We start from the raw sequence: 144,179 nt of genomic DNA, 5'->3' as shown, positions 1-144,179 counted from the left end.
AGTGAAACCCGCTTGGCCGACGAGGGCCAATTGACTGAAGTTGGAGCTGGCTACTCCTTTTTCTGGAGTGGACAGGGCAGCGATGAACGTCAGGAATCTGGAGTTGGATTTGCTATCAAGATGAGTCTGGTGAATAAGCTCTCCAGCTTACCAAAGGGAAGTAATGACAGGCTAATAATGCTGAAGCTACCTTTACCTGGAAGAAAGCAAGCCACACTCATTAGTGTCTATGCACCAACCATGACCAACTTGGAGGAAGTCAAAGACAAGTTCTACCAGGATCTGGAAGCTCTGATTGCTTCAGTATCAAAGTCAGATAAACTGATCATTCTTGGTGATTTTAATTCCCGAGTGGGCGCAGACCACATTGCGTGGGAGGGAGTTATTGGTAGACGTGGCATTGGCAACTGTAACAGCAATGGTCATCGGCTCTTGAAGATGTGCGCAACATATGATCTCCTGATCACCAATACAGTCTTCCATTTGCTCAACTGGAACAAAACAACCTGGATGCACCCACGGTCTAAGCATTAGCATCTGGTTTGATGAGAACTGTGAAGAAATACAGTCGATGCTAGAGGACAAGCACCGTCTCCAGCGTGCGGTCAGCATCGACCCCAAGTCCGCAGCAAAGAAAGATGTTTTCAGCAGAGTCCGCCAAGCAGTGCAGAAAAAACTGTGCGAGATGCAGGACACATGGCTGAGCCGAAAGGCTGATGATATTCAGTCTGCTGCCGACAGACACGACATGAAACATTTCTATAGTGCTCTTCGTGATGTCTATGGCCCAGTAACATCAGGCATTGCCTCACTCTTGAGCTCTGACGGCAGCACTCTCATAACCGAGAAGGAGAAGATACTGAAGCGCTTGGCTGAACACTTTGTCGGTGTCCTAAACAGACCCTCTTCCATCAATGATGAAGCTATCAACAACTATCTCCCTCTCTCCTTTCGCCGAGCCCCACACGAATTTATGGAGATACTAGAGATCCAGATCCTTTCTGCCTCTGGATGGAGCTCAAATCTTCTTTAATTCCAGACTGCTGGGACTACGACTGCTCTTAACGCCATACAGACTTCATATAAATCCATAATGAACTTTTTCACACTATCTGTTGTCACCCAGATGAGGATGGGTTCCCTTCTGAGTCGGGTTCCTCTCAAGGTTTCTTCCTCTTAAAACATCTTAGGGAGTTTTTCCTTGCCACCGTCGCCACTCAGTGGCTTGCTCAGTTGGGATAAATTCACACCTTTAATATCTGTATACCATGTTGATATTTCTGTAAAGCTGCTTTGATACAATGTCTATTGTAAAAAGCGCTATACAAATAAAATTGAATTGAATTGAATTGAACTTACCCCAGGTGGAGATAAACGAGAGATTGGCTGACCTTCCATCCGTGCTGGAAACTCACAAGGCCATTGAGCTCCTGTCTAATGGGAAAGCTCCAGGAGCAGACTCCATTCCAGGGGAAATCTACAAGTGTGGTGGGCCTAAGCTAGTGGAAAGACTAACAGAGATGTTTTGTGGGATGTGGAAGCAGAAACGTATACCCCAGGAATTCAAAGATGCATCTATCATCCACATTTACAAACGCAAAGGAAATCGCCTATCCTGCGACAACCATAGAGGAATCTTTCTACTATGTATTGCAGGAAAGGTCCTTGCCAGGATTCTGATGAATAGACTCACAGAGCACCTTGATCATGGCCTACTGCCAGAAAGTCAGTGTGGTTTCAGAAAGAAGAGAAGCACCATTGACATGATCTTTGCTGCCAGGCAGATGGAAGAAAAGTGTCAGGAACAAAATGTCCAGCTATACATCACCTTCGTAGACCTAACAAAGGCGTTCGACACCGTCAGCCGGGAAGGCCTTTGGGAAATCATGGCCAAATTTGGATGTCCGGAAGTCTTCATTGAAATGGTGAAACAATTTCATGATGGCATGCTTGCTAGAGTCCAGGACCAGGGTAACTATTCCGTACCCTTTGAGGTTACGAATGGTGTGAAACAAGGATGCGTCTTAGCCCCCACCCTCTTCAGCCTCATGTTCTCTGCCATGCTTATGGATGCTTTCAAGGACAGTGATGTGGGAACCGGTCTCTGATACCGTCTGGGTGGGAAATTGTTTAACCTGAGGAGGCTTCAAGCCAAGACCAAAGTCCAAGTTGAATACATTCGGGACTCTTTGTTTGCAGATGACTGTGCCCTCAACTCCAGTACAGAGGCAGGCATGCAATATAGCATGGACCTCTTTTCCACAGTGTGCACCAACTTCGGACTAACCATCTCCACCAACAAGACCGAGGTTCTGCATCAGCCATCTCCGAGAAAAGACTATCTGGAACCATATATCACTGTCAGTGGCCAAAAGCTCAAAAATGTGGACAGATTTACATACCTCGGCAGCACCCTATCACAAGCCGTCCACATAGACGATGAGGTCAACTCCAGGATTGCCAAAGCCAGTGTAGCATTTGGCAGACCGCTCAAATGTTTGGGATAGGAGAGGCAGTAAGTTTGCTACCAAACTCAAAGTCTACTCAACGGTGGTTCTACCCACCCTCCTCTATACTTGTGAGACATGGACTGTGTATAGCCGCCATGTTAAAAAACTCAACCACTTCCACATGAGCTCCCTGAGAAAACTGAAAAGATCAGCTGGCACTACAAGGTACCGAACACAGTGGTGCTCAGTCAGGCAGGCATGAGAAGCATCCACACCATGCTGGGCAAGGCACAGTTCCGATGGGCTGGCCATGTTGTCCGCATGCCGGAAGAACGCCTACCCAAGAAAATGTTCTATGGAGAGCTACAGTAAGGCAAGAGATCTCACGGTGGTCAATATAAGAGGTTCAAGGACACATTTAAGGCCTCGCAGAAGAAATTTGGCATTGACCATGGCAGTTGGGAGAGTGTCGCTGCTGATAGACCTGCTTGGCGCAGTCAAACCAATGCCGGTGCGACAGCCTTTGAGCAGAAAAGGCTGGCAGACGCAGCTGAAAAATGTGCTCTGCGCAAATTCAGGAATAGCAGTTACAGATCTCCCAGTCAGCAACCTGCTTATCCTTGTCCTCACTGCAACAGACTCTTCCGGGCCCGGATTGGACTGATCAGCCATCTCCGGACCCACCTCCCAAGTGAATAGATGACAAAATGGTCCTCTTCGACACCGATGGACGAGCATCATCAATCATCATAATTTTTTTTTTTTTTAAATACTTTGTTGACTGATTCAATTGTGGCAGCCTGCCAGAGTATGCCAGAGAATGTGTCAATCTTCTTTCTACAACTGTAGAGGAAAAAAAACTAAGATAAAATTAAGTATTTGTTTTTAAAATAAACTGACAGGTAAACTGCTTCAAATCCACCTGTGGGTTTGAGGAGTGTTTTATTTGGCATTAGGCATCAGAGAAACCTAAAGTCAGTGTTTTACTGAATAACCTAAAGTGAAAATGTCAACATTGGGTTGTCAGAATATTAAGAATATTCCTCTGTTTAAGATCAAATAAAGTTCATTTAAGCGTAATGTGCGCTCTTTTTTTTTTTACAAGGTGTTGTGTAGAGTTTAAAGCCCAATAAGTATAATGAATGGCCCTGCTGCTATTTAATAAGATGCCTTTTAAACTATCCACGCAGTAAAACCAATCACACCCACATTAACCTTAACTGAACTTTATTTGAATTTATGCAGAGGTAACACGTCGTTAACATTTTGAATGTCCAATACGGATATTTGCACTATATGTTTATTCACTAAAGCACACAATTTAGGTCATGCATAACTCAAAGATGGGGAATTTTTCCTAGTGTCTCAGCACAGTGCTTCCATAAAACATGGTTGGAAAAAACCTTTTCAAACTCACATCTAATGTGTTGTATTTAAGACAAATCCACAGTTTTCTTTGTAGCTTTTCTCTAAAGTGGTAGAAACGGGATTGCCACCTTGTATAGTCAATGTAAACATTTCTGTTGTGGGAAAACATTTCTGTTGACTAAATTTTGGTGTGTGGTTGGATTTGTTTTTTTCATCTCATAGCCAATAACTGTATATCTCAGTCTGCAGACATGTGTAGCTTGCCCAGCCCTCTAGAAATAGGCTGATCTACAGTACCTAGCAACTCTTGAATAAGGACAGAAGTAAAAGCAGACTTGAGAAATCATTTTCCCTCTTAAATATTTGTAGAAATGTCTTCTCCTTTCATATTTGATTTTTTAAAATTAATCTATGCTCTAGGCGCTTGTCTGAAGTTCATGAAACATTGACAACATTATATATAGGTGATTTTGCTGTTGTATTTTGAGCTCAGTGCTCCTACTCATCACTGAAAAACTGCTACATTAACAACAATATTTAGATAAATACCAATATGTAATTTAATATTTAATGTTTAATATTCTTTTAAGATTTAATTTCATTTTTTTTTTTTTAAAGATCATCTACAAGCTGCACATCCACCATCCCAAGCTGATAGCACTGTACTCACTCCACTATTCCTTCAGGCAGTCATGCAACAAACTACTCCAGTACCACCCGGTCCACAAGTTTGCCAACATCAAGCACCTCAATGAGCAGCCACCTCTGGCAGGTATCATTAAGCTGTTGTGTGAGAACAAATGGTTGGCTGAACTGAATGAGGGTCAAGGCTCAGAATCTCTGCCACTGGTTTTCCAGAGTATGGCTGACCTGCTGCAGAATCACCTTTTTGAGATTTTTCATGGTATGCTGGGCCACCCCTGATAGAAGTGAAAGTAGATGGACAATAATGTAAATAATAATAATAATAATAATGTAAAAAAGATCCACTATTAGCATCACATAAATATATATAAATAAATTTTTTTCACTCTACCCAGGTTTTACAGTTTCTCCTTTGAATGTCCATTTTTGGAATAAAATAAAATATCAGAGGCCATGAGTGAACCTTCTACCATCATTTACACATTCGACTGGCCATGTAATAAGAAGCAATGTGTTACCATGAAATTTAAAATAACCTTCTATGGCCATAAGCATTGTTTCGACTCAGGACAGCCGTCATTTGCTGCCAAGCAACTGTTTGATGCCATACACAACAGCGCTTCACCTTCACACATTCGCTGAGAGTTTTAGCCAATGGTTGCTGCAAGACTTTTATAATCGACCAATTGGTGTGCGAGAAGGTTGGAAATACAGAGAGGGGATAAACCAGTGCAAATATGTGCACACTCATTGCTGTATTAGACCATAAGCACATCATAATGAAACTAAAGCTGAATCCCGGACATTTTCTCAAACTTAGATGCTTTTTTAAGTTCCGATTAAAGAGGACATGTCAGGGAAAAACGTGGACGTATGGTCACCCTAACAAAAGGATTTCAGAGAACAATTTGTGTTAATTTCTACCAAATTAACTTTGCATAAAATGTGTTTGCGCATGCACCAGGAGGTTGCTCATGTGAGTCATGATTGGCAAGAGAGAACCAGAACTATAATCAAGCAGCTGTCTATATTGCTATGTCAAAACTTTAATTTCTTTGGTTTTAAATGAAATAAAAAATGTAATCTTAATAGTATTGACATTTTTTTACAAACTGTACCTGTAATTGTATTCATTTGCTTTTTGACGTAACTGTAATGGTTACAGTGGGGGCGGGGGGTGGTGGAAGAAAACTAGAGAACACGGAGCAAATCCACATGGACACTGGAAGAATGAAATGAAACTCTACACAGAAAGTAACCTATGCTCAGAATTCTGGACCGTGATGCTGTGAGGCAACAATGCTACATGCTGATTTTGTTTTGTGCTGCAATAATTCTGTTTCTCCTGGCCACCGTACGTTATAGAATGTAGACAGTACTAGCTGGTCCAGCCCTCTAAAAATAGGTTTTAGGCATGGTCTGAATCTTAATCTGCTCTATAAAATCAGTTTACTTTGTCCTTTTAAAACTTCTTCTCCTGTTTGTGATCCCTCTAATGCTTTCCCCCCATATTTTCACAACCTTAACTTACTGTGTCTTTTTTTTCTACATACTCTTAGTTTTCTCTAAATATATTTGCTATTATTTTTGTTATACCATTAAATCATATTGTGGTTCTTATTTGCCACACTAATACACAAGAACACATAATAAACAAGCAGTGTGCTTCATTTTATTCATCTGATTACAATTTATAAACAAGAGTTTATTTGTCAAATAACACGTTAGTTATGCCACAATTACAAATTATTATTATATGATGCTTTGAAAAATCAAAAGTTATTTTATTGTACAGAATTTCAAAAGCTTCTCTGAAATATATTGTGCTTTAGTAGACATCCATATCTCTTAGATGTTTCACCAGCTGATGTCTCAATTCCCTTAAGAATAAAGAGAAATGATCATTAGAAATATTACAGCTTTCTTCAAGGTTACACACTAAATAAAACTAGAACAAATATTCATAAATAGAGAATATCAACTTATAGACAAGCAGTGTATTAACAACATAATCTGTTTTCTAATAAGGAAAAAACAGGAAAGAATGGAATACATTTTTTCATGTTTTCATGGCTACCTGCAGGCAAAACATTGTCCTGAAAGAATCCTGGATTGGCTATGTTTCCTGCAGGTTTGTACTGACCAACCACAAAGACAGTGTTTCCATCAGTGGCTAAGCCCACTCCAACTTCTTTGGTTGATTTCCAAACAACCTGGGTGAAGTGTCCTACAAATGACAGTGAATCAGATTCATTTGATGTTTTTATAAATTATGAACTAAAGATGGACTATTTGCAAATACATTGTATTGATTTTAATTTTCTTCTTATTTTCTTTGTACAACAATGAATACATTCTTCAGTTATTTCCACAATAATTTTTACCTGTGTTGGACAGAAATCCAGGTTTACTGAAATCATAGTCTTTAATCTCGCTGTACCAGCTGTCCACAGGCTCCTCTCCTAATGTAAGTACGTAGGAAAGTAAGTAAGTAATTAAGTAAGCAAAATGTATTTAAAGCAACATCATACAATTAATGGACAGAAATTATACAGAGAAAATGCAGAGAAAATTTTAGAGCATGAAAACAAAACTGATGGGTTTTTAAAATAAAATCTAAATAATTTATCTTATGCTAAGCATTACTGAAAAGTTTGTTGCCAGTAGTTTTATTCGTTAGTAACAGCATTATCGGCGTCAGCGTCGTGGAGGGAGAACACTTTAGATTCCAGAAAATTATATCTATTGAAATTGTACTCAAAAGGTACAGTCTGCATTTCTAAAACATCAGAATGGTGATCTGGTAGCTTTAGGTTTGCTAAACAGACAAATTGTTCCCTTTCAGATTAATAGAAACATAGATGCAAGAGCCAGTAATAAATTATCAAACATTTTGTTATTATGTTATCGTTAAATATTCACTCATTCCTTTTCAGTAGCCAAATTATCTTGGTCAGGGTCTTGGCGTAGCCTGACATGTTTTTTGGACGTGGGAGGAAACCTCAGAACCTGGAGTGTCCAGAAATCTATTTATTCACTGTTCAGTCGCTAACCACCATAAAAGCACAACATTGTTAGCGAAAAAAGAACTAGCTCCTAGTGTCATATTCCCTACAAAGAAATTTTTTGGCGTCAGAAACCTTGTGGTCAGAAGCAACAACACACCCTGTTGTAAACAGCATAGGCACATCTGTTTCTGCCTGTAAATGCTGTAATTACTATTTACTGCAGCTCAGGAAAGCCTTTTTTACAACGTGTGTCTAATAATTTAGCTGCCTAGTCTGAAACAATTCAATAATATAATAAATTGTAAGTGTTTAATTGTTTCATAGATGTCATTCAAGAAGATGCACAAATTCAGTTTGTCAATGTAAAATATCAGGAGTAGTCATAAGCTAGCACAGAGTTGTCCAATGTAACACATACTATTATATACTGTTTTGACTTGCCTGTAAGTTTCTTTGGAGCAGAACTCTGGAAATAATAGAGATTCTCGCCGTTGTCGGTGTCACTGTGCTGCAAGGCTTTAGTGGACAGTAACTGATCAGCCCAAGCCTGTGCAGAACTACATAAGTCTTGACTTATGGTCAAAGCAGGGGCTCCATGTTTCTTTCTGTACTCATTATGTTTGGCAAGGAACTTTGCCTCAAGGTTTGCATCTGAGGATGAAATATAATGAGTAAGTATGGCTTAGAACGAAAACCAATAACTGTTGCTTAAAGGGAATACAGATGAATATAAAAACCAGTATAGCAATAACTGACTAACCTGCCATTGCTGCTAAGGATGTGATGCTGCAATATGTATAAACAGACATACATATTTGTTCTGATTCTCTATTCATTAATACATGCAAACATATCTGCTATATAAAGAAATATTATTTAAATGTGCATTATTTACACTGCAGCATCCTACCGTGTCTTTTCTCCTTGCCTCTCGGAGGTTGCAGTTATCTTCTCAGCCTGATGCGGCAGTGAACACAACATTGGTATTTATAGATTTCTCATTCTAAGCTGCAGAAGGAGGAGACTCAACTGCTCCATCCTGGTAGTTTTGGTTAAGGATTAATCCCTTTCCAGGGAATTAAAATTCTACCTTTCCTTGGAAAAGTATATCCGTTACTCATTATAGGTTTTAAGCCTTTCATCAGATTCTGAGGTTGGTGTGTAAATTCAAAGTTATTGTCATTCTGAACTGATTATTGTTATTAAAGAGTTCCTGAGAGCTCAGCCCTTATTACCTACGGTGTAATGTTCCATACTGGCTGCTGCTAAGAAGTAGCAGTTATGATTAATAATTTATAATGGTTTAAGAAGAAAATTCCTGAACCTGTTTGCAGCCATAATCTGCAACGTTATCAGTCTGAGTATGTTAAATTATATGAAAATATTTAAATAATGTAGTTATATGAACACATCAGTGTTAAATTCTCACAACATTAACATAAACATGAATTCAAAACAATATATAGGTTTTTTTTACTTTATTATGTTTTAGGGTGCATGGCAGCTTAGTGGTTAGCACGTTCACCTCACACCGCCAGAGTTGGGGGTTCGATTCCTGCCGCTCTTCTGTGTGTGTGTAGTTTGCATGTTCTCCCTGTGCTGTGGGGGTTTCTTATCTAATCTTATCTTAATCTAATCTAGAGGTGACGAAAGCATGAACTAGTATTTCTGCATCATGTAGTGACAATATATTTCTTATCTTAGAAATATTTCTGAGATGAAAGAAGGCTATCCTAGTAATATTATCTACATGAGCATCAAATGAAAGACTGGAGTTAATAATCACTCCAAAGTCTTTTACTGCTGCACATGATGAAACAGAAAGTCCATCCAGAGTTACTATGTAATCAGAAAGATTATTTCTAGCTACACGTGATCCTAATAATCGTATTTCTGTTTTATCAGAATTAAGTAAAAGGAAGTTAGTTAACATCCAACGTCTAATGTCCTTTTCACAATCCTCAACCTTACTAAGCTTCTGTCTGTCCTTCTGGCTTCGCTGAAACATACAACTGTGTATCATCAGCATAACAGTGGAAGCTAATACCATGCTTACGAATAATTTGTCCTAGGGGTAGCATATATAAAGTAAAAAGCAGTGGGCCTAAAACAGAACCCTGTGGAACTCCAAAGGTAACCTCAGTATGCGTGGAGAAGTCTTCATTTACATCTACGAACTGATAACGATACGGCCAAATAAGACCTGAGCCAGGAGAGGACTGTTCCCTTAATACCAACAACATTTTCTAATCTATCAAGGAGAATAGTATGATCTATAGTATCAAAAGCTGCACTAAGGTCAAGTAACACAAGCAGCGAGACACAACCCTGATCGTAGGTCAGTAGTAGATCATTTACTACTTTAACTAACGCTGTCTCTGTGCTATGATGAGGTCTAAATCCTGACTGATACATTTCATGAATGTTATTCCTATCTAAGTACGAGCATAACTGCTTTGCTACAAACTTTTCTAAAATCTTAGAGATGAAGGGGAGATTTGATATTGGTCTATAGCTGGACAGTTGAGAGGGTTCAAGGTCAGTTTTTTTAATCAAGGGTTTAATAACTGCTAATTTAAGTGATTTAGGTACATAGCCAGTGCTTAGGGAAGAATTGATTATATTTAAAAGTGATTCAATTACTCCTGGACAAATCTGTTTAAACAAACATGTAGGTACAGGATCTAGTATGCAAGTTGATGAATTGGCTGAAGAGATTAATGTAACTAGTTCGGTCTCTCTAAGCGGAGCAAAACACTCTAAACATTGATCTGATATTGCTACATTAACATCTAATGGGTTTGTTACAGTACTGTCCGGTTTTAATTTAATGGCCTGTATTTCACGTCTAATATTGTCAACCTTATCAATGAAAAATTTCATGAAATCTTCACTGCTATGTAATGATTGAGTGTTTCTCTCTGTAGTGGTTTTATTCCTAGTTAATTTTGCTACCGTGTTGAAAAGGAATCTAGAATTGTTTTTGTTGTCTCCTATTAAGGTGGAGAAATAGATTTTTCTAGCATCGCCAAGAGATTTTCTGTATTTCAGTAGGCTCTCCTTCCATGCTGTTTGGAATATCACCAGTTTGGTTTGACGCCATTTACGTTCTAATTGTCGAGTTGTCTGTTTTAAGGTACGCGTTTGATTGTTATACCAGGGTGCTAATTTTTTCTCTCTAATTATTTTTCTTTTCGGTGGAGCCACTCTATCTAGCGTGTAGCGGAGTGTTGACTCCAAGCTTTCAGTCGCCTGATCGAGTTCTATCGGATCTGACGGTGATCCAAATCTAATTGAAGTTTCTGCGAGGTTATTTATGAAGCGCAGTGCAGTAGCTGATGTGTAGGTACGTTTTACGCTGTAGTGAGGCGAGGTGGAAATATTATGATCCATATGTATTATGAACGAGATAAGATAATGGTCTGAGACAACTTCAGACTGCGGAAAAATTACGATATTTTCTATACTTAATCCGTATGTTAGTATCAGATCAAGAGTGTGACCACCATTATGAGTAGGCCCGATCACGTTCTGATTAATCCCTACCGAGTCTAAGATGGACACAACCGCTATTCTTTGAGGGTCTTCCAGGCTATCAAAATGAATATTAAAATCTCCGACGATTAATGCTTTATCTACAGACACAACCAGGTTTGAGACAAAGTCTGCAAATTCACTAGGAAATTCAGTATATGGCCCCAAATAAATTGTTGTTTTTTTTTTACAAGATTTCTCAGTTCAATTAAAAATCTACTTCTTACTTAGACTTTTAATTCTAGAGGATATACTTGAACCTATTTCCAACACTAGCAGTGTGTGTGTCCAATTGATTACAGCTTTTGCTGAACTGTTTACAGTTATGAGATTGACGTGTGTTTTATGCTGTGTCATGTAATATCGGAGAAGGGCTAGAAACTAGGTTTCCCATCAGCAACTGCACCTTGTCACATGTCTCAATTCACCTGTTTCACGTTTAGCTCATTAGCACTGGTGTGTCAATCGCAACATTCAGCACTGCACTGTTGTCCTACGTTACTTGTTCTGTCTCCATGTATCATGTTATGCTTGTCTTGTTCCATGTAAGTCTTGTGTTGTGCTTTATTTGATACTTTATTAATTTGATACTGGTTAATAATCAGACTGTAACTGTTTTTAGTTTTCACACATTGCAATATTTGGAGCATGCCCAATTTTTTTTCTTTTATATTATTCCGATAAAATAACACTGTTAGAATTTTCTCCACTGCCTTCATCATAGTAGCCATACCATCACGTTGATTCTCCTCATCACTGGAATTAGTTTTGCTTGGCAGTGGTCTGCACAATACTGTGAAGTGAAGTGGAGCTCATGTCAGGTGACATGGAAAAGATCCACATCTTCTTCATGCAGATATGGTTTGCATTTATATAGCGCTTTTTAAACTTAGCGGTTATACAAAGTGCTTTAGACTGTTTCTCGTTCACCCATTCACACACACACACACACACACACACACACACACACACACACACACACACACACACACACACACACACACACACACACACACACACACACACTCTAACACACTAGTGGCAGCAGAGCTACCATACAAGGTGCTAGCCTGCCATCGGGAGCAACTTGGGGTTCAGTGTCTTGCCAAGGACACTTTGGCATGTGGAGGCGTCTGGGGCGAGATTGAACCACCAACTCTGTGATTAGTGAACAACCTGCTCCACCACCTGAGTCACAGCCACCCAAATATTCCCAGATATGCTGATAACACACAATACATGCTTTCGTTTCTGCCATAAAACATTCAGGTTGCTACTCAGATTGCCGCATGTCTGACAGATGTCTAATTTAGGCAAAACATGCAAACAGTTGAAGGCACAGGAATACAAAGCATCTGAGAATCTGAATAATAACTTTAAAAAAAAAACCGAAAAGTAATACATATGAAAATCAATAGAGAAAAATAGCCAAAGTCCTATTTGGACAGGGGCAGTTTCATAAATTGTAGATGCTACTCTGTGATGTTTTTTTTTCCTTCTGTGCCTTCAATTGTTTGCATGTTTTGTCTAAATTAGACGTCTGTCGGATATGCGGCAATCTGAGTAGCAACCTGGATGTTTTATGGCAGGACTCTTTAGCAAATATGTTATTGGAAGACTGCTAATCTGGCACAAAAAAACATGGATATACTTTCATGCGAATACATTCTATAGATACATAAAGTAGATTTACATTCACATATATTTAGTTTATTGCACTGTATACCTTCACAGGTTTATCTAGATCGCCAGTAGAGATTACATGAAATTACATACTCAAAATTGTCACATCACACTATGATGCCCCAAGGTTTAAGAAAGTACATATATGTTATTACAGTATTATCTCTGACTTAGCTATTGACTCAACTATATGTGTTTAAGTTGTATAACCACTTGAATGATAGTTGATCACAAATGTAAATAGCTTTGTTTTTCAGACTAGATCCATCAGGAAGGCTGTTTCAATACATCAACACCCAGAAGATTCAAGCCTGAAACCTGCTATTTTCATTTGTAAATCAACTGACAATGTGGGCCTGATTTTAATGTGTAGTTGAAGGAGATATGCTATATAACTCAGATAAAATGCCACAGCAGGCTTATAATTAGCTCCACGTGCCAATAAGGACCACGTTTTATTGCTGCCTCAGTAACTCATATAACGATTTGGCTCAGTTTTATCCAAAGTGACTTATGTTGCTTTCATTTAATCCATTAGATCGATTTTCAGAGTATGAATCAGAGCAAAATTAATTCTTCTGGTAGGTGCCTTTGCTACTCTAAATTGGCTTTAGGTGTGAATGAGTATGTGAATTTGTATGTGCGTGGCACCCGGAGTCATTTGGATTGGGGTCAAATCCAGGGGTTTTCCCACCTCACGCTCAATGTTCCCATGAAGATGAAAGAGTGACTGTTTGGAACATGTGCCAAAAATTATAACTGGTCATTCAACACTACAGAGTTTCGTACATTCTGAGAAGGAGTGATTACAGAGTTCCTAAGAAATTGCTTCTTAAAATGTCTTGTTAAGGCACAGCTTTGTGTGGAGACAACATCATCAGCACTCCCTGTACATCTAGCATACACTGCTAAAAATCTTGACATTGATTTAAATGATATGTTTCTACAATCAGAAAAAATCGGGCATCAGAAGAATATGATCTTGCCTAGCTACAGAAATGAATCAAATTCTCATTCTAACGCCACTAATTTATAAACTTGTCCATCAATTTTCTTTGCCTCCATACTGCATATCTCCTTTACATCCAGAATGTTGGTGTTTGCAAGAAGTTCAAACTTCTCAAAGTTCTCTTGTAACTCCCTTTGTTGAGGTCACTCACATTCAGGCACCAAAAGGTGCCTTATCTTATCTTATCTAAGTAGCTTGGTTCCAAACTATGCACCTGGATGCCATCTAACTGAGGTCTTTAATATTGTGGTGTCTGCCATGTTAAGGGCCTTGCCCAAGAGCCCAACAGTGGTAGCTTGGCAGTGGTAGCTTGAACTCCTGACCTTCTGATCAGTAACCCAGAGCATGTGACCACTGAGCCACCACTGCCCCTCACTGAGCCACCACTGCCCCTCACTGAGCCACCACTGCCCCTCACTGAGCCACCACTGCCCCTCACTGAGCCACCACTGCCCCCCACTGGGCCACCACTGCTCCGTAAAGACACATTTTAGATGTCCAACCATTACTTAAAAAAGAAGTAAGAAAAATGTTTGTCTGTCAGTAAAGAAGGTAACATATTATTTCGTAGACCACTTTTCAGGCAAAAAGAAATGAATGCTGGCTATCAGGTTTTACCTGCAAAATCAGAAGCAATCGGTCAAAGTCTCATGAACAACTGTAGCAGATTCTCAAGATTAGAAAAACATACCAGCCAGTGGTTGTACCACCAGGCACAACGTGTACCTAAGACTATTGATGAATGTTTAAAAAGCAAAGGGTTGTCTTGCCTGATGTGTTGTTCTATAAAACATTTTTCGGTGCATGCATCACTGAAAGACAAGAATTAGTTGATTTAGTCAGAAGAGACACAACACACATTCCTCTAATGCTTTAATACACATATGTAACAAACATCTTATCACACAGATGATCCTGTGGGCTCTTGAGAAATCTCACGCCACTGTATAAGATGTAGTTACAACCACATCAACAACACATGACATTCGACCTGGTTTTCATGTGTTCGAATCTACTATTGGCTTCTTTGATTTTATTTATATGTAGGTAATGTATTTTTTTTTTAAATAACAGAAAATAGTGAAGGAGGTCCTGAAAGCAGGGTTGTGAAAGAATAGAAGTGGTATTGTTAATAATTTACGCCTTCATCTGGGAGAAAGTGTTACATAGCCACCATTTCCAACAAGAAAATCCTAGCATGGAGAAAGAAAACAAAGAATTTTACACACAAAAAAAATGTCTTTGGACAGGATTGTAAAATATTCCTGGTCTTAACACTATTATTATTGATATGAAAGAAAATCAAACAAATAAAACATCTTGTTTGGCCAAATTGAGACAGAAAATGCTTAAATATACAATACATTGTGAAGATATATTAAACTGTGCCACATGACGCATTATACCCTGCACTTATATTATTGAATGACCAGTTTATTGACAATGAATTGGAAAATACTTCACAAATTCATAAATTAAAGCAATCACAATTGTATCTTTCCCTTCCTGTGCCCTTTTCGCTTCAGTCAATGGACAAACTTTTTGTCAGAGTTTTCTGGTATGTATCACCATAAAAAGAGGTCAGGAATTGTAAATCCTACAGAGAAATTCTAGATGATGGCAGATCCGCATAGCTAATATGACTCATAATACTGTATAGCACATGATGAAAAATAAATACGTTTGTTGACTCAGCTCAATGCTACTGCTACTACAGAACCCCATTTCTGAAGCCATCAATACACCTAATTTACCACCTGCATGGACTGTAGACCTGTCTGTTTCTCTATCTGCCTTTTAAAGTCCATTTGTCTAATTAGCATGCAGTGTGTGTATACAGGAACAGTGCAGATAATTACAGCTTTTAGCTGATGTGTCATTTGGCACATGGTTTTCTGAAAGACAGACAAAATATTTTCAGTCATGTGAGAATGCCATGCATGCATATTGTAGGTTGCAAGGAAGCCAAAACAGGAAACATTGCAAAAACTTCATGGCATGACAATATGACCTTTATTCTTCTTGGGCACGTCTGAAAAATATCTGTCAAGCAAACATGGCATTGGTGTAATAATGAAATGAAAACATTCTACATCTATTATGTATGCTAAACTATAATAAATGAAAGCAAATCAATATTTTTTGAGACCACACTTTGCCTTCAAAACTGCAGAACTTCCCTCAGGAACAATTTCTTGATGTTTATAAAGTGAATTGCCACAGTTCTCATGCATACCTGCTTCTATTTCTGTAGTATGTAGGAGTAATTTACATTGAGGATGCTCTGCACAAATTTCTCGATGCCTAGATTTGTTTACAAAATGTTTGAGGTCCAAATTCTTTCCAAAAAGATCGAGCCAAATTGATGGTGTTAGGTTCTCAGAGTGGTGTTGGTAATACAATTTCTTCTATCTTCTAACCATTGTATTTGGACAGCTTCAAATGAACACAGTGTAGGGGATTTTCTGGCAGGTTTTCTTTTCTTCTAATCCGGATGTTTGCATCATACATGGCGATAGCATAACCGGTTTGATTGTAAGGGGATATTGTGGTCCTGGGTTAAGACTCATTTAACTTCTGAAGAACTGAAGACTTAAAAGACTTCCAAGTAATCTAGCATGTGTTGGTTGTTCTGAGTGAAGTGCTTAAAAAGCTGGTGTGGGCTTTAAAAAAATGAAGTGAGACCACATTCATTTCTTTAATGAAAAAAATATGGCACATTCAGTACACCAGAAATGCTATATAATTGGTTACACTTTACAATATCGTTCCTTAATTAATGCATAATTACTTACTAACTGAGCAGCATTACAGTAGTTCTTTACTAATTACTAATCTCTAATCACTAATCACTCATTCTGTTGCCCTCCTCTCTCTCTCTCTCTCTCTTTCTCTCACCTTTGCCCACTGCTGTAATCTCGTCTGAATATATGTGCAAATTTTCTTAATACGTGTGCATCGCTTTCTCATTGCCACACATTCTCCATTCCTAGAATACTGATATGGAGACAAATGTAAAACAGAGTTAAATTCTGTTCTAACAGCAGTCTAAACTACATTAGTTTGGTTTTAGACCAGTAAGCAACCATGTTCTCCATTACTTCAGTGCTGAAGATAAAGGTGAAGATGCAGTTTTTTTTTTGCAAGTGTTTGTGAACTATAGGAAAGATAGTGAAATAAGTGTTTAGTGCATCTTAAGAGCTACACATTATATTGTTAATAGACTTTGACACAGAGCATGACACATGACTGTTATCACAACAAAAAACAATTTTAAACAGACAGTTGGACACAAAACCCGATACCAGATCAACCACTGCTTGTTTTTCAGTTTGAGTGGCAGTTATTTTTTTAAGTGATATGGTTTTAAACAGTATGGTGCTAACTACAACTATCTCTGATGGTATGGGGAGCATTAGTGCTTATGGAATGGGCAGCTTGTACATCTGGAAAGGCACCATCAATGCTGAAAGGTATATATAGGTTATTGAGAAAACATATTCTTCCATCCAGTTTCCATCCCATCTTTACTTCTGAAAGACTCTACCCCTCTAAGGTACTCTTTTTATACCCACTCATGTTACTCACCTGTTGCCAATTAACCTGATTAATCACAAAATGTTCCTCCTGCTGTTTCTTTTTAGTAACACTTACATTTCCAGGCTTTTGTTGCTCCCGTCCCAACTTTTTTGAGACATGTTGCGGCCCTGAAATTCAAAATTACCTTATTTTTTCTTTAAAATGGTACATTTCCTCAGTTTAAACTATTTCCAGTGTTCTATCGTGAATAACATATGGGTTTATGAGATTTGCAAATCATTGCATTCTGTTTTGAAATTAGGGTTGTATTTTTTTTTTTTAATTCAAGGAGGCATTTTTGGGGTATGGTGCCATATACAAACATGGTACAACAATGGAAATAGGTCTTTTACACATTTATTTATATTTATTTATTTATATCACTGTTGAAGTGGACATACATATTGAATTTGGAGCATTTAACTATGATCTTCTTGAAACCTGAGTTGTTGAAGGTTCTTTTAGTTTTAGTTTTGTTTTTTGTTTGTTTGTTTTAAGAGAATGCCTACTTTAAAACTGGTTATGGTTATCTTTCAAAGGATCCAGTGCCTTTTAAATGCTGAAGGTGAAGTAAGTGTTTGTTTGCAGCAGTAAATTGATAAATAACAGAAATTTGCAGGCTTATATGTGGCACTGAATAAAAACCAAGGACAGTGGGAGTTTAAATGGCAAGTGTCTTCATGTTTAATTGATACAACTAAAACCCACCTGCTCCAGAAAAGACCAGTCAGAGAAGAGGTGTTCACTAACAAGCTAAGACACCGACAGAAACAGGAGTCATTGCTGATATCAGTCAGATTTGTGTGTGTGTGTATATATATATATATATACACACACACACACACACACACACACACACACACACACACACACACACACATATGTAATGCAACATTTTTGGTATGGTTAATTAACCCTTGCATCATTATGGACATTTTTGGCATTTTTATTTAAAAAAAAAAAAGACACACATTTTGTCTGTGTTAATGCAAACAGCATGAATTTTACAAAAGGTGTGCATTTGTATTGGAGTTTTAACATTTCAACTTCATTTGTTTACATAAATCTATTTTAACCTAGATACACAAAATATCTAGGACAAAAGGACAAAAATATCCCCACTGATACCCATTCAAACTGCAATATTTAATCCCCATGACGTTTATGTATAAAATCATGCATTCTGTGTTAATATGCTTTTATTTTGTTCACAAGGTTTCAAAACATTGACTTTTTAAAATAAGTTTTTGAAATGTGTAGTATTTTCTCAGGTTTAGCCTCATGGGGAAAATCCATGCTTTTCCTTTTTTTCTGATTCTGCTGTATTATAGAGCACTACTGACCAACTGAATAAATCATACAGCTATAATTGTGTGTGTGTTTGTATGGATATCAGAGTTGTGGTTTGTATGTGTGTACTGAAAATGTTATGTGTGAACAGTTTGAAAGAAAGAAATGATCTTGTACTGGAAATCACAGATCCCACCCCATGTATACGAGTCAAAAAAGGGTTACTGATCTTTGAAAATTTTCGCATTATGTAAAGAATCCAGTTTTTAAAGGGTTAAAATTCTGAAAATGAATGTATGTTTGGTAATTATAATTAGAACTGATGCTGGTAAAAATAAATAAATAAATAAATAAATAATAATAATAATAATAATAATAATAATAATAATAATAATAATAATAAATCGACATCAGTGAAAGTGGAAAACAAATATTAATATATAATATTTTTATGATAGTTTTTGGAAATGGACATTTTTGTCCTCTATGGACCTATGTGTAACTTTTAGTAATTGACGCACAAGAGTTAAGGCAGCACACAACTCAGCTGTTATCACAGCTGTCCTAAACTTTCAGGAAACTTTCCGCTAGGTGGCAGCATTTGCTCTCCTGCGCACTGACTCACGTTATTGCTTTCATATTAGTCAAAAGCAAAAAACAAAACAAAACAAAAAAAAAAACAAAGAAAAATAAGGCAAACTGACAGTAACATCTGAATAACAAAAAAAAAAACCAAAACAAAACAAAAAAACCAACAACAAAAACAAAACACTGGTCATTTGGCTTAATTTTGCGTACATGTCTGACTTTTCTTGCTGCACTGGTAACTGAAATTATCCCTCCTCCCCTAGAGAGAGAGAGAGAGAGAGAGAGAGAGAGAGAGAGAGAGAGAGAGTGTGTGTTTCTGTACCAAGCACATGTGGACTTCTTAATGTAACATGTACAATAAAAAATGTTTTATATATATATATATATATATATATATATATATATATATATATATATATATATAGAGAGAGAGAGAGAGAGAGAGAGAGAGAGAGAGAGAGAGACAGAGAGAGAGAGAGAGAAAGATATCTGACAGTCACAGCTAGCTATGTTCATAAATTGCACACATCACAGCATTGTTAGAGTAATGTCCAGCATTAGAAATGAATTCTGTAGTAATTTTTTGAAGAAGCACGTAGTAATACGGCAGAATTTATATATATATATATATATATATATATATATATATATATATATATATATATATATATATATATATGAATCTGGGCATTCATCACCAGAACAAGGAAAGAGCTTCTGGAAAAGACCGATTCAGAATCAGAATCATTAGCTAAATGAGAATCACAATCAAAATTTGAATCAGTAGCAGAGTCAGAATTATAATCAGAAACAAAATCAGTAGCAGAGTCAGAATCAAAAAAATAAAGTCTGCATCAGAAGCAGACCCAGAATCAGAATTAGAAAAAGAATCAGTAGCTGATTCGGAGCCAGATTCAGCACAAGAATCAGAATTGAGAATCAGAAACAGAATCAGTAGCAGAATCTGAATCAGAAACAGAATCACAATGAGAATCTGACTCAAGACTCCACCTCCTGCTCTTTCTAAAGCACTGTCCTGTCCATCCCACAGCTGATGAAGAAATTGAAGTGCGAGGAAAGTTTACTGTAATTTGAAGGACTAGTATATCCATCAGTATTAAAACTTTTCACCACTGCAATAAAAAAGTCCTTAATTCTCATGTTTTGCTGCCTGCCACAGCAATCAACGAAACTATATTTTCTTTCTCCAGTGTAGTACTGATTACACGGCTTGCAGGCGGTACAATAAACAACTCCTGCAGTAAACAACTCCCACAGTGATCCAGGTCACAACTGAACCTCATCCAGCAATACTACCATAAATATTCTTTGCCAAAACAAACTTACTTTACTACTTTTCTAGTATGACTCTGATGTCTTTAGCATGAGTGTAGAATGTTAGTTGACTCTCGAAAAAAGGGACATCGTGGAAGCGTCAAGCCGTGTCAAAACCTGTATTGGTGTAGAAATTTCAGGTACATGTGCAAATAAGTTGTGTCAAAATGTTGCTTTATTGGCATGACAAATATGAACACCTGACACATCTGATGTTAGTTTAACACACATGAAAACTGAAAATTAAAGTAACTTCGACAGACTTCTAGTCAGTCTTTAATCAAATGAATCCATATCCAAAAAAGAATATATGGAATATATATGTTGAAAACTGGGATAATAACAAGCAGATGAACCTCCAGAACTATTAAATTTGTGTGCTGTAGTGAAAATGTGTATAGAATGAGAAAATCCCAGGATGACAGGAACAGCTTTGTCTTATGTCCATCGTCAGTGTGATCCTGTTAGACAAGCAAGGGTGAGATTTAGTCTGATTGATGTGTCCTGGAGATCCTGATGGCTTGATCACTAATTAAATATTGTTAAAGAGCTGAAAGGCAATTAGACTCACAGTCAGAGCTGCCCAGCTTGACATTCCCATACCAACTGTCCTGAGAAATGCCAAGGAACTTTTTTCTCTCTTGTGGTGTACCATTCAATGGAAACTTATAATCAACAGGTAAAATCTGGGACCTTTGATTTGTTTCTCTGGAGGAACCCTTAAAGAAGTATAAAGAAGTCTAAGATAGAGGAATTCCCTCAGAGAGGGTTCCAAGAATTTCAATTCAATTCAATCCAATTTTATTTGTATAGCACTTTTAACAATGGACATTGTCACTAAGCAGCTTTACAGAAATATATCAATTCTGGATATACATTTTAAACTTGTAAATTTATCCTTAATGAGCAAGTCAGAGGTGATGGTGGGAAGGAAAAACTCGCTGAGATGACATAAGGAAGACATCTTGAGAGCAACCAGACTCAGAAGGAAACACATCCTCATCTGGCTAACACTGGACAGTGTGAGTGTAAACAATTTATCTGTATAACATATAGCCCGGCACACGGTGGCTTAGCAGTTAGCACGTTCGCCTCACACCTCCAGGGTTGTGGGTTCGATTCCCGCCATGGCCTTGTGTGTGTGGAGTTTGCATGTTCTCCCCGTGCTGCGGGGGGTTTCCTCTGGGTACTCCGGTTTCCTCCCCCAGTCAAAAAAGACATGCATGGTAGGCGTGTCTAAAGTGTCTGTAGTGTATGAACGGGTGTGAGTGATTGTGCCCTGCGATGGATTGGCACCCTGTCCAGGGTGTAACCTGCCTTGTGCCCGATGCTCCCTGGGATAGGCTCCAGGTTCCCCGCGACCCTGAAAAGGATAAAGTGGTATAGAAGATGGAATATAAGATGGAATATATATAGTCCAAAAATGCAACTGTGTAAACAGGAACTTATGAGATTATGAACCACTATATGTATGAATGTATGAACCTACTGTATGAATATGAGCATCAGAGATATTTCTGAATTCACTTGAAGTCTATGTTGTTGAAGTTATTAACTGTTCAATGATAGAGACTTGAGTGCAACACTGTTCGTAGAAATTGCAGTCCTAAGACTACACAAGGAAGAACATCCACTGTTCAGGATATCATCCATCAGGAACACTTCAGGAGCTCTGATGTTTTTTACAAACAGCACATTCATGATACATTAATGAAGTTGTAGAAGCTTGGCATAAATTTGCTTTGATGGCATTAACATCATTTGGTTGACCTATGAGCTTTGTAAATAAGCAAAGCTGTTTTGGAATGGTTCTTGATAATAGTTTTGAATGCAATGGATCACAAGGACTTAAGGAGCTAAAAGGCATTCAATTCCATGCTCCTATAAGAAGTATAGACAGTAAATGCACCTTTTAGAAGATAAGATGTCAGCTGGAAATGTCAAAGAAATTTAAATAATAACTTCTAATGTTTAAAATGATATAACAGTCTGAAGCAGTTGACCCATAATGGTAATTAATGCTTTCTCTCTTCTCTGTTTCATTTAAAGATAAAGTGATGTACTTAATAAAAGCCTTTATGTCATCTCATTGCACTGTGTTCTCTGTTGTTTTTCTTTTACATTGCTGTTTTCAATCTAAATGCATCAGATTTAGACTAAGCAGATGTGTTTCCAGGCCCAGAGGTCAAGAGCCACTTGACCTCTCAGAGAATTAGATTTCTCAGTAGTTGATCACAAAGATGATGTAAATCGACTGATTCATGCATGGGAAGTCATGCCAAAAAAAAGGCTAGATTTTTAATGATAAATGGATTTCACTGTGATATACAATATAATACAATGTGATTGTTTTTCTTTTGAAATTCACCTCGCCACCGCAGCTCCATTACATAAGCACACAAAATAAATGCCTTACAACAGACACATGCACACATTCCATAACATACTGGTCCCTGCTACTGCACTTTCTTCCTTTTTGACATGGTTGTTAAGCATAAATGCACTACCAGTCAACAGTTTAGACGCACTCATTCTTTATTATTTCTTTTCTTCCACATTTTATAATAATAATAAAGTCATCAAAACACCAGAATAACACAAATGGAACTATGGGAATTATGTTGTGATAAAAAAAAATCCTAAATAATTCAAAATAATTTCATATTCTAGCATCTTCAAAGTAGACACGCTTTTTGCCGAGAATTTCCAGAAATGTATTATTGGCATTTTCTCGACCTATTTCTTGAGGAATCTCCCTGAGATGCTTTTTAAACAGTATTAAAGGAGTTCTCACCTACACTGTACTCTTATTGGCTGCTTTCCAGAATATTTCTCACCGAGTCATCCGTTTAAAAAAAGGTAAATAAAATGTTTATTAAATAAAAAGATTATGAGAAACATTTCAGCCAAGTTTGTCCAAACTTTTGACCGATAGTGTATATATAACACCTGCCCTCTAAACAGCCTTCCATCTTATTTAACAAGCAAAACTGGTTGATTTCTTAAACCTGCAAGGACGTAGAAGTCTATTTGAGGGAATTATTATATATTCACCATATAGCATGTATGATGGGTTGAAATACTTGTTTTTTTTTCAGCAAAAATAAATGTATAGTTGCTCATTTTGTACATTATGTGATTCAATTTACAGTAAAACACGAAAAAAAAAATTAAATACATTATATGCATTAGGTTTAGGTAAAACTATATTGTTTTTATAATTTAAAGCAGGCTATTTCAGGTTTTCAGTTGTGGTTAGACTAGGATAATTAAATGACTTTACTACACGCTCATGCTTGTGCATACTTTTCCACACTGAACACAAAATGTACATTTGCTGCAATCTACACTCAATGGTCAAAACAACCATTAAACTGACGCACGGTACTGAAAATTTTAAACCCATAAACCCACGGCAGGCTGCTTCATTTACAAATGAAAGAGTCAGAAACTCACAATCTCCTCTTTTGTTTCATTCATTTATTATTATTATTTTATTTATTTATTTATTTTTACAAATTAATGCTACGAATATCGCTCTGATTTGGAGATGTATTTTTTTTATTTTATTTTACAAGGAATCACTTTCAAACAAGCCATATTTAAATGAAGACTGTATATGATATTTTAGTCATTTTCACTATCCTGACACGCTTAACTAATGTAAGAGTTCTGCAGTAAAAAAAAAAAAAGAAAAAAAAAATATTGTTCATCCATCAACCTGCACCAGATCCTCAACAACATCCAGTGACTCTGACTCAGTGGAACAACAGACATCAAGAAAACAAACATACTTTACTGAATATGGATTTACATGCATGACATTAATGTTACATACGTGTGCATATGAATGTGTTATGAAAACCATATTTAGGTATCCTTCAAATATATAATGCCAGTGGATTAGCTATATTAAATTGCCCCTTTCCCCTTATACATATACTGTATAATGAAAGCAGCACACCAGCGGTTTAGTTGTTATGACCTGGATCACACTTCACATGGCGAGCTGTCAGCAGGATCTTTGCTGAGTTTATCATCACGGCTGCCTAATAAAGTGACCCAGTAAGAGAGCTGCACACCTTAGCTGCTGTCAACCAGTCCTTTCACTGCCCGTGAACCTGCAGAAACACTTCCACTCACACGCTGTCAGAGAGCTGCTATGAGCTGAGGTCATGTTGCAGGGCAGTTTAAAATAGAGCTTTTGTCATTTCTGTTTTTTAACATTGCATACAGCAAAGATTATTCAACAGAATAATCAATTTCTTGTGTTTTAGTGACAAAAAAATGTTTAGGTAATCTTATAAGCTACTGTATCTATTCTGTATACTGTATCAAATCTAGTCGTCACACAAAAACCTAAGCATAAATTTAATTCTTTTGAAATTCTTTATACCAGTATAAGTTATGTAGCCACAAAAAATAAGTCAATTCCTCTAATTATTATTTACAGACCCCCAGGGCCATATACTGAATTTCTTAGTGAATTTGCAGACTTTGTCTCAAACCTGGTTGTGTCTGTAGATAAAGCATTAATCGTCGGAGACTTTAATATTCATTTTGATAACCTGGGAGACCCTCTAAGATTAGCGGTTGTGTCCATCTTAGATTCAGTAGGGATTAATCAGAACGTAATCGGGCCTACTCATAATGGTGGTCACACTCTTGACCTCATACTAACATACGGACTAAGTATAGTAAATATTATCATTTTTCCGCAGTCTGAAGTTGTCTCAGACCATTATCTTATCTCGTTCATAATACGTATTGATCATAATATTTCCACCTCGCCTCGCTACCGCATAAAACGTACCTACACATCAGCTACTGCACCGAGCTTCATAAATAACCTCGCAGAAACATCAATTAGATTTGGATCACCGTCAGATCACACAGAACTCGATCAGGCGACTGAAAGCTTGGAGTCAACACTCCGCTACACGCTAGATAGAGTGGCTCCACTCAAAAGGAAAATAATTAGAGAGAAAAAATTAGCACCCTGGTATAACGATCAAACGCGAACCTTAAAACAGACAGCTCGACAATTACAACGTAAATGGCGTCAAACCAAACTGGTGAAATTTCAAACAGCATGGAAGGAGAGCCTACTGAAATATAGGAAATCTGTTGGCGATGCTAGAAAAATCTATTTCTCCACCTTAATAGGAGACAACAAAAACAATTCTAGATTCCTTTTCAACACGGTAGCAAAATTAACTAGGAATAAAACCACTACAGAGAGAAACACTCAATCATTACATAGCAGTGAAGATTTCATGAAATTTTTCATTGATAAGGTTGAAAATATTAGACGTGAAATACAGGCCATTAAATTAAAACTGGACAGTACTGTAACAAACCCATTACATGACAATGTAGCAATATCAGATCAATGTTTAGAGTGTTTTGCTCTGCTTAGAGAGACCGAACTAGCTACATTAATCTCTTCAGCCAATTCATCAACTTGCATACTAGATCCCGTACCTACATGTTTGTTTAAACAGATTTGTCCAGGAGTAATTGAACCACTTCTAAATATAATCAATTCTTCCCTAAGCACTGGCTATGTACCTAAATCACTTAAATTAGCAGTTATTAAACCCTTGATTAAAAAACCTGATCTTGACCCGTCTCAATTGTCCAACTATAGACCAATATCAAATCTCCCCTTCATCTCTAAGATTTTAGAAAAGGTTGTAGCAAAGCAGTTATGCTCGTACTTAGATAGGAATAACATTTATGAAATGTATCAGTGAGGATTTAGACCTCATCATAGCACAGAGACAGCGTTAGTTAAAGTAGTAAATGACCTTCTACTGACTTACGATCAGGGTTGTGTCTCGCTGCTTGTGTTACTCGACCTTAGTGCAGCTTTTGATACTATAGATCACACTATTCTACTTGATAGATTAGAAAATGTTGTTGGTATTAAGGGAACAGTCCTCTCCTGGCTCAGGTCTTATCTGACCGATCGTTATCAGTTCGTAGATGTAAATGGTGATTTCTCCATGCGTACTGAGGTTACTTTTGGAGTTCCACAGGGTTCTGTTTTAGGCCCACAGCTCTTTACTTTATATATGCTACCCCTAGGTCAAATTATTCGTAAACATGGAATTAGCTTCCACTGTTATGCTGATGATACACAGTTGTATGTTTCAGCGAAGCCAGAGGACAGACAGAAGCTTAGTAAAGTTGAGGATTGTGTAAAGGACATTAGACATTGGATGTTAATTAACTTCCTTCTACTTAATTCTGATAAAACAGAAATACTTTTATTAGGCCCATGTGTAGCTAGAAGTAATCTTTCTGATCACATGGTTACTCTGGATGGTCTTTCTGTTTCATCATGTACAGCAGTTAAAGACCTTGGAGTGATTATTGACTGCAGCCTATCATTTGATGCTCATGTAGATAATATTACTAGGATAGCCTTCTTTCATCTCAGAAATATTTCTAAAATAAGAAACATATTGTCACTACATGATGCGGAAATACTAGTTCATGCATTTGTCACCTCTAGATTAGATTACTGTAATGCCATACTGTCTGGATGTTCCAGTAGGAATATAAATAAGCTCCAGTTAGTCCAGAATGCAGCTGCTAGAGTCATAACTAGAACTAGAAGATACGACCATATCACACCGATAATATCAATACTGCATTGGCTCCCAGTAAAATCTCGCATTAATTATAAAATACTTTTATTAACCTATAAAGCACTAAATGGTCTCGCGCCACAATATCTAAGCGACCTTTTGGTTTTATATGATCCGCCACGCCTACTTAGGTCAAAAGATGCAGGCTATTTGACGGTACCTCGAATAGTGAAGGCTACAGCAGGGGGAAGAGCTTTCTCTTATAGAGCCCCACAGTTATGGAACAGTCTTCCTATTAGTGTTCGGGACTCAGACACAGTCTCAGTGTTTAAGTCTAAGCTTAAAACGTATTTGTTTACTCAAGCCTACCCTGACTAGATTCTGTTCTACTACTTCGCAGTCATAATTATCTTTTTTCTCCCTCTCTCCTTTCGCCGAGCCCCACACGAATTTATGGAGATACTAGAGATCCAGATCCTTTCTGCCTCTGGATGGAGCTCAAATCTTCTTTAATTCCAGACTGCTGGGACTACGGCTGCTCCTAACGCCACACAGACTTCATATAAATCCATAATGAACTTTTTCACACTAACTGTTGTTACCCAGATGAGAATGGGTTCCCTTCTGAGTCGGGTTCCTCTCAAGGTTTCTTCCTCTTAAAACATCTTAGGGAGTTTTTCCTTGCCACCGTTGCCACTCAGTGGCTTGCTCAGTTGGGATAAATTCGCACCTTTAATATCTGTATACCATGTTGATATTTCTGTAAAGCTGCTTTGAGACAATGTCTATTGTAAAAAGCGCTATACAAATAAAATTGAATTGAATTGAATTGAATTGTATCTATTTTATTTTAATTGCATTAGTTCCAGTAAGATGAACATTGCAGCACTACAACAGCGAGAACTGGCAGGAGCAGCCTGGTATAAATATGAATGTATAGACTGGTATAAATTTAAAAGGCAGCCTAAATAATTCAACATTATTTTAGGTCTGAATGATGAGCTCATTTGGAAATAAAATGAAATCTGCTTATTTAATTTGTTTTATGAGGTATAAGTTCTGAGGTCATTACTTCACTGAGAGCTTTACTGCAATGTTTATGAGCACGCAATATTTTTTTTCAAACGGTAAAAATTGATTTTCTTCTCCATTTTCCTTCTCCTAATATAGCACATTACCAAATATTATGGCTTTGTGCTATTGCATGGCAATACTAATCATTTTGCAGGGCAAAAGCATAAAGCATGCTCAATCTGGACCTGTATATTTTGAACTGATGGTACATAATCTTCAGACTGTTTTTTCTGATGAGAGAAATCAGAATGATTGATTTGTAGAAAATAGAATGAAATATTTGTATCCTCCTTGGTTTCTGGTTTAAAAAAAAAAGTGTCAAGTTTATCCATAACAAAGAATTCCATGTTTATTTAATAATGTATTGCTAGTAAAACCAAGCAAATTACCAAAGCTTACTTTTTCAAATTAGATGGAGTTCATGCCTTATAGGGAGGCAAAAGTGATGCCTCATTCTCAGCATATCGAAAGATTTTACTTTAAATAAATAAAGATCTACAGCTTCTCTGTAAAGCAAGATTTGATGATTGGACCATTAGACTTTCTCAAACTTAAAGTATGTCTTTCCTGTATTGGAACTTGGAAATGAGTGTTACTGTAGAAAGTGTGTCCTCATTACTGTAATCTGTATAAAAAAAAAAAAGAAAAAAAAGATGAATGAGCCTGATGAATCTTACATATGCACTTGTACTGCAATGCTGTGTATAACTATTAGAAAGTGTGCAGAGAAGATACAGAACGCATGGGGAAATAATTCTGTATCAGATTTCAGGGGCTGGGTGTCACATAATGGAGGCTGAGATGGAAGCAAGTGCAGGTAAGGCAGTTTAATAAGAAGACAAAACCACAGGGTTAGGCAGAAACCAACAACCATAGACAGGCAAGGGTCAAACGATAATGCAAACAATCCAAACTAGACAAGGCAGAGAATCAAAGTTGACAGAATAACAAACACAAAAAAACAGAGCAATGACACGCAGTAACAGCTTGGTAAACAACAGAGACAAGTCCGCTGAGAGTAATACTTCACAATGGCTATGTTTGTGAGAGTCTCTTAAGTAGTGTGGTGTGATTGAGAACAGGTGTCTGTGATTAGTCCTCAGGAGAAGGTAACCTGTCTGTGTGTTCCATAGGGTGTTGTTGCCAGTCATGTTTGTAGTTTGTGGTGCATTCTGGGAAATGGAGTTGCTGGTCTGCCATGACATGACACCAGGATGCACATGAATCATTTGAAAGTCCATCTATGGGACAGCTGGTAAAATAGAACTTTTAGCTAGCTCTAGCATAATAATAATAATAATAATAATAATAATAATAATAATAATAATAATACAGGATATAAACTTCCCAGCTTCATTAAATCTGTATACAGTATACAAGTAAATGATTTGAAGCGGTATAACTATTTTATATTTCACTCAACCACTTAAGATGTGGATGCAAATTTATTAGCACAGCCACTAAAACTGCAAGCATGAAATCATTGTTATTGACCGTGCCTTTTGAGTTACTGCAGAAGTTATTAATTGTATCTGTACAAGAGGTACAACTCCACACTTGAAAAAAAAAAAAAAAAAAAAAAAAAAAAAAAAAAAAAAAAGAGTCCTTCATTTTTATTTTAGACCTTCAAAGTAACACATACATACTAAGGATACAAATTCTGTAAGTTTGAGGAAACCACCCCAGCCGGAGTATTCATAGCTATTCATGTGGATGTTACTTTGACATATACTACCTACCTAAACATTGTTGCAGATCAAAGTACACCCCTTCATGGCAGCAGTATTCTATAATGCCAGTGGTCTCATTCAGCAGGATAATGTGCCCTGGCACACTGCAAAAACTGTTCAGGAATGGTTTGAGAAACATGACAAAGAGATTAAGGTGTTGACTTGGCCTCCAAATTCCCTAGATCTCAATCCGATCAAGCTTCCACATCACTTTCTTCTCAAAATGGGTCTTTGTATAGCGAGATCTTCTGGAGTTCTTAGTGTCCATTTTATTTCCATTCAGTTGATTCATGTTGAAGAATGCAATCCACATAGAGAGCTGAGAAACTGAAGATTAAAGGCTTTCCTCAAAGGTCCTACAGTGGTTATCTGGAATACTGGGTTTTTGAACTGAAAATCTTCATGTTACCAGAAAAAAAAAACAGTTTGCTTTAAATTAAGAAAGTTCAAACAATCCAAAAAAAGCACGAGCTGTTAAATTTGTTGACCCTGTCATGCTAGCGGATGTGCCCTCTTGTTCCCAGGAACACAGTGGGGAACTGATTAGCATTGTGTTTGGCAGTAATTTTGGCTCGTGTCAACTCCAGTGTCACACTCATCTTTTACAAAGTGAAGTTCTTGGATGTTGGAGGAACTTCATGTCTTACAAATCGATCCTTAAATCCTGAGCATATGAAGTTGTGATGACGGTCTATTAAAATTCACATGAAGATCTGTTAACATGTGCATCAACAAACAATATTTATGATGATTTTAGTGTAAAGCTTTATTATACTTTGTTTTTTCACGGTAGTTCCTCTCATTGTTTGGATAGAGACAGCTTCTAAAGGTTCCAAAAGTTACCCCTTACTAAGCATTTAAACTATTTAAACTATTAAATAAATAAATAGTTTAAAGCATAACCAGACCTATGCATTTCCGTGTAATACGTCATTTACATAAACATATCAATTCTTTTTTTTTATAGACTTGATAGGAGAGTGTTATACTAAATGCAGGCTTTCTGTCACTTGAGAGTTGCTTAAATGAGCTTGATGTTTTTGGACGTATGAAATTATAAATGGCAATAAAATGGCAGTAAAAGTCCTAAAAGACTCGTTAAGTTTAGGGTTGGTCGTATGAAATTTAATAAAATCCAACATCATCACTGAGATTCATAAAAATGTTTTATGAGTTCAGGTTTGTACTCATACAGTAAATTGAAAGCACATCCTACGAGTAACTTTCTGTCCAGGTTTAAAATGAGATTACAGAAGCTTACTCTAGAAGTAAAGCGTTGTAAAGAAAGGCCAAGCTTACTTATGGAGGTATTCTTCATAATACACTGGTGCTTTGAAACCTGGTATGCAAAGTGAAAATCAATTTTACATACAGCCAATGCTACACATGAACCTTTACACTATCAGCTCAGTGGTTAAGGTGTTGGGTTACTGTTTGGAAGGTCCAGACTTCAAATCCCACCATCATCACTTCTTTCTCATTTGTATGATGATTTAGACAAAAAAATGACAACCAAGCATCAGATATGTTTAAACTGCCACATTTTTAAATATATATATATATATATATATATATATATACATATATATATATATGTGTGTGTGTGTGTATGTGTGTGTATGTGTGTGTATATATATATACAAACAATAAAGTAACAGAATGAGCAGATTAATATAAACCTATTATTTGTATTACAGCTGGCATTAAATTCAGCACTGCTGTTATAGAAAACGTATCATCACCTTCTGACCAATCAGATTCAAAATTCAACAGCATTGTAGTAGGACAAGTTTTAATACATCACTGCATTTTCATCTTCTGCTCAGGCCTTTAGTATCCATTAAAAAAATAAAATGCTATACATGTTAGAAAATGTGGTAAAATTCAGTACTAATTACTATAACCATATACATATTTACAATAAAGAAATCATTTACAATAAAGAAAAAGCTACAAGGGTTAGAAAGCGTGTTGAAATCAGTAGCTATAATCCCTGCACAGGACTTAGAAGTCGCAGTGGAGGTCTCAGCATGAGAATGAATACTGATGCTGTGATGTTCATTCTCAAGCTCCTGTACAAGAAAACAGTATGAGGACTAGAAAAACAATGAAGGCTGGCTCTCCCTAACTGATCATCTTCTTGCTGAACGTTTTTGAATATTTTCTTTTTGTATTATTAGAGATGCAGCTTGATTTTAATGAAATTCACTTCTGATTTTTTATTTATTTTTTTTTAAACGAAGACCCAGTGCTAAGCAAAGAGCCCAAAACCTCTGTGTGGACAACATCCATCCTGGCAGCCACCTTTTTGCCCTTCCACCATCTCATAGGTGGTGAAAAGCAAATGCCACCTACTAATGAAGTTTCTTTCCAGAAGCCATTCAATTATTGAACTTGTACATGGCACCTTACATACACATATTGGCTTGCACTCCAGTAAAACGCACCTTAATTACATCTATACTTTCACATCTCAATTTACTATAGCAAACTGCTGTCCATTAAAAAAGTCAATTGTTCCATTTCAAGATGGGAGTCCAGAGAGGTGAATACAAAATGCTGAACTTGTTTATTCAGAAACAAACACAAGGATTAAAACACAAGGATTAAAACACAAGGATTAAAACACAAGGATTAAAACACAAGGATTAAAACACAAGGATTAAAACACAAGGAACCAAGACACCGACAACTGACTAGATGCAATGCAACTGAGGAGAAAACCCAGGGAACTTAAATAGGCGCACTAATCAATCAGGAGAATGAAACACACATGGGAATGGTTAAAACACGAAATGGTGGAAGACAACAGAAGAACTTGTTCTGCATGACAGTCAGGATGCCCTCTAGTGGTCAAAGATGGAATTGGCCCTGGGGGCCATGACATTGTTACCATTTTTATTGCTATTATTGTAGTTACTTTACCATTTTTGCTGCTGCTTTTGTTTTGGTTCCTGTTAAATTTTTAGTATTTATGTGTTATTTATTCTTTATTGTTGTTTATTGAACGTTGCTGTTGTTCAGTGCATGGCTGTTCCTTGGAAACTATCTTGTTAGTGTTTTTTTGTTTTGTTTTATTTTGTTTTTTGTTTTTATTTTTTGTTTGTTTGTTTGTTTGTTTGTTTGTTTTTTGCTTTGTTTTGTTTTGTTCTGTTCCTGTATGTAAATCACACTGGCTGAATGGGAATCTGATTCAGTTTTTTTTGTTGTTGTTGTTTGTTTTTTGTTTGTTTGTTTGTTTGTTTGTTTGTTTTTAAATGATTTGAAAAGTCATATTATTTGAATTTGGACTCAATGCTTCTGATTTGTTCTACAACCGATTGTAACAGAGAACTGCACTTTGTTAAAAACTGTAGTGATTTAATATTGATCCAGTAGAATAAAATAATGCCTATATATATATATATATATATATATATATATATATATATATATATATATATATATATATATATATATATATATATATATATATATATATATATATATATATGTATATATATATATAGTACGCTGATTTGTACAGTATGTCATCTTAACAGCCTAATGAATGAGCATAATGAAACAATTATGAGAATGTTTAAAAACACATTAAACAATCTCTTTTTTTTTCCATTTGCTAACCAGAAGGTAATTTTAGCTTCAACTATCATGCATTTTATTGCTTTTCCCCCTATTTGTTTTTCATGATAATAAGATATACTCTTTCATCAAGTGGTATAAACTGAGGCAGTGAATGTTTATTTATTTTTTTTTGGTTCAGTACTCTTATAAAGACACCAAATACGACTGGTGTTATTTCTAATTCTATTTCAGGAGTTTGATGTTGGCTGTAAAATGTTTCATTTTGCCTACTGGCCATTACTTCAGAACCATTTACTGAAGTCATTTAAAGTTATCCTCAAAAAGTCCTTCATAATATATACACATGAAGAGAAAGTTTTTACACAGTCTGTGTTTGACATAAGCATAGAGTACAGTTGCCAATATATGAGGCTGATGTTATGAGTGTTATAATTGCTTTAAAATGTTATGTGAAATAACTAATTGAATACCCATTGTGGTCAAGGTCAAATGTTTACATTGTTCTTGGTTTCATAGTGATAAAACCCCCACAAAAGAACATACTGTACCTTTATTTTGCAATAAATAGAATTCCAAAACATATTTTTTTAAAAATGTGATTGCAATATGACAAGAAGACGCACAGTGCATGATCTGACGTATGTGAGAAATATAACATGCAATCTAAGAGAATTTCTCCTCAGAGATTCATCTGTCATAGTTTATGTGAAAATAGTATTCCTTGGCAACACTTTAATTAAAGGTAGTGTTCATAGGGCTGCATGAGCCCTTCTTGACAGCTGGCACAGGCCTATATAACACCTGGATCAAGTGACAGATTTTGCTTGCCACAAGATCTCTAAGTTATAACACTTTGCATCTGGTTTGTTGTTTTGTATTGACGGTGCATATTTAGGTCTTCCAGGAAGAGGTGTATTTATATTAAGGTCATGTGACATGGCACACAGATGACATCCACTCTACTAATTATGTGACTTGTGATGGTAAGTAATTTTATGGGGTTTCACAGCCGTGGGGGTGAATCCTTTTGGAATCATAACATTTATGTTTTTATTTCTAATTAATTTTGCAATATACAGTGGTGCTTGAAAGTTTGTGAACCCTTTAGAGTTTTCTAAATTTCTGCATAAATACCACCTAAAACATCATCAGATTTTCACACACACCCTCAAAGTAGATGAACAAAACACAATTAAAGAAACGAGACAAAAATATTATACTTGGTCATTTATTTATTGAGGAAAATGATCCAATAATATATATCTGTGAGTGGCATGAGTATGTGAACCTTTGCTTTCAGTATCTGATGTGACGCCTTTGTGCAGGAATAACTGCATCTAAACTTTTGCAGTAACTGTTGATCAGTCCTGCACATCAGCTTGGAGGAATTTTAGCCGTTCCTCAGTACAGAACAGCTTCAACTCTGGGATGATGGTGGGTTTCCTCACATGAACTGGTTACTTCAGGTCCTTCCACAACATTAACATTATTCTTCTTTAACTATTCTTTGGTAGAATGACGTGTTTAGGGTCATTGTCTTGCTGCATGACCAACTTTCCCTTGAGATTCAGCTCATGTACATATGTCCTGACATTTTCCTTTAGAATTCACTGGTATAATTCAAATTCATTGTTCCATCAATGATGGCAAACATTTAGATGCAGCAAAACAGGCCCAAACCATGATACTACCACCACCTTGTTTCACAGATGGGATAAGGTTCGTATGCTAGAATGCAGTGTTTTTCTTTCTCCAAACATAACGTTTTTAAGCCAAAAAGTCTATTTTTTGTATCATCCATCCACAAAACATTTTCCATTAGCCTTCTGGCTTGTCCATGTGATCTATAATGAACTGCAGATGGGCAGCAGTGTCCTTTTTTGAGAGCAGGGGTTTTCAATTTCAATTCCGTGTTATAGCATTTATTTTTATCAATCCTATCTGTCAGACAGAGAGGCATTATGGAGGGGAGGGATTTCGGAAACTCAACAACTCACAATTGGGGTTCCCCAGGGATCAGTTCTGGGTCCACTGCTCTTTTCTATTTATACTACATCTCTGGGGCCTGCGACTGAGTCTCATGGCTTCTCATATCACTGCTATGCTGATGACACCCAGCTCTATTTGTCCTTCCAGCATGATGATCCTTCCATCTCAGCACACATCTCCGCCTGCCTGTCTGACATCTCTAACTGGATGAGGGAACACCACCTTAAGCTCATCTTGGCAAAAACTGAGCTTTTTGTCATCCTGGTCTGCACCTCAATCAACCATAACCTCACTGTGCAGCTTGGCTCAACCACCCTCAAGCCATCCAGGACAGCCAGAAACCTTGTGGTGATTTTTGATGACAACTTGACCTTTACAGACCACATTTCAACAACTGCACAATCCTGTTGGTTCATTCTGTAAAACATCAAGAAAATTAGACCATATTTCACTGAACAGGCTACACAGATACTAGTCCAGGCTCTACTTATCTCAAAACTGGACTATTACAACACACTACTCTCGGGCCTTCCAGCCAGCTCCATCAAAACCATTCAGATGATTCAGAATGCAGCAGCACGTCTTGTCTTCAACCGGCCCAAAAGTACACATGTCACACCCCTCTTCATCTCCATCCACTGGCTTCCTGTAGCTGCCCGGATCAAATTCAACGCGTTGATGCTCATGTACAAGACCTTGTCTGGAACAGCACCCCCTACCTCAACACTCTCCATGAGGTTTATGTTCCCTCATGCAACCTGTGATCAGTTAACGACCGACGCCTAGTAGTGCCTATTCAGCAAGGCACGAGGTCCCTTTCCAGAATCTTCAAACTGACTGTCCCTCAGTGGTGAAATGAATTTCCAACCTCAATCCTGACAGGAGAATCTGTCACTATCTTCAAAAAATGGCTAAAGGCCCACCTCTTCCATGAACACCTAACTAAACCCTAACTCGCCCCTTCCCCTTTTATATATTTAAAAAAAAAAAAAAAAAAAACATACTGCACTTACACTGGCACTTACACCTTTACTCCGTGCACTTTGCTTCTCTAGAACTCAGTTAAAAAGCTTGTATGGTAGCACTACTCAGCTTGATATATCACTTTGTTTGTATTTCCTCATTTGTAAGTCGCTTTGGATAAAAGCATCTCCTAAATGAATAAATGTAAATGTAATGTAAGCACTACACTGAATACAATACAAAAGAAAAAAAGGAGAAAAAACATTAGAGACCAGACACTTCTCTGACATCTCCTTTGCTTTCTAGCTGATCATCTTGCAGTCTAGGATACATTATAGAGATAATGAGGAGATTGCTTTAAAGATTTTTGCCTCCTATGAGGAGCTACAGTGGGAGAGAAGAGAAAGGGAGAAAGATGGCGAAAGGAATAGATGCTCACTAAAGTCAGGGACTGAACTGCAACTGTTTTTGTTCTGCTTCACAAAGACCGTCACACTCCAGAGAATGATGTGAATACAGGCTTAGTGGCACTCAGCCAAGCGTCCGTCACTTAAAACACTTCTGCTCAAGGTCCATTTCTTGCTCTCTTATAGGACAAATGCAACATATGAAATAGGGATTATAAATTCTTTAAATTGGATATTGCTACCAACCAGACAGTAGCTATGTGTGCCAAAAATGAAAGAAAAAATAGTTTATGAGTGTCTTTTGACATTACAACAAGTGGTTCCACTACTATATTTTTTATTGGTCAACTAGCAATTCAAAAACATAGTCTACAGCAATGAATAGATAGCTAGATAATTTATTTGTCCTCAAAGAGGAAATTTGTTTCCACCGTGGGTAGAAAAACATAAACACAACAACATCATACATATAAACCATCATAAACAATCACGGGCATAGAGGGGAGAAGGGAACACAATGAAAACATCAGGATCATACAACAAATTCCCGAGCATAAGATGGCATCACAATGGCTGATTACCTATGGGATTAACGCTTGTATAGCCATAGGAACAAAACTCCTAGCATAGCCAGCCTTTCTGCACATGGATACCTGTGGCCAGAAATAAGGGGGTTGAAATATTGATAAAGTGGGTGGTCTGGATTGTTTAAAATTTTATGTGCCTTCCAGAGCGTATATGAAATGACACAGTCCGATAAATTAGGGGTGGGAATACCAATAATTTTTCTGACTAAATTAGTTATCTTCAAGACTTTGTTCTTATTGGTAACTGTTAGCATATGGAAAAAAACAAATCTCACCATACATAAGCAGTAGTTTCATTCACTATTGCTTTAAATAAATGATTTATAAAGAAATAAGAAATAAGAATAAATAATAAATAATAGATAATAGATAATTTATAGATAAATAAAAGAGCATGGAAGCTCTTTACAGCTGAATGATGGGTGGAGGATGTGGTGTCCACAGCAGTGTCTGGAGTTTTTAATGCCATGTTTAACTCTGACCTCAATATCATCCGAAAACGAGTCTTTGTTGGTTTGACCTGGCATGGACCGCTGATCTGACTCTAAACTAGCTGAATAGGATTGGATAGTGTTGTGCAATCCGTGGCTCCATAAATACTGTTTTACACCGTGATAGTTGCAAAGGAATTCACAGTGCAAGGGTTTTATTTACATTTTATTTAGCTTTAAAGTACAACAAAAATAACTGTAGGAGGAATTCGGAATGGAAATAAACTTATCGGACATTTTCGATTAGTATAAACAAATGAATTAGTTTATCACTGGAAGTCTGCTAAAAGATGATTCAGGACACTGCTGCTGTTGGGTTTCTGTGTGTAAAGTATTGTGACTCTGGGCAAACAATTCACACCTCTCCACAATAACACTGGTATAGAGATAAAACAGACAGCACAACTAAAGTTTTCTGATAGAAAAACACTGTATGCAACTGGCACAATAAAATTATAACATTTAAACTTAGAAGGCTAGGTATAAAAACAAATACTTACTTAATTTGATATCACAGATTAGTACATTTAGCCTGTTTTCTTTACTATCTCACTGTTTTTATTCTACTCAACATCCTAAGAGCAGCAACCACTGAATGTATTAGACAACTAATCTATGAAACCCCTAATCAATACTAGAGAAAACAAAACACCTATCCCCGGATTATTTCAAAGTCAGTCTCCATTCCCAGGAATAGGGTACACGTTTGATTGACAGCTCTGTGTTCCTTGCTGTCTTTTTGAGTAAATGTACATACAAGCAGTGTAGAGACATTCAGTATGATTGTGTTATTCAGAGAGAATTACACATTGCTTAGTCCTGCTCAGGTATTTCAATCCATCTGCTCAGATATATCACGTGTAAGATAAATCGGTGCTGAATGCAGCAAGGGTGAATTTACCACCAAGTCAGAAATAAATCTCCAAATACGTCACTTACCCAGGGAAAGACTTATGGTATATACGACTAAGGTTGTAGTGTTTTGGGGGTTGTTTTTAAACAAAGCTTTCCTCTCTGTTACAGTGTTATCATAATTTTAAATAAAAAATGTAGACTTAGCAGACTTTTCATTTGGTCATGTCAATTTGCACAGCTTAAATTTATTTAAAGGATTACGTTTTGTACATTTTCTCACAACTTTCTTACAACTTCTATGAAATTCACTAAAATCAAGCCTCATTGAATGAAATTCCCATGCCATCATAATAATTGGTGGCATGCTTCATGTGTTGTTTATTTGCTAGTTTCTCACCTATGATAAAAATAGCTACAGTATTTGACCCATTCTGATTTCTTCTGTTTTTGTGTCTCATACTGAATTGTTTCAGAAATGAAAACAAAATCTAACATAAAATAAAAGGCAACCTGAGTAAATACAAAAGACAAAGGTTTTATATGATAATGTTATTTATTATTGAAGCAAAAAAGTCATCCAATACCAACTGGGCCTGTGTGAAAATGTATTTGCCCCCTTAGTTATTAATTCCATAAATCTATGAAACTGCATTCATAATGGGGTTCAGCTGGACTCGAAACACCCAGGCCTGATTACTGCAAACCCTGTTCAATCAAATCAACACTTAAATGTTTTCAGCAGCATGAAGTTGTTTAAAAGATCTTACCAAGTAACACACTATGCCAAATTTGAAAGAAATTCCAGAACTTATGATTATGAAGGTCATTGAAATCAGTCTGGGAAGGGTTATAAAGCTATTTCAAAGGCTCTGGGACTCCAAAAAACCACAGTGAGAGCCATTATCTCCAAATGGAAAAACTCGGCAAGTAGTGAATCTTCCCAGAAGTGCCGGACCTTCCTCCAAGAGCTCAGAATCTACTCATACAGTGAGTCACAAAAGAGTCAAGGGCAACATTAAAGGAACTACAGGCCTCTCTTGCATCAATTAAGGTCACTGTTCATGACTCCACTATCAGAAAGACACTGGGCAAAAATGGCATCCATGGAAGAGAGGCGAGGTGAAAACCACTAACCCAGAAGAACATTAAGGCTTGTCTGAATTTTGCCAAAACTCACCTTGATGATCCTCAAACCTTTTGGGAGAATATCCTGTGGACTGATGAGTTGAAAGTGGAACAGTTTGGAAGACAGGAGTCCCGTTACATCTGGCATAAACCAAACACAGAATTCCACAAAAACAACATCATACCTACGGTCAAGCATAGTGGTGGAAGTGTGATGGTGTGGGGATGCTTTGCTGCTTCAGGGCCTGGTCAACTTCCAATAATTGAGGGAAACATGAATTCTGCTCTCAACCAGAAAATCCTAAAGGAGAATGTCCGGTCTTCAGTCCATAAATTGAAACTCAAGTACAACTGGATTATGCAGCAAGACAATGATCCAAAGCATATGAGTAAGTCCTAGTCCTAGACGTAAGTGAAACACTGATCTCCAGTTATCAGAAGCATTTGGTTGTAATTGTTGCTGCTAGAGGTGGCACAACCAGATCGTAAGTTTAAGGGGGCAATTAGGTTTTTCACGTTGGTTATAGGTATTGGATTTATTTATTTTTTTCTTCAATAAATCAGGGTGGGGCAAATACTTTTTCACAGCACTGTAGGTTTTTTAAATAGCGCTAATGCTTGTACTAAAGAGATAAGGCTGGCAAAAAATTAGCATAGCTACCTTGTTGTATAGCTAAGTAGAACTATTTTGTAAGGTGCATATGTAATTTTGATTTTAGAGGTCATTTTGCACCAAAAATACTTCAGGATCAAAACTTCAGGATCTGCCAACAAAATGTAAAGATGTTGCAAATACAAATAATTAGAATTAAATCAACATTAATGCTAATTTTCCTGAGCTGTCTTTTGGGTTATATAAAAAAAAAAACACATGCTTTTTGTAGTGTTACAATCTGGAACTAAAATGCACTTCATTTAGATTATATGTCATGAATCCACACAAAATAGCACATAAAATTCTGAGGATAATGGAGTGCCTCCTCCACGCAGAGTCATTGTTGTTCTATATTCTGTCCATTTTTTCGTAATGGAGCTAATGGTAATTTAGGGATTTATTTTATAGCCAATCCATGAGTGACACTTTCCCAGAACCTTTTTGCTGACATTGTTTTGACATTGTTACTTGGTCTTCGTGATGATGTTTGTGTAGGTATGGTCTCTAACAAACTCTGCAGTTCCTCCAGGTACAGGCATATTAATATTAAGATCACATTACACACAGGTCGGCTCCATTCAACTAATTAGTTGACTTCTAATAGCGAGTTGGTTGCACCAGAACTAATTTAGGTGTTTCAAATCAGTGGGAGTGGGAAATCCCAATTAGGTGCATTTTAGTTCCAGATCGTAACACTATAAAATATGGAAAAGTTCAATAGGGGTGAATACTTCTGCAAGACACTGTATTTGTTAATGCATGTGTTCATTTTAATTCAAATATCGGAAATTTAAGATCCATCCATCCATCCATCTTCTACCGCTTACTCCTTCTATTTAAGAGAAACAGACAAACCGCCCTCCCCTCACCACCCCACCCTCCCAAGTGAGTGCCAGTTAATGTTGTGTTTTGCCCTGTGCCATTGTTTGGTCAGAAAATCAAAGCCGTCTAGGCAGAACAGAAGTGCATTCACATCTGTGTGATCTTCAAAAGCTGTGAGGATGCTCACTTCAAAGCGCACGGCAAGACAGCACTCCTTTCTATTAACACAGCACAAACACACATAATATAATCTGATGATAAGTTGTTTATTTTTATTGTACTGCATATTAATTTTCTTAATTCTTATTGTTCACTTACAATACTGTGATATATTGTAACCCTAACCCTAAAAACAAAGACCTAATTGATCTTCATAATTCTTTCATTTTCATGTTAATTAAAATAAGCCTGATGTTATAAAACAGATAGTTCTGGTTGTAAAATCTGATTGGCTGTGCCGCATCCACAGCTGTGACAGCATGATCATAATTTTCTAACAGATGAGTGGGGGGTTTTTTTTTCGACATGCTGCTTTGCACAGGTAATAACACCCTTACCTGTGATATACTCAATGTAACCTTCCTTCTCATGGCTTATTGCTTTATTTCATGCAATCATAATGTCCATAAATTGTAAATGGTTTATTTACCATTATTGTGTTCATTATTTTGCAGTGTGATTATACAGTACACTGACAATGACCACAAGCAACGCATTATTGCTACATTACGCATTACCTCAAAGAAATATAATTTGTCTTAACAGATTTCCAATCTCATATTTAATAATGTATTTACATAATATGCATATATGAAAAAATCACAGTAATAATTGAAATAAAAAAAAAAAATCATTTTCATCAAATTTGTCAGAAATCTCTTTCTTTGCCAAAAAGAACTAAGAAAATGAAGACAGTCTCTTCTGTGGAAAGTGTCATTTATTTCTTTAGAGTGTTTCTAATTCATTCAAAATAACAGAAAGAGAACTGATTAATTAAATGTCAGTTTCAGGTACATTGTCTATTGTCCTTGACCTGTTTCTATTGACAATTGTTGTATTTGCAGCCCCACTGTGGATATACCTTCTGGAAAATATCTACAAAAATACAATTATAGGTTTCACCTGCATTGTACTAGTTTAGAAATGATGTCCCCATCTAAGGGCACAGGTGGAGCCAAACCATATAAAATTAAGGCTCTGGGTTACTGATTAGAAGTTCAGGAGTTCAAGCCCCAGCACTGCCAAGCTGTCTCAAGCCTTGCACGAGTTCTGTTCAGTTCTGTTTCATGTATCATGGCTGACCCTGTGCTCTGACCCCAGATACCTAAGAAGCTGGGATATGTGAAGAAAGAATTTCACTGTAGTGTATTGTAAATGTGACAAAATTATAGATAGCAAGAAATAATAATATAATAATTTAGGAAACACAGCTGAGCAACATGCTGATCATCTGCTTCAGGAAAGCAGCAAGATGCACCAGAGTTAAGGAATTTAGAGGTTTACACACGTAAGCAAGACTTTGGATATTTGGCTATTTGAATTTAACATCTACAAGTTATGAAACCTTGTACTAATTTCTCAGCGGTATGTTGTCATGACAGATAGAGAGTACAAGTCCAGGGCAAACATTATTAACAGATAACAGTAGGAGGACTAGGCAATAATCAAATACCATAAAATGAATGAGCAAATGGTCAAGCCATGAGCAAACTAATTAACTAGGCTAATCCAAATCCAGTGAGGCTGGTGACTGGTCATGTGACGGAGCATGGGGTCCATCAGCTGACATAGAGGGTGACTGGGAATCATGGATAATGGAGTTTGACTGCTTGGAAGTAGTACAAGAAAAGGATAATGATGCCAACATGTCATGTAATTTTGGCTGTGTTTCTTATATGATTACATGGAGTTTAATACACTTACACGAGCATCATAATCGCTTAGTACACAACAGCATATTTCTGTTTTATCTCAATTTAGAAACCTTACACTCATTCAAATTTTCATCAAAAGTCTTTACCACAGTCTTTTATTTTGTGTGGTTGTGCTGCTGAAGCTGATTGCAAACTGCCATGTATACTTGTGTATCATAAACACAGAAGTGTAATCCAATATTTTCCATGCAAATTATGTCCAAGATGCTGGATATAAAGATAGAACTATAGCGGGGACTAAAAATTGAGTCTTTTTGGACAACATATTGCACTATTGCAAACAATGAAGAATCTTCTTTACTGCTAAGAAACTGGTAACAGTCTGTCAAGTTAGATCTAAACCAAACTTTAGCCTGCGCATCATTCATTCTTGCCCTGGGTGACGCAGGCCCGAAGAGGATATTACATCTTTTAATAGCATAAGCTTCCAGAGGAATGTTTCTGTAATGAATAAATACCTCAAGTGTTCCATTTCCTCTTTTTAATTCACAGAAATATCCCCTTAGCCCATGTATCCATTGGTTCTCATTTCCTGCATCATCAATTAAAAAAGTCTCATTTCTGTTTGCCAACCAGATCAGATCATCTAATCACTAACCTTATTACTTATTCCCAGCTGCCCCATCAAGTAATTTCTGAGTGAAAGCAAACAGCTGAGGAAATGCAGTCTTGAGTGTATGTACCCAATTTCTCTTTTGAGAGTCAGTGTTTTTCCCCTCCTGGAGAACAGTTCAAGTCAATATCCACTATTTCTGAATTATGCACCATGCATCCCCCTAAGGGTGTGAACGCAACCATGAAGGGAATTAAGGATCGACCAAAAAAAGAGGCGTTTGTTGTATTTATTTCTGCAATAACAATGCATGAAAGGGTGTTGCAGTCCCTGAAGGTGGACATTATTTGATTAAATTGAAAATTATGTGGCTCTACTAGCTCTACAAGAGAGAAAGAATTATTTCAGCTTATTATCAGCTTTGTAGTGCTACCCAGTGGACACAATGTGAGCTAGCAGCATATAATTGAGGTGACAATAATTTCAAAAAGCTAAGTATATCCAAACCCAGTGTAGCACCAGATTAAATAGTTTTCAGTTCCCTTGGTAGATCAGAACTGACAAACACTGCTTTATGTGCCTCAGAGCTATTTCAGACTTTTATAGTCTTAGAAATGTATGCGGTATGTGGAGATAACCCCTTAACTAACTATGGGTAATGTGTGTAATATTTCTCAAGGCTACCTAATGATATTTGGAGGGGTATATAGTGTAATAAAGACTTTTTCTCCAGTCAAACATATATAAATCATTTTAGGAAGGATCTGATCATTGATGGTTAAAATTAAATCAGGCAAGTAGCCTACACATTTAGTAAAACATGGAAAATCATTCAACTTGGAACACTACATGGAAAATAACATTGTTTTGTGCAATAATTGCACTATATTTATTTCCATAAAAGGCAAACAAAGTCATCAATCCAAAACCCTGTATAAACACTCCAAATGTTAAATGAATTGTGTTTAATCACATTTTACTGGTTACCAGCTGTTATGTTGAGAAACGGGATTAACCAATCAGGATCCCACTGCGGTTTGAAAGACAGCTACACTCTGAGCTCAGAGATATAAGTGACTGTAAAGTACTGGAGATTTACTGCAGGTGGAGCAAAAGTAAGGTAGATCTGGTTTTATATGATGAAGTGTCTTTTACGTAGTGACTATTACTAGTATCTTTCTTTAATCATTTTCAGTGGAACTGCCATAAAGGTACAGTTTTTATGGCAACATTTTTTGCCATCACTGCTCCTAATGCTGTTTGGCATCAACCCAAAATGTACGGGCATGTCACACTTCTCAGTATAATAGTAGATTATGCAGTGATTTTATTTAGTATATTTACTCATTCCTCCCTGGAATGAATGTCTTGCCATACCACAATACATAGCATCGGATTTGGTCAAATTTGCAACAAATTCAACTCGATGAATTTGGCATGTTTTGAGTGATTAAAGCTATGAATATACTAGATATAGTATATAAACGAGATATAAAGTACAGTTAAGTCTTCCTGAATGTTTTGAGAGACCAAGTTGAGTGTACTGATTTCTAATAGGGAGATGAGCTGACCCTAAGAGACTTACCCTCATTTTTACAAATCCCTGAGCTTGAAACCCACTGTGCATAAGGCAGCAATTGAAATGATGAACTGTAATTGGTCTGACCTAACTTATTAAAATAGGCTTTATGCAAGGGTAGACATGGGATAAAAGACTGGAAAGAAACTCTTTAAAGCATACTTAGAACTGGGGCATCATTTTCAATGGAACAAGACATCAAACCTTATCTTTTTGATTAATGAAGTTCCCAGAAAACAAACAATCATGGGTGAAGGTTAAGTTTTGGTACTTAAGAGTCATTTAGGGTAATGGAAATGAGCTGGAAGTGGATTAAGTCTAAGATGAGAACCTGGGCCAAAAATGGCACCATGCTTTTAAACAGAGGTGTGGTTGCGGCTATGTTCTGCCAGCCAAATCTCATGACTTTATCAGCATTATTCCACATGGTATCTACAGATGAATCTGGTAAGTGGTGCAACTCTGGGCTGTTACTACAGGACCTGGGGTAGAGTCATGGTCATGGATAGACCATGTCTTAGTGATGGCTGGAGATAGTTATATAGTTATATAGTTAGGGTCAGGTGAGGTTTTTTCAGCAGGTGAGATTGCCAGGTTTCAGAAAAAATCTAGCCCAACTTTATCTCAAAAACTACACAGAATACCTGAAACTTTCCCAAAAAAATGCAGGCATTGGAAAAGGGAGACATTTTCTTTTTTTTCTAAGCCATTGTACAGCCACTGAAAGAAGGCAGAGTGGTGCAAATGCATTTCTGATATATGCACATTATCCACTCCATAATCACTCTTTCCCTCTCCCAATATTTGCAATATACCTTACAAAAGAAATGCCAATCCTGTCCTTAACTGCCCTTTCTGCTGAGCTTCCTCCACTGAAAATGTTCATAGCTCGAGCATGGGGCAGCACGAGCATGGGGCAGCACGTTTTCTACTGCAGCAGACCTCAGTTAGTGCTGATCCAGTCCCAATTTGTGACCACTAGGTGCAATAATAACTCTGTGTAGCGTGATTGTACTGTACAACTATTAGAAAGGCAAGCAAATCAATGGAACATCGGTTTATATCTGCCAAATAGCAACATTTTTAAAATAGTTGGTGACACAGAAGAGGTAATTAATATTTCAACGGTATTTAATCGGAGTTGTCAATGAAGATTAACATTGGTTGCACGGTTCTGCTACACCTGCCCCTGTGGGTGAGCTGCCACTACAGAAATGCAAAAGTCATATTTAATATTACATGTAGAACATTTTTATGTGTATGTGTGCATAAAATATAAAGTCTACAAATAAGCATATATTAATATATTAACATATATGAAGTGTTTATATAAACAGTCCCTGAGTCATATATATGAATAGCCATAAGTAATGGTAGTACTCATGTATTAACATCTTGTTAACTTGTTCATTATTGTCATGACCTGAAATATATATATATATATATATATATATATATATATATATATATATATATATATATATATATATATATATATATATACTATATTATTTCAGAAATTAAAACAAAATCTAAGATAAAACAAAGGCAACCTGAGTAAATGATACAAAGCATACTATAGGTCCTAGAAGTAAGTGAAAGACTGAACTCCAGTTATCAGAAGCGTTTGGTTGCAGTTTTTGCTGCTAAAGGTGGCACAAACAGATTTTAAGTTTAAGAGGGAAATTAGTTTTCCACATGGGTGATAGGTGTTGGATAACATTTTTTTGCTTCAATGAAAAATAATAATAAAAACTGTATTTTGTCTTTACTCAGGTTGCCTTTGTTTCATGTTGTATTTCGTTTGAAGATCTAAAACTATTTTAGATGAGATAAACACAAAAACAGAAGAAATCAAGCAAATATTTTTTCACAGCACTGTATTAATAAAGATAATTTACATTATGAAGGGTTTGGAAACAGTCTAAGTTAACCCACATTATAGGCTACGATTTCAGGCAACTTGAGACAATTTTGTATTTTTTGTTTTTCAGCAACACAATATTCTATAAAAAAAAACAAACAAAAAAAAAAACAAAGGAAATATACATATTGTTAACATTTTACCTGTTAGGTTTATAATACAATGTCCTATCACTGTGTGCAAGTGGAAGTCAGTCCTGATTCTGTACAAAATAATGATATTAATAAACATATTAAGGTAATGCAGCTATTATTAATGGCTAGTCATATATGACTCAGAGTTTGTTAATGTATAAGCATCATTATTTCCAGATAAACTAATGATTAGTTAATGTATTAATTCATCATTAAGAAAAGATTAGTTTACAAGTTGGTATTTGCTTATTTCCCCTCGTGCAAAGTGCTGGAGCTCGCTTCTGGGTTTCAGTGACAGTGACTATGTTTACATGAACAGTAATAATCTAATTATTGACCTTATTCTGAATAAGACAATATTGTGATTAAGGTGCTTACATGAGTCGCTTTTAGAGTATTCCTTTCATGTTCCTGTTTTACATGTTATAGAACATAGATCGATTAACGTCACACGTCATTACGTCCCCACGCCATGCCGTCCGACGTTCCCTCCAGAATTTCACGTATCGACATACAGTTGGTCTTCATTATGGTACCGAATACAGTTTTTGGTGTTTCACTTTTAATTTTACGAAAGCTTCAAGTGCAGTTAATTATTTGTCATGCTGTACATGCAAATAGACGACTGCTTGAAGCTGTGGGCTGCGTCCCAAACCGCCTACTTACCTACTATATAGTAGCCAAAATACATTTATTTCACCTACTATATAAATGTATTTCTCCTACTATATAGTAGGTAAGTACCCGGTTTGGGATGCAGCCGTGCTCTCTTGTTTGCTGTAAAACGGTTGAGCACTACCGTGTGTGTACATGTCCTGTCGCAAAATGCGGTGAAAACTCCCACACGATTAAGGTGATTAAGGTGTTTACATGTCTATAATGCATTCCAATAATGTAACTAAATAGGAATACTCCAAACATCTTAATTCGATTTGTGCTTACTTCGAGTATGACTTTAGTCAGATTAAAGTCATCAATATCTCTGTTTACATGCTAGTTTCTTAATCAGAGTATCGTCTTAATCGGGTTAATATCAGATTATTGTTGTCCACGTAAACGTACTGATTGACTTTATTTACTTTTAACACGTGGTTTCTTATGCTTTATGTTCTGTCTCCGCCCCTGTATTGTTATTGCTTCTTTCCCTTATTCCGCATCATTGTTCTCAGCTGTGTTGTGTTTCACCTCTGATTACGTGTGTTATTTGGACCCCTCGTGTATCTATGTATGCCGCGAAGTATTGAATGTATTCTCCGTGTAATCACCGAGTGTATTCGCCTTTGTTTCTTGTTTCTGTGCCATAGTTTTGGTCCTGTTTTGCCTCGTTTATGCCCATTTGCAGATCGCCTGACCAATTGCCTGTTTTTGACCACGTTATTGTCTCACATTTTGGATTTGTCTGCCTGTCTCTACTCTAATAAAGCTCTTATCTGCATTTGCATCCATCTCAGCCCACATAAGTGACACATAAACATATAAAACAATTATACATATTTGACCAAGACATTTTAACACTAACAGTTCTTCTGTTGCTCTTCTTTTGTAGATATTTTTAAAAACATAAAATTAAACAAAAACATTTCTATTGCAATTCCTTATTGCAGTTCTAAGCTGAATTTCTCTACGTCCAGTATCTTTTATGCTCCGTGTGTCTGGTTTTGACATCTCTCTGTTTTTCTGTTCTGACATTTCTCTGTTAATATATATTGATTATGGATTTTCCTGTGTTAACCCTGCCTGGCACCAGTCACAAAACATGGACCTTTCTAGGTAAAAATCTTAAATATACCACTGCAATTGGATTAACACTGGTCTTCTCAAAGTGTTCACTTTATCACAGCAGAAGGCTAATTTATTATGCCATCTGGTGATTACACATACACGGACCGGATAAGAAATTCTTACAAATCTGTTGTGTTCTGCATTTCCATATACAGTATTTTGTATGACTTTTGTGTTTTCTGTTATCACAAGTATGTGTATGCTTTCAAATGTATGCTGTCCCTCACTTCTGCCTGTTCTGACTCTGTAACACAAATTCTTACTCCTGAGGCCCGAACATAAGCAATAAACCAGTATAAAATGGCACTAAAGAGATTTTTCGATATTTTTACTTTTTGTAATATGAGACCAAAAATGAGCTTTTTAAAAAAATTTATTTTAACCTGACATGAAGAAAGGGAGCTATTAATATCACCATCTCTACCAGCAGATTTGGAATAATAAGCTTGATTCCTGCAAAGCCATTGATCATGGAGATTTGAGGCCGCTGGGTGTATTAGATTATATACAGTCATTTACCGCTCTATTTCTGGTTGACGATGACACCTGCACGATGATAAGCCACCTGGTACCATCAAGGCAGGCCAGCTTGTGGTGTTTACATCATGCATGCATATGTGCAGGTCCTGTTGTTCTGTGCAGTTATCCAAACTGATTTGTGTATTTATTATTAGTTTTCACTGGAACTATGATTCTGTACTTTGCCATGTTACTATGTTTACTTGTCTTCTGTTTTTCTTTATGGTCCTGAAAGCACAATATTTTGTCCCACAGTATATGTGTACAGTGCTGTGAAAAAGTATTTGCTTGATTTCTTCTGTTTTTGTGTATATCTCATACTAATAGTTTTAGATCTTCAAACGAAATACAACATAAAACAAAGCCAACCTGAGTAAACACACAATACATTATTTATTTATTTTACTGAAGAAAAAAATAAGTTATCCAACCCCTATCATCAATGTGAAAAACTAATTTCCCTCTTAAACTTACAATCTGTTTGTGCCACCTTTAGCAGTAATAACTGCAACCAAATGCTTCCGATAACAGGAGATCAGTCTTTCACTTACTTCTAGGACTAGGACTTACTCCTATGCTTTGGATCATTGTCTTGCTGCATAATCCAGTTGCACTTGAGTTTCAACTTACGAACTGAAGAGCGGACATTCTCCTTTAGGATTTTCTGGTAGAGAGCAGAATTCCTGTTTCCCTCAGTTATTGCAAATTGCCCAGGCCCGGAAGCAGCAAAGCATCCCCACACCATCACACTTCCACCACCATGCATGACCGTAGGTGATGATGTTCTTTTTGTGGTATTCTGTGTTTGGTTTACGCCGGATGTAACAGGACAACTGTCTTCTAAACATTTCCATTTTCGACTCATCAATCCACAGAACATTCTCCCAAAAGGTTTGAGGATTATCAAGGTGTGTTTTGGCACATTTCAGACAAGCCTTAATGTTCTTCTGGGTTAGCAGTGGTTTTCACCTTGCCACTCTTCCATGGATGCCATTTTTGCCCAGTGTCTTTCTGATAGTGGAGTCATGAACAGTGACCTTTATTGGTGCATGAGAGGCCTGTAGTTCCTTTGATGTTGTCCTTGGCTCTTTTGTGACTCACTGGATGAGTAGTTGTTGTGTTCTTGGAGGAATTTCAGAAGACCTTCCACTTCTGTGAAGGTTCATTACTGTGCCAAGCTTTTCCATTTGGAGATAATGGCTCTCACTGTGGTTCTTTGGAGTACCAGGGCCTTTGAAATAGCTTTGTAACCCTTCCCAGACTGATGTATTTCAATCCCCTTCCTCCTCATCATTTCAGGAATTTCTTTCAATTTTGGCATAGTGGGTTACTGGGTAGGACCTTTTAACCAACTTTAGTGTTGTTTTGATTGAACAGGGTTTGCAGTAATCAGACCTGGTTGCTTCTACTCCAGATGAACCCAATTAGTAACTATGGGGGCAAATAAATTTTCACATAGGCCCAGTTGGTATTGGATAACTTTTTTGCTTCAATAAATAATATTATCATTTAAAAACTTTATTTTGTGTTGACTTTGGTTGGCTTTGTTTTATCTTAGATTTTGTTTTAATTTCTGAAACAATTTAATATGAGACATACACAAAAACAGAAGAAATCAGTGAAGATGCTTTTTCACAGCACTGTATGTCAACAATTTGACAACATAAACCAGAATGCTGCTTAATTTATACTTCAGTATTAAGTGTAGCCATTTTTCTTTAAGACCACACCATGGTACAAACTCTGATAATAACACCCCAATGAATTGAAATTAACTTTATCATAATGGAATTCTGGGTAAAGGGATAATTCATTTTAAAATGTCTTCATTTGTGTTCCAAAGATGAACGAAAGTCTTATGGGTTTGGAACAACATGAGGCTGAGTAACTGGTGACAGAATTTTCTTTTTTGGGTGAACTGTCCCTTTAAGATTCTGCCTTTCCATCTACTGGGAAATCTGTATCGCAGATGGAGGGATAGACAGACTACGTCTTCAGTCCTGGAAGAGTCAGCTTTAAAAGAAAATGAAAATCATCTATCTTCAAATCAGCCTAGAGCACAGCAAAGAAATAAAGAAATAAAATGCATGTGAATCACCAGAACAAAAGCAGAGTGCAAAAAGAAAATGAATAACTATTAAAGCAGATCTACAGCCTATTATTAATGTTGCTGACTCTGTTCTCATTAAATCTGGAATTGCTCTGTAAGAAATCTATCTTTCCCCAGAAACTTCATGGGCATACCGACATGCTGATCTTCTTCTTCTTCTTCTTGTTCTTATTCTTCTCTTCTTCTGCTTCTTCCTCTTATTATTATTATTATTATTATTATTATTATTATTATTATTATTATTTGTAGTACTAGTAGTAATAGTAGTCAGTGCCATTATTAGCCAGTGTGGTTATCATAATGTCATATTAAATTTCACTATGATAGTCTAGTTTCAATAATAATGGAAGGCCAACTAAAAAACTGGGATTGTCAGGATTGGCGAGGAGTGTCAACAAGTATAATGTCAAGCAGGAGCAAGCAAGTTTAACTATTTAACAAAGAAATGAAAAATAGTTCCTGGCCACACTGGCCACAATAAACCAACTGCTGAGCAAACATTGATCAGACTTTATCTTTTCCACTAATGATATTCATTATATCTTCAATTTTTTAATAGCTATCGGAAGCTAATGACACTAAAATTGTAATGTTGCATATTGTGACAAACAAATGCACAAATAATGTGTATAGTCACATTATGTTATCTTCTAGGGATGTGGATTAATATTTTACCCCACTGTAGATGGCCCAACCAATAAAGCCATTGGGACTAACCTGGCAACCCATCAGATTCAAAATAATGTGATTACATGGTATAAAAACTAGTTGTTTTTTTTCTTCCAAATGCAAGACACAAATACCACCACACAGCATACACAACTGCTTGATAATATCATGACAATGTATTTTGAACGCATCATATTTGGCATGCTAGTAATACCCAGACATAGTCATAGATTAATGCATGTAGTCATAAGAAGCATCAATCAGATAGAAGACACACTCACACAGATGTAGAGACGCACACTCAAGGAGAGAGTGCTGTTTTTTGCTAACTAGAAAGGCATTTTATCTGAAGTGCTGTGAATTTAAATGACCCAAATGCCTTGTAATTGATTCTAAGTCAGAATAGTAATGCGAAAAGAGCAAAACTGTAGTACAAATCATTTACAATGTATCATATTTTTGCACTTTGTAACTATAACTAGGTGAGGGCCAAACCAATAACTGTACAGCTTGGGTCAACCACACTCAAGCCAATCAGGACAGCCAGGAACCTTGGGGTGACTTTTGATGACAGCTTGACCTTTACAGACCACATTTCAACAACTGCACAGCCCTGTAGATTCATTTTGTACAACATCAAGAAAATCAGACCCTACCTCACCGAACAGGCCACACAGCTACTAGTCCAGGCTCTTGTCATATCAAAACTGGACTATTGCAACACACTAATCTTGGTCCTCTCAGCCAGCTCCAAACCCCTTCAGATGATTTAGAATGCAGATGCATGTCTGGTCTTCGACCAGCCCAAAAGATCCCATGTCATACCCCTCTTCATCTCCCTCCACTGGCTTCCTGTAGCCACCCAAATTAAATTCAACGCCTTGATGCTCATGTAAAAGACCACACAAGACAGCAACCTCCTACTTCAACTCTCTCCTGAAGGCTTACGTTCCCTCAAGCAACCTGCGATCGATTAACAACCGATGCTTAGTACTACCTACTCAGCGTGGCTCAAAGTCTCTTTCCAGAACCTTCAAACTAACTGTCCCTCAGTGGTAGAATGAACTTCCAACCTCAATCCGGACCGCAGAATCTGTCACTATCTTCAAAAAACAGCTAAAGACCCACCTCTTCCATGAATACCTAACTAACCCCTAAAACGCCAACCCCACATTATCCTTAAAAATAAATAAATAAATAAATAAATAAATAAATAAAATACAATAAAAATAAAAACTTCCTCTGGCTCTTACACCTCTACTCTGTGCACTTTGCCTTTCTAGAACTCTATTATACTTGGTATGGTAGCACTACTTGTATTGTTCTCTGCTTGATATATCACTTTGCTTGTATTTCCTCATTTGAAAGTCGCTTTGGATAAAAGCATCTGCGAAATGAATAAATGTAAATGTAATGTAATGTGATATTCTGTCCATATATTTTAAGGACTTATGATTGACAAAAAATACACTACTCTCAATATTCTGAAACAACATCAAACCCTGGTTAAAACGTTTAAATGTTACAACAGAGGCTATATTTGAGTTGAATCCTAAGTGGACTAATATGCAGGTGGGAGTAAATATAGATCGGTCGTATCCATAGTCTGAGATTGATATATATGAATGAATGTATTGAATATCTTATTACATTTAATTGCTTGTATTGATTCATCAATTCATCTTTCATTAGTATGAAAGATGAGTAGCTCTCTGATTTCAGTCCTTTGGTGCAATACATGATACACACTTGATCCCACAATTCATCCCATCAACCTCATTCTATCTGTAGGTGAAAAGCAGATATACACTGTCATCTAAGTGTTATGAATATCAATAAATTCGACAACTTATTTCAAATATTTAAAAAAAAAAAATCCCTTTATTTTACTATGTTATGACACATATCAGATGACAAGCCCTCTATAATGCTGTTACAGACTTGCAGTAACATTCCAGGATAGAAATACAAAACCCTTCTAAGCAATTATATATAAAGCAAGTGACCAAAACTGTGTCATAACACTAGTAATGAAACATATACTAACTTGAGAAATTATCATGTTACATAAACTAGCATAAACATAATGACGCCACTCATGAGAACTAATATTAATATCGTACATAAATGCAACTTATTTTACTTGACAGAACCTGCCATCACAAATCATGATAGCATGTGACCTCTGTCATGACATGTTTATGAGATGGTTATGTCAGACTTACGATGCAGGTTTAAGTGCAGTTTTACTGCTCTCATAAATCAATTAGTAGTGGAGTAACTAAAAGGTCTGTCAGTACCCATAACCTCAGTACATAATAGCAGTAGTCCCAGCTGAAATTCAAACAATAGGCTTATATTAATGTGCTCATTGTTACAGTATATACATTGTAATATGTGTAATCGTTTCTATAGTTACAGCTCATTCACAGGGACTTATATAGACTCTCAGCATAATCCAGGACTAATAAATCAAGGTTATGTTTATATGACATTTATGGAAGGAGTCTCCAGTGTCAGCATGTTGTACCTGTCAGTAAGTTTTCCGACACAGGAAAGTCTTCAGGACAGAGGACCTGTGCTTTACACAATATTTAATGATAAATCATAATCATTGTCAAATCACTGTGGTATAAGAGGAATAAAACATGTTATAGGTAAATGGTCCACTTAGAAAAAGGAATAGTATAATTTCAAAACCAAAAGTCACGTTGCTAGACAAACAAATTTGTGTAAACAGTATATTCTCAAGCAAATGAGACTAATCATGAGCAACAGGTGAGAAAAATAATTAAGAGTGTGTTTAATGTGTGTTTGTTTTGGGTTGTTTTTGCTGGGCAGCTCATGTCATCATGTGCTTCAGGTTCACTAAAATCAACAGGATGTTTTTACTTACTCTTCCTGGAAACCAATGGTTGGTAACACTGTGCTCAGCTTTTATTTTCTTCTTTTTTTCAATTTTAACTCTTCCACCCATGGGTGTTGCAGGCAGGCCACACACAGTGTTTTGCATCGACGAGGCTGGACTCCTTCACTGCTGTTCTGTTCGATTCTGCTGGAGAAAACCGAGCCTCACTGTTCCCCAGGAGTGCTAGACTGCACCAGGTCCGTATTTGCTCACAAATCGTCTGTCTATTATTAGACCTCACATCAGGGAGTTTGTACCAGCCACAGTAATAGAACAGGATCCAATGCATGGCATATGAGCCTTAATAATATTTAGCACTTTTGAGTAGTTTCTCACCTTAACTGTCCTCCACTGTTGAAAACTTCCCAAACCTAAAAATGTATTTTATGTGAGAATATTTTCCACAAATAGTTACCCTTGCTGTGATGTGGATGAGCATTGCTGGGAAACCTGAGGGAGTAACTGATTTAAATGTGACAAAGTATTGTGAAAAGGGCCAGATGAAGTCTGACCTCCTGCAAGATGCGAGTTAATTATTAAAAAAAAAAAAAAATACTATATCCAAGCTGATATTTAAAAACAAATACATAGGACATCAATTCATATGTTATGTTCATATGTTATTCAGGGTTATGATTAAGTTTAGGGGTGGGATTAGCAGTCATACTTCATTGGCTTCATTGCCTCAATTATTATTTAATGAATCTTTTGCTTATGAATAAAAAAGTAAAAATGGAATTTTCAAGTAGATTTTCCTATACCTCTCTCTCTCTCTCTCTCTCTCTCTCTCTCTCTCTCTCTCTCTCTCTCTCTCTCTCTCTCTCTCTCACTCTCGCTCTCTCGCTCCCTCTCGCTCTCGCTCTCTCGCTGTCTCTCTGGTCTCTCTGTCTGTCTCTCTCTCTCTCTCTCTCTCTCTCTCTCTCTCTCTCTGGAAAAGAGATGAAGGCAGGGGCAAAACTTTCATTAAAGCTTAATGCACACAGTTTACCTCTGAAAGGCAAATCACAGGTTTATATTAGCATAGATTGATTTTAAAATCTGTAATAATTCATATATGCATTTTTGGAAGGAGTCTCTAGGGTCAGTGCTTTGTTATAGTCAGAGATAGATAAAGCTGTAACCTCTGTATGTTTTCTGTTTACATATAAAGCACATTATCTATGTATTGTGGTTATGTATTCACACTTGCTCACCAGTTCAGGTCAGAGCACTTGGCACTGGATCTTGTGTCCTTGTTCCCTAATACTTTATTGACCCTGTGTCTTTATTCTTTTAATAAAGGCCTAGAGATAACATTGCATTTTGCTCTGATGGAATGATTGTTCTTTCTGGTAATTGGTTTTCTCTACTCTTTTGTATTTAATATTTATGAATGTACTGCTTTTTAGTTACTTACTAGACCAGTAAAATCTTGCATCTTTACATATTCTTTTTTTTTTCTCCAAGCATATCATGTAGCCTTTGAGCTGTTGTTATGTTTTGTAAGAGCATCTGCCTAATGCATGAATGAATGTAAATGTAAAACTATGCAGAGCATCATGGTGACAAGCTAGATGTCATGACTGTGCAAAAGCTGACCAGCATTGTAGAAATGACCTCAGATCATAATCTGCGGCTGCTCAGAATATCAAGAGGATGAAATGGGGGATTTTCGCTTGCTCAGTCTTGGTAAGAAATAGGGGAGACGCAGGCTTTTTGAGCTAAAGAGTTAGTGTTGAAGATCCTCTGCAATATGCATGCCAAAAAACAAAAACATAAAAGGACTAGATTTGTGTTAGATATTTGAGGGTCATCCAAGTCATCAAGTATGATTCTTGTAAAAATTCCCCCAACATACATTATAAAGCAGTGTTGTGTGTGACTTCATGACATTAATATGAGGGTCTGGAGGAGATTCATATCTGTAACATTGTGACAAACATGATGTTAGGGTCTAGAGGAGATTCATGTCTGTGACATTGTGACAGACATGATGCTGGGGTCTGGAGGAGATTCATATCTGTGACATTGTGACAGACATGATGTTGGGGTCTGGAGGAGATTCATATCTGTGACATTGTGACAGACATGATGTTGGGGTCTGGAGGAGATTCACTGCTGGTATCATGACATCTCATTCAGGATAGCAAACATGACACTTTAGACCTATACACATAAATAAATTGTGCAAATGTAATGAACTTGAATGAAAGTGTGAATATGAAGATGTCGAACTAAAGCAAATACTTATAATCAGGTTTATTTCTTTATAATTGTGTTTAGAAAAGAAGGACATATTTGCACACTTTTCCAACTTAATCTCATGTTTCTTCTGTGTAAACAATACCCAAGCTTATTGGGATGTTTAAATAAATGTTTAACCCATTCTCCCAAGTAAGCACTGTCCAAATTGCTTTGTTTCGATTTTCACATCCCTCTTGGCTATAGTCATTGATTATTCTCATACTCTACCACTCCTTTATTCTATCCACATGTTTGGTTTTTTTTGCTGAGCCAACAGTGGTTTTAGTCCATAGTCAATCAAATGTTTACATAGAATTGACCTAAAAGGCCCTTTTGTGCTAGTACTGGCACTGGGAGTAATTTCTAGTAATTACAGATGCATCTCAAAAAATTTGAAAACTGTGGAAAAGTTAATTTTTTCGCCTGATCTGAACCCCATAGAGAATCTATGAGGGACACCAGACCCAATAATACAGACGAGCTGAAGGCCGCTATCAAAGCAACCTGGGCTTCCATAACAAACATATCAAAGCAACCTGGGCTTCCATAACTCAGCAGTGCCACAGGCTGATTGCCTCCTTATCACGCCGCATTGATGCAGCAATTCTTGCAAAAGGAGCCGTGGCCAAGTATTGAATGCATAAATGAACATACTTTACAGGAGATGAACATTTCTACACTATAAATTCTTTATTCTAATATTTTGAGATACTGGATTTTTGATTTCCATGAGCTGTAAGCCGTAATCATCAAAACTTAAACAAAAAAAGGCTGGAAATATTTCACTTTATGTGTAGTGAATCTAGAATACATGAAAGTTCCACTTTTTGAATTAAATTATGGAAAAAAATTCACTTTTCCATGATATTCAAATTTTTTGTGATGCACCTGTATGTTGAGTCCTTTGTTGCTAAATATTAGACAGAATAATAAGGATAGCTTAACAAACAAATGTGTGTACTGTATATGACAAAGAATGGGAATGAGTGCTATTATTCGATGGACATGTAGATCATGATAATGATAGTGACAATTTAATACAGTTTTTCAGTGCTTTACTGAAATATGACATCAGTTCAATAAGTAAAAAAGTAATAAGTATTTATCAATATACATATATTCCCATCTATAATTGAATTGTAATTCAAATCTGAGACATCCACACATTTCTTCAGACAGCATAATGATTGACAGTGGGCATCTCCAGCATCACCCACATCTCTTTGGGTCTTGAATTTTCAAAGGGTTTCATGCACACAATGCAAAAATCTTCATCATCTAATGTCTCTGAGTCCTCTGCCTTGTTTGCCTTGGACCTTATGTTGGCTGGCTTTCTCTCTATATTGTTTTGCTTCCTTTCAAAACCTTTTTCACATTTTTGTTAGACATTTTTGTTTTTGTTTTTCTCCTATTTTCTTCTTCTTCCTGTAAAGCTTTCTTCAGAGGTGTACTGTACCTGATAGAATTTCTAAGAATTCTTCTTTCTTGTCCCATAGGTAATCTTCCTTGGTCCTTCATTTGGAAATAGTGGTAGAGCAGAAGGATTTACACATCTTTTGTGGATAAGCTGAGCCTGAGAGGAGGTTGAGGTGTTTAGCTGAGCTGGAGAGGAGGCTGAGATGGCTAGCTGAGCTGGAGAGGAGTCCACTAAGTAGCTGGGTCCAGATGGTCAGTTGCTTGTGACGTGCAAAGTCGGACTCTTGAAAAAGTCTGGGTTATATAGTCAAATGGATCTGAATCCAGCCGGAATGTTTTTGGGTGTCATGGTCTTTGCAGGTTTAATGGACATCCACGCATCACTTGCTGAATTTACTGTTTTCTTAAATAGTTCCTTTGATCTAGTGGCTGCAATTTATGTGAACAGTGAGGGGGAAGAAAACAGAAGCACAATCCCATTTGCCTTGAAGTAATCAAATGTATTTACTGAAATATGTGAGGTGCGATTGTCCAACTGGAGTAACACCTTCTTCTCCAGACAGACCTTTGTATGCTTGACAAAGTACCTGAGAACCAAGAGGAAATCATCCTCTATCATCCAACCAGAAGAGTTACCACTCCCATCACTCCCAGGTGGCCCATCAGGTCCTCATACCACTTGCATGGGAAAACGAAGAACGCTGGGATGATTTTTCACAGTGATTGTACTGCACATGCTACTGAGACAAGGGCACCTCTTTCCACTGAGCTTGAGCCAACTTGCTTTATCCCACGTCATGCAACTATACAGTCAGATGTCTGGACAGTTGTAACACTGGTCTCATCCATAGTCCATACAGTTTATCACTACCATCACTACCTCATCACTAGGTTCTTGAAAATCTTTCTACAATTGAATGGTTAAAGCTTGTAGCTTGTGCCAGACTAGTTGCCTCTGTCTCATGGACAGGTTGGCATGATGTTTTTTTTTTTTTTTATCTCAAGACTGGGAGTGTTTAAGTTTATAAAGAACTGCCAGTTGATATGCAAAATTTCTGACCTAAAATGTAGAATAAGTAAGATTTGATACATAAAGTGATATCCGATTTCTACTTTGGCTTAACTGGCTAACCTGTACCTGTCATATGTTTACCTCATGTGGAGTCAGTCCATAATACAGGTCTGCTGCCTGCATCAAATAGCCAGTCAAGAACTTTCTTGTGTCTCACAGAAGACCTCACTGAAGACCTTCTGACTGCTATGGCAGTCTGCTCACTTGAACCTTCCTCGGTCAGTTTCTGCAAAGCTTTGCAAAATCTGCCCAAAGTAACATGGCACATAGATTGGGCCTCTGATTGATTTCCCCAGTATGACATGAAGTACAGCCGTTTTCAAGATGTCTGCAGGTACAACCCTATCCATCCTGTCTTCCTTTTCCACTGTCTAGACATGCTGAATAATAAAGCATATATAAACAGTGTCCTTCGTGATCATTGGGGGTTGGTTGTAACATAAAAAAAAAGTGTTTATATATATCCCCAACCAGCTAAATTTGAATTACTAATGAATAATGAGGAGGAGGGACAGGAGTATCACTGTGACTGATGAACTTGCCTGTAGCTCCGCTCCACTGCAGTGCACTTCAGCTGAACCCTGGCGCGCGCGCTGAGCTCCGGCACCGGCGGTGCGCGCGCATCCGGTGCTCTCAGGCGGAGAAGCAGCCCTCGCCTGTATGTCCGGCAAAAGCAGGCTGTCCAAATACCATAAAAGGGTGTCGGTGCCCGAGGATGATGCTGAGCCGTGTTGGAAAGAGGAGAACGGCGGTGTGGATGCATGTTACCTGAAATCCGTGAAGAGTGCCAGAGACGCGCCGCACTACTACCGCTACAACATGTGAGTAGCTCACAGTGAACACTAAACAGTGTACAACAGCTATCCGTGGAAAGTTCAAAGGAAAAGACAAACCTAATGAAAGGACGGGACTTCTGATACAATGTGAAACCTGATATTTATAATGCGTGCATGCAGTTTTATTATCAGAGATCTGGTGTGAAAGATTGTGTTACTGGATACAGATGCAGGTTTTATGTGCAGCATTATTATTGTTAATAATAATAATAATAATAATAATAATAATAATAATAATAGCATTATTATTATTATTGATATTCTTCTTCTTCTACAAATACATATTTTGTATCGTGACTTGTTAAATTAATTATTCTGAATAATTCAATTAATGTCCAGTGTGTGTAAAGACAATGTAGCGCCATCCTGTGGAGATATATATATATATATATATATATATATATATATATATATATATATATATATATATATATATATATATATGTATATATATGTGTGTGTGTGTGTGTGTGTGTGTGTGTGTGTGTGTGTGTGTGTGTGTGTGTGTGTGTGTGTGTGTGTGTGAGACAGTTTTGATCTTGTAGAGACAGATCTTGTTTGACTGCTCCCTTCAAGATAAACTTCTTTAAAAGGTTAAAGGTAAAACGTTTGTAAAAGGTTTCCTTTTGGTTTCTGAGGTTAAGGTTAGGGTTAGATTTAGATGTGGGCATTATTTAGCTGCGTTAATAATTATGTTAATGGAAAGTCCTCACAAGGACAGTAAGACAAAAGAGTGTGTGTGTGAAACATTTAGTTGTGGTTAGCGATATTACACTCAGTACTTTTACATGAACAATAATAATCCGATATTAACCCGATTAAGCAACTACCATGTAAACCGAGATTATTGATGACCTTAATTTGACTAAAAATCATACTTGAAGTAAACACAAATGGAATTAAGACGTGTGGAGTATTCCTGTTTTAGTCGCATTATCGACGTGTATTACAGACATGTAAACCCCTTAATCACATTATTAACGTCGTGTGAGAGTTTTCACCGCATTTTGTGACAGGACACGTACACACACGGCGGTGCTCAACCGTTTTACAGCAAACAAGAGAGCACGGCCGCGTCCCAAACCGCATACTTACCTACTATATAGTAGGAGAAATACATTTATATAGTAGGTGAAATACATGTATCTCAGCTACTATATAGTAGGTAAGTACGCGGTTTAGGACGCAGCCCACGGCTTCAAGCAGTCGTCTATTTGCACGTACAGCATGACAAATAATTAACTGCACTTGAAGCTTACGTAAAATTACACACAATGAAACACCTAAATCTGTATACAGTACCGTAACGAAGACAAACTGTATGTCGATACGTGAAATTCCGGAGGGAACGTTGGACGTAATGACGTGTGTCTTTAATCGATCTATGTTCTATAACATGTAAACCAGGATCATGAAAGGAATATTCTAAAACCGACTCATGTAAACACCTTAATCACAATATTGTCTTATTCAGAATAAGATCAATAATTAGATTACTGCTGTCCATGTAAACATAGTCACTGACAATGATGATGATAAGAGTTAGGCTGATTACAATATACAATCCTCACCTTATGTCTCTATTGTTTTGTATAATTTTTTGCACATCTACATCATGAATCTTCTTATAGCTCAATTGATCTACCTTTTTGTGCCTATGTGTACCTCCTTCCCCTTCTGCATAATTTGTGTAGTCTGTTAGTGTGTAACACACCAAGACAAATTCTTCATATGTGTAAGATACTTGGCAAGATAAACAGCGTTTGATCCTGAATCTGATTTAATGGTTCCTCTGCCATTGCTCCAAAGAGCCTTTACGGTCTCTTTTAAAAGGTAAAATTTAAAAGATTAATCCTTCTTTAGTTTATATTGGTTATCTACTTTGCTTTGTAGAGACGGTAAATGGTCTTAAGATTTACAATAATTAACATTTTAAGTGAACACATAATAACATAATTCCAAAGGGCAGAGGAAATTAGGTTCACTTTTACCTACAGTAATACTGACTCAGCTAGTGGGCATCAATAAGAAGCTCCTTTGCCATTGTCATCATTCTTTCTTATTCTCTACTTCATTGCAAAGCCTTTGTCTTGTCTAAACAGCACCCTCCCCCTGTGTGTGTGTGTGTGTGTGTGTGTGTGTGTGTGTGTGTGTGTGTGTGTGTGTGTGTGTGTGTGTGTGTGTGTGTGTGTGTGTGTGTGTGAGAGAGAGAGAGAGAGAGAGCAGTTACTACATTTTCTTGGTAATACTTTATTTGAATTGTTCATTGTAGACAGTCCTCAATCCATTTGAAGACCATCAGGCTCTTAAATGATTCTCAACAACATTTCACAAATTGGATCAAGGGAATACACATGGACTGAATTTGACATAGTGATAAGACTAGGGATAAAACTAGAGACAATCTGATAGTCTGTAAATGATCTACTAAAAATTCTGAGCTAGCATTATTAGTTGACATTTCATTTAAAATGAGTTGACATGCTGGTTGATGACAGTCTGTAGATGTTTTCTTATTTCACGGACTATCCTAATAAAGTGTTACCATTGTTTTATTCTGCTGTTACCTGAGTGGCGAACCTTGTTGTTCACATTTGTGTCTGTTATTAGGCATTCGTTCTCTTGGTAAACACGTTTCATGCAGCGTCACACTTCTCCAATGTCGCAGCTTGTCCGTTTGAAAAAGCAATTTATAAATACTAGATGTTGATTGGCAAAAAGCTACAACACTTAACCTAATAAAGAAAAAATATCTTCTGTTTAGATGTGGCTGTCTGAAAGACTTTCCCTTTGGACACTAAGGGTTAGGGTTAGTGTTAGGGGTACTGAGCTTAGGGTTATGGTTAGGCATTATGGATAAGTACATGTACAGTAACAGAAACATACAAGCAAATGGGAATAACATTCAATATTAGAATTATACGAGAGTGTGTATAAGTGTGTTTAATATGCTGCATTTTCTGGTTCCTGGTTGATGGAAACTCAATTCCACAACATTGTGCTTGGATTCTCCCTCATTTGTCACTTCAGATCAAATGAATAAATGTGAATGTAAGCTATCACTGTGTTAGAAACAGCACTGGATGGGACACTGCAATGCCTTATGAAATGAAATACTGATCAGACTATAACTATCAGTATCTACTTACTGTGTACCCATCAATATTATAGTAGCGATTCCAGTTGTGGCAGGGCTGTGGGTCAAAATAACAAATGCTTTTTGTTTTTTTGTATGTTAGTCCTTTTTGCTGAACTGTTGGAGGGAAAACCACAAGAAACCTCACAAGTGATATGTAAAGTTAGATGATGAGCAACTATTACTGTATACTAAATGAAACTATATACTGACTTACCACTGAGGGTGCATAGCTCTACCCACACAAGTTTGCACTTCTTAGATCACAAATTTGATCTACACTTGATCGGGCACCAGAATGATCCAGCATCCAGTGGGATTGTCAATATGGTAGGGGGCTAAGCAGGGTTTTATGGGGCAGGCATCATTGGGCCCAGTAGCAGGGCAGACTACTTTGAGTCCATTTGCAGGGCAGGCATCTCTGGGGTCACTGGCAGAGCTAATGGCTTAGGGATAGTGGAACAGATGTATAGGGAACTTTTTTCAGAGCAGGTGTCTTAGGGACCTTAGTCAGAGTAGGCAACCTTTGGCAGCCTTTGGCGAAGCAAGAATTTTGTTGGTTTTTGGGGGAGTAGGCATCTTGTCAAAACTTGGTGGAGTAGTTCTTTTTGAACTCTTGCTGGAGCAGGTCTCTTGTTTGTCTTTGGAGGTGCAGCAATTTTGGGACTCTAGGTATAGCAGGTGTATTGGGTAGACTTGGTGGTGGACAGCGTGGTGAACAGAGTAGCTTGGGGTGTAATAGCAGAGCAGGTGTCTTGTTGGCCTTTGGAGATGTAGGCATCTTAGGTATCTTGGTACAGCAGGTGTTTTGGCACTTCTGGTGGAGCATGTGTCTTGGAACTTCTGGTGGAGCAGGTGTCTTGGAGCTTCTGGTGGAGCAGGTTTCTTGGAACTTCTGGTGGCGCAGGTGTCTTGACACTCATGACGGTGGATAACATGGTGGACAAGTTGGCTCTATTGTTGGAGCAGGGGTCTTGAAGGTCTTTGGTTGAGCAGGCATCTTGTGTGCCCTTGGAGGATAAGGCATCTGGTGGTCTGTGACAGAGCAAGCATTTTAAAGGGCCAGTAATGGAGCAGATGTCATGGAGGACAGAGATAGAGCTGGGATGCAGGTTTAGAAATATGTATGGCCTGTGCATCAGGCTGAGGCACCAGGCTACTAACTTTTTCACCTCATCCAGAAAATAGATGATAGAAACAGAAAATAGATGATAGAAAAACTGATAGAAAAATTCTTGATCATTACCTCCTTAATAATATATATATTTTTTAAATCACCAAAAAAGAGAAAGCATAGTTGACAGACAGACTGCATTACATTAAGTTTGAGTTTATTCTTACAGTGTCCGCAACAACCATTTGTTTGTTTAGATCTTTGTTAATCATTTGCTTGTAGAGCTTGTCAGTTTATTTAATACCTTATGCACAGAAATAACTCCATATGGTTGGATACACAGTGAGTGCTCAGATTTCATTGGGATTTTCAACAATTATTCTCATAACACCAGAATAATGGTAGATAGTCCAGATCAAAAAGTTGAAACCAGAAACTATACCATGGCTGGAGTGGGAAAACTAGAGAAATAAAAAAAACAAGAAACAAGATCTTGAAGGGGTCCGGAAACAAAGACTATAAGACCACAACAAAACAAGACAAAGGTGAAAAATTAGACAGAAAATTCATAATATGGGGCCTATAATAATGAATAAGGATTGGAAACAAACCAAAGGCAAACAGGAAGTAATCTCGCTGCTTCTGTAAGAGGTGTTAGGCTGGCACTCTCCTAGGGAACACTTATATATCTCTAGGTCTCATCTGTTGATCACCAATTCATCTTCTCATTGAGGATGTAATATTGTTTCTCTCTGAGCCTGCATATGATAAAAAATAATAATATTTGGGAAATGGGAACACGGTGCCTTGTAGTACATCAATACATCACGTGCCCATTACAGCTCACTTACTGTCTGTAATATGTAGCTACTCTCCAGGCAGATATGGAAATAGATTATTACACTGGCATGCGTTACCTTCTTCCTGAATGAAGCCTACATCATGATCCAGGTTTTTGCATGTGTTTGTGTTGAGTATGAAGCAGCTAAATAAAAAATGTAGTAAAACTTACTCATGTCAGCTTGAAAGACTGATTATTATTGGATCAAATAGCAGATTGACGTGAGTAATGAGCTGCATGATTAGTTTCAATCAAATCATTTTTCACAATAATGAAGTCTGTATTTTTTTTTTTTAAAAATCAAGTTCTCATGTACTCTTCTTGCCTGTTTTCTCACAGCTACTACCATGATTTAAATCTGTGCTGAAAGAGGTTTTTCCTCCCTCAAGACTCATGTTTAGCTATAAGGTCATTTATTTATATGTTTTATCCAGTATAACAATGAGCGTTAACACAACAAGAAGATGTTGCCGCTGTTCCTGCTCTATGAGAGCGTTGTCCAGGTCAAAGACCGATTGAGACACATGTTTTCTTTGGCCATGTCTACTGCTTCATGGTGAGAGAAATCACAATAGCCCCAAAGATATCACTTTTAAATGACATTTTAAGTGGATTATGTTGTTATATAAGAAAAAGAAAGTGGTGTGACGCCATTATCACCGCAGAGTTGATTATTTTCCATATCTTTATGATCTTCATTTTATTTTTCTTATACTACAGCAATTTAAAACCAATTACATTTTTATATTGTTTTTTATTCTTATTATTTATTTATTTATTTTTTACCTGTTTATAGTTACATTTAATGTTGTGGAACATCCACGAAACAGAATAGTTCTTATTACCACCTACTTGTTATCATTATCTTCTCTTTTTCTCTCTTGAAATACAAAAAATCAGGCTTGTCATTTTACTAAGAATCGGAAAAGTGGAAAGTCCTATTAGCACTTTCCTGTGTTACAAAGGGCTGACACTGGAGACTCCTTCCTTAAATGTTAAATCATTTTCTCCTCACAGAATCATTTACCATATCAGTGATTATAGGTTTTTCTTCTTATTATTATATTATTTATATTTCATATTATTATTAATTAATATCAATGTGATTTATTCGTATTTGTTACTATATTATAATATATCAATATATTATATTAATTTTATATTATTATTTATATATGTTATTCTGTTTATTATTAGTCTTAGATTTCATGGAGTGTCCATGATACAATTCCCTGCTAATGACTGTAGAAATTATAATATATTAGAAGTACACTCATTTTAAATTGTTATTTGAATTACAGCTGGTAATGTCAGAGCTGCTGTTATATAAAAAGAAAAAAAATCAATACTTTCTGAGGATAAGAATTTAGTAGGGCTGTGGTATTAAAAATAAACTAGAGCTAAAGAGCTATGCCCACTCTCATATAATGACTTCAAGTCATTTGTTCTAATAACTTTCTAAATTCTCATCATTCTTTTCTTAACAGCTGTCTCATGTCAGAAAAATCAAGAAAGCTGACAGCTCACCTGTCTTTGGTTGCGATTAATGTATGCTTTTACATTCTGCTTATGAGGATATAAGTCTTTTGTTTGTCTCAATTATCAATTAAACTTCAAGTCAATCAAGTGAATGTACACAGGGGCAAAGACCCCTAGCTGAGGCCTGAGAGGTGCCTTGATTATTTTCACTATTGATTTCATCAAATACCTGACTTGAACAAATCTATTTTTTACATGTTGTTGTCAACGCCCATTTTGTCTCCATTATCACATCAGGGGTTTGATTGTGTGTGCGTGCGTGCGTGCGTGTGTGTGTGTGTGTGTGTGTGTGTGTGTGTGTGTGTGAGCTCATGCATGCAGAAGGGGGCAGATAACACATTCCTCCGAGTGTGTTTTGCTGCCCTGTGACGCAGAATGAACGGAAGTTTGAAAAGATGTAGTTGGCTGGCTTCACATGTCTCATAGGAGAAATCCATAAATTAAAAAAGTCCCAATGACACATATAGAAAAAACACTTAGCAACACTGGTGGTTTCATATGGTTTTGCTTTGTGTGTAATAAGAAGTGAATACATTTTTAGGTTCTCTTAAACAATGTTATTTAATTTAATTCACTTTATTTGTCAAAGTCAACTTTATTGTCACTAAGGACATTACACAACAAAATTAAGCCTTTCAGTTCTACATCCCACACTTTAAATGAAAAAAAAAAACAAAAAACCCACAGGTAAGTAAAGTAAGACAAGAGTAAATAAAAGCAAACTTTAAACACAAATCTAAAGATTTAGATGTGGAGAACAAACTGGTATTTTAAATTAATTACCTCATGTATTTTTGATTTTTTAGTATAGACAAAAGTAAACAAAAGGCAAACTTACAAACACAAAGTACAAAGCTAAGCACAATGGGTAGAAATAAATAAATAAATAAATAAATAAATAAATACATAAATAAATAAATAAATAAATAAATGGTGTTTCATGTTTTTAATTAATTATTGAATTAACTACATAATTTAATAAGTACGGATTGAGTTGTAGTCTGCAGTTTGTATAGCTTAAAATACTGGTGCAACACTGCAAATCTACTTTAAGTAAAAGGTTCATACCCCAAACAGAAACATTTAAGGGGGAATAATTCAGAAGTGTAAGTTGCCTGAGGTGCAGAACGTGATTATGTGGTGCAAAGGTGCAGAGAATTACAGTACCATGTAAGGTGCAGGAAAGCAATAAAATCTGTCATATCCGCTTTTATTAACCCTCCTGTGGAGAAGAGATACAGCACAATAGATGCTGTCACAAAGCTTCAAAATGTAATATATACTGTATTTACAGTATAAAGAAACAATCTTTCATTCTAAACGTTTTTTTTTTTAAAATTATTAGCAAAATACTGGTGATTTTCTCTGCCCCAGTTGAAATCAGCTTCTCTGTACAAATCATGTTTTGGAGTAGATTGAGGCCATCTTAAACGGCCCACTGAATAAGCAGACATTAGGAGCAGTAATATTGGTCTAAATTGGCTGTGGAAAGCACTGTGGATGTTCACATCTGGTTCCAAGTTAAATCACCGTCTCGTTTTAAGCCACTCTGCAGTGAAGAGACCGTAAACTGGAGCTAGTATGAGCAGCTCTGCTCTCAGAAGTACAGTCCCCTGCTCCACTGATGCTCTTGTAAAGGGAAGCTGATGGACTCTTGAGACTTGGAGTGTAATTCTATTTAGCATTTATTACTTATTACTGACAAACATCCTTTCATTGCTGTGGTTTGAAAAAAAAAAAAAAACGAGTGAGTGTACAGTGGAGATATTTGATATTACACTGATGTTATTGGAATACAGTTGGGTCCAAGTGTCTTAGAGCGACAACGCTAGTGACAATGCTGTGAATGCTACTGTGCATTCGTTTCTAATTTAATACAACAATATGCATTACAGATTACAATAATATTCATTACAAATATTCTTGACAACTTGAGTGAAAAGTAGAATCTTTTAAAAACTGACATGAATTTCAGTTCGTTAATGACAGCGTGTGCTCGAGCTGGAATGGACCCCAGAAATTGTAATTATTATATATTGAGCACTAACTTCAGTTTATAGGATTTATAAAGTAAATACATGCTCTCTTACAATTACAGCTTACATTTTCTGTTACATTTTCATGAAAAACCAATCCATTTTTTTATTCAGACAAATCCAGTCAATGATGACACTTTATAACTTTTTACTCAGGTATATTGCAGTCTAACAACTTCGTCATTTAATTAGGATTTAGACACACTACCCATACTTTCACTTATGTTTTATGTACTTTGTCCATTTTTATTAGTATAAAATTAAATATATGTATAGGCCTCCTAATACTACCTACTGGCAATGAATTGCAATGAATGAAATGCATTAAATGCAAAAGTTTAGAATAAAAATGCAGATATTACATTCTATCAGGACCTGCTAGTTATTTTCAAAGTGTGTGACTATATTTGGACAGGTTGTATACCAAAAATAACATCATTAACTTGCATATACTAAGTAAAGATTCACAAAGTTGCCATGCAGTTGTGAGTTGCTCTCATTAGGAGGTAAATCAGAGGTACATATATGGATGTCTTTCTAGATTTAGTTGATAATCCATCGATGGAATGTAGTAATCCCACTGTCTGGTTTTACCCAGAATAGGATGAGATCTCTTTTGAGTCTGGCTCCTCTCGAGGTTTCTTAAGAGAAACACTACTTGTTTACAGATTCATTAATTAAATGTTCAACTATGAACAATGTCTAGTTCAAAACACTGAAGTGTATATATTTAAATTGGAGACAGTCTAATTGTAAAATACTTCAAATGCAGAATATTCAAATAGATTGTGTTGTTATTTCTTGTATGACTGTGTTCATAAATGTTTTCTAAAATTGGCACAGAAGGAGCTGTGATGAGGCATCCACCTGTAGCATCTGTTGTGTTTTATTAAAAAGCTATTAAAACCAGGATGAGTTTGCACTATCCACAGGGATTTTTCCCAAGATGGCTGCTCTCGCTGTGTTCACTTCATCTGTCACCAGACCCCCCCTACGAGTTAATAGTCCAAACCAAATGTCAATCATCTGTTCCTTCGCAGAGGTGGCTACCTGATGGGACAATGTCAACACAGATTAGCATATTAGACAAAAGTAGGCAGGGGAATACAGAGCTGTTTCCACTCACTTGAATTGGGAGGGTCTGGAAGTTTTATCTTAGTACAGCGAGATTTAGTCAGACAACGTTTTCCTTACAAGGTGCCAATCGATTGTCTATTTCTTCTTCCAGGAAAACTGTGGACTCTTTTCCAGCACAGAGGATGACCCTGCAGCGTGAGAAAGGGCGTCGGCAGGCAATTCGTGGCCCAGCATTCATGTTCAATGCACGTGGAAGCAGCCTGACAGCCGAGGAGGAGCGTTTCCTCGATGCAGCCGAGTACGGCAACATCCCGGTAGTGCGTAAGATGCTGGAAGAGTCACCCACGCTTAACGTGAACTGTATGGACTACATGGGCCAAAATGGGCTGCAGTTGGCCGTAGGCAACGAGCACCTGGAAGTGACTGAGCTGCTCTTGCGGCGCGAGAACCTGGCACGTGTTGGCGATGCCCTCCTGCTGGCCATCTCAAAGGGCTACGTGCGCATTGTGGAGGCGTTGCTGGGCCACCCATCATTCGCCGGTGGAGAGAGGCTCACGCGCAGCCCATGCGAGCTGCAGGACGACGACTTTTATTCATACGACGAAGACGGCACTCGCTTCTCACCTGACATCACACCTATCATCCTAGCCGCCCACTGCCACAAGTACGAAGTGGTGCACATGCTGCTGATAAAAGGTGCACGCATCGAGCGGCCGCACGACTACTTCTGCAAGTGCGCCGACTGCACGGAGAAACACAGGAAGGACTCGTTCAGCCACTCCAGGTCCAGAATCAACGCATACCGTGGTCTGGCCAGCCCTGCATACCTCTCGCTCTCCAGTGAAGACCCCGTTCTCACCGCCCTGGAGCTCAGCAATGAGCTCGCCAAACTGGCCAACATCGAGAAGGAGTTTAAGGTACGATGGCTGGGAATGGTTAGACTTCCTGATGATTTAATGTTTTTTTTTTGTTGTTGTTGTTCAAATACTTGACATCTGATTGCTTGAGAGATTTGTATGGATTTGAACAGACAAGGGCAATGTGGTTGGATTTTGTTTGAAGAAGTAGAAACTTAGTATCTTTTCATACAACTTTAGCTGAGCAAATTGTTTTGAATTTGCCAGCTTAATAACAAGTTGGCTTCAAAATAGTCCATTTTGAAATATTTACTAAAAGTGTGACAGTACGAATGTTTTTTTTTCCCATTTCAGTATACAATTTACTAGGCTCAATTAATGAATATAAAACAATATAATGAATTAAAAAATAATAATGTTCCAATCATTTTGCCTTGAACAGATTTTCTTTTTTTTTCGCGATCTCTTCATTTTTTATTTACATTCCCATCTGTGCACACACTCCTGTTATCAGGATTGTTTCTGAGCGTAGAAAAACGATTTGTGTGTCTGCTTCCATAAACATAGTTATCTTAATAATAAAAGATATATATGTAATATATATTAGGGCATTATAAAATAACATTTTCATTTGTGTTATAAAATAAAAAGGATGACTTGGGTCAATGGGACATCTGTTGCTACTTTTTGCTATATTTGTCCATTTCATTTAGCTGAAGGCATAGCATTGTGCATGAAATTTAGGACATGGCTTTGAAGAATCGTGAAGGTTCTTGTCACTGTTGTAGATCGTATGCCATTGCTGGATGGTGCAACCATTCAAAACCTTCATGAAATACAGCAGTAAATCAAACGTTTATGATTTACATTGTTGGTCTTTTTTCTAGGGCTCTATTAAACACTTTTTTTCTGACAAATGTGGGTTTTCATATGTAGTTGTGGTGTGCTTGTTCATCAGGAGAGGCAATATGACCCTTGCTGAGAGCAATAAACTTGGGATCATCATGATCTTGGCACAGGTGCTCAATAGCAGTGCATGCTGGGGGATTAGTCTGCCATCCGATCAGCGGAAATGACCTGAGCAGAGCTTTATTGGATGATAGATACACTTGTTGTGAATAATTTTGCATTTGCTAATTTAGCGGATGCTTTTATAGAAAGCGATTAACTTTGACATTCAGCAATTGTTATTATATGCCATTATTAAATCACAAGAGCTGATTTGTCAACAAAATGCTACAAAAAATTCAGTGAATTTTATTATTATTATTATTATATATTATTATAACTGTTCTCATCTGTGTCTGGTCAGTTACAGCTATGTCTTGCTTTGTATTATATGTTTATAAAGTCTTACATATTTCCATATTGTATCAAATGTGTACTTCTAGTTTTGTGGGGCTGTTTGATTTTTGATATTTTATGGCTTTAACATTCACCTACCTGCTTTAATGTCAAATATGAATATGCTTTGGTTTACAGTGTCTTGTAGGAGACAAAACAAAAGTCTGCTACCTAAAAACAATGGAGGAAATAGGCGCAGACAAAGGTTAAAAGCATGTATTGATTTAATTACATAAATGACTAACCAGGTAATAACTTCAGTCCAGATGTAAATTAATTTAGTACACATGTAAATGAATTAGCTGAGCCCAGCTCATCGGACCAAAGCCTAGCTACTGGGTGACAAACATTAGCTTAGAAGAGCTTTCACAATCTTTCAGAGATTTTTCATTTTATTTACTCTCTCTGGTCTCAATAGTGAATCTAAAACAAAAATGAACTTTAAAAATGAATGGACTAAAAAAATATAACGTATGTGTCTCATCTGTTCAGGGTTCAGGGTCCAATGCGCTAGTAAAAGGCGGTAATATAAAGCACCATTGTGAAATAAAGCATGACAACCAACTTAAAACAAATGTCTTATTTATAGCCTTAAGCTAATCAATAATGGTTAGGCATTGCAAAGAAAAGTGTTGTCACCGTACTGTCATGTTAGTTGTTTATATGAAAAATTGTAAGCTAGCAATTTTATGTAAATGGATTGTTACACATTTTTAGCTGAACAAAATGTTATATTCAGTTTTGGACTCTCCTGGCACCATTTAATGATCAACATTAATTTGCCAAACTGTACAGCAGGGGTGTCCAATCTTATCCGCAAAGGGCCTGTGTGGGTACAGGTTTTCATTCCAACCAAGCAGGAGTCACACCTGATTCTACCTATTTAATCAGTTGATCCTGGCTTTCAGTAGACTCAGGCGTGGCTTCTGATTGGTTGGAATGAACACCTGCACCCACACTGGTCCTTTCTGGATAAGATTGGACACGCCTGCTGTAGAGAATAAGTTGATAGTCTGTCTATAGATAGATCATAGCCTGCCTAAAGCATACTATCCAAATAGTGTCAGCAATTAAGAACACTGTAAAACATGATAACCCCATTACGTGAACTTATTTCTTCTCTTTAACTCCAATTGTCACGAACAGTTTTGGATATTGAACTCAAGGTAATAAGTTTGAAATGTCTTACAGTGAATATAAATAATCACTGTAGTGTAAATCTACATAGTGTGTCCATGATATAAGATTTTAATTTATCTTTGCTTTCTCTTTCCCTCTTAGCCCTGTATATTGAGAGAGTCATTGATTATTTAGCCACCAAATGCACTAAAAAGAAGAAGAAGAAGAAAAAGTTTACATGGAATGAGTGCTGTGTAGGCTGTATAATCATTCTACATTAAAATAAAAATAATTTAATATTTTATATATCTTTATCTAATATTGTAATGAACTTTTAAGTAATAGTAAGTAAATAATACCCCACAGGAAAGTAGGTGAAGTCAATCTTTGTATGATTTTGAATAAGTGAAGGTGGATTTTGTTCAATTCCATACAAAATATGAAAGTAATAAAAGCTACCAACTATACCTTCCATTGTATAGAAACTTAACCCTAAATCTTTTCCTCTGACTGTTAGAAAGTGCTGAGACTGGAGACTCCTTCCATAAATGCTAACTAAACATCTCCTGACAGAAAACTTCATTATAGCAACCTCTAAAAATTGTTTGTCAGTATTAACGATATGCTCTGCTTGAATACTTTTCACACAGGCGTTAAAAAATATACTTTTTAATTTAACATAGCACCAATTCAGAGCTTTTTTTTTTTCCTTATGAAAAAAATATTGCATTTTATACAACTTGAATTTTATTATTACTTCTTTATGATAATATATAAATGTTTTTTGTTCTGAGGTTTTTATTCACAGGGTTGGATAAGACGTTTAATTAGCTCTTCTCAGCAGATACTGTTATCTCACTTTTTCAATGTATAACAGTTATATACAGACGTCCTGGACTGAATAAGCCTGGCTTTGATGAGGTAAATGTGCACAACAGTGCCCCTCATATCAAATCCCTTCAGACAAGAACTGTTCTTGAAGACTTGATGTTCTACTAAGCCATAATTGAATTTGACAGCATGGTTGGTTTGCTTCATGAAAGAAACAGTCAAAGTATTAGTATCACACCCAGCCAAGCGGGACATTCAGGATCTTCTGCTAATTCAAACATTGTCAAGTAGAATCTGCTGCTGCTGCTGGTCCAGTATGCCAAAGCGAGTCCAAACCATCGTTTTAATTTCTGTTCCCATTTATTCATTTGGCAGACACGTTAAGTGCTAGTACTGAGGAGAGTCACTAGTCATTAAGCATTCCGTCACAACCAGAGTTTGGTGTAACGCATTACTGTAATCTAATGACTTTTTCTGATAACGCAGTAATGTAACGCATTACATTTTATATTTGTGTCATTTGATTACAGTTACTGATGTCAATAAAATTATGTTACTTGCATTACAGATTTATTAAGAAAACAATATTAAGTAAAATGCATTTTTAAATTAAATGATGTTTTGCCCCGAAATTTTTTCTTTAGCCCCGAATAATTCTCCACTCGGAGCTGTTTGTCACTACGTAACTGAACGCCAGTAAAAGAAGATGGCGGTGTTGTAATTTTACTGTATATCTTCAGTGAATGGAGGCAAGACCAATCAGACAGGGTTTACAGGAAAATGCGTGGAAACACTCGCGTCTTATTGGCTGACAGTCTCTCAATTCTGCCAAACGCTAGCTCACAGTCAATGTGAGGAAAAATGGATATACGCCAATCAAAACCAGTAAAGGGGTTGAAACTGAAACAGTAACATTTTCAGCAGGAAAACAAGCAGGAAAACAAGGTGTATAAATGTCTATATGAGTTCCAGTTTACGTGAACATGGTTTAGATACTAGTATTTCCAGATACAAGGTTTATTTGAATGCACTTCTTTTAAGACTTTGTTGAGTCACACAGGGATTTACTGTATATGACGGATGCTCCAGATCAACAGATTAAAAAGGTTTGTGTAATTGTTGTACTGTTCTGTAAGGAGATGTTTATTTAACATTTTTGGAAGGAGTCTCCAGTGTTAGAACTTTGTACCAGTCAGACGTACGTAAAGCTTTAAAACTTTAAGTTTTTGGGAAAAGTTGGAAAAGGGAATCAGAACGTCTTCAGGAGAGACACTGGGACTTCCGGTTTCACTGAGGACACTGGGACTTCCGGTTTCTCTGTAACGTGACAAGCTTCGTTTTTGTTGTTGTTTTTTTTCTTTAATTAACTCTTATTAACAAAATTATGTATTTGCTGTTTTGTTCTGTTGTGTTAACAGAGAGCCTACCTTCTCTCTCTGTGTCTCTGTCTCTCTCTTTTGTCTATCTCTGTCTCTGTATCTCTGTCAAGCTCCTTGCTGTTTATTGCTATGTCTGTCTGTCTTTGTTTCACTCTGACTCTTTGTCTTTTTCTTTCTCTTTGTCTATTTCTTTCTATCTCTCTCTGTGTCTGTCTCTCACTCTCTGTTTACCTCTGTATCTATGTCTCTCTCTCACACCATTTCTCTCTCTTTCTATCTCTCTCAGAATGACTACAGGAAATTGTCTATGCAGTGTAAGGACTTTGTGGTGGGCGTGCTGGACCTGTGCAGAGACACAGAGGAGGTGGAGGCCATACTGAATGGAGACGTATCTGCGGAGCTGGCGGCGGGCCAGCACCATCGCTCTCTCATCAGTAGAGTCAAACTGGCTATCAAATATGAAGTCAAGAAGGCAAGTAGCTCAGCTTGGCCTCTTCTGCTGTAATGTACATGACATGTGCAGTCTGCGTGCTTTCCCCACCATATGCTCAGCTTAATATATAACCACCCGTAACAGCTAATTCCACTAATTGCTCCCTCCATCTGCTACTGTCTCTGAACGCTCCATCCTGAGATATAACAGGATGAAATACAGTGTACTCCTCAGTCCTGTGTATTTCATATCGTGTGTGTGTGTGTGTGGAATTACTGTATGTCTGGAGGGCGGGTCCCTATTTTGGTTTTCAGAAATAAGTTACAATCTCTTGGCTTTATATCATCTCCAAAAATCATGGAAAAACTCTTTCGTTATTTTTTTAAACACATTTACACTCAGAAAACAAGCGATCTTTATCACATCATCAGTGTACATTTTTATATGCAAAATGGACGTACATGGTGTTCTTATGAGGAATTCCACAGAGTCACCTTCTTTATATTCCAAAAACATGGCCATTATGAATAATGAATAGCTGTTTTGACATTAGCCGAGACCAGTATTACTGTTTTCAATCAAAACCATCATGTTTAATTAATGTATACTGCTGCGCGGTCCTAATATGTAACATATATGTGGATATCATTCTAATCATGTCATTTAAATAGAATGTAAGCTGGTGACATTTTTATAATATTATACTCATCGATGTTGTGTGAATAATTTAGTGGTAGAAATAACCAGCTGGCTGACAGAATTTAAACACATTTTGTTTACCATATCATTTGCTTTTCAAAAGATTCAGGAATAGAGTTTATATCAGCTAATTTCCTCATCTTTGTGAAGGCAATATATTAGTCGAGTCTGGAAGATTTGTTAGACATTTTATCAATTATTTTAATTATAGGATGTTTCGGCTTTACCACTGAACTAAAAGAGGATCTCAGCGGTCAATAAAGTGGGATATAAATGACCACTAGGAAAACCAATTAGTTTATATGACTACAATTTTTTTTTTTACCTGAATATTTTATGTTCATAATAATGGAGAAATAAGTAAAAAACTGTCAGCTTATATTACAATGCTAATCTAAAATAATTAAGCAAACAAAAAATGTCACTAGATGTCTCTATGGTATTTTTGGAACATTACATTTTCTTTTTTTTTCTTTTTTTTTGGTGTTTTGAAATTTTAATGTTTGACCCATGTATACATCAGCTCCTGGGTCAGCTGCATGTCATTATGTGAGATTTAAAGGGGAAGAGCTAAAAGTTGTCCAATACTGATTTAGCACAGCTGGGAGATTTAGCCATGAATGTAATTCCTTGTCAACTGATTCTAACGGTGATTACAAACTGGCTGTGAGTTACGATTGCTCAGACAGGTGCCTGGCTGCAATCTTATAGCTTTCTGATCATAAAACTATACAGTTTTAAAGTTATTTAAGTTTAGTTTCTCACAAAGCTAACGGTAAAAGACTTGTAATACTGTAGTGTGAATCTCAAAGTGTGTCTAACTATCTGGTCATTCAAGTGTGCGTGATGGTTTTGTGATAAGAATCTGATGTGAACTGGAGATTACTGGCAATGTTAATCTAATTTTAAAAGCATGGTCAATTGAGGTCAGCTATGCACTATTAAAGTGTTTTTATTCATTCCAACACATAATGTGGCTTCATTTATTAAGGTTATACTCTATATAGTATAGATGATTTATATAAAGATTGTTTTTTTTTTACTCCTTTGTCAGAATAGTCATAGCTGTTCTACCTTCACTTCACTTGACGTCATATTTTTTAGGATAATTAGACATATTTTGAAACTTATCATTGATATATCAAGCAGCAGGGCTATGTTAAGTAGGGCAGATATGAATTTAACACCTATAATTCCCATTAGATACACGCAATTAACCTACTAACTCAAATCAGACCCACGTGTACACCAGAGAACAAAACCGCCAGCATCCATCCTCTGCGTAAGCAGTGATCTTAGCTTTGGCCCAGAAACCGTGATTTACCTTTTCAGCATGTACTAAGTCTTGTATCCTGAGCTAGACGAGAGAATTCTCTCTTGTACTCAGAGAACTGTAGTCATTTCTGATTTAAGGAGATAATAGTTTAATTTATTAATTGATATAATGGACTTGGTGCAGACCCTAGTAATCTGTTATGGCAAGTAAATAATACGTTTTTATTGATCTAAGTCAACCCCATCCAGGGTGTCCCTCCCCTTGTGCCCCATGCCCCCTGGGATACGCTTCAGGTTCCCCACGACCCAGTAAGAATAAGTGGTATAGAAAATGGATGGATGGATGGATGGATGATCTAAGTCAGTACAATGTTTGGCTACAATTACAGCTACAAAGCTTCTGGGATATTTCTCTATCAGCTTTCCACATATGGATCCTAATAATTTTCCCTTTCTTCCTGGAAAAATTGCCCAAGCTCAGGTAGATTGGATGGAGGTCATTGTTGAAGAGCGATTTTCAAGTCTTGTCACAGATTCTCAATGAGATTGAAGTCTTAAACTTGACTAGACCATTCTAACACATTCAGGTACACGGCTGTGAAACACCCCAGTGTAGCTTTTTTTCAACATTGTCCTGTTGGATGGCAAGCTCTGCCTCAGTCTCAATTCTCTGCAGACTGAAACAGGTTTCCTTCTAGGATTGCCCTGTATTTGGCTCCATCCATCTTGAGCTCTACCCTGATCACTTTTTCTGTCCCTGCTGATGAAAAGCTTTCACACAATTTGATGCTACCACCACCATGGTTCACTTTGGGGATGGTGTTCTCACAGTTATGATCAGTGTTGCGATTCTGCCAAACATAGTGCTTTATACCACAGCCAAAAAAGTAAAATTTTTCTCTCATCAGACTCAGCAACCTTCTTGCATATTTGCTGAGTATTCAGCATGTGTTTTGGCAAACACCAAACATCATTTCATATGGCTCGCCACTCTTCGATAAAGCCCAGATTTCTGGACTGTCCATCCTGTGGTTGTGCTGTGTGCAATTCCTTCTGTGTCAGCTTCAGAGCTCCAAGATAGACAGTGTGACAGGCACAAAGAAGACATTCACCAAGACTACCAACTCTGTTCTGGCAACCAGGTGGTGTAATGAACTTCTCTTGGCTGTCCAAACAGCTAATTCTTTATCTGTCTTCAAAAAAAACTGAAGACCTCTTCACTAAGTACTTAAACAAGCACTAAATCAACATATCTTATTATTTAACAAATCCTATATGGTCTTCTTTGCTGCAATAAATCTCACTGTAACCTATTATATGTAACAGGGTTCTAGTTGTACTAACATGAGGACATATTTTCAACAGAAAATTCAGTGCACATCTATAAGTCATTCTGGAAAAGAGTGTCTGCTAAATGATGTTAATGTGAAGTACATGCAAATGTTGGCAGCTTCTCTGACTAAAAAACTCCTTACCCAATCACCGACTTCTAGTGAACGGTCTCTTCTAGGCAGAGTCATGATCATTTTAATTGGTTTTTCCAATGAATCACACTTTCATTTTTCACATTCAGATTCTGATTTTGCTGGTCTTTACTGTGATGATGAAGATGATGAGTGGCATGTTGATATTCCTCTCAGTCTTTTTGCTGTCATTGTTGGTAATTACATGACAGTATCCGTGAAGGATGTGTTAAAAATGCTTCACACTTTCACCTCTGAACAAAATTCAACCCATTACCCAGTCCTCAGTCTGTCCATCCTGGCCTCTGGATGCTGTTTCTCAGGCAAGGGTCTAATCTCACTCTCCACACCAAGTGCACATTTTGAGGCATAGCCCAGCTGTGGGTCCAAGCATAAACACAGAGAACTCTCTTCAACCATCATTACTGTCTCTGCTGTTCCCCAGATCCGCCACTGAATACATCACTCCAGAATTAAGTCAGAACTGTTAATGGGATTATTATGACTGCTCTTTGTTTCTCTGACATTCCCACTTAACATGCAAATGGCCATCTATCCTTTCAGCAGCTGCTTCAGTCAAACAAGCTGTTTAGCTCTATACACTTTGCTTGGATCGCCAACTCTTATTATTGGTGTTAAGAGTGTGCAAAATCAGTAAAATGCCTTTACCAGACAAAAAAAGTGTAAAGAACCAGGATTTGCGTTGATTTGATGGAAATTATATGAAGAACTGTTGACGGATTCACTGTAGGGTTGCTCAATTTAGCAAGGAATATAACATTTGGGGACACTCTGTTATAGGAAATTAATCAGTGATGGGGTGGTGTGATGCAGCCCGATGAAAAGCAAAGTCACTGATACCACTCAGAAGTGGATTATTTTCTAATAACTGCACATATCAAAGACTTTAATTCTGGTTGTACCACAAATATTATCTTATTAACTCTCTTGAAGTGAATAAGATGTAACAAGATGTTACCGTGAACCTCCAAAGTGCTCCATCCTGAAGGACTCTCATGTGTTGGAAAACCACTGACTTTTTTAAGGCGCTGACACTAGAGACTCCTTCCATAAATACACCATAAAGAAAACATCACCGTTTCAACAATTATACATATTTTCTAATCAGTTTATATGGAGTGTCAGTCATACAAGTCCCTGTTTAAGTTGTTACTGTAGTAATGATAAGGTATTAGTACAAGCGCATTATGATTGACTTGAAAATAAACCAACACTTTCAAATCAGAATCAAGAATTCATCAGCTCTGCAGTATAAACATAAATAAAGCATGATATTTTCAAAACGTTGGTGTTATTATGGTCTGAATTGCATTTGTTGGAATAAGAAGCCAGTTAATGTCAGAAAGATGAAGTTGTTTACTGCAGCACATAGTGCCAGTGAATCTACAGTGTTTCGGGTGTTATGTATTCTCAGTATTGTGATACATGCAGCCAAATCCATTCTTATGGCCTATAATTAATCTTTGTGACTAGAAAGTTTTATCCATTTATTGAAACTCATTCCGAGTTTTTATAATGATGCCAACAACCAAGGCCAAGATGGAATGGAAGAAGTTTTTCTCAGTGATGTGACAGTACAATATCATGATATTGATATTGTAATAGACTGATATTGTAGAGGTATAACAATATCATTTCATAACATTTTTGAATTTTTTATAACACTGACAAACTTTAAAGTACTTTGCTTGAAAGAATCTTTAAATTGTAAAAATGTTCAAATGTAGTTACAGATCAGGGTTTTGTTTTTGTTTTTTTGTTTTGTTTTTTGTTTTCAGGGTTTGTGGTAGTTCAATAAAAGTATCATCAACCTTTTTTAAGCAACACTGAGATTTCCCTGGCAGTTGTTAACAAACCTATATATTGTGTATTGTCTTAAAGTATTCTGTTAAGATATATTTTCCTTAATGTGTCATCCAATAACGAAGTGACTTTTATTTGAAAACCTTTTTCTTATCTTATACATACATGAAAACTGAAATACTTGAACATTTCTTTCCTCTCCAGTTTGTAGCCCATCCTAACTGCCAGCAGCAGCTGTTGACTATCTGGTATGAAAACCTGTCAGGTCTCCGTGAGCAGTCCATTGCAGTGAAGTGTCTGGTGGTGCTGGTGGTAGCTCTAGGCCTCCCCCTGCTGGCTGTGGGGTACTGGTTTGCTCCATGCAGCAAGGTAATGTGCCATGAAACAATTTCTTAAAATAAAACCTTAAAATGGTCAAATATGTATCATTGTTATTATTAAAATGTTCTGTTCTGTTCTGTAAAATGTTCTCTTTATTCATGTTCCACGCAATGGCTTGGATCCTCGTTTTTTTCCTTATACCATTATTTAATTTTTAAATGTTCAGAGCACAATACGCAGACTGTACTATGGTGTTTAATCTACGTTATCGTTATTATCATGATCAGGAACTTAATTTTATAATTCAATCATTCAGTTCAATTATGAATAGCCAGAGAAATGTACATTAGTAATGACATACTGCAGTGAGTGCTTGTCATTTTGCTTTTATGCAGGCATTATTATTTTTATGTGTTTTATGAGTGAGTGTTTTTGTTTGTTTGTTTGGGGGTTTGTTTGTTTGTTTTTTGTGGAGTATTAGCAGACGGAACGAAACGAGTCACTCTGGCAGATCTGTCACTAGGAGATGAAAATGAATATGAAGATGACATTTCAGAGTAATGTGGATTAACCTTTATATTTAGCCTGGAACTCACTGGTGGGTGACTTCTTATTTATCGACAAGGTCAGATGGTCATGCCACATATTCAGTTTAAGAACAGAATGTACATGAGAAATGAGCAAATTGTTACGATCTAATAAATCTTCTATTACATTAAACAGCCAAGATAGTATTCATGTTTTGCATCAAATGTCAGCCTTTGCTGTGATTTTAACAGAGGGATTAAAATATATTTATATTTCCAAAGCTTATTACTCAGTAACTTTATAGATGTTCTAAAGTAACTTTTTTTTTTTTTTTAATGATATGTTACTTTTACATTATAAGAATGAGAGGCAAACATGTGCAACCATCCATGGCTTCTTGGATTTTGAGACTCCATTAAGCAGCCATGGGACCCACATGGATCACCACATGAGTTAATGTAATCCTCTGAGGCTTGTTTCACGACGCGAGTTGAACAAACTCAGAGTTGCAGAGTAAGTTTTGAGTTGTCAAAACCAAACAAACAATCCAGGTTAATTAAGGTTAACAGGTTTCATGACTGATTATCAACTGTGTCAGTCAACCCAGGTTTTAACCCTGAATCATGGTTTACTCAGCGTGCGTGTGCACTTAAACGCCAGACGTTTGCAGCAAACAGCCAATAGCATTCAACATGGAAAGAAAGCAGGTGTGCATACTTCCGGTCGAGGAGCAAGAAATTATTATGTGGAAATATGAGGAATTTAAACCTACACTAACTGCAAAAAGCAACACCGTTGCGGCTGCCAAAGCTCAGGAGCATTACTGATTGTGTAAAAGCGTATTTACATTTATAGGCTCACAATGAGAATAAATATAGATTGAAAACTTATAACCCCAACATCTTTCATGTAATTTCATTTAATATAAATGTAATTTTTTTAATTAAATATTAATAAAATAAACATCAATTTGTGAAAATATATTAGGATAACACATGACATATCACTCGCAAAGAACCGTAAACCACTAAAGGATTAACTTGCATGCATCAGATTTATATCGCTTTGCTCGCAGCTGATTGGTCCAAGATGGGTCAGAGTTTTCTTACCCAGAATAAAACCTGCTCCGGAGCAGGTTAGCCATGTAGCGTAAGTTACCATGGTGATGACCAAAAACCAATACAAATTCTTGAGACTGCTCTTGAGTTTGCTCAAACTAAACTCAAACTTACCTAAACCGGCTTCATGAAACAGGCTTCCGCTTGCAAATGACCCCTAACTTCATCAAGTTGTTGTTTTTTTTGTAATAAAGGTTAACATTTGAGTCCAATACATTCCACATCCATACAGTGGTGGAATTTAAACTGACCTTCATTGAAAACCTTTAGTTGTCTTTATTTTTTATTCTCCTGGCTATGTTTGATAGTTAGAGATGAAGGAGGTAGTCATGCCTATAATGAATAACTAGCCAAGTCCATTATACCTCTGTGGCATATGTACGATTACCACAATCAGTAATTTTGACACATTGCTTTGTAGTAAGAGAACAATCCGAATCACAGAATGGAAGCCGAGTCCTATGTACTCGCTAGTAATTGATAAAGTTATACATGATCATTCATTTTCTGTGTGTGCGTGTGTGTGTGTGTGTGTGTGTGTGTGTGTGTGTGTGTGTGTGTGTGTGCGACTAATGTTTTTCATGACAAAGCAACAGCACAATGAGTAAAATTTCACTTGACATTTTCTCAATTCTACGACATGGTAAAGCAACAAATTATTTAATTTGGTCAGACTTAAGTTACTTACGTTCTCCACTCATTTCAGTTCTTACGTGCCTGCTATTTCCCACCTATCTAGCATATAACAGCTATCAACTGGGGAGGATGAAGGCTAAGATGTACTTCCTCTCAGTGCAGTGTAACACACTCAAAGTGAAGTCCACATACTCTACATGAGCTCACACGCACCCACAATTGGCTAGTGTCACTATGATTGACAGGATAGAAAGAGTAACACCGTCCCTCCCATCCAGAGAGCATGGCCAATTTTACTGCCCATGCTCTAGGTAATGGTGTATGTCTATGTTGTATATGTGGAACACCCTGCTGTCCATGAGCAAATATTTGACTTTGCTGTTTGAATGTTTCCAGCTGGGTAAAGTCTTGCGCAGTCCCTTCATGAAGTTTGTGGCACATGCTGCGTCCTTCATCATCTTCCTCTGCCTGCTGGTCTTTAATGCATCTGACCGGTTTGAGGGCATTAGCACTCTGCCCAACGTCACGGTCACAGACTACCCACTGCAGATCTTCAGAGTGAAGACCACCCGCTTCTCATGGACCGAGATCCTCATCATGGTGTGGGTGGCAGGTAGGATGGTAACTCAATCAGTCTCATACTGTTTAGTGTTATATTTTAGTATTATTATACTGTATGTCTAATACGATTTAATTGGGACCGTCCCTGAGCATTTCTAGACATACCTACAGAAGTCACAGATACTGACATAGGTCATCTTTATCTCATGATTAAATATTTCTATCCTGATGAGAGTAGTCTCCTCCAGCATGCCTCAGCCCCCATACACAGGACACAAAGGCTCACTGAATTGTTTGATGAGTAAATGACGTAAATCATATGGTATGGCCATCACACTCAGCAGATCCAAATCCTGAACACCTATGGGAGATTTTGGAGCGATATGTTAAACAGCGATCTCACTTACCAACATCAAAACACCAATTAATTTAATATCTTTTAGAAAAAAAGGTTGTGCATTTCTTTAATATCGTTCCAGAGACTTGTACGAGACTTGCCAAGGTGCATGAAGCTGGCCCAAAACCTTACTAAGTTGTTTTAATTTGGTTTTTCCTTTCATTTCTCACCTGTCTATATTTATAAAAGTTTTCAGTCCTTTTGAAATGTCTTAATAGTAGTCAAGAAACTAGATGTTTTACCATTCATCAGAGGACCTTCATTGGTACTCCCTCTAATATTTAAGAGTATAACACAAGCTGGGTTGCCTTGACTTACAGTTCTGACTTTGTTCTGCTAGACAACTGATGCATTTAGCGGTCAGTATTTTAAAAACATTTAGAAATAAACCCTGTCCGCTCCCCCCCCCAGTGTATTACACTGTTCAATGTTGTGTGACAAAGTAGTGCATTCATTATATCTGGCAGCCTGTGTACTGCATGGAAATGATCATCCATTACAGAAGTCATCATGTTGAGTGAGCCACACTGAACACACTCCGGACTAATTCCATTTCAAGCCCTGTTGTGGTTGGCTTGTCCATGAGAGGTTCCTGAATGAATGGGTTCATTTCTATTACATATCCGTCACAGTGGCCTTGAAAGTGAGTGATTTTCAGCCCTGTCTTGAAAAACATCGGCTCAACAGTCAATCTGTAAATTAGACCGAACACAAATTATGCGAATGTCCTTTGGGAGTACTGTTTCTCAGTGTCTGAGGCCCATTTTAATCTAGTTTACTGTTCTCCTCTTGTGAAAAATAAAAATTCCTCTTGTTGTCTCTGGATTAGTATTGTTAGAAAAGTATATAGAAATTGATATCAAGTGCGTGTCTTTGCCTTGGAGAGTCTTCCTGGTCATTGTACCTACTCATTAATATTCAATACTAGACTGCTGATGCTCATTAATATTCATTAGTTTGCCAATTGCCTTCTCAACAAAGGGAAAAGCATTTTACATCACTGTATAATCTGATGTCTTCTTTGAGACCAGCGTTTTGGAACCAGGTGCAGAAATTTGCTAACTCGTTATTTTATATAGCCATTATTTAATTTAACTAAGTCAATTGCTTGCTGTTGTAGTAATCTGTGCATGTTGTGTGCGCTGAGAGAAATAAGCTATGCTGTATGACAAGCTGGGACACCGGGTTGAGGATCACCGGGAAAAAAAATAATCTTCCCAGAGATTATGGAGAGTTTATCCCTTTTCACAGTCACCATACTGCTGACCAAGCATACATGTTCACAATTACTCATGCTTCTTAAATAACCAATGTTTAGAAAATATTGTTCTTGCTTATAACAGTGAGGTTACTTCGCATTCTTGTGTTTTGTATACCCGGTTTTGACTTGGTTTGTTCAATAAAACCCCACACGTGCATCCTGCCCACTTCTGATATAATTGCAGTCTTCTTTTTTTTTAAAAATGACCTCAAGAAAGCATTCATCAGAATAAATAGTCACTTAGAACTCTATAAAAGATCTAATCTTTTAAATAAACCTCAAGACCAACCACATCAATTATCTACTGAGTCTCCTCAGAGACAGAGAAGAGAGAGATAAGAGAGAGATGGATGGACTAAAACCATTTTATTTCATGTTATTTAGTGGTTCAGAAGCTTTTACTCCATCCTGCAGGCATGATGTGGTCGGAGTGTAAAGAGCTTTGGACAGAAGGGCCGAGGGAATACATCCTGCAGCTGTGGAACGTTCTGGACTTTGGCATGCTGTCCATCTTCATCGCAGCGTTCACCGCCCGCTTCTTTGCCTTCCTGCAGGCCATGAAAGCGCAGAAGTATGTGGACGAGAACATCCACGCCGCTGACCTCTCTCTGGTCACGCTGCCACCCGATATCAAGTACTTCACGTACGGTGAGTAGGAGAGACGGCTTTACTTAAAAATGGGTCTGACGTGGTTACAATTATTTTGTATAACCCTTTCGCGTTCTTCATGATATCTGTTTGTCAGGTAGTCCTGACGGGATACATGTGCACTTCATTTTAGGTCATTCTAAGTCTATTTCTATAGATAAATTGTAAAATAGTAAAAAAGTACATTTTGTTCTTTTTCTATTCAAAAACTATGGAGGATGCAATGTTTAAGAAATGTAATGACTTACTTGCTTACTACAATTATTTATTTGCTGACATTTGAAAAAAATGTCAGTATAAATTAAGTATTTTTATCTTCGATTTCACAATATAAGAGTATACAGTTATACTAAAAGATGTACAATATTTGTTGTGATTGTGTTCCTCCAGCAAGGGATAAATGGCTTCCGTCAGACCCTCAGCTCATCTCAGAGGGCCTGTACGCCATCGCTGTGGTCCTGAGCTTCTCTCGTATTGCTTACATCCTCCCAGCCAACGAAAGCTTCGGCCCGCTGCAGATCTCTCTGGGACGCACTGTGAAGGACATCTTCAAGTTCATGGTGCTCTTCATCATGGTCTTCCTCGCATTCATGATCGGCATGTTCATCCTCTACTCTTACTATCTGGGAGCTAAGGTTAACTCTGCCTTTACCACGTGAGTTACAATCAATCAATTCTTCTCCCATATTGGTGAAGCATTATGTCCGGGGTGTTCAATTACCAGCATTTATTCGAAAGGTGCATTCTGAATGCAGGCATTAAATGTATATCACCTACAAAACACATGAACACACTGCAGTTCATTAGCAAGAAAAAAACTCTGTCAAATTATGGTTTCACTACACTGTGTATTACATAAGTATTGACCTCCATTGAACTCATTTTGTACTGTAACTTCCTGGAACTGAAATGGACTGGAATTGGGATTATTCATGAAGTGGACTTTAACTGGTAAATCGATTTGGGATTATACATAAAATTTTTACATTGCTAATGAAGAATTCCATCATGAGTTGATGATCAGTTTATGGTCCTGAGTATATTGCTCAACTTCTCCCCCTATTGGAATAACAGAGAATAGCTGAATGGTTTGTTTTTTTCTGGACCTTTTTCAGGTATTATAAATTAAAATGTAAAACAATAAAAAATGGCTTATTGATTTTTTTTTTTTAAATCAGTTGGTGAAAGGGTTTCCTTTGTCTACATGTAGATGTATATTTTAGTAACATTTACTCATTGGTTTTTACTTGTATTAGCTTAATTATATCGCGTAGAGTACAGTTCAATTGAGTAATTCCAATGATTTCCAATCATGTTCCATCTATTTGAACAAATTATGTAGATGAAATCGCAAATAAACACATCATGAGTAAAGTTATATTTTGCCCTTTTTCCAGGGCAAAAAGGAACTACATTGAGAATGTGCATGTGTAAGCGACACAGAATTCGATAAAATTGCTTATTATTTAAATAAAAAAACCTTATTTAAATTGAATAGACAAGCTAAATATAATAATATACAATTTACTAAAGGTTGAGTCCATTTTTTTTTCAGTGTAAGTTAATTTATTGGGCCAGTCCTGGTCCCTGAACCATAAGTTTGACATCCCTGCATTAAATACAGGGTGAGAGCCAGAAATTGTGAAGCATGCAAAGGCAATTAAGTAGTCCTATAAGATGATTTCAGCCCAGTTTGCTCACACGCTGCAACTCCAGCATCTGACCAAATTCAGATGGAGAAAGTCAGGGCTAAGCATGAGCTTGCCCGACCAAAGAACTCATTTCATGCTGTAGTTCATCTTCTCCATGGACACAGTCTCACTAAAGAGTGCAGGAAGGAATGAATCACGTTCTCTTGCAGCACTCTGTGTGTGTATGTGTGTGTGTGTGTCTGTGTGTGTGTGTGTGTGTGTGTGCGCGTGCAATTTCCTCAGGTCTAGTAATTTCATCAACAGAGCTCTAGCACACCAAGCAGATTTACTTCACAGTCATTTCCTGTTACTAGTTACTCAATCCTCTGTCTGTTTGATTTTCATACAAAATGACATTGAGTTCCTGGTAAAATTGTCAATAAATAAAATTGTCAATAAATTGTCATAACATTGTTTGAATGAACTGGGCCAAGAGCTATTTCATGAATGCATTAGGTTAGTCTTCAAACAAGAAAGGAATAGGGCTAAATACTAAGTAACACATGTGTCTCTTTATTGATCTATCTAATGATCTATTGCTCTATTTTTATTGATTTATCTCTGCAGAGTGGAAGAGAGTTTTAAAACTTTGTTCTGGTCCATATTTGGCTTGTCTGAAGTCTCCTCCGTGGTCCTGAAGTACGACCATAAGTTCATAGAGAACATTGGCTACGTCCTGTATGGGATATATAACGTAACTATGGTGGTGGTTCTGCTGAACATGCTCATCGCTATGATCAACAGCTCCTACCAGGAGATAGAGGTGAGTCCCAAAAATCCGATATTCACAATTATTTACAGTTGAATGGAAAGATATGAGATATGAGACATCGATGAAGAGAAAGAACAAAGGTTGAGTGTAACGAGTGCTGTTTATGAAATTAGTGTATGTAATAAAAAAGCAAAGTAAAAAAAAAAAGAAGAAATCAGATTTAAGCAACAAGTTGAAGGAAAGCCTGTTAATTAAAATGATTTATGCACAACCCTGTTGAAGTCTCAACAATCAGTCTGATTAGTCAGAAGATTAATTTTCTTTATCAGCAGCTCTGAGAGAAGTGCAGCTGTAAAACAGGATTAAATTAATGTGCTCGTTTATATACGCTATAGTTTCTGTAGTAGTAATTCACAGGGACGTGTATGGCAGATGTTCTATAATAAATGGAATATAATAACACTGTAAATGGATTAAAAGTGGTGAAGATTTAGTGAATAGATTTAGGTGAAGCTGAAGTGCTTTAGGTAACACTGTTTTTTCAGTAACCAGCTGCTTTATATATATATATATATATATACACACACACAGGTACATCTAAAACAAATTAGAATATCTTGGTAATTTTTTTTCATAATTTCATTCAAAAAGTGGAATTTTCATATATTCTAGGTTTGTTACACATAAAGTGAAATATTTCAAACTTTTTTGCTTAAATCTTGATGATTACAGCTTATAGCTCATGGAAATAAAAAATCCAGTTTCTCAAAATATTAGAATAAAGAATTTATAATACAGAAATGTCGACCTTCTGAAAAGTATGTTAATTTATGCACTGATACTCGGTCAGGGCTTTAATCCTTTTGCACAAATTACTGCATCAATGCAGCATGACATGGAGGCAATCAGCCTGAGGCACTGCTGAGGTGTTCTGGAAGCCCAGGTTGCTTTGATAGCAGTTTTCAGCTCGTCTGTATTGTTGGGTCTGGTGTCTCTCATAGATTCTCTATGGGGTTCAGGTCAGGCAAGTCGGCTGGCCAATCAAGCACAGTAATATCATGGTCAGCAAACCAGTTACTAGAAGTTTTGGCACTGTGGGCAGGTGCAGAGTCCTGCTGGAAAAGGAAATCAGCATCTCCATAAAGCTTGCCAGCAGACGGAAGCATGAAGTGCTCTAAAATCTCCTGGTAGACGCTGCATTGACTCTCGACTTGAGAAAACACAGTGGACCAACACCAGCAGATGACATGGCTCCTCAAATCATCACTGACTGTGGAAACTTCACACTGGACTTCAAGCAACTTGGATTCTGTGCCTTTCCACTCTTTCTCCAGATTCTCGGACCTTGATTTCCAAATGAAATGCATAATTTACTTTCATCCTCCTCATGCTTGTGGTTGTGTACTGAACCAGACCGAGAGATTAAAGGCTCAGGAAACCTTTGCAGGTGTTTTGAGCTCATGAGCTGATTAGAGCTCTTCCTCAGGTCAACATTTCTGTATTATTAGTCTGATATTTTGAGATACTGGATTTTTGATTTCCATGAGCTGTAAGCCGTAATCATCGAGTTTAAAACAAAAGAAAGGCTTGAAATATTTCACTTTATGTGTAATGAATCTAGAATATATGAAAGTTCCACTTTTTGAATTAAATTACAGAAAAAAAAAAGAACTTTTCCACGATATTCTAAAAATTGCTGTGGTATGATAGGAATAAAACTCTCAAAGTAACTTTATGTTGGACCATCACATCAGGCCATCGTTGATTATTTTCTTAAAACTGCAGATCTTGTTGTATTTTTTCCTTATGTAAATCTTGCTTTAATAGGTTTGTCAGCTGATTGGCAGGAGAGTTTAATGAGCAAATATTTTTAATCTACTCTTGTAGAGTGTTTTGTAAGATGATTCATTTGATTCAATTCAATTCAGTTTCATTTGTATAGCGATTTTAACAATGGACATTGTCTCAAAGCAGTCCCAAAATTGAGCAACGCAATCATTTCCGTTTATAGCATGAAATGGTGATGAAAGACTAAGGACGGTGGGGTAGAAAGGGAATCTCAAACACTGTAAATAGTTTTGGATTTTTCATGGTTCTGACCACGATTAATGGACCATGCAATCCCACAGGAAACATGTACCAGTTAGTTTTTTCAGATTAAGACAGAGCAATGTATAACACAATTTCCCAGATTTTCCCCCCAATTTGGTCTCCTGATAATTCCTGCCCACCATCCAGCTCTCTGGAATCATAAGACAGCTATCAAGAGCGGCGGGTAAAGGCTAACACGTGCATCTTTTCAAGCTGATGCTCATACTGTGTCACAGGGCAGCATAACACACTCAGCGGAAAGCACTGTCAGCCTTCTTATCCATACATGGTCTCACAGATGCCCACAGTTGGTTGTTGTCACTGGGATTGACAGGGTGATGCCATCCCTCCCTCCCAGAGAGCATGGCTAATTTTGTAGCTTCTCATGAAGCTGGTTAAGAAGATCCCAAAGGTTTACAAAACAGTTCCTTGAAAAATTCTAAAATATTAAAAATAATGAGAAAACCCTTCTATGAGCAGGTGTGTGTTACAACTTTTGTTTCCTAGTGTATATGTAATAGTCTTGCAGTCCAACTGCTGCAAGCTCAGTACATTTGGCATATAGTATGAAGAGTTTCGGAGCTCCGGACCAGATTTAAAGTTGTGGCTTAATGTGTACTAATGTAACAGCTTCTGTTTTCTAGGATGACTCAGATGTTGAGTGGAAGTTTGCCAGGTCTAAACTCTGGCTGTCGTATTTCGATAACGGTAAAACCCTGCCGCCTCCCTTCAGCATCGTGCCCAGCCCCAAGTCCTTCGTCCACTGCATCAGCAAACTCATTAGCCTGTTGCGTTGCCGACGGCGACAGCTCAACAAAGATGTGGAGCTTGGCACGGAGAACTCCAAGTCTAGAGTATGTACATGTGTCTGTATGTGTGTGTGTGTGTGTGTGTGTGTGTGTGTGTGTGTGTGTGTGTGTGTGTGTGTGTGTGTGCTTTTCTCATCTCTTTTCTAGATCAACGCTGAGGTTCACATTTACTGTCTATTTCCTTCTACTCCTTCTATCCATCTTTCTCTCGCCTTCTTTCTCTCAGCTCTCTTTGGCCAAGTTGAAAATCAGCGTTTCTACTACCCATCAAGGTCATGCAATAGTCAATCAGATTGTGTATCTCTCTAATAAATCTAAATTAACCTTTTCACCTATATCAAATTTATCAAGGATTTCCCTCAAGGACAATTTGCAAGCAAGACATATGGCTTTATTATGGCCTGACACCGCACTGGGAGTGAGTGTTGCTGAAATGTTATCTGAGGCGAACAGTGACAATCCTTGTTCATTATCGTGGCACATATCATCTATCTTTTCATAAACCTTCAACGAGTTGTACACAGGACGCAAAGAATAAGTGCATTACAGTGATGCATGGGTGGTGAAATTCAACACATTTCCCACGAGCGTCTAATTCAATCTGAGCTGCTGGATCTCTTCTTGTGGGCTGGGGTAATTGAAAAGCTGGCAAATTTGAAGTGTTGCTGTCAAAACGAATCAGGGAATGGGTTTCTTTTGTCTCACTTTTAACATGAAGTGGGTTTCCATACCTAATTTCAGTTCTTTTAATTAATTACTGTTAATTAATGCATTTTCTCTTTCAGTGTGATTTTGGGAAGGGCTTCTAGGCTTGTATCAGGTTCATCACTTACCGGAACATTTTGCAATTTTGTCATTTCTATGGTCCAGCTAAATAAATGTTCTTGCTTACAAAAGTCTGGAGGAACAACTCACATGACATGACATGACTTTGGTGTTGTTAAGTTTTGCTTAGGTTACAACTTTTGACACAGGGATAATACACCCATAGTTCTCTTCCTATTTGTCTTTAAACATTCTATTTTCCTTGTTGCCTTTTAAAAGAAAGAAAGAAAGATCCCTTTCATACCCAGCCCTATAGCTAGTCTCAATTCCAATGATCTGCTGCCAGCTAAATAATTAATATAATTATGCAAATTATGTGATGCAATTTCCGAGCTGCTGAGCTAAACATGAACCAGATGAGAAAACACGTTTAGGGTCGTTGAAGTACAGGCAGGTTCTTTTTTTAATTTCCTTTTTTTTTCTTTTTTTTTTTTCTCAAGTACTCAGTTTGGTCCACTGAAATGCTGGATTGTGGTCCAGCATGTGATGACCCCTGATTTGCAGACTTTTTCTGCCTGCAAGTTGAATTACAAAACATTGACAAGCCTTAACCGTCCCTTTCCCTTAACTGACCCCACCCTCTCTGCTAAAAGACATGGTTGTGATCTGTAGGGGACAGGTCTTTCTCAGCTTATGCTCCTAGACTCTGGAATGCACTCCCTGCTCATATTAGAGATGCACAGAATTTGAGCATTTTTAAATTTTACCTAAATCTCATTTAAAAAAAAAAAAAAAATTTAGGTTAGCGTTTTCTTAATGGTTTTAACCATTTTGTATTGAAGTCTGTTTTTCGTTTTTGTATGCGTTGTGTTTTTATCTATGTTTTTTTTATATATATATTTTCTTATTTTCTAAGGTGCCTTGAGAAGCTGCTTTAAAAGCGCTATATTTTAAAAAAAAAGTTTATGTTTATTATTATTATTATTATTATTATTATTATTATTATTACACAAGCTTCATATGTTGCCTTTTAAGATTTGTGTCCACAAAGTTTACTCGTGCTGAAATCTACATCAAAAGATCAACAAACCCCAATTTTATGCAAGTGAGTGCATTCGCCGCATTATGTTTGACCAATCAGATGAAGACCTCATGAAGCATAGCTATATAAAATATACCTATATAAACACAAGCCTGAACTAAATGAACTATTCAGATCCATTGTGAATCCGTGGTTTTGTAAGATATCTTTGAAAGGATATAATTATAAACGTTTTTAGATATTACAAACAGCACCCTGAAATAATTTATAAATAATGTATCGTGTCTAAAAGCTCATGTGGTTCTGATATCAGAGGCGTTTAGTAAGGAGTTTGGAGATTGTTGCTAGAGTTCTATAAGATAGGAAGATGGGTTCAAACTGCTTTTTAAACACATTTCAGCAGTGACGCCTAGTGGCCCGACATGTTCAAGTCTGATTTTTACTTACAGTATGATTATTTAGAAACCTAATATACTTGGGTGTAATTTTGAGCATTTCAGAATTTTAATAAACGAAGATTTTATTAAAATTCTAAGAAAACACTTAAATCATGCTCATTTTTATTCTTTAAATGCCCAATATATTGCATTCGCCTGTTTACAAATTACACGTTTACATGTTTTTGTCAGCCTACATGCAGCGTCTATCTTTGTGTGTGCATGTTCATTTAATCTGCATTGGTTCATTGATACAGAATCGGCCTGTTCCTGACAGACTGTGTGTTTCACTGCTTGCAGCTAAACCTATTCACGCAGTCCAACTTGCACATGAGTGAGTCTCACAGCTTCAACAGCATCCTCAACCAGCCCACGCGCTACCAGGCAAGACGCACGCTTAACTGGCATCTATATTCCCTTCATCCTCCTCACTTTCTTCCTTTTCCTTTCTCATCTCCTTACTAGTCCTTGATTCACAAGGCTTTTTGTGGGAAAAAGTACACTTCAAAACCAATTTTTAAATTTGAAATTTAATTATACATGTAAGTATTTTTTTTTACCTTAGCTTAAAACAAAAATAATATATTTGTACATTTTCCTATACCATGTCTTATTATGTTATACCTATTTAATTTATTGTAATTGTTCTTCCCTTCTGTAAAGATGGGATCTGTGATGTACAGCCTGGTGGTTTTATTCGTTTAATTTTATTTATTTATTATTAAATACCAACTAATGTTATGGTTGTAACAGTTCTTGTTTTGTTGTTATAGTTATATTACAGTTATATAAAATCAAATCGTTTTTAATGTACATCTCAGTATTATAAAAACAAATTTAAACAATCTCAACAAAATGTTTTGGCACCTTTGAAATGAAAAGGGCAGAAAAATATGTTTTTAAAAAGAAACATGACACAATAATTTGTCCAATTGAAACTTTTTCTCAAACAGAATAAAAGTGCTCATATAATAATTATTTTGTAATTATTCTACTTTTTAAAGATCACGCCGCCTCCAGAAATGCTGTTATTCCAGTTGGCATCCGTAACCAGAAATTTGCTCGTTAAACTGCACAAGTCACTTAATGGATATTTTACTTTGAGAACAGATGAAAATTTGCATAGTGAGGAGGATAGTGAAGGAGTGAAATAAGAAATAAGATCAGTTTCAGAAATGAATTCTATTTTTTTTAAGTTCCAAAATTGACTTGAATTGAAAACTTAATTGAATTATCACACAATACACTTACTTAGTCGCAGTATTGCACAATACTCTGTAACCTTACACTATATGCATTACGTGCCATCTCCATAGCAACAAGCTGAACTTCACTAAGCCTGCGACAATGCAGCTACAGGTGGAACTATGTGATGTGGTCAGATGAGATTTAACTGAAAGTAACTACCAGCATGTTTGGAGATAATGGGGAATGCATGCAAGGAAAACCAATTGAATATAAAGTACAGAGGTGGATCATTAGAGCTTTGGGCCTGTTTTGTGGCTGATAGTTCGGGGTCTCTTGTGAAGATTAGTGGCATCATATATTCAGCTAAATTACTTGGATATTTCAGCTCAAAGTGTAGCTGAATTTGGCAGGAGGTTAAATCTAGTCAAGACAATGACTCCAAATAAACATGCAAATCACCACAGAAACATTTTGCACTGACCATCTCACTTTGTGGAATTTGAACCATACTGAAAAAAACAGCTTAAAATATTGTGCATGGACGAGTTGGCCAGGATCCCTCTACCTTGCACAGGCTACAGACATTACAGTAAGAGTCTCAGCGCTGTTTTTTCTCTCCAGGGAAGGATACACTCAATATTAATTGTAAAGGTGCCAATAATTTAAAAACCAATGTTTTACTGGAACATTGCACTACCTAAGAAAACTTTTGAGTGTTTATAAAAGTTTATTCTATACAGTCCTCCCATATGTTTAACCTCAGTATACTATATAACTCATGACATGCTTTATTTATTTTACTTTAATATGAGTGCCAATAAAACTAGAGGTTTAGTCGACTGTATCATGGAACAATTGGCTAACAATTTTTCTAATAGTTAAATCACTGGATTAGTTCATAAAATACTTCTGTGCTGGGACTGTAAGGTGATCCATAAATTTTTGTTTTACACTAGAAGGGGTCTCTAGTTACAAATAAAAAATAAATGAGGAGCCTGCTGTGAAGTAGTTTGGCTTTCTTTTAAATATATCAAAAGGTGCTACATAATATATTATTTATACCACAGTGCTGTTAAATTCCCAATTTTTATTGGGTAGAAGATTAATTTTCTATAACAGCAGCTCTGACAGCTCTGACAGGCAAATTACAGGTTTATATTAATGCGCTTGTATTCAGGTAGTAACAACTAACACAGGGACTTATATGATGGATGCTCACCAAAAAAAAAAAAAAGGAATTTTAAAATGCATAATCCTTGGTGCATATAGTAAATTTTTCTGTGAAGAGATGTTTATTTAGCATTTATAGAAGAAGCCTCCAGTGTCAGCACTTTGTAATAGTCAGAGGTCAAGCTGTAAGTTTTAAAACACGGGAAAGTCTGAATGAGGGAGGGAGAGTTTATAGCTGTTCTAATATAAGAGATGATAAGAAGTAACTTGTTTCAGGAGCGTTCGATTCAATGTAATAGTAAACGTAACTATAAAGAGATAAAAACGATGCTGTGTTTTTCTTTAGTTTTAAAAAATGTAGCCGCTGGAAAATTGCTGTGGTTTGAGTGGAACAAAACACTTGATGTGAGAATGTGCTGTTATTGGTAAATAAACAACTTCAGGGTGGTAACAGTTGGTTAGTGATTAGTTTCCCATAACAGCACACCTACGAGTGTTTTATTCCTAGCTTAAAAATATATACGTATCTTCGAGCCACTCTTCACCTCTCCTCTCCTCCTTTTTTCTTCATAAACATATAGTTATTATAGATTTAAATGATTATCAGATATTGTAATCTCCTTATGATCAACTGTGGTTCATCTTCTTACAGCAAATTATGAAGCGTCTCATAAAGCGTTACGTCCTGAAAGCGCAAATGGACAAAGAGAACGACGAAGTCAATGAAGGTAAGGCTTGTTTCAGATTCCTTCTTAAGATAGACTAAAGCACAAGACCAGGCAGGCTTGTATAACTATAATAGCTTCGGTTAAACTGGGATTGAATTATTTTGTGGATATTTAACACGTTAACGTCTCAGAAACAGGACCAGGCTTCCATTCTTTGTTCTCATGACTACACACGCTTTCTGTTAAGTTCACTGTAGTTACAGAATTCTATAAGCATTAACTTGAATAACTGAATTATAATACAAGGATTTTAAGGGGTAAAATAAACACAGACATGCAGACACATGTCCTTACAAAGGTGCGTGACTGGTTTTCCTCCTCCTGTTGTCTGTATACATGTATTTATATGGGTGTGTGTGGCTGTGTGAGCTTATGGATCTGTTTTGATATGTGTGCGTTTGTTTTTGTTCATCTAAGGCGAGTTGAAAGAGATCAAGCAGGACATCTCTAGCCTTCGCTACGAGCTGTTGGAGGACAAATCCCAGGCCACAGAGGAGCTCTCTACGCTCATTCAAAAACTCAGTGAAAAAATGCAGGCATCATAATGTCACCCTGGGACATTGTGCGTCTCTCGAACAGCTGGGACGCTGCAGATCATCGCGCTCCAGATGAGATGATCGGTTCAGTTGTGGCTTGTTGTCTGCAGAATGCAGCATTTTTGTTGTCACCTGCCACAGCAAGCTGGGTGTGTCGGTGTGTCAGTGTGATTCAGCATGATATTTCTGAAAATTTCACACACACACACACACACAAATCCACTGTCTGGATTTAGCTTTAGGTTCAATACGTACAAAGCATGGAGAGCAGAAATATATCTATCATTAAAACCATCAATTTATCTTTCAATAATTCCATCAATAAGTAAACCAAATATGTGTTTATTTCACACAGGTATGAGAAAACCTTTTTATTATTCTCTTATTTTACAAAGTAATATTATGAGTTTTGCTCTAACTATAAAATCACAGCCCCGTGAAGAGCGTATGTAATATTTCAGCAATAAAAATGGACATCTACCTCTACTAATTCCTTAACAACATCACAGGACTCAGACTCAGTCAAGAAAAGTCAAGAAAACAAACCCAAAAACATGCCAAAACATGTATTAAATATGAATTTATATCTAAATTACAGTATAAATCCAGAATAAAAAAATGTAAAGGAGTCAGGGCTCGGGTACGCAGAAAAAATATCATTGTCCATTTGTGGTCTTTTGTCCGAAATGTTTGGGAACCTCTGATTTAGTGGTTTATTGATGAATTTAATGATAGATATACAGTATATTTTATTTCGCATGCACACTGCCAGTCAAAAGTGTTTTGAAATGTTTGTAACATCTTGGAAATGGGTTGATCTGAAATACTCTAGAATTAGAAAATCTTAGTTAGAAATAGGTTTAAGTGAAATGAGTGATGTGATTTTATTTTTGCTGAAAAAGAAATTCTAGAAATCATTTGATGTTAAACACTTGTTTAATTTTTTTTTTCTTTTGTTAATTGTAGGAAATTTAGTTAATAAGTGGGAAAACTATCAACCAAAAAAAAGCAAAAATACCATCCATGTGTTCAAACTGGCAGGGTATTATCTACTCATGAATGTATTTATTTAGGCCTGTTAGTCTCGTCTGAGAAATTCAGCTAACGTTTCCAGTAGACTGAGTGTGGCCAAAAAACTGTGGACAAAATTAGCTTTATATGTCTTATAGTTTCTCTGTGATACACTGTGGTTTTATTATGGCCCGAGAAACCTAGAAACATTCCCCAAATTCACTTCTTTTAATCTACATGAACTAGAAAGTCATTTCCTTCAGTCATTCAAGTGCTACCAACATAACAAAAGCACAGATAAAGATCAGCACAATAACTCTCAAAAACATTCTGCTTCTTCCTTTATTTCAGCTTTCTGTTTGTCCCTCTATTCCATCCACCAGCTCTATCTAATCAGCTAACTAACAGGCCCTTCCTGGTTCAACGTGGATGTGTTAGATCAGGAAAAACGATAGAATATACAGAGCAGGAGTAGAACAGGACCAGGAAGCACTGGTATAAACTACAGTATAGCATTGTGTAAGCTGAGGATGATTATGATTGAATTTAATGCCAAGCTAAATGCAGATTTGGGCTAAAAGGAAAAAACGAAGAAGGCAAAGAAATGCGATGTACATCAACACGACGTTAAGCTTATTAGGTTTCACAGTAACACTTTACCTAAAGGTTCCCTTAACTGATATTATTTATCACATTAGTTAACATGAACTTTAGCACTAATACACCATCAGGAACATTAACAAAGTAACTATTACTTGTATTAATTGATGTTTTCATGTTCATATCATGAATGAATAAAATAAAAAGGAATGCCGAAACACAAGCTTTAATATTTTCACCTGGAGTTCAGTAACTTATCAACATTTAGGAACATGCTCCAACTGAATTATTCCTCATTTATGTGAGCTAATTTTTTAGTCATGGATCAAATAAACATTCAATGCAAATGAATTTTGTTGATATTTAAACAAACAAATGAATAGATATTTTCACTTATTTTGTTACTTGGTTAACCTTTTATATAGTTTATTAATGCTGAGCTTCGTGGTTTGTTAATGCAAAGTGGTCAAGTAAATAAGAATAGTAAAGGGAACTTCATTATCACAAAACAAAAATGTTCAAATAGTGCGTGTTCATATAGAACTAATGAAACTCCCTTTCTAGTACAAGTAATACAAATCCTAGTACAAATTCTACAAATAATAAAAACTCTAGACCCCCTGGTATCTCACCATCTACATACTCTCACTGACATTTCTGTTCTAACTGGTTGTCCTACACCGCCTTCTTCAGCTCAGATATGGAGACTGAGAGGGCCAGGGCGAAATTACTTTGCAAACAACTTTTTCTGCTGTTTTTGTCTCATGATTTGTATTGTTTTATTACAGAGTTACGGTGACCTGTAAGTGCAAAACAAATCAACAAGCCAAAAGCAGAATGGAAAATCAGAAAACACAAGAAAAAAATCTGAAAACGTAATAACAAATTTGGAAACACAACAGCAAACCTAACGATAGCAGGAAATAATAATAATAATAAAAAAATTTTAAAAAACAGCAATGTCTAAAAAGACAACAGTAAAATATAAAAATGCAGCAACAAACTTGGAAACACGTCAACATTAACTGAAAACCAAAAGGGGCGGTCCTTATTGAACATCACATGCACAGTGCTGATTGGCTACAGCGTGCATCAGTCTGAGAAACAGCATAAAACAGAGCTGAAAGATGAGGACGAAAGAGGAAACATAATAATAAATTAATCTAATAAGGCTGTTATTTCTGCTTTACTTTTTTATTTTAAATAAGGACAGGACATTCATAAGATATTATTTTAGATATGCTGCAACTTTGCATGGCATTAATATGGGTAAACAATGAAAATCCACCTAAAGAAGGCTGGTTTACTCAGAAAAGGATTATTCCTCATCATAATAACAAATCATTTTTGCATTAAATCACGTTTAATCTCAGCTACCTAGAGAACAAATTGAAAAAGATGCATTGCTTAACCTTGTGAGAGTCATACACCATGTCCAATCAGCAATGGGAATATGATGTCCAATAAGGACCTACACTTTCTGTTTTGAATCACTGTTGATGTGTTTGAATTTGCTATTGGTTTGCTGTTGTGTTTTTGGTTAGCTAATATGTTTTGCACTTATACAGAATGCAAAAATACATACATTTCAGGTTTCGCTATTTTTGGCTATTTTTGCTGTAATTGTAAAATAGATGTACGTTTTAATTTTTGCCGTTACAAAACATGTCAGGAGCAAATACACAAAGAGCTGAACTGATCGGACAGTTTAAAAATATAATGTAGCATCAACCTAGAGCAAGACAACTGCGTCACCAGACCAGATTTAGATGTCATTTACAGGTCTGTGCCGCTGATACACTGGAACGTCTGGTATCACTTTAGTTTCCTGTTCTCTCTGGAGATATCCTGTTGACTATTAGTAACCTGGCAGCATCCTCTCAGTAGACTGCTACATGGTATATTGAAGGATTCATATATGCACTGATATTGCAGATAATGTAGTTCACTTGTGCTAGAGACACTCATTGGTAGTGTATATCTTGATTAGATTTTTTGTACTTCTATTTCAAACAAAAAAAACATTCTTTGTATTGTCTGTCTGATGTTTTCCCTTGTGTGTTCCTTAATTGCAATGCTTTTCATAATTTTTTTTTAAAGATTTGAAATTAGAAGTCAGATGGGATGTATGAATGTGGCATAAGAATGAGTGTATGATATTAGAACACCTGAAGACTTTGAGTCCAGATCTATGCAGGACGTACAGTATGTCTCTAATGCATAAATGAAAGATGACACAAATTAATCTGCAGAAAACCACATTGCGTGTGTGCTCATCATACCGTAAAATGTACATTTAGACTTTATGAGTGAACCCATTCAAGTTCACGTTCAACAAGCAGTTTAGTATTTTATTTTAGCATAATTCCATAATAACAATTATATCAAATGTTACGTTACTATTTTGTTATCTTGTGAAAATAATAGCGTACATATTCAATGATAGACCATGCAGGATACTGTATACTGTAGCTGCACAGTTCGTCTTGTTATTATATTAAATCACAGATTTTTTCAATCTGACCTATCTGAGGCATTTGTTTAAGAAACTGGTGTTACCCTGTATACATATACATACAGTGACGTGAAAACATATTTGTCCCATCCTCATTTCTTCTGTTTTTGTGTATATCTCATAATAAATTGTTTCAGAAATTTAAAAAAAATCCAAGACAAACAAAGGCAAACCAAGTACACAAAGTACAGTTTTTAAAAGTTATCCAGTACCAACTTGGCCTGTGTGAAAATGTATTTGTCCCTGTATTTACTCATTCTACAAATCTATGAAACTGTATTCATAATGGGGTTCAGCTGGACTAGATGCAACCAGGCCTGATTACTGAAAACCCTATTCAATCAAGTGAACACTTAAGTAGAACTTTTTCAACAGCATGAAGTTGTTTACAAGGTCTTACCCAGTAACACACTATGGCAAAGTTGAAAGAAATTTCAGAAAAGATCAGGAACACGGTGATTGGCTACAATCATCAGTCTGGGAAGGGTTACAAAGCTATTTAAAAGGCTCTGGGACTCCAGAGAACCACAGTGAGAGCCATTATCTCCAAATGGAAAAACTCGGCACAGTAGTGAACCTTCCCAGAAGTGCCATACCTTCCAAAATTCCTCCAAGAGCACAACAACTACTCATCCAGCAAGTCACAAAAGAGCCAAGGAGAACATCAAAGGATCTACAGGCCTCTCTTGCATCAATAAAGGTCACTGTTCATGACTCCACTATCAGAAAGACACTGGGCAAAAATGGCGTCCATGGAAGAGAGGTGAGGTGAAAACCACTGCTAACCCAGAAGAACATTAACTCTCATCTGAATTTTGCCAAAACACCTTGATGATCCTCAAACCTGTTGGGAGAATGTTCTGTGGATTGATGAGTCGAAAGTAGAACTGTTTGAAAGACAGGGGTCCCGTTACATCTGGTGTAAACCAAACACAGAATTCCACAAAAGGAATGTCTGATCTTCAGTCCGTAAGATGAAACCTAAGTGCAACTGGATTATGCAAAAACACAATGATCCAAACCATAGGAGTAAATCCTAGTCCTAGAAGTAAGTGAAAGTCTGATCTCCAGTTTTCAGAAGCGTTTGGCTGCAGTTAATGCTGATAAAAGTGGCACAAGCAGATTTTAAGTTTAAGCGGGCAATTAGTTTTTCACATTGGTGATAGGTTTTGGATATTTCTTTTTGCTTCAATAAAAAAAGAAAGAAAGAAAAATGTATTATGTATTTACACAGGTTGCCTTTGTTTTATGTTGCATTTCATTTGAAGATCTAAAGCTATTTAATATGAGATATACACAAAAACAGAAGAAATCAGGAAATATTTTTTCACAGCACTGTATATATAACTCCAAGCAATCTGGTAGCCTTTCTGTGTTTTTTATCTCATGAGGTGTTCACCCAGTTTTCTCTTCTCTGTATAGGTTGTTAGATATTTAATCTATGCATTTGATGTAATTATACAAATGAAAATATTTAACTTAAGATTTCTTGAGAAATACTAAAACATTATACAACTATGCTTGTATTATGAAAAAAACCCATGACTGTATTGAATTACAAGTTTGTAATCTGTTTTTTGTTTGTTTGTTTGTTTGTTTTTTGTTTTACATAAAATGACTTTATGAAAAGAACTGTTTCCAGAGCTGTGTGTTTGAAAAAGTAGTGACAGTTGCTTTGTTCATGGCTCAAATATGTATTTTTAAAATGACATTTAGAAAATATTTCCTTTAAAGGCTTTAGAGCCTTACAGTGGTGTTTCTTTTTGACAAGGGTTTCCTTAACTATCCAAAGAACCCCTGAAATAACTTTTTCTTAGAATTTTATTAATTAACAACACGTTTGTGTAGTATTGTGTTAAACATGGGTTAAAGTATGGGAGAAGGAACTACACAACTGGCAAATACTGTATATCATGTTCAATCATCATACACTCACATTCTGGACTGTAATCCTGAGCCCCTGGTTAGGAACCTTAGCAGACCATAACACACACACCCCTTCCTTTATCCTTCCTACCCTGCTACAATCCACTACAATGACCAATCCACCCCACAAACCAAAACAGGCTAAATAAAATGCATACATTACTACATTACACAGCCATTATTAATTTCTGAGTAGTCCCAGTCATACAAGGCAGTCTTACCGTACATGACTGACGTCTTTCTTCCTTTTTGTTTCTTTCTAGTTCGTGAACTCATCCAACAAATTGTCCAGCTCTTTAACAAGCTCCAGCTCAAAGGCCAGCATTGACCGCATGTTGAGTCTTCTCTGGCCCATATTATTATTTTTTTTAATCCTACTCAGTAGGAAATATTAATTTGGGCCTTGGTTTCTCTTTTCAGGTTTTCTTTTCAGTCATAATTCATTTTTACCATAGTAATGAGAACTATCCTTACTGACCTAATATATTTATCATTGTAGCTAGTCTCTGGTTTGATGAGCTGTCTTTAGCTAAACAATTTTGCGTAAATGATTGTGATTGGCTGCAACAGAGGATCTGCTACAGAAGCTGTCCTCATTCAAGTTGAGAAAACTGGAGTAGCTGAACGAAAGCTGTTTTTTTACATTTACATTTATTCATTTAGCAGACACTGTTATACAAAGTGACTTACAAATGAGGAAATGCAAGCAAATCAATATATCAAGTGGAGAACAATACAATTAATGCTAAACATGCAAGATTTATAATTGAGTTCTAGAGAAGTAAAGTGTGCAGAGTAGTGGTGTAAGGGCCAGTTTTTTTTGTTTTGTTTTTTAATAATGTGGGGTTGGGGTTTTAGGGGTTAGTTAAGTGCTCATGGAAGAGGTGGGACTTTAGCTGTTTTTTTAATGATAGTGACAGATTCTGCGGTCAGGATTGAGGTTGGAAGTTCTTTCCACCGCTGAGGGACAGTTGGTGTGAAGGTTCTGGAAAGGGACCTTGAGCCACGCTGAGTAGGTACTATACCAGGCGTTAACCGATCGCAGATTGCATGAGGGAACGTAAGCCTTCAGGAGAGTGTTGAGGTAGGGTGGTGCTGTTCCAGACAAAGTCTTGAATGTGAGTATCACGTCCTTGAATTTGATTCGGGTGGCTACAGGAAGCCAGTGGAGGGAGATGAAGAGGGGTGTGATTTGGGTTCTTTTGGGCTGGTTGAAGACGAGGCATGCTGCTGCATTCTGAATCATCTGAAGGGGTTTGATGGAGCTGGCTGGGAGACCTGAGAGTACTGCCTTGCAGTAGTCCAGTTTTGAGACGAGTCCAGTTTGAGATTTTTAAAATACATTTATTAGATCTCCTGCAGTACTTTTTCAAGTACTTGTTCACTCTGCTGAAATACTGAGTCAGGTCTGCGCCTGGGCCCTGGATGGATATTCAAGGTGGCTAAAGCAGAACTGAATAAAACACATGCCTATAACTGTAACGCAGCACTTAACACATTAATGTTTAAGGGGTATCTTAAAATCCTGAGTGCAAAGTGCACTCTACACTGTAACTGTTAGTGTACGTCTACATCTACATTTTGGATTTATATTTAATCATTAGGCTGACATAATAGGATACAAGCGAACTAGGGTCTAACACTGTACATTACTCATTCTTGTTTCTTATCTTCTGGAAAAATCTGACTTAGCAGCAGACAGCTGCAGGCTCTAACATGCTCCTATACCCTTGAGGAATGTGGTTTTTATGCTTAACTATTATGCATTAAACGTCATGGCCCATATGCCTCTGCTCTACCTTTATGTGAGAAATAATCCCCTCTGGAGTTGAACAATGCATGCTTCGCCTTAAGGCTGTAATCAGGGCTTAAAATCCAAAAAGGTCGAGGTCAAAGGAAATGTTTAGGGAAATGACACCCTCCTACAATTCAGAGACAAAGAACTAGAGGTTATTTACTAAATGGACTACATAAAGGACCAGCATTAGTTGCAAATGGTGAAATCAAATTTTTAAAACATTATGCCCAATTATACTGAGGCGGAACACTTAGATGTGGAGATGAGCAGTTATTCTTTTAAATTACTGGGAATATACTGTAGGTTATATAAAATAGTTTTTAGTGGCTTAAATTTTTCTGTTATGGTTATGTAATGTTTAAGGCTAAATGATGCTTTTAAGATTCTATGCACATTTTGGTTCACAGGTTGGTTCACTGTCATAACTTTGAACTTTGATTAAAAATAAACAAACATCTTTTGTAGCTGCTTCATTTATTCTCAAGTTTATTCTATGCTACTTATTCAGTGTCCCACAAGAAAAAGACAAAAGCAGTCGCATGGAGCCTATATACTGCATTTCCATGTTTTTCCAATAAAGCTTTTTTCCCCCATTATGAATCACCATATGTTTCACTTACATCTGTGATACATCTGTTGGGTTGGGTTGCTATTCCCTCTTTAGGAAAGCCCCCCCAATGGTTTATGTTACTATACAGTGATGTATAATGTACCTAATAATCATACTTGAGTAAAACTAAAAACAAGTTATTGAGAAATGACTCCAGTAATAGATTTAAAGGTTTAGAATCAGATTTAAAAGCTTTAGACTATCAAATACAGGGGCATGCAGAATGGGGGGGGTGTTATGGGCGCTCCAGTTCCTGCCCTTTCTCTAAATAACTTAAAAGTGCCCATCTTAACATTAATTAACAAACAATTATATTAGCTAGCAAATTAATCACAAGAAAGTAGGAGAGCTTTCCTATTTATTTGTCCGAATCACGTTTGCAGTCAGCGATGCGTGTCGCATCACCAGGCAAACAGGTATGCTGAAACCACTAGCTCTTCTCTAATCTTTTCATAATATTAGTAGCATTTTATATGCTTATCATCGGTAGTGTTGGTAAGTACTAGCTACTCAAGTTCGTTACAGTTCCAGACATGCAAGTAACCTTGTTATATTATCCATCCATCCATCCATCCATCCTCTAGACCACTTAATCCTTTTCAGGGTCATGGGGAACCTGGTGCCAATCCCAGGAAGCATCGGACACGAGGCAGAGTACACCCTGGACAGGGTGCCAATCCATCACAGGGCACACAAACACACACACCCATTCATACACTACGGACACTTTAGACATGCCAATCAGACTACCATGCATGTCTTTGGACTGGGGGAGGAAACCGGAGTACCTGGAGGAAACCCCCGCAGCACGGGGAGAACATGCAAACTCCGCACACACAGGGCCACGATGGGACTTGTTATATTATATGTATGTTACATAGGCAGTAAAGGCACGATGCCAAACAGACAGAGATGGCAGAAAATTAAAGAAAAACTGAAAAAGGAGGCAGCGAAAGGGATAGCTTCCTTATCAACATCGATGAAAAAAGGTGAGACAGATAGTTGCAAAAGAGACATCATATGTTTACAAAGAGTGTTACCGGTGTTACACTGTGTTCTGTTCAGCCATACAGCAATTACCCTTGCCGCAGCAGCAACGCCCCCACTGTCGTTTTGCTTTTCTATATAAATAAAAAACATTTTGTTCAGTTGGAGAGCAGATGCTATAAACTGAAAGTGTCTGCTCCATTCAGCATGAGCTGCAGTCGCATCATAGAATTATAATGAACCCACTTTTCAAGATAGCCAATATACTATACACAGTGGAGGAAATACAGTGCGGGAAATCAGTCAACATTGAACGCGTCAACATTTTTTTACAGTGAACTTTAATGTTTGAATGTCTTGAGTTAATACTGAAGTCTGGTGAAAATTTCATATGAATATCTTCATTGGTAATATATTTACTTAAAAAAATGTTGACTCGTTCAGTACTTATTCCCCCCACTGTACATAGAGGAGCTTGCCCCTTGTTAAATAATGTGGCAAATTTTGTCCTATAGCTGTGATATGAAAAAATTGTGATGTAAGATCATTAAAATCTCAATTTATCTTTTTAAAACGAAATTTAGAAGGCAAAAATGACAAGATTTGAGGCTAAAAAGCCAGTTCAGCAAGCACTGCCGCAGTTTTATGGAAATCAAAGTGCTGCTGGCAAATGTAAATTTAATTGTGAAATTAACAGTGCTACTGACTTTTACAGTACGTGACATACAGTGGGTGTACACTACATTTGTGGATGGTAATACTGTAGGGTTTTTTTTATTTATTTCATAATGTTAAAATGTTCTTTTAAAGATTCTTTGGATTCATTTCTCCAGTACAAGTTGCCATATTGTTGTAATTATTTCTATAAATGTAAAAAAATAAAATACCATTAGGTTATATTATTAGTGTCATAGTCATATTCATTATTTTGGCCACACACACAATGTCTACTGGGGTGATAAGTATATGTGGTTATATTAAAGTTAGTAAAGTAGTTAAAGTAGTAAAGTAGTAAAATTAGCTCTTAAGTGATATAGCCCTTTTTTTTTTTTTTTTTTTTTTTTTACATTTGAACCCCTGCCTCGAGGAACTCTCTGGAAATTCCTGATCAAATGTGTTGTTTTAGATGTAGTCTTTTTTATTTTTATGTGCAAACGTTAATCAAACAGCCTTCTGGACAATATAAAAAGTAGAGATGTGTCATTCGCGAAAGTAATCAAATCTTTGAGTCAACTCTTTTAAGTGAATGTTGTAAGTCAAATTGTGGTTGACTCCCAACATTTTCTCTACGTTACAAAATGCACCAAATGCAGAGAGGAGAGCTATTTTACCAGTAAGAGATGTCACTGGCAAAATATCTACACCTCGTGATTTAAATCTTGCACTTATTTACCTCTGCTATTTTTTTTAAACATTGCAGTAGAAAAAGTTGCTGAATGTAATGTCCAAGCAACATCTTTACAAAGACCTGAACCTACAAAAATTGCATTTCTACGTCTTGAGAAAAGATTCTCATACAAATCTTGAAACCACTGAGCCTTGGTTGCATGCATACGTTTGGGTAGCAACAGAATCTGGTCCCTCATGCTTAGAGGTGATACTCAGCTGGGAAAAAGATACTGAATAACAAGCTCCATAGAGAGAAGAACAAGTGAAAAACACCCTATAGCATGCAGTAAAAATATACATGAGATTTTAACATGAGTGGAAGATTTACAACTCTGGAATTTTTTTTTTTTTTTTTAATGTATAGCATAGAAACCCATGTGTGTGTGTGTGTGTGTGTGTGTGTGTGTGTGTGTGTGTGTGTGTGCTCAAAAATCCATGTTTTGTAGTATGACATGCGATGATATGTTGCACTGTGGTAACTAAAAATTGCCTATTGTTTTGTACAACAATGGTTAATCTTTTATTTACCCATATAAGTAAGGAATACAACATGATGGATTGTCCTGTTATAGGAACATAATTAATCACAGTATGGTGTGACGTGCAAAGCATAGTTACTGTTACCAACCTGAGGTTGATTATTTTCCAGTAACAGCACATCCTTAAGCATTTTACTTCTCTTTTTGTAAATAATTACAATTTAAATAGAAATGAACAATTTCTCATTATTAAAGAACAACACATGTACAGTATTTTTTTTATCATTTATCACGTATATTATAGCAGCTATAAACAGTCGTTCCCTCATCAGCCTCTCTTTTTTATGTGTTGAAGTTAATAAGACAATAAAATGACCCAAAAAAAAAATCACAAAGTCTTCTGTCCTGATGACCTTCATGTGGCAGAAAACATTAAGGAACAGCTCTACTTCTGACTGTTACAGTAATGAGACATTTATCATTTTGGAAGAAGAAGAGTCTCCTTATGATGTATTCACTCACTGTTTACATAAAATTAGATAAATGATTTAGGAAAGAATGTCAGTTACAAGTTGGATTGCATAATAGTTGTGAAAGGCCTCAGAAATTACCACACACCTCAAAGCTTGCTAAATCAGTCTCAAGAAGATCTATTTAAAGGAACAAGCCTCCAAATGGAAAGTTATGAAAAGACTTACACTGACAAATCATTTGCAAAAATAAATCTGAGCAAAAATAAAGGTAATCCCATAAATACGTGTAAAGCATTCTCATTTACAGCTCATTTTAATTTGTAGATACACTATATGGGCAAAAGTGTGTGGAAACTTGATCATCACACCCATATGTAGGCCTTCTCCAAATGACTGCCGCACAGTTGACTGGAATGTCTGTGTATGCTTTAGCATTTCAATTTCTCTTCACTGGACCTAAAAGGCCCAAACCTGTACCAGCATGACAATGTCCCTGTGCACAAAGCGAGCTCCATGAAGACATGGTTTGCCAAAGTTGGAGTGGGATGAACTGGAACACTGACTGTACCCCAGGTCTCCTCACCCAACATCAGCGCCTGACCTCACTAATGCTCTTGTAGCTGAATGATCACAAATCCCCACAGCCACGCTCCAAACTCTAGTGGAAAGCTTTCCCAGAAGAGTCAAGGCTGTTATTGCAGCAAATGAGGAGTCAATTCTATAGTAATTACTATGTTTTGGAATAGGATGTTAACGGCAGATCTGCTGTTCTGCTAACAGCAGGTGGAATAAGATGCTATCAGCAGTTCTTGTCATGTAAGTTGCAAGGTGAGGTCTCCATGGATCTGACTTATTTGTCCAGCACATCCCATAGATGCTCGATCGGATTGAGGTCGGGGGAATCCTGAACAATTTCTGCAGTGTGGCATTGTGCATTATCCTACTGAAAGAGGCCACTGCCATTAGGGAATACCATTGCCATGAAGGGGTATACGTGGTCTGGAACAATATTTAGGTAGGTGGTACATGTCAAAGTAACAGCCACATGAATTCCAGGACACAAGGTTTCCCAGTGCGTCACACTGCCTCTGCCGGCTTGCCTTCTTCCCATAGTTCATCCTGGTTCCATCTCTTCCCCAGATAAGTGACAAAGACACACCCGGCAGTCCGCGTGATGTAAAAAAAAATGTGATTCATCAGACCAAGCCACCTTCTTCCATTGCTCCATGGTCCAGTTCTGATGCTCACGTGCCCATTGTAGGTGCTTTCAGTGTGGACCGTGGTCAGCATGGGCATTCTGACCGGTCTGCAGCTATGACTGACAGCTGTGATGCACTGTGTGTTCTGACAACTTTCTATCAGAGCCAGCATTCACTTTTTCAGCAATTTGTGCTACAGTAGCTCTTCTGTGGGATCAGACCAGACGGACTAGCCTTCCAATCCCCACGCGCACCCATGAGCATTGGGTGCTCATGACCCTGTCACCGGTTCACCAGTCGTCCTTCCTTGGACCACTTTTGGTAGGTACTAATCACTGCATACTAGGTACACCTTATAAGACCTGCTGTTTTGGACCTCAACTTCAAGAACTGACTGTTCACTTGCTGCCTAATATCTCCCACCCCTGCATATGTGCCACTGTAATGAGATAATCTGTAATGAGAATATACAGTTGCAATAAAAATTCAACCCCCAATCAGGTTTATTTAAAAGTTTCCAGACTTTCAGCTGTTTGCAATGAACAAATCATACAAAAGCAATTGAAATAGTTCAACACAACGAAGGCTTCAAGTGGTTTCCCCAAATTCAACTGAAAATGCAACTTATAATGATTTCTCCAGTCTCAAAATTATTCAACCCCTTCATGACAATCATCTTTGGTACTTAGTAGAGCACCCTTTTGCTGTTATGACCTGCTGCAAACGAGATGCATAACTTCTGGCAGTGTTCCTGAGGAATCTTATCCCATTCCTCATGAGCAATGGCCTCCAGTTCAGTAATATTCTTGGGTTTGCGTGCTGCAACCGCCTTCTTCAAATCCCACCAGAGATTTTCTATGGGGTCCAAGTCAGGTGAATGTGATGGCCCTGTAGACTCTCCCAAGACTTCTTCTTCAACCAAGCCTTGGTGGAATTTGAGGAATGCTTGAGATCATTGTCCTGTTGGAATGTTCAATGAAACCCAAGCTTCAGCTTCCTCACAGATGGCATGACATTTTTTCTCCTAGGATTTCATGATACTTCAATGAATCCATCTTGCCTTCCACACGCTGCAGGTTTCCAGTGCCAAAGGATGCAAAGCAGCCCCAGAGCATCACCGAGCCACCACCATGCTTGACTGTGGACAGAGTGTTCTCTCTTCATTCTTCCACCAGACATACGGCTGATCTATGATGCTGAAAAGTTCCAGTTTTGTTTCATCGCTCCAAAGAACAGAATCCCAAAACTTCTGTGTCTTATTTATATGATTTTGAGTGACTTTTCTTGTGCTTTTGAGTCAGTAGTGATGAACATCTTGGAGTTCTGGCATGGAAACCTTCTGCGTTTAGTATGCGCCTTACTGTGCTCACTGAAACCTCAGTGCCTGTTACCACCAAGTCTTGCTACAGGTCTTTTGCAGTCCCTCGAGGGTTTTTCACAACCTGCCTTCTCAGAAATCTGGTTGCAGCCATTGACGGCTTCCTTTTTCTTCCCCATCCAGGTAGTGTACACTTAACATACCCCTGGCCAGTTCAGGTATTTCATGTGTTCCAGCTGAAGCACACCTAGTGCAACTAATGAGATCCTTGATTAGTTGCAGATGTGCTTGAGACAACACCTGTTCTGCATATCCGTGCTATTGTGTGGATTATATTCAGGGGGTTGAATAATTTTGAAACTGGAGAAGTCATTATATGTTTCATTTTCAGTTGAATTTGGGGAAAACACTTGAAGCATTCAACTTGAAACTATTTCACTTGCTTTTGTTTGATTTGTTCATTGCAAACAGCTGAAAGTCTTTACATTTTGACATAAACCTGATATTTTGATTGCATATATATATATATATATATATATATATATATATATATATATATATATATATATATAGAGAGAGAGAGAGAGAGAGAGAGAGAGAGAGAGAGAGAAAGAGAAAGAGAAAGAGAGGGAGAGAGGCATGATGATACAAAAAAGTATGTATTTTTAGGATATCCATTATAAAAACTTATTTAAGAAATATTTTTAAAATCATTTCTTATATCTATTTATAAGACCTTGTGGTAATAATAGTGTTTTATGAAGTTTGTAATGTTTTTATCTTGCATTTAAGTGACCTATATATTTATTATATAAAAGGAGGAGGAGGAGGCACGCGCCCACACACACACACACACACACACACACACACACACACACACACACACACGATTGTTTGACTGTTTAATCAATACAAATAGACATGCTGGTTTATTCAAATCAGTTGCCAGACAGATTTGTTAATGCACTAGTGTGCCTTTCACAAGACTGCCAGATAGCAAAAGATAGCCTACATTTAGCCCAAGGACAGCCTAGAAACAATAGATACAGCCAGAAGATATTGCTATTCGCTACTGTGATTCATTTCATTGATGCAATTCTGAGCCATTTACTATTGAGCTGAACTTTGGAAGTTTTGTTCTAGATATAGAGTTAACTATATCTAGAATGGCATTTAAAATATTGTGCAGTCTACAGGCTCATCCTGTACAGTAACCAAACATTTGCAGGATCAAGCTATCACTGTCTTAAAATATCACACTGTTTGAAAAAAAAAAAAACCCAGCTCAATATGTGTAGTATCCTGGCTAATACCGTATTTAAACTTAAAATCATTAGTGAATTGTTTTTAGTGAATGTCCCCAGTCATACTATTATTAATTGGTATCATTAACTTGAAAGACCAAATTGCAGTTGTGTTTTTTTTAATGCAGTGGTTTTGATGAACTGTCACCATGAACTTGCATCTTTTTGCCACGCCTTTTGGCCTCGCATGCAACTCGTTGTTTGACGTCCATACTTCCGACAGAATCTGGCAAGTGTTTATCTACCACAAGGCGTGTCTCTCTATGAGTAAGGTTTACAAATGAACTCACAAAGAGCAATGACAGTGTAGGAAACCTTCTGTCAGCAAATAATTCGTAATATATTTAAGAATTAAAATTTACAATCATGCATCTTGAGCTCATGCATTACAGATTACTGAGATACTGCTATAAATAACAGTTTATGTATGATTTTTTTTGGGAGAAATGTATGGCAGAGTAAACTATCTACAATCTACAATCTAAAAAGTCTACACACTCCTATTAAAATAGCAGGTTTTTGAGAAGTAAAAGAATGACACTAAGATAAATCATGTTAGATCTTCTCTCACCTTTAATGTGCAATTGAAAAGTATACAAATAAAGTGAAAACCAATCTGAAACTTAAAAGGGGGGAAAAAAAAGAAAAATAAAACACTTATAATATCCTAGTTGAACAAGTGTGCACACCCCTAAACTAGTACTTTTATTTGAAGCACCTTTTGATTTTATTATACCACCCAGTCTTTTTGAGTAAGAGTCTATAAGCATGGCACATCTTGGCTTGGCAATATTTTCCAACTTTTTCTTGCAAAAACATTCCATCCAATTGGGAGGGCATTGCCTGTGCACAGCCCACTTCAGGTCACCCCACAGATTTGTAGTTGGATTCAGGTCTGGACTCTGCATAGGCCACTGATAATCTTTTGGTTAAGCAGTTCCTTTGTTGATTTGGATATATTCTTTGGCTCATTGTCGTTCTGAAACATGCAATTCCTTTTCATCTTCAGCTTACTAGCAGACACTTGAAGATTTTGCACTAAAATCAACTGATATTGGTAGCTATTAATGATTTTCTTAATGATCACCTTGATAAAAGCCCAGTACTGGCTGAAGAACAGCAGTCCTTAAGCATGATACTGCCACCACCATGCTTCACCATGGCGATGGTGTTATTTTGTTGATGTGCATTTATTTTACAACAAAACATTCCTTTTGGAAATTTGGAATTATTAAACCTTTTGTAATTCGTCTCATCAGACCATAACACATTTTGCCACATGGTTTGGAGTGATTTATTTGAGCTTGGGTGTTTGTTTTTGTTTTTTGTGAGAAACGGCTTAAGGGTTGTGTAGAGTTTTTATATCCACTGCACACAGACCATTAATTGGTCCTGAGTCAGGATTGTTCAGCGCTATGTGGTTACTGCTTCTAATTTGCATAAAGATTAATCCAGCTCTTTTTTTTTTCACCTTTGCTGCAAGTCATGTTTTTGCCACTCCCCATTCAAAATGAAAGATGGTGATTTTACATGAGGTGTGTACGTGTCACTTGTGAGACTGCTTCTGACAGGTGAGAGAGTTACATAATCTCAACGGTATATAAAATGTTAAACAAAACCTCTCATGCTTATAAATAATTTCCTCTGACTCACTTAGTGTTTGAAAAAAGAATCAATTTGTTCACTCAAAAAAGTTAACTAAAAACTTGATCACTAACAAGTCCTGGTTGTTTCTTCCCATCCTGCTGAAAGAAACAATAGAAACCCACATAGAATTTGTTATGGTATTAATGGCTATAATGGGGATTTGTATTGGTTTTAATGGAAACTGTAATGGTCCCTTTGGGTTTCTACTGGTAATTTGTTGCCTTCTATTGGTTGCATGTTATGTCTAGTGGATACCATTAAAGACCAATAACGGTAAAGGTGTGTTAAGAGCTAATCTGTCCTTTAGACACTGGAAGTCAGATTAGCATGACTCAGCAACAAATATATTTACATTTTACTACAATATAACTGATTATAAAACTTTCACAAAAGTACTGATGGCTGCTGTGAGCAACTTTACTGGTTCATTATTTCTGTTGAATGATCCTGTTTAAGGGAACTGAATTACTTGATTCGTGATTCGTTACAGTTGTGCAGGCTATAATTTCGACCTATACTATAACCAAACATTCAGTAACCAAAGAAATAAACAAGCAAGAATGTCTAGGTGACAACATTGTGAAAACGCACGCTTACAAACAAAGGGGAAAAAAGCAAAACATTTGATTGATTCATGCTTAACATTCGATTCCTTTGAATCGATTCGTCCATGAATCTTCAAGTTCAGTGGAATCCAGGTATTAAACTCAGCGTCTGGACTTTTTAAAGTGCAATAATTAGTTTAGTCTCGACACAGTGGTGTCGAAATAAGGTAAATCGTACAATCTGGTCGCACTGGCCACTTCATAAAGGAAACCGGTTCTTCGAGTCATTTATATACAAAACATCCGGGAAGAAAGCCAGATTAGCATGACTCATCAAAAAAATTCTAAGCTTGTATAAAAGGGGGAAAGCTCTGTGGTCTCTGTGCAGATCACTTCTATACATACACGGGCGCAGTCACTGCAATAAACCAGCACTTAATCAACAAACAGTAAGTAGAGAAATGCATTTATTTCTTCATTATTGTGTTATCTTGTTTAGCGCGAGCTATTGCAAGACCTAGTTTATATCCAGGCTTGTATATCACTTTATTCATTCACTCTGGAAGTCTTGAGTGCAAAGTTTGTGAACGAATGCAAATATGCAGTCAAAATCACGATATGTAAATATATTTATTTTTGCACGATATACGAATTGCATGGTTGTGTGTTTTAGTTGAGTGAAGTGTGCAGAACTGGAGGACAACAATACACGAACACCCAACAAAATACTAGTGCAACTTTTTTTTATAGAGAAAATTTAAATAAATATCTGAATATATACGTGCAATATTTCTTTGTTCAAGATTTGCAAAAATAAGTAAAAACAAATGGTAAACAACTTTTTAAGAATGACAAAGATTTAATAATAATAATAATAATAATAATAATAATAATAATAATAATAAAAGAACCAATCAGCTACCAGTTGCTATGTAGTTTTATTTAGTCCGTGACTCCATTGGTTGATTTGTGATTTGGTCTAAAAAAAAAAAAAAAAAAAAAAAAAAAAAATTCAAATTTTGGAACTACAGTTATCAAACTGCATTATGCATCCACTTAATTATGGTATACAGTCCATTGTTGGTCTCCTGAGACCTTGTGACTGTGGTGATGATTATCTAGTTCCTGTATTCATCCATTCCTTAGAGATGCCATGCACCAATGCGTCCGTCTCAAGTGTCCATTGTTTTGGGTTTTTTGTTATCTAGAACCTAGCAACAGTGCAGTTGATAACATGCATGAGCAATGCAGTACAGCAGATTAGTTTTTCATGTTAATGTTTTGAATGGAAGATTAAACTATATGCATTTAAATTACAATACTTAATTACACCCAGCGAGGCTTGGCACAGACAGTGATCACATTATCTTCTGTGAATCAAAACTGCTGGACATGGTTTCGTCAACCACGCATGACATTAATGTAGTGCATTCATATTTACATGCATTTATTTATAAGCTGCATTGTTGAATGAAAATGAACAGCTTTGATTATCGTCAGGGTGAAAAGTAGGCACAAACGGTTTCTTGGCTTGAAACCATGTTGCACAACACACCAGTTGCATTGAAACACTGTTTCAGTGGAGCTGAGCATTGAGATTAGGATCCTGCAGAACCAGACCAAAAAAGTTGAGGTGGTTTTTAGTCTCAGGCAGACAAATGGGATGAATAAAGGTTGTGATCATTAACACTATCATGGGAGCATAATGACGGCCCTGATCGACGCATAAAAGAATGCATTAATCTTAAGTATATGCTTTTATCCCGGTCAGGGTCAGTGTAGTTTAAATGACTGTTTTCTATTTTTTTTTAAATATCACGTGAAGGAGTGGGGTTTAAAAAAAAAAAACGCATCTAGTTCAAAAAACATCTGTAGACAATGCAGTAAAATCAACAGTTCTGAATTAAGTTAAAATTAAAGCAACCTTGTAAGTGTTAATGGAGCATGACAAGATGAATCAGAACTATGCCACAGCTTCCTGTTTCACTACACAAAATGCAGAACATGTCCTCAACGTGCATCAGTAGCATTATAATAATCCACAAATATGATGTGATTGAGTTACTGTTTGAAATTGATGCACAAGTATTCATTGTATTCTCTCTTTCCCCCCCCTTCACAGTGCCACCCTACACCATAACATACTTTGCTGTGAGAGGTATGTGACAATCATTTACTTAATCTCTACCACAGTCATATGACTTGCTCTTGACCCCTCGGGTCTTTCTGAACAAAACATCTCATGGTCTTTCTGGCTGTTAGCTGCCTTTGTGGGGAATCTGAATATCAACGAAACTTTCTCTAAATACTAAGAAATAAAAAAAAAAAAAAAACAGACGCAATAATGACTCAGCAAGACCTATTTGATTTGGCAACGAAGCAAACCGACCAAATAAAAGGGAGCTTTACAGCTCTCTCTGACCTAAAGTGGGGGCAAAGTTTGATTTGCATATGAACCATGCAAGAGAGAGTGGCAGAGTCACTCTTAACACTAGTTTATCGTGTTTTATTTTGCATTAATCTGATACAAAAGTAGATCAGACATCTAAATGAATTAAAGAGATTTCTTAACAGCAGTTGGTGATTATTATAGCAAATCTCCTAATAAATGAATTCATGTTAGCGTTTGCTTAAAGGAGACATAGTACATGCATGCAGAAGAGATTAGAAAATCCTGTTACCATAGTAATGACCTTTTTGATGTTATGTGCTGTGCCAGGACGATGTGGTGCTCTGCGGATCATGCTGTCTGACCAGGGTCAGGAGTGGAAGGAAGTTGTGGTGAGCTTTGATGAGTGGACGAAGGGAGACCTGAAGAAAACCTGTGTGAGTGTCTTGTACAGATGCTGTTACAGATGTGCACTTTTATCTACTTCTCTGCTGTTTATCCTCCAAAGTAGGCTAAATATTATCTGGAGTTGCAACAGTGAATAAAGTAACTATTATTTTTTTTTTAAATAAATATTTTAATGACTTCCTATTTTGATATTTTATAGGTTTTCGGACAGTTGCCTAAGTTCCAGGATGGTGACTTTGTTTTGTTTCAGTCAAATACCTTTTTGAGGCATTTGGGACGCAAACATGGTAATTATTTGTAACATCTGTTCAAAATGTATGTAAATCCAGAACACTTGTATCTGGGGCAATATCACAGTATATTACTTTGTCTTCATCACGGTTTTGGCTCTAGTCCTGCAGTTTATTAATTTATAATACAATTTAAACCTGCTTATAGGAGTGTTTTTCATGATTATTACTCACAAATTATAATGAATAATAAAACACTTCTTTGGGGAAAATATATATACTATTAAGTAAATAATTTATTTACAATACATTTCAATAAATTTAATCTATTATGTCCAAATGTGTATATAGTGTACATATACACTTCTAGTCAGACAAGTATAACCGTTTATTAGGATTACTGTTGACACTCAGTTTACATGTGCAGGTGCATACGGGAAGAATGACAACGAAGCCGCCCTGATCGATATGTTTAACGATGGAGTTGAAGATCTTCGTAATAAATACGTGAAAATGATCTACCAGGACTATGTAAGTGATTCAGTCTCTTGTCTTTTAACACCCAAGAAACTACTAAACAAAGCTTTATCTTCAGTCAGTTCCTCCAGGATTTTACGATCACAGAGATGAACACAAATTCAAGCAAACTCTACAATATTTGGAGGAGCTTGTAATTTTTTAAATTTCTGCAGATTTGGGCCAAGACATGTGACGTTGTCAGAATGCACATTTAGCCAAAGCCCTCTCTGATTCACGTGTGTCGACCATGAGTCCAGCTAAAAGGTCTCATTTACCAACAAACATCACTGTGAAAGACCGCACAAAACAACTTAAAAGTGTTTTTTAAAGTTGCGGCAAAATCAAGCATTTTTGGCCGCAATAATCTAAAAAAAAAAGAAAAACCTCTGAAATCCTATACGGCCTGTTCAGTAAGAAGACAAAGCTCTACACAAGTCTGATTCATCATACTCTCTGCAATTTAATTGATAGTGGCAAATGCATCACAACAGTCAGCTTTTTTTCATTTCTGTGGCTCTTAATTGTGATTGTTTAAAAATAAATAAATGATTCTCTTGCTGTGTAAAGTGCTTTCTAATTGTAAAGCGACGTTGAGTGTGTAGAAAGGCACTATTTAAAAAATAAATAAACAAATAAATAAATTATTCTTTCTAGTCCAGACTGTCGATCCAGTTGTCACACAATTACAGGAAGTGAAACACTCTAGATTTGCTCTCCATTTGGGGACATTTTATAATATCACCACCAGCCGTCACTGTCCAGGACTACACAAATATCTGGGTAAACCTTGAATGACAATTGCACTTATTTTTGTCTGTGTTCCCCAGGACACTGGCAAAGATGCATACATCAAGGACCTGCCGAACCACCTCTGTAAGTTTGAGGCCGTTCTGGCGAAGAGCAAAAGTGGTTTCCTCGTCGGTGACTCGGTACGACATTTCTATAGAACAATTATTATTCCTGCTCATCCACAGTACTTTTTAGTTTTCTCCTTGCTCTACACATAATGTGGAATATTTGGTGTATTTTCACAAAACTAACCACAATGTCTTTGAAGCATGTGTATGGTTTAGTTCTCACCCTAAGGTCCCCCCCCCACAGATCTCCTTTGCAGACTACAGTCTCTTTGAAGTGTTGCTGAACCACCAGGTGCTGAGCCCAAACTGTCTGGACTCCTTCCCCGCCCTGAAAGGCTTTGTGCAGAAGCTGTCCAGCCGTCCCAAAATCAAGGCTTTCCTCGACTCTGATGCCTACAAGAGCCTGCCTATCAATGGCAATGGCAAGCAGTAATACAGCTGTGCATTAATGCTGAATCTAGATAGATCCACTCTCAAACTTTTGTTGTAAAACTAACTGTTTAGCACAGCATTCCAATTATTTTTATTTTTATTTTTTTTTGTATGTGGATAAAATTTTTTTCTAAGATCCAATGTTTGGTACTCTTGTTCCCTGACATGCATCATTTATTGAAAATAATAAAAAAAAAAAGATTAACCAATACATAAGCAATGTGTATTGTCATTTGTTAGTCAAGGTTGCCTTAACCCATCCTCATCTGGGTGACGCCAGATGATTGTAAAGAAGTCCCTTTTGTAACTGTGCTAATACTGCATGCACCAGTAAGAAATGCAGTGACTCATTTGGTTATTTTACTAAATCACTATTACAAAAAATCTTTCAGAATTCTGTTATAATGGCTTGTCTTAACGTATTGTAGTTCGTAGCAACTGTAGTTTAATGTGTGGGTTAGACAAGGAATAACAAACATAACTTTAAATGAAATAAAAATGATTTTTTTTTTTTTTTTTTTTTTTTTTGGACAAAATCAAACAAATCAATAAAGTAAATACATTTTGAAAGGCAATGGAACTTTTTAGATGCTGTAGTTGATGGGAATAATAGTGTAATGCCTGCAATCAACTTTTTTTTTTTTTTTTTTTTTATAAATATTTTGCACAAAAAATATGTAAAATGAGACACTTGCAATTGCTGTAGTTTGTATAGGAATAATGGACTGTACCATAGTCATTTAGTTTTACATGTGTAACTCCTACAGTTAAAGTTATTGAATTTTTATTATTTTTTAGAAAACAACAAAAAAATGAAATAAAATGTAACTGAGTTTTTCAAATCTATTTTCTAGTAGTTGGTAGGAATAATAGACATTTGGTGCATTTATAGCGCATTTGGTTTTACATGTACCCCATATATGCAAAAAGATATTTCATTTGAATTCTTTTCTTTTTCTTTTTTCTTTTTTTTTTTTTTGCAAAATAAAAAAACATTAAAATAAAACTTTTAAAAACTGAGTTTTTAAAATCTGATTAACTGTATCGGTGCACTTGGTTTTACATGTGTAACTGCTACAGTCAAAAGGTTATTGAATTTTGATTCATTTTCTTTGACCATTATAATACAGTTTAAAAAATTAAACTGAGTTTTTAAAATCTATTTTCTGTAGTTGAGAGCAATAATGAACTGTATCATAGTACATTTATTTTATATATACGTGGCGCATTAATTTAGAACGGTGATTAAACTGACTGGAACTACCTGTGCATTCAACGGTTTGAACGCACACCTTCCAGCCAATCAGAATCCGGTATTCAGGCAGACCATATATATGTTTTTGAATCTTTTTCCTCCTGGTAGAGGTGTGATGCAACTTACTGTGAATCATCTTAGTCATCATAATCATATTTTTCAGTGGGGTCTTATAAGCAGAAAAGAGTTCATGTGGAGTTACGCAATATAGAAGAAAAAAAATGCATTATTTCAATAATTAAGATATCTAATAAAAGACCTATCATATATCTATAAGACCCTGTTGTTATAATAATAGTTTTATTTTTTATGAAGTGTTTTTAATTAAACATTTACATTTGTATTATATTGAGGAGGCACTCACATACACACACTTGTTTGAATATTTACTAAATTCAAATCGACAGGGTTGTTTTTTCAAATCAGAGTACCAGACATGATCTAATCTAGACAAATTTAACCTAGTGTGCCTTTCACAAGACTGCCAGGTTGCAATTACAGCCTTTTAGCAAAAGGACTAAAAAATGACAATTGTTCAATTCTTCTGAGCAATTTACTATTGGACTGATCTTTGGACATTTTGTTAGCAGTCTACAATTTCATGCTGTACAATAACCAAACATTTGCTGGTCAAGCGGTCACTGTGTATTATCCTGGCTAATACCACATTTAAATAAAAATTTCAATCATAAATGAACTGTTTTTAGTGCATGTCCCCAGTCATATTGTTATTAATACGCATCATTCACTTGAAATAGAAAATTGTAGTTTTTGTGTGATCTTTTATTTAAATGCAGTGGTTTAGCCAGCATTAGAGTGTTTTCAGATTTTTGACTTTCACCCTGAACTTCAGGCACACCTGAGTGATATTGTTTCCTACACTGCCATTTGCAATGGCAGTGTAGGAAACCTTCTGCAAGTCAATTCAATTTTCAGTTCAATTCAATGTATTTGTATAACGCTTTTAACAATGGACATTGCCTCATCCAAGCATCTTTATCTACCTTGAGTTGTTTCATGAGCAGTTTTATTAGAAAAAGGTACAACGACAGAGCTCCACACATCTTGGAGGAGACATGTACACGTGTTAACCTTTCTTTGATACAGTAGTGCATCAAAGTTTGTGAACCCTTTAGAATGTTTAAAATGTCTGCACAAATATGACCTAAAATAACATCAGATTTCCACACAAGTATAAAAATAAAGAGAACCCAATTTATACTTGGTCATTTATTTATTTAGGAAAATAATACGATATTACATATCCATGAGGGGTAAAAGTATGTGAACCTTTGTTTTCAGTATCTGGTGGACACCCTTGTGCAGCTATAACTGCAACTAAACGTTTCCAGTAACTGTTCATCAGTCCTGCACATCGGTTTGGAGGAATTTTAGCCCGTTCCTCAGTACAGAACGGCTTCAACTCTGGGATGTTGGTGGGTTTCCTCACTTGAACTGGTTACTTCAGGTCCTTCCACAACATTTCTATTGGTTTAAGATCAGGACTTTGATCAGCCATTCTAAAACATTCACTTTATTATTCTTCTTTAACCATTCTTACTATTAGAATGACTTAGGGCGACTTGTGTGCTTAGGGTCGTTGTCTTGCTGCATGCTTCACTTTCTCTTAAGATTCAGATCATGGACAGTTATCTTGATATCTTCCTTCAAAATTCACTGGAAAAGGTTCTTATGCTGGAATGCAGTATTTTCCTTTCTCCAAACATAACATCTCATTTAAACCAAAAAAGTTCTATTTTGGTCTCATCTATCCACAAAGCATTTTTTCAATAGTCTTCAGAAAAGAGCAGTGTTTTTTTCCTTGCAGTCCTGCCATGCACACCTTTGTTGTTCAGTGTTCTCCTGATGGTGGACTCATTAACATTAACATGAGCCAATTTGAGAGAGAACTTTAGTTGCTTAGAAGTTACCCTGGGTTCCTTTTTTGACCTCATGGACTATAACACGTCTTGCTCTTGGAGAGATTTTTGTTGGTCTCCGCTTCTGAGGAGGGTAACAATGGTCTTGAATTTCCTCCTTAAGTACACAATCTGCCTGACTCTGGATTGGTGGAGTCCAAACTCTTTAGAGATGGTTTTAATTGGTGGAGTCCAAACTCTTTAAAGATGGTTTTGTAACCTTTTCCAGCCAGATGAGGATCAACAACTCTTTTTCTGAGCTCCTCAGAAATTCACACCATGATACACTTCCACAAACATGTTGTGAATATAAGACTCTGATAGATCCATGTTCTTTAAATAAAACAGGGTGCTCACTCACACCTGATTGTCATCCCATTGAATGAAAACACCCGTTTCAGCAGTGTTGCTGGCCCAAATTTTGCCTATTACCTGAAGATACTTATCATAGAAACAGATACACACATATTCAATTGGAGAAAGAAAAATAAGACATCAGCCGCGAGTGAGAAGAAGCAAGGGTCCAGGTTTATTCGTTCCGTTCCACCACACGAGATCCACACAGTTTGAGACGCCCCAAAATGCGATCTAAAAAACCAGAACTGAAGCTCTTCTATTTATACAGTTTTCTTTGGTGTCTGGGTCATCCTGACCCTATGTGTTTTAGAAAGAGTTTATCAAAATTACCAGTATGTTTTGAAAAGAGCCTTTTCTGAACACCATTAGGTTTGAAAGAGGTACAAAACACAACCTTGGTCTCACAGTTATCTTGCGGGTGCAACGTGACTCAACTACCCTTATAAATGGCCCCTCTTGGTTCTCTCTTAAAAATTAAGGCCTTCGTCTGTATTACCCCTGACTTTTTCTCGTGAGACAAGACTATTCCCCACCTCCAAGTGTATTATGAGTAAGTTTCTTTCACATTTTTCTGTATTTCTGGTTTATAATTTCCTTTCATATTTGCTCTACATTTCTGTTATATATATATATGGTTATACTGCTTGCAAGTGGTTTACTGTACTCCCTACTTCATAATATCATTATATTATCCTTATAATATCTTAAAACTTCTTTTATTATTCTTATAATGTTCTGTTTTCCTTCTGTATGTGTGTGCGTGGTGGCATAGGCCTGTGTGTGTGTGTCTCTTAGTTGACCGTCCACCTACGCTCTGAGGCCTGCCGCACTAATCAAATACATGTATGGTTTGCGCCTTGCTTATCTGTGTGTTGTGTCTTAGGTAAACATCCGTTCATACAGTCCACCATCCCAGTGAATTCTCAATAAGATTACATATTACTCATACTAGGTCTCCCTCGTGTTTATTTCATGGATATTTTATATACAACAGTGTTACGAGAAAATCTGTCTAATCTAGCTACACTAGTCTTTAGACACTGGAAGTCAGATTTGGATGACTCAGCAAAGATAAACAAAAAACGTTTTACTACAATATAACTGATTATAAAACTTTCACAAAAGTAGTGATGGCTGCTGTGAGTAACTTTACTGGTTTGTTTCTGTTGAATGATCCTCTTTAAGTGAATTGAATTACTGGATTTGTGATTTGCTACAGTTGTTCAGGCTATAATTTCGACCTATACTATATCCAAAACATTCAGTAACCAAAGAAATAAATGAGCAAGAATGTTTGCGTGACAAAAACTGTGAAAACACATGCTTAAAAACAAAGAAGGAAAGCAAAACTTTCGATTGATTCATGCTTAAAATTCGATTCTTTTGAATAAAATGCAGCTTCTACAAATTTGTATAGTGCAATCAATAGTTTAGTCTTGACACACTGCTGTTGAAATTAGTTGAATCTGTTCAATCTGGTAGCACTGGCCACTTCATAAAGGAAATCGGTTCTTTGAGTCATTTATATGTTAAACATCTGGCAAAAAAGCCATATTAGCATGAAAGTAGGGAAGGTTTCTCACACACACATGTGCACAGACACTGCAATAAACCAGCACAGATCTACAAAGAGTAAGTATCTAAATGCATTTCACTCTTCCTTATTGTGTTATCTTGTTTAGCACTAACTATTGCAAGACCTAGTTTATATCCAGGCTTGCATATCAATATTCATTTGCTGTGAAATTCTTGAGTGCAAAGTTTATGAATGAGTGCAAAGTATTGAAAAAATACAAAATTACAAAATGATCAAAATTCTGATATTTAAAGACTTTTACACGATATCCAATTTGCATTACTGTATTTTAGTTTAATGAGGTGTGCAAAATTGGAAGACAACAAACCAGAGACATCCACCAAAATACTAATGCACCTTTTAATAGTGCAAATTTAAATATTTGAATATATACAGGCAAAAAGTTTTTCAAGATTTACATTTTTTTTGTACAAGAAACACAAATGTTTTGAAGATTCATTGCATTCTCTTGTTTTTCCCTCTTCACAGTGCCACCCAACACCATCACAAATTTTCCTGTGAGAAGTACGTGACAATACTTTGCTTAATCTCCACCACAGTCGTATGACTTAGGCCTGACCCCACTGATCTTTCTGAACAAAGCGTCTCATGGTCTTTCTTGCTGTCAGCTGCCTCAGTGGGGAAAGTAGATACGACTCAAATAGTTTAATGACTGAACATGCATCCTGAATATCAAGTAAATGTTTCAACTTTCTCAAAATAATTGTATAAAAAAAAGCAGAAGCAATAATGACTTAGCGAGACCTATTTGAATTTGACTCCAAAGCTAACAAACGAAATAAAAGGGAGCTTTACTCTGATTGGCCCTGATATCTTGATATCTAGTGTTCTCCCTTCCAGCGTTCCTCACAGCTGACCAGACACCAGTTTTGTGCCCTAAATTGTGGAAAAATAAAGTTTATTAGCATGTAAACCACGCAAGAAAAAGAGTCACTCCATTAACACTAGTTTATCCCGTTTTATTTTGCATTAATCAGATTCAAAAGTAGATCAGAAATTTAAATGACTTAAAGAGATTTACTATCAGTGGTTTAGTGATTATAATAAATGAATCCATGTTATCATTTATTTAAAATAAACATAGTACATGCATTAAGGGATTAGAAAATCCTGTTGCCATAGTAATGACCTTTTGACGTTGTGTTATGTGCTGTGCCAGGACGATGTGGTGCTCTACGGATCATGCTGTCTGACCAGGCTCAGGAGTGGAAGGATGTTTTTGTGACCTATGATGAAGGGAGACATAAAGAAAACCTGTGTGAGTGTCTCAAGGCTAATGATGTTACAGATATACACTTTTAATTTACTTCTCCACTTTTTATCCTCCAAACTAGCCTAAATATTATATCTGGAGCTGGAACGGTGAATACAGTACAAGTAACTTTCTCTCTTTTTTTTTTAATCTTAAAACCAACATTTTAATGACTTCCTGTTTTGATGTTTTATAGGTTTTCGGACAGTTGCTTCAGTACCTCAGTACTACACGTACCTCTAGTTGAGAGCAATTATGAAAGAGAGTGATGTAGCTGAGGTTGAACTGTCAAAGACAGAATCTACACTCCATGCTAACTGTACTGGCATTTCTATAGCTGAGGTTTTTTTGATCCATTGTTATAAAACAACGAAAATAAATAAATAAATTTGAGCACTAAAGAGATACAGATGCAGAGAGTGTTATGGTGTCAAACCCCTAGTAGCTACATAACTTTAGTAACAAGCTATACTAGCTTGCAAAGCTAGGTGCCATGCCATGTGGTCTTGCCAGCTAAAACAAATTCTAAATGACTAATATCAGGATAAATTAAAAGTAGTTCTAATGGTCTTACTAGGATCATTTTCTCTTAACTGACCCTCAGTCAGCAGATCTGATTCTTTCTGGTAAGAGACATTTTATTTTTCAGTGGTTTGAGTGACGACACAATGTCTATTTTTGATTGAAATAGATTTTTTTTTTTTTTTAAAGTATTTTTATTTATTTATTTATTTATTTATTTATTTATTTAGTGTACACACCCAACTACAGTTATATTTGAATTCACTGCTTTACAAAATCCCTTCCACAACAATACACTTTATCTCCAGGGTGCTCACTTTATTTTTATTTCCAGTTTGATTTCCTCTAATATATCAAAATGTTTTTCCATCGCATACTTCATGTGATATCAGAGCCAGTCAGACTAACATACACAGATATAAATTACATAAATAGATGCATGACATACTCCGCTTTAAAGCATAAAGCATAAATTACTTCTTATTTTCTGGACATCATGAAGAGAGAAGTTGCCCGTAAGACAACTGTCTGCAATCCCCAGGTATTAAAAACATATGTTAAAGTGTTCCAATAAGACAACAGGGCCACACTTTTCATAATTTGTCCAGAATTAGATTAATCTTAAAACTTTTGCATTTGCATTATACATGAAGAACTGAGACACACCCACCAAAAAAAAAAATAATAATAAGTTAACAAAATTACTTCAGTCATTATTATCAAAACAAAACAAACAAACAAAAAAAATCCAATCATATGCTCGGTTACATTCTTTTATACATAGAAATTACTTCTGAATAGAAATGAGAAAATATCAACAACAATTACAGAATAAGCAGAATTCATTCAATGGCATCTTAAACTGTAAAGGTGAATAAAATGGGCACTATGCGCGAAATAGTGAGGTTATCAGCAATTAGTCCTGATCGAGTATGGCAAATGTGAAAAATAATGCAGAAAACCATTAACGGCAGGTACACTTTGTAGCAATCATTTCTTCATATTCCTTATATGCAATAGAGCCGTCGTTTTCAATGGTCAAAACACTCAGAGGGTCGTATACAGATGGAACACAAGAAGGTCTGGGCATGGAGGAGTCCAGCTTCTCATAAATAATATTCTGTACCATTGTGTGTACTGGTGAGCCATAGATGTGGCCCACAACACGAGGACAGATGCCTTTACAGTACCTGGGGTTGTACTTGGAGGGTGCTATTATCCAGTGATCTAGTCTGAGCTGGGAGAAGCTCACGCGGAAGTCATAGAGGTCGCAGTCGTCTGTTGGGTGTTCGATTGTGGGCAGTGGTCCGCTTTCAGTGCTCGACTGGGTTGTGTTTGGAGCACTCCTTCGATCTCTCCACTTCAGCCTCTGAATACCAGATCCGTAATATTGGCTCTGTGTATTCTCGCCCCAATGGTTCGACCAGATTTCTCCAAACCTGGTGTGTGTGGAGCCTCTCTGATAGGCCACCTCGCTGGTGTCGTTGAGATACAGCAAAAGAGACGGAGCCATGTGCGTGAGCTCCACGAGGCTTCTGGAAGTGTGACGCCCTGGTTCATCGTCCAGGCAGGTGAGGTTGATGTGTAGGTGGATGTCCTTTTTGTGGCCCTGGATGAGAGGGTGGAGGAAGGGGGTCACATCCACCTCCACCCACTTGTGGTGTCCGGCTCTGTTGACTAGGAAATAGAAACTGATAAGTGACACGGAGTGCTGTGAGCTGGGAGAGCTGAGGCACATGTGCTCATCTGAAGGCGTCTGTTCCTTCATGTACAGGTAGCAATGAGAGGTGAGCGAGGCAGCGTGGTTGTGGTCCAAGGAGTAGAGCAGAACCGATTTGAGCAGCTGTTCCTGGGCTCGTACACGGTTCAGACTGTAGGAAATGTCCTGCATGAACAATTCTGTAGGAAAGAGGACACGCTTAAGAAACAAATCATGTCCGTTTCTTACAAGAAATGTAACATGTTTAGCAGGTCATAAACAAAACCATAAACCAAGCTCCCAATCTGGAGAGTCACTCTAAATTAGGTTTCACACTATATAACAGGAAGACGAACTTTTGCAGATCTGAAGACTTGTAAAAGCCAAATCTTAACAGAAAACCCCACCCTGAAACACACAAAATATATTTATTTTGAAATATTTGCGATGTGTTTAGTGATTCTGGTGCTAGCTTCTTGGTTGGTGCTGTATTTCTGTTATTTCTATGGATATTGTTAGGTAGAATGGTGTTTAATAGAAATCAGACTTTGCTGTTATCGACAAAAAACAAAAAGACCTAGAACTTCTTTTCTCACTTACCATTTTCTAGCGATGTTCTAGATCACTTTTGACAAATCCAATGTAGATGTAGTGGAGAAACAAATGTTAGACTCACGGTTCCAGAAAACAATGCTGCTATAACATGCAGTTACAGCAGAACCTCAGCTCAGCTAGTTAGTGATCTACGAGATAAGTGTAACAGAGTTGACAGCAGGGGTGGAACCTTCTCTGTAATGGAAACCCTCTATACATACTTTAAGGGTTCTTCAGAAGGACCAATTAAAAGAACCTTTATGGTGTTTGGTGGAAAAATACTTTCACATCATTTTAATGCATTCATGCTTACTGTAGCCAAAAATATCCTCGAAACACTTGTGATCCAATTCCACAGACATCAAGCATACAACTTGCAGTGAAACGCCATGTTTCCACTTTATTAGGTACACTTATACTATACGAGCACACATTGTAAGTATACAACTACTGACTGCAAATACAATTCCCATTCATCAGCGGGAAAAAAGGGAACGCCATAGGACCACCACTGACCAGATATTATTTGGGTTGTGGGTGACATGGTAGTGTGGGTGAATGAATAAGCACGTCAGGCACAGCGGTGTCACTAGGATTTTAGACCCAACTACATTGTTGAGCTATAATTTTTATCTGTGCACTTTTAAGGTGGATCATCTTTTCCATGTACGAATTAAAAATAAAAATAGTCAGTTTGTGATAATCAGTGTTCCGTCAGTGGTCAATGGATGACGGAATGGACATTTTTGACATTGAGGTGTTTCAATACCCATGCAAAGCTGGTCATGCCAATCAATTCAATTGACATTTGTTTGGATATTGTAGTGATTTTAACTGTAGGCCTTGTCCCAAATCAAATACGGACATAGATTTAGATCCCTAATGAGCAAGATGACAATACTGGAGAAAACCTCCCTGAGATGACATAAGGCAGAGACCTTGAGAGGAACCACTTCATTCAGTGGTATTAGTGAGACCAGCAGGGGGCGCTCACTCTGTGGTCTGTGTGGGTTCTAATGCCCCAGTATAGTGATGGGGACACTATGCTGTAAAAACAGCACCGTCTTTCGGATAAGATGTTAAACCGAGGTCCTGACTCTCTGCGGTCATTAAAAATCCCAGGACGCTTAGTGTAAAAGAGTAGGGGTATAACCCCGATGTCCTGGCAAAATTCCCCCATTGGGCCTTCTCTATCATGGCCCCCTAATAATCCCCGTCTCTGAATTGGCTACATCACTCTCCTCTCCACTAATAGCTGGTGTGGGCATTTTGGTGCACTATGACTGCCGTCGCATCATCCAGGTGTATGCTACACACTAGTGGTGGTTGAGGAGATCCCCCAACTACGTAAAGCGCTTTGAGTGTCTATAAAAGCGCTATATAAAAGTAACTGTATCTAACTTCATTCCGATCAAGGTGGCTCCAGAGCCTATCCTGGGAACACTGAAATCAATATAGTCATGCTATATGTGCAAACAGACGACTACTCGAAACCACGGGCTGCGTCTGAAACCACATACTTACGTACTATATAGTATATAGAAATACATCTATCTCACATGCAAGTACGCCGTTTCGGACACAGCCGTGCCCTCTTGTTTGCCGTCAAACGGTTGAGCACTGCCGTGTGTGTACGTGTCCTGTCGCAAAATGCGCCAAAAACTCCTACACGAGGTTAATACTGTGATTAAGATGTGTACATGTTGATAACGCGACTAAAACCAGAATACTCCACGTCTTAATTCGATTTGTGTTTACTTCGAGTATGACTTTAGTCAGATTACGGTCATTCGGAATCGCTGTTTACATGCTAGTTTTTTAATCTGAGTATGGGGTTAATATCGGATTATTGTTGTCCATGTAAACGTACTGAGTGTGACCACTTTGCTGAGTGAGAAGGAGAGCTGGTCCTTTACACTAGATATATTAGAAGTGATGCTGAATAATGACACAAGTAATCTTCACTCAGTAACTGAGATCTCTGGAGTGTGCCTGTTTTGTTTGTACCTCCACACTGGTCCAGACACTCCTGCCGTGCTGTGATCAGGCGCACCGTGTTGTACAGGTGGGACGCCTCGTGGCTCCTCTCGTGTTTCGTAGACAGCTTGTAAAGCCTTTTCATGAACCGTACGTATCTCGAATCCGGTCTAGTTCTCGGGAAATCAGTTCCCCACGGCTCGTGCTCTGATAAGGCTTTCAGTAACGGGCTTAAAATGTTGCCGTGATGCACTAACTGCTCGGCGGGTTGACCTCCAGCACCGCGGCCTGAGAGTCCCGACACTGCGGCGCCCATCAGCACGAGCACCAGCGCGTTCAGGTAAAAAACTGCGCAGCTCTCTTTAACCATGATCAATAAATGCATCAAACTTGAACACATTCTTTGACCTGCTCTTGCGGAATTCTCCCAGGGTCACGCACACTTCCGGTCGCACTTTACCGCTCAGGTGTATGCAATCATCTCAAACCGGGTGCGCGTGGATGACGTTTCTTCAGCACATGGACATGAGAGGGAGAGAGAGTTCCGGCAAAACACACACACTTCAATTAAAATGCATCTCAGACTTCGTCAATTAATTAACCTTACTGATAGCCTGTTTCACTTTTTGCATTACCACAGAAATAAAACTGTAGATGTGCATAATTGTTTCCTACTTATTGTCTACCAACAAACCCTTACTCAAAATACATGTCACGTGTGATTATGGAAGTAACACGTGATCACATGTAAAGAAAAAAAGGAAAAAATTAAGGGGAAAAGTGTTTTTATTAGGCAGTATCATTGCCTGAAATTGAGCTCAGGTAAGCACATGGGACATCATGATGGATAAATAAATTTATCAACGTGTATCAAATAAAAACACATGGCCTACATGTGGAAATTTAACATTATTAAATGAATGAGTCATGTGGGGGGAAATGGCCTGAAAAATAAACACATGGGGTGCATCTCAATCAGTTCCCTAGTTCAGAAGTCAGGGCACTGATCAGGGGGGGTTGGTGGGGGGTGATGGGGGGGGGGTTGGTGGGGGGTGATGGGGGGGGGGGGGTTGGTGGGGGGTGATGGGGGGGGGGTTGGTGGGGGGTGATGGGGGGCTTAGCCACATATCTACATGACTAACCACATGTGAAGTTGATGACTTCATGTGACTTTTCTGTAAAAGATCTCATGGCCAAAAACCTGTGTACATTATTTTTATTGCTAAAGGAAGCTTCTAAATTCTTTCAAAAGAATACAGCAGAAATATATCACTTATGTAGCAGATAGAAATGTATTCCATCCCATTTAATATTTCATATATATATATATATATATATATATATATATATATATATATATATATATATATATATATATATATATATATATAAGAATGAAATGAAACAACTTTTTATTCATATCCTGTGTTAAATTCAGCTTTATAGTCAATGTCAGTGGCTCAATCAAGTGGCTGGTCCTGATGGTGTCATATACTTCATGCATACGCCAACCAGCTGACAGAGCATTTTCAACCTCTCCTTGACCAACACTATTGTCCCTACCTGCCGCAAAACCGCAACAATTGTGCCCAACCCCAAACAGCAAAATGTGTATTGTCTGAATGACTATCGTCCGATTACACTCACGCCTCTGATATCCAAGTGTTCCGAGAAGTTGATTCTAGCACATATTAAAAACATCACCCCTGCCACTCTGGACCAGTATCAGTTTGCTTATTAGGCAAACAAATCAACAGAGGATGCAATGAGCCTCGGGACGAATATGCAGAATGCTCAAAATGCTCTTTGTTGACATCACTTCGGCCTTCAACACGGCCATCCCCAATGCGCTGGTGTCCAAACTCCACAGCCTAGGCCTAAGCTGCAGCTAGACACTAAACTTCCCGACCAACCGTCCCCAGTATGTCAGGTTAGGAAAGCACACATCCTCCTCTCTCACCCTGAATACTGGTGTCCCGCAGGGATGTTTGTTGAGCCCTCTTCTGTATGGACTCTTCACCCATGACTGTCCACCTGCCCATGCAACAACAAACACCACTGTGAAGTTCGCTGATAACACGACAGTGATTGGCCTGATCGGGGTCACCAGATCGGCTCATCGGCACACAGCTACCGGCAGTTGAGGATATTTATCTGCCCAGATGTCAGAGCAGGGCCTCCAAAATCATCAGGGACCCCACCCAACCTGCACACCACCAAACTGCACCACTCTGGCAGGCAATACAGGACAATTCACTCATACACCCCAAGGATGAAAAACAGCAGGGATCTGGTTTTTCAAGGGCCACATTCCTACAGCCCACACAGACTGACTCGTTCTTTTATTCGAGCACAATCAGCCAGTTTTTTTCTCAGCACACCCCACACACCATCAGAGAATCAGATATGACAGACGGTAGAAAGTACCCATTCATAAGGAAGAAAATAGGATTTTACGGACAGGATTTCTACTCCAATCTGAAATATAATGTAACTATCCTCAAGAAATTTAAAGGACAAACAATATGAAATAATCAGTGTCTAGTAATTAATTCATTACCAGTTACAAGAATCAAGTGTTCTAAAAAATATATGGTAAATTTATTCTTTCGTGATTTTATCTAAATCTACTTACAATTCAGACTACAATCTAATTGTACAGTACCGTGCAAAAGTCTTAGGCACATGCAAAGATATGCCGTAGAGCAAAGATGCCTTCAAAAATAATGAAATTAAACGTTTCTCCACTTAAAAAAAAATACTATAATGAGCAGTAAACAGTAATAAATTAAACAAAGGCGATATTTATTGCTTTAAAAAACAAACCAAAAAAAGTAGTCTCAGGTAGAATTAGTGCAGTTTTATAAGGAAATGAGCTGTAAGTTTTACTGAGCATCTTACAGAACCAGCCACGGTTCTTCTGTCATACTCACTTCTTAGTTTTGCAGCAAAATCCAGCAGCCATCAATATGTTTTTTGTCCAAAAATTGTCTCTTGCGACTTCATATGCTGGTTTCTTTAATGACCTACAAACATTTTTCTGTAACATTTAATTTTGTGCTAGAAAACTAATGTTTGGAAATTTAAAATGTTTTTGCATTGACTCGATAATGTAGAAGTCATAAAATAAAAATCTATAACAAAGTTTGTACTAAAAAAAAAAAAAAAAAAAAGGGTGCCTAAACTTTTGCACAGTACTATATATCTGAGTAATTGAGGATTAAAGACCTTGCTAAGGATCCAAAATTGACTTCCTGGCAGTCCTGGGATTGAAACTCTTAATCTTCTAGGCACTTAAACACTAAAACAGTTCAGTGCTCAGACAAAATAAAAACAAACAGAAAAATATGACTCGCTGACATTTTTGCACTGCGATACATACAAAAAAACAAACATTTTTACTTTTTAGTTTGTCTACAAATACAACCAGCGTCACAGACAGGTGTACATAGCTCATATTTTCTACAAAAATGCTATAAAGACAAATTGTACATCGGTTACAATGTCATTTGGCAGTTACACTTACTTGTCATGCTGTAAACAAGATTATAGTGTAATATCTGAATCTACTTGGAATCTACTTGTGACATTTCTTTTAAAACTGAACAAAAAGTATAGTATTCTCAAATCATTCAATTAATAAAAGTTCAATAAAAACAAAAAATACTCAAGACTTAAAATAAAACTTAGATTATAGCTGATGAATTCAAACTGACAGTGGTTAGTGTCGGAAAACTCTATGCAAAAATTAGTCAAAAGTTGGCTAAACACCTAAACAAAATACCACTATCTTTCTTTATTCATCTTTATTAACTAAAGTGCATCAATATCTCTATTAAATAAATTAATAACTGCTATTTAAATTAACAGCAGGTACAGTGTGAAAGTCTATTCAACTCTAATTTGGGCAGTATATTAGTGATAGTGGAACACACTGGGGTTCAACAGACAGTCTTTCCCATCATCAGCATGGCTAAATAAGGAATAAAACTCTTCAGGGTGTGCTGTTACAGGAAAATAATACACAATAGAATAGTGTCATGCTGTATTTTCTTTCATATTGTACTAACCTCCTCCAACAGGGTTTACCTTGATAGTACTGTTAGTCCATGACCTACAGTAGTAAACTGGCATGGGCATGTGGTTTTGATCAAGACTACAAACAACTTCTGTAAGCTGGGTCTGCAGAATACTGTAAATGTTAACGTCATTACCACCAGGAAGTGGATTATTTTCCTATAACAGCCTATCACAAAGTGCCTCACTTTCTTGAATATATATATATATATATATATATATATATATATATATATATATATATATATATATATAGTATCTCACAAAAGTGAGTACACCCCTCACATTTTTGTAAATATTTGATTATATCTTTTAATGTGACAACAGTGAAGAAATGACACTTTGCTATAATGTAAAGTAGTGAGTGTACAGCTTGTGTAACAGTGTAAATTTGCTTTGCCCTCAAAATAACTCAACACACAGCCATTAATGTCTAAACCGCTGGCAATAAAAGTGAGTACACCCCTAAGTGAAAATGTCCAAATTGGGCCCAAAGTGTCAATATCTTGTGTGGTCACCATTATTTGGAGTTCACCAGAGCTTCACAGGTTGCCACTGGAGTTCTCTTCCACTCCTCCATGACGACATCATGGAGCTGGTGGATGTTAGAGACCTTGCGCTCCTCCACCTTCCGTTTGAGGATGCCCCACAGATGCTCAATAGGGTTTAGTCCATCATCTTCTCCCTCAGCTTCTTTAGCAAGGCAGTGGTCATATATATATATATATATATATATATATATATATATATATATATATATATATATATATATATATATATATATATATAATGCAGCCTGTCATGTTTCCAAGAAACTGTGAAGAGCAAAGTCCTCAGTCCTACAGATTTTCTCGTGATGGGAAACTTTCACAAATACACTGATAAACTTTGACAAAGACACTGGAGACTCCTTCCACAGATGTTAAATAAATGTCTCCTTAGTAACGATTAATACGTTTTTCTTCATTAAATAACACTGTTTTTATGTTTATGATTATTCTTGGACTATGCAGAGTCCACCATACGAATCCCACTGAATAAGCTATTACTATAGAAATGATGCTATAATAGAACAGGCTCCTTAATATAAAACTACCATTTCAATTAGAGCTGGGACTACTGTCGGACAAATCGGATGCGAGAATTCTGTAGTATTAGTAGTACTGTAGTATAAAAGCTAAATATCTCTATAAATGAAATTAAAAAGAGATATGTTATGGCAAACATCTATTCAAGTGCATAAACTCTCATTTGTGAACTTTATTCGTGTTAGTGGTCTAATGAGCAGTCTTTCTTGTTCTCTTCCTGTTCATCACTGATTGAACGAAAGCTTGATCGAAGTCTGGATTTCTTTCTGTGTCCCACGCTGGATTGAAATAGTTTACTAAATGTGTTGAGGTTTTTAGACAAATCGGAAAAGTGCTGATCATCTGAGCATGCATGCTGTGTGAACTGACACGAAGCAGCCGGGTCTCCGAGCAGCTCTCTCACTTCAGCCGACAATTCTTTGCGTAAATACTGATATGCTTTTTTGCCACTGTTGTCACGTATATGGCAGTTAGCACCGTAGTCGCGCACCAGTAAATTTAAGACTGATTCGTGGCTGTGAATGGCAGCGACATGCAGAGGCGTGTAACCATCATGGCTCTTGATGTTCACGTCAACTTTCTCACCAATGTCAAGGATTCTGCGCACCATTTTGACGTTTCCGTGTTTCGCGGCCCAGTGAAGTGCCGTGAAGCCCGATATGAAGTTTCTCTTCTCTGCCAGGAGGACATCCTGCAGCAGGAGGTTGTAGAGTTGACTCCAGCGTCCTGTTGCTGACATTACAAGCCACTCGTGTTCTCGTGGCTCCAGACGGATAGCTGACGAATCCTTATCACTGAAACCTGGTTTACGGACTTTGTTTCCTCTTTTCAGTGCTGGTGAACTAGGCACCACCGTCTGTCTCCTTTTGGTTCTTGATGATTTGTTTAGATCAGGTTCATGATTCAGGTACGGGGAACTCTTTCCAGCCTCCACAGTTTTTAACTCCTGCTGTGGTGGAATCTCCAATCTCTGAAGACATGCAGGTGTTCTGAGGTTGACTTGTATCTTCTCAGTTTGTGAATGAGGTGGCGATTTTATCGCCACAACAGCAAAAACAGCCCCCGTTTTGCCCTTTCTGGTATTATTAGCTACATTAAGTACTCGAGCAGTCAAAGATTCCTCCTGGTTGGATGTAGAGACAGGAGCAATCACGGCATCGCATTCAGCTGGTCTACTTTGCAACTGTTGTTTTGTGACTAAATCTTTAGAGGTGTTAATAGAGCAGCCAGGTGGACTTGTGCAAAACCAGGAATTGTTATTTAAAATATCTGCACTGGTTATAGAGCGAGACTCACATCTGGAAAAGCAACTCTGTTGTGTTCTGCATGATGATGATGATGGTGATGATGATGGTGATGATGCTATGGAGAACTTTCCTTCATTGATCATCTCTTGGTATTTCTTCTTCACGACGACGTATTTGACATCATCGACACGTTTCACGACAGCCACGTTGTTGATGAAACTCTTAAACAGATCCCTGTTGCGTCTTCTTTGCTCCGGCTCGCTGCAGTTGATGTGCGCCGTGAACGCGCTCAAAAGCTCCGTGTTCTTCACTTTTCCGCCGCGCGTCATTAAAAAGGACAACACCACAGTCTGGGTCAGTGCCATGTTTATTTCTGCTTCATTCCTTGAGTAAGATAAAAATTTTTATCCTTTATTCGGCACATAGGAACTAATCAGCCCTCCCTCGTCTGTTATCTTTTAGGAGGTTTTCAGCACCAACCTGCTGCTTCCGGTTTTCCCCAACTTCAGTTTCCTGGCAACGTTCCCCGACAGCGTGCGCGCGCACTGAATAGAGCTCTGTGAATGCGCGTGCACGACTGACCGACCGTCCCTATGTTTGTTTATTGTTGCAGAATAAAGTCTTACACAATAGCGCCAATTAACTACAGAAAAAATTAACTACTCGTAAAAGGTTATTTATTTGTTTATTTGTTTGCGTGTTTATTTATTTATTTACTTTTTAATGACTAATCATTTTCAAGTGCAAAAATAACAGCCAGTAGGCTTAGTGCGATGTCAGGAACTGTTATTTGAAATATTTGCACTGGCTATTATACTTGTCTTTGGAAAAGCAGTTAGGTTTAGCATATGATGATGGTGATGGCAATAGATCATCACCATCATCACCATCATCATCATCACCATCATAATCATCACCACCATCATCATCATCATCACCATCACCATCATAATCATCACATCACCACCATCATAATCACATCACCATCATTACCATCATCATCATCATCATCACCATCATCAGCATCACATCATCACCACCATCATAATCACATCACCATCATTACCATCATCATCATCACCATCATCATCACATCATCACCATCACATCATCACCATCATAACCATCACCATCATCACTATCATCATCATCATCATCACATAATCACCATCATCATCACATCAACATCATCATCATCACTATGATCATCATCATCATCATCATCACTATCACCATCATTATCACATAATCACCATCATTATCATCACCATCATCACATCATCACCATCATAATCATCACAATCACCATCATCATCATCATCACATAATCACCATCATCATCACATCAACATCATCACATCATCATCATCATAATCACCATCACCATCATCATCATCGTCATCATCACTATCATCACATCATCACCATCATCATCACATTTTCACTATTATCACATCATCACCATCATCATCACCATCATCATCATAATCACCATCATCATTATCACTATCATCACATCGTCACTATCATCACATCATCACATCATCATCACCATCATCACTATCATCATATTCATCATCATCATCATCATCACATCATATAAAGTTTCATATAAAGTATTATTCTACTTAATCCTTGACTGTGATAAATGTTTAATTCAGTAGATAAACTTATCAGCCCTCTTTAGGATAATTTTCAGCACCAAGCTGCTGCTTCCGGTTTTCCCCAACTTCAGTTTCCTGGCAAGGTTCCCTGATAGTGTGCACACTGAATTCTGGGAATGAGCATGCATGACTGACTTGACCGTCCCTGTGTTTGTTTATTCTTGCAGAATAAAGTCCTACACAACAGCGCCAATTAAGTACAGAAAAAATAATGACTCATAAAAGGATTTTTTATATTTATTTGTTTATTTATTTAATGACTAATTGTTTTCAAGTGCGATAATAGCAGCCAGTAGGCTTAGTGCAAGGTCAGGAACTGTCCTATCCCTGCCCTGCTCCTAATGCTTCATTAGTGGATCTAGTGAGCAATTACAACCATTGCTTGTCTTCTGCGCTTAACAGTCTTGCTCCCCTGAAGACTCTGACCGATTTATCTGTTCACACTGCACCTTGGTATACATCTAAACTCCGCCAGATGAAGTCCATGGCTCGGTGTCTGGAGCGGTTATCAAAAAGGACTAATCTTGTGAAACATAAAAAGATGTATTCTGATCACATACTTCAGTACAAAAATGCCCTTTCTGTTTCAAACAAATCATATTATGCAAATATCATCAGTGCGGGAGAAGGAAACACCAGAGCTCTTTTTTTCCACCGTGAATGGACTACTTAAACCAAATGATAACTCCATTCATCTGAATCTCTCTGACGAACGCTGTTCTGCATTCCTGAAGTTTTTCCACTCTAAAATTGCTACCATTCATCAACAATTGACTTGTTCAATTAACGAGGAAAAGGAACCATGCTCCCTGAATGCTACGGGCCCTCCACATACCAGTGCATTTAGTCATTTCAGTCTCCCAGTGGAAAGTCATGTCTTAAATCTCATCATGAAGTGCAATTTCTCCATCTGTCAACTGGATCCGGCTCCAACCAACTTACTTAAAGAGTGCCTGCCCTCAATCTCCTCTCTGATAACCTCAATAATTAACACTTCTCTCACCACTGGTGTGGTCCCCCCTTTATTAAAAACTGCCATTGTCAGGCCAACACTGAAAAAGCCAGGACTGGATCCTGATGACTACAATAACCATCGACCTTTCTCTAACCTACCATTTACTGAAAATGTCCTTGAGAGGAACGTGGCATCTCAACTCCAGGATCACCTAAAAAAAACAATAATCAGTTCGAGCCATTCCAGTCTGGATTCCGGCCTAACCACAGCTCAGAAACTGCCATGGTTAAGATAACAATTACCTCCTTTGCGCAACTGATTCTGGACTGCTCTCCATTCTTATCCTCCTAGACCTCAGAGCAGCCTTTGACACCATCTCTCATCGGATTCTTCTAGAATGTGTAGCTAACACTGAAGTCCGTGTCACCGTACATCAGTGGTTCATATTCTACCACACTGACAGGACTCAATTAGTCCAAATAATGAGCTGCAAGTCAGAGAGCTCTGCTGTCACCAAGGGCCTCTCTTATTTATCATCTATCTCCTCCAACTCTGCAATATCCTTCGACATCATGGTGTTCACTTTCACTGCTATGCCGATGATACTCAGCTTTACATGTCCACGATACCCTCAGCCTCTCTTCCTCCCAATATGATCATAGTCTGTCTTCATGACATAAACTTATGGATGACTAAGAACTATCTGAAATTAAACAGCAATAAGACTGAGATACTCATTTTCGGCTCTAAAACTGCACTTGTAAAGATGAACAAATTACCCTCTCCATTGGTAATTGAACCATACCCTGCTCCACTCAGGTTAAGAGCCTTGGTGTCATATTAGATAGCACTTTGTCCTTTGCTGCACACATTAGCAATGTTTCATGCAGTGCCTTTTTCCATCTACGGAACATGGCAAGACTACACCCATCCCTCACTCAACACAGCACAGAAGTCTTGGTCAGTGCTTATGTTACATCCCACATTAACTACTGCAATCCTATCCTGTCTGGCATCCCTAATAAACTACTTCACCAGCTCCAAATAATCCAAAACTCTGCAGCAAGGATCATTATATTCTCCAAATCAACCAGCCATGTAACATCTCAGCTCATCCAGCTTCACTGGCTTCCTGTTTCCTATCGAATAAAATTCTAAATTATGCTTCTCACATTTAAGGCCCTACATAATCATGCTCTCGCTTACTTCACTAACCTCTTGGAGAACTATACCCCTCCCCACTTACTGCGATCCTCCTCAGCAGGTCTACTAGTAATACCGGACATGAACTTTACCACCATGGGTGGAAGAGCCTTTAGTCACATTGCCCCTAAGCTTTGGAATTCACTTCCTCATCACATCTGGAACTGTGAATACATTTCAAGATTCAAAGTTCTTTAAAAATTCATCTCTTCAGGCTTTCATATTCTCTGTGACATGGTTACATAATACTTCATGATAATATATGTTATAGAGTTTTATCTATAATATTGTATAATGAGTCTTTATTTGTCACATATACAGTGAAATTCTTTTCTTCGCATATCCCAGAATGTTAGGAAGTTGGAGTCAGAGTGCAGGGTCAGCCAGGATACAGCGCCCCTGGAGCAGAGAGGGTTAAGGACCTTGCTCAAAGGCCCAACAGTGGCAATTTGGCAGTGCTGGGGCTTGAACCCCCGACCTTCCGATCAGTAACCTAGAGCCTTAACCAGCAAGCAACCACTGCACATGTATATCTGTGTGAATTGTATTGGCATGCAAGTGATCTTGGGTGTTGTGAAAGGTGCTTTTTTTAATAAAAAAAAAAATGTATTATGGTGTCAATACCATCATCATCATATAAAGTTTCATATAAAGTATTTTTCTACTTAATCCTTCAATATGACAAATGTTTTATTGAGTTGATAAAACTTGCCAATCCTCCTTAGGATCTTCAGCACAAACCTGCCGCTTCCAGTTCTCCCCAACTTCAGTTTCCTGGCAACGTTCCCTGACAGCATGAGCGTGCAATGAATAGAGCTCTGGGAATGCGTGTGCACGACTGGCTGACTATTTCAGAATAGTTACGTAACAGCACCAGTTAACTACAGAAAAGTAAGTGTTTTGTTGTTGTTACTTTAAAAAAAAAAAAAAAAAAAAAAAAAATTGGACTTGTGCAAAACCAGTAATTTTTCATTAAAACATCTACACTGGCTGTACGATGATGATGATGGTGGTGGTGGTGAGTGCCTTGTTAAATAAGATCTATCTTTTATTCAGCACATAAAGCTGCCAGCCCTCCCTACTCCATTCTCTTCAGGCTGTCTTACATAACAGCATGACGTAACTACAGGAAATTCTTTTCACTAGTATTATCATCATCGCTATTCTATGTGACAAAGCATTATGATCAACAATCCTCATTGGATTAATTAAAGACGTTTTTTTTTTTTTTTTTTTCCTCCTGAGATGCTTTCTATGTGTATTCTGTGATATGGTGATATGGACTCAAGTTCAAGTTAAAGATTTTTGATGATTTAGATTTTTGAAAAAGAAAACAAAAGCTCTCTGGTGTTATTTTACTTCTTTACAATCGTTGCTCTTATTATTGTTAATTATTGTAATTAATGTCAATTTCCGTTCTCTAATGTTTACTTCTGTTTTCTTTCTGTCACGTAACGTTTTCAGCAGATGTGCTAATTTGTGACAGCTTTTTCTTCGTTCTCCA

At 37.1% G+C, this 144,179-nt stretch overlaps 5 protein-coding genes across 7 annotated transcripts; 2 read left to right on the top strand and 3 right to left on the bottom strand.

Moving 5' to 3' along the window:
* Positions 1-6,113: 6,113 nt before the first annotated feature.
* On the bottom strand, positions 6,114-8,420 carry im:7150988 (Golgi-associated plant pathogenesis-related protein 1). Its single transcript, XM_017484736.3, has 6 exons — positions 8,382-8,420; positions 8,232-8,257; positions 7,913-8,122; positions 6,848-6,925; positions 6,541-6,690; positions 6,114-6,343 (listed from the first exon to the last, which is right to left on the bottom strand). The coding sequence occupies exons 2-6, from the start codon at positions 8,236-8,238 to the stop codon at positions 6,336-6,338; spliced, it is 453 nt and encodes a 150-aa protein (XP_017340225.3). The 5' UTR covers positions 8,239-8,257; positions 8,382-8,420; the 3' UTR covers positions 6,114-6,335.
* A 43,588-nt stretch (positions 8,421-52,008) lies between these two features.
* Positions 52,009-121,485, top strand: LOC108275325 (glutathione S-transferase P). Its single transcript, XM_017486079.3, has 8 exons — positions 52,009-52,018; positions 116,828-116,883; positions 118,557-118,592; positions 119,154-119,260; positions 119,431-119,518; positions 119,889-119,992; positions 120,808-120,909; positions 121,082-121,485. Coding segments are annotated over exons 2-8 (627 nt in total). The 5' UTR covers positions 52,009-52,018; positions 116,828-116,882; the 3' UTR covers positions 121,271-121,485.
* Positions 60,826-104,287, top strand: trpc3 (transient receptor potential cation channel, subfamily C, member 3). The gene is made up of 12 exons (XM_017484713.3): positions 60,826-61,012; positions 70,922-71,687; positions 76,587-76,772; positions 82,199-82,363; positions 84,994-85,210; positions 87,231-87,464; positions 87,855-88,119; positions 89,723-89,918; positions 92,603-92,812; positions 95,312-95,395; positions 98,022-98,097; positions 98,515-104,287. The coding sequence occupies exons 1-12, from the start codon at positions 60,852-60,854 to the stop codon at positions 98,640-98,642; spliced, it is 2,688 nt and encodes an 895-aa protein (XP_017340202.1). The 5' UTR covers positions 60,826-60,851; the 3' UTR covers positions 98,643-104,287.
* Positions 121,486-126,777: 5,292 nt separating the features above from the next.
* gdf9 (growth differentiation factor 9) lies at positions 126,778-133,166 on the bottom strand. 3 transcript variants are annotated; one of them, XR_008397795.1, is made up of 4 exons: positions 132,472-133,166; positions 129,362-130,070; positions 127,527-127,623; positions 126,778-127,273 (listed from the first exon to the last, which is right to left on the bottom strand). XR_008397795.1 is itself a non-coding variant. In XM_053685477.1 (3 exons), exons 1-3 carry the CDS (start codon positions 132,839-132,841, stop codon positions 127,578-127,580), a joined length of 1,125 nt encoding a protein of 374 aa, XP_053541452.1. In that variant the 5' UTR covers positions 132,842-133,166; the 3' UTR covers positions 127,309-127,577. The 3 variants fall into 3 exon arrangements, 2 of the variants coding, with proteins under 2 accessions (XP_053541452.1, XP_017340223.1); XM_053685477.1 differs by lacking the exon at positions 126,778-127,273 and having other exon boundaries at positions 127,309-127,623; XM_017484734.3 differs by lacking the exons at positions 126,778-127,273; positions 127,527-127,623 and having other exon boundaries at positions 128,440-130,070.
* Positions 133,167-137,316: 4,150 nt separating this feature from the next.
* sowahab (sosondowah ankyrin repeat domain family member Ab) lies at positions 137,317-139,492 on the bottom strand. The gene has a single exon (XM_017484803.3). It carries the CDS (start codon positions 139,216-139,218, stop codon positions 137,788-137,790), a length of 1,431 nt encoding a protein of 476 aa, XP_017340292.1. The 5' UTR covers positions 139,219-139,492; the 3' UTR covers positions 137,317-137,787.
* Between the last annotated feature and the right edge of the window lie 4,687 nt (positions 139,493-144,179).

The sequence above is a fragment of the Ictalurus punctatus genome, chromosome 14 (genome assembly GCF_001660625.3).
Source record: "Ictalurus punctatus breed USDA103 chromosome 14, Coco_2.0, whole genome shotgun sequence".
NCBI lineage: Eukaryota > Metazoa > Chordata > Actinopteri > Siluriformes > Ictaluridae > Ictalurus > Ictalurus punctatus.
Note: the sequence above shows the minus strand (reverse complement) of the source record. Positions and strands in the feature narration are given on the sequence as shown.

Coding starts and splice junctions, on each gene's coding strand:
- im:7150988 (XM_017484736.3), bottom strand. Junction 6,926..7,912: donor TGCTCCAAAGAAACTTACAG/GCAAGTCAAAAC, acceptor TACTTACATTAG/GAGAGGAGCCTGTGGACAGC. Junction 6,691..6,847: donor TGGATTTCTGTCCAACACAG/GTAAAAATTATT, acceptor TGTCATTTGTAG/GACACTTCACCCAGGTTGTT.
- trpc3 (XM_017484713.3), top strand. CDS start 60,852: ATGTCCGGCAAAAGCAGGCTGTCCAAATACCATAAAAGGGTGTCGGTG. Junction 61,013..70,921: donor CACTACTACCGCTACAACAT/GTGAGTAGCTCA, acceptor TTCTTCTTCCAG/GAAAACTGTGGACTCTTTTC. Junction 98,098..98,514: donor GAACGACGAAGTCAATGAAG/GTAAGGCTTGTT, acceptor TGTTCATCTAAG/GCGAGTTGAAAGAGATCAAG.
- LOC108275325 (XM_017486079.3), top strand. Junction 119,261..119,430: donor GAGACCTGAAGAAAACCTGT/GTGAGTGTCTTG, acceptor GATATTTTATAG/GTTTTCGGACAGTTGCCTAA. Junction 120,910..121,081: donor GTTTCCTCGTCGGTGACTCG/GTACGACATTTC, acceptor CCCCCCCCACAG/ATCTCCTTTGCAGACTACAG.
- gdf9 (XM_017484734.3), bottom strand. CDS start 132,841: ATGTGTTCAAGTTTGATGCATTTATTGATCATGGTTAAAGAGAGCTGC. Junction 130,071..132,471: donor GTGTCTGGACCAGTGTGGAG/GTACAAACAAAA, acceptor TCTTTCCTACAG/AATTGTTCATGCAGGACATT.
- sowahab (XM_017484803.3), bottom strand. CDS start 139,218: ATGGCACTGACCCAGACTGTGGTGTTGTCCTTTTTAATGACGCGCGGC.